We start from the raw sequence: 124,237 nt of genomic DNA, 5'->3' as shown, positions 1-124,237 counted from the left end.
TAGTATTAAACACATGTAACCCATATGCAACAAAATAATCACATGTTTGTTTATTTATTTGGTGAAGTAAAAAAAGGACATCTAATATGTTCATAAAATATTGAACATAGGATATTAATAAATTATTCCGGATAAGAGAATTCAATATTTCATTTTGAAGACAATACCACTTATTTATTTATATACACGTGGTAGAAAATATTATGATATGTGTATATACCAATTTTTATTGTCAAAAGTAAAAAATTATATTTTTGTTTCAGCTTATTAAATATATTAAAGTAAAATTGTGTAATTAATCTAGTGAGTTGTGTTAACTTATCATTAAGTAGAAAATAATAAAATATTATAGGTACCTACCTATGTACCTATGTAGTTAAATAATTAATTTATCATATTCTGATGTAATAAACTAGTATTATTTAAAGTTATAAAATAACTTTTAAAATACAAAAATTGTAGAATGTAAATACCTACATGAAAAATACAACTCATTAAAATATAAGTAATACACTTTTTTTATTGGTATATGGATGTACTTTCCTCATAAAATCATAAAACATAAAACCTTCCAAGCAATTATTATGGTTTAATAAAAATATCACGATGCGTTTAATTGTACTTAAAAATTAAAATATATAGCCATATAAGGTATCTATATACAATATATAGTATATATTGTGTATAATTTACCTCAGTGAAATAATAATTTTGAATATTAAGTTTTTCAAAAGCATAATAAATCTGTTTAAAAATAATGTATCTACGTTAATTTTTTATTTTAATAGCCAAATCATTTTATACTTATTTCTAATTGTAGAAAATCATTATTACACTTTTATAGCCATTTTAGTCCGAAATCGATTTGAAAATAATTAATATTTTATCTTTGAATAAAGTTTTTACATGTGTATTTTATAAGTTAAATACCTAATGAATATTTTTATACTACACTTTTTTTTTTATGGTTTTAAAATAAAATGTAAAATTGGTTTAATACTTAGAAGTTAGTGGTAGTATAATTATTTTCATTAGTCGACTATATATTATTACTATTTATTATGTAGATAATAACTTATAAAGTGTATAGTTCCTGTTTTCCTTTTTACTTCATTATATATCGATGTAATGTATGAAAATCAAATTAGAAGTGCAGGTATAAATTATAGAATAGCAACTGTTATATAATAACTATTATAATTGAAATAAAAAATATAAAAGTTTTGTATAATATATTTAGTATTTATATAATGATGATTAATAGTCATTGTACATACTGCAGTTTACTAAAATTTACATTCGTAATACTTTGTCCAATTAATTTGGGTCTGGTCCGTATATTATTAGTTTATATTGCAAACAAATATTTGACTCTGTTGCCGTATATGGTGTATTCAAACGTTTCCACAGTTATAAGTTTTAAAAAGATTTAATTTCAGTATTAGCGAACGTCGCATAACGTCTTATGAATTTTAGAACTGTTAATACGCGCGAAGGAAAAGCTGTAACATATTTTTACAATATTGTTATGAAGGTTTTTATTTTGTTTACTACGAGAAGTAACATGTTTTTTTTTTACAAATTTTTGGTTTTTGTTTTTATATATATATATTATTTTATTATTACATATAATGTGTATAGTGCAACGTCAGCTGTTTATGTGTTTCAGTGTATGCGCAGCAGCCGCGTGCTCTAATAGAGCTGTTCGTCTGTTTAATTTGGGTTTAATCGAAAATGTAAACTCGCTGTCGACACGCTACGCCGGTATATAATATATATAATATAAATTTAAACATACAGATATACTGTGTATAACGAAGTAGGCACACCGTGACGGACTTTCGAAATTACATATATACATATACACGTATAAATTGGGGCGTACTACCCAGTCACCCAGATGGTACTGATACCCCGGCGAGGGTGCTCGTTAAAAACATTCGATCCTTAATTATTATATATCTACCTAGCGCCCGGAGAGTATTTTCGCCGTCGGATCTAACGACTATATTATAGGTATACGGTGCGCACGACGAGTATAAAAACAAATGGCTTTATATAATATTATATATAATACTATACGTGGTGGTGTTGTTGTTATTTCTTTTTTTTTATCGAACACCTGGCGTATCAAAAATGGTCCGCAGGTATACGTATAATAATAATAATAATAATAATAATAATGTATAAATACACGATTGGCCGGTCGGCCGTCAGGAACGTATTAATTTTTTAATCCGTAGTTTATTATGTACCTCAGGTTTCGTATTAATAATTGACCCATCGTTTAGGTGTCCGAAAAAAAAAAATAGGCGGTTTCCTCTTCTCTGTCTTCGTCTCATTCCCTCTCTATCGTTCTTCCCTTCCACCACTTCTTATTTTTCTTTTTTCCTTTCTAAAATAAAAGTTGGCTTCCGTCCCGACGCCTTCGGTTATTATTAATAGCTCGTGACAGTTAAACATGTGCTGGTAATAATTACTAATTAAAACTGAGATATCTCTATTAAAAATAGGACAAACGTAACCTCTTGAACTGGTAATTTTTTCTCTTGTTTTTGTGTTATTTCGTTCTGCATAAACTTTTTAATGCAATGAATGTACAAGTATATACGCACTCGTACACCAACAAGTTTAGAGTTTTCCCCGTCATTAAGCCCTATTATATATGCTGGTACCGTGAAATGCGCATGGACTATTGTCTATATAGTTGACATACACCCTTCTCCGCTCAAACCGTATACAATTTGATAATGTGTTTTTAAACATTGTATCGACTAATATGTAATAGATTTCAAGTAGAATATTTTTTTATGAAACAATTACGTTCATTATCGATTTTGAGAGAAGCAAAAGAGCTACAATTATATTATAAAGATGTGTAGGTACTTTTATTTTATTAACTAGAATTTGGGCGGATGAAATGTGCTTTACGCCACATACGCTAAATTTAAATTTAAGTATACCGATAGTAACTTATTTAAATTATTTATTAATCGCTAGTTAGATAGTGTAAGATTTTTTCCATTTAATATATACCTTTATAATAGGAAATCATTCTCCTTTCTCTTAATAATTTGTTATGCATATATGTATATATCCAATATCAATATGTCTATCAGAATAAATCGGTTTTAGTGTTTTTTTCTTAGGTATACCTAACAGGGTATTATATAATGATAAAATAGGGCTTTTATTTAACACATATTTGATACGTTTATCGTATAGCATGAACGTTATATTAAAATAGTCAATAGGTTATATATTACATACCTATAACACTTATATGGAATACAAGACGTATGTTATTATAACCATCATATTAAATTAACATGTAGTTTGGTATAAGCGCTATAGGTATTTCTATAATCCAATAATAACATGATTTTTGTTTGTATAAAACATAATGTTATATACATAGGTACATAATATTACAATATATTGCCTGCAAGGGCGGTCTGACTTGGTGCCAGACTCCTATCCCCGGTTGGCCGCCGTCACCACTCACCTGCAGTGTTGGAATTGAATGGCTCGTAGTCTGACATCTGAATTGTTAATATAATGAATATAATATAAATATATTAATATGTTACCGTGTTGGTATTATTTTGAAATGACTTAATACGTCATATTCATTGTATATGATAAAATGCCGACGATAGTCGATAATAATATGATTTGTCTTACATGATGTAGCTATATAAGATAATATAATAAATATATATAATAACTATTTTTCTTATACTGTATACTTACCTAGATGCAGATACTATACTGTTTAGTGTTTATACATATTGGATACTTCTACCACTGCGAACAATTATTTATTTTAAATACTTAACCGAGTGGATAATTTATATTACATTTTTGACGTGTGAAAATTATATTCACAGATTTGGGCGTTACTGTCGTTTTAGTAAATATTATGTTTGGCTCTTGGTGAGTTTTATACATCCCTATTACGGCACCTATTTTTATTTTTTAATAACGAATTGATCACCGTGTCAAATGTTGATATATAATAAATAGTGTTACAGTAACCGTAAATTATTCAAGTGTATACACTTATTCCGTCGTTTTTATTTCTTATGTTCCAATTTAATTTTCTTTAAATAATGCTCAGTTTATATTTTATATATTATGTACTTATAAGTTATAACTTCCTAGCTTCGTAAATCGAATATCGTAGAATGTCTTGCGTTAAAAAAAAAAAACCTCCATTTGTAGATTATAATATTAAAAATGATAAATTAGGTATAGTATACCAGCTAGTTTTAATGTCAATAATACCTATGAAATTATGGTTGAATTCGTTTAATATGATATTGCAAATTGTAGTATGTTTGTATAGAAAATATCCCAAACAAAAATAACCTTAAACAATATTATTTTTTATGTTGTGAGCTTATACATCGATTAATTTTGAATAGCGTATATATTATCTATACATATAGTATACCTATTTAGAGATGGCACGTGTTAGCGTCGCGTTAGGTGGACGTTCAAAATCGTTAATTGTTATATTTTATTTATGTTCTTGATATCCATCGGAATATTGTAATCTCCTTTGTATATTAGAACAGTTAATTATAATTATTATCAAGTTGTGTAAATACAGTATATAGGTGTATTTGATTCGTGTCAAGCTATGTCGAAATTATTGATATCGTTGTTTGTGTATATATACTTAGATTTTAGGTACTAAGTAAATATCTTCAAAGTTTTATTATTTAAATTTAATATTCAAAGAAGCAATAAAAACTGATGTATATATATATATATTAATGTATAAATTCAATTATTATTGTTTACTAACTTAAATTGCAGTTAGACAAGTAATATGAGTCATGACTTAAGTCCACCCAGAAACGTTCTAAATGCGTATATGTCCTTCACTGCATACGACACTTACGAATTAATTGGATTAAAGATGTCTTTAGTTTTGCAGTGTTTATTTTAGGTATTCCTCCATAACTATCCATTGTGTAGATTCTAGACCTGAACTTCAAAAATAAAAAGCCCTAATGCCTTGAGTTATATTTATGTATGTCTTTTAAATGGTCAGATAGATGCTCATTGTCTCCTAAGACGACTCAGTTTTTTGGTATCAAAGAACACCAAACTACATGACACTTTTTATTTGCCTTCATGTAAGTCAAACTTTTTGAAAAATTCGCCCTTAAAGGCTAAGATTATCATTCTCATTAGTACGCACTATGTATAGGTAATTTTCGTTTTTATTTCTTTGTAATTATTAATAACATATAAATAAATGAAAAAAAATTTTTTTGGACAGTTTATCAAGTTACCATAGTAATAAGTCACTTCGCTCAGTATCTAAAATACGTAGTATAATTTATTAAAATCGTTACTTTTATTTTTAGTTAATGACCTATATTTTATTTTTTAAACACTTACCAAAAAAAAAAAAATCTTATTGAGATTATTAATTATCGTTTGATTTCAACACAGTATATTACCAGGCGACAGTCTAGAAAATAGAAGACAATTAGAAAATCATACTGTGAGCAAAAATATTATTACTTTTCAGAAAATTCATTACACGTCTACACCTATAGGAAATCATAAGAATAAAACTAACATAACCAAAAATAGGTCAGGTCATTCAATTGTACATAGAATATAATTTAGTTTTAAACATAATTAAAATTAAGCCCCACAATATTTATACTTAAAATCTACTTAAACGTTTGAAAACTATGAAAATGCGTTATTGTTTTTTAAGTAGATCAAGATTTCATAAATTGAGAAAATTAAAAATTAGGCGTGAAAGGCGAAAGACCTCTAGTGAGGTATTTTATGTGTTTGATATATATACTAATAGGAAAATAATGCTAGTTGGCCTACGACTCGCCTCTGGTCTTTGCCGATTTTGCTTTTACGCCAAATTAAACCGGCTATACAAGACGTTTTTATACCGCCCCTTATCATTTAGAAATGATATATTATCTACAATAAAAACATTCTAGAGAACGATAAATTTAAGCACGAAAAAAAACATACTGCAAGTTATATTAATTTTTATAAACGTTGATTTAAAAACATCTTTTTATAATCTCCTAAAAATAATTATCATTTACAGGCTGTAACCGACAGTATTATTGAATTGGATGCTAAATTAAAAGTTAAAACTGTTAAAACTAATATTTGTTATTGACAAAGTGAAATTAAATATATTTCTTACGATATATAATATAAAAGTTTAGACTGTAGCCATGGAATAATATATACAATTTGTTTTATATTAAAGATAAATATAGGTAATATTTTTTATTGATTAATATTATTTTCTGATAAATTATAAGCATTTGTCTTAAAACTACATAGTTGTTTCGTCATAAAGTATTTGAATTATATTAACAAAAATATATATTAGTTATTCTGCATAAAAGTTTTCATGTTCAGTTTGTTAATAAACTCAACAGTTAATTACAATAATAGGATGATTTTAATTGGGTAATACTACGTTAGCTATAAAATAAAGTTAGTTATATACGTATTACCTATATAAGTACAATATTATATAAAAAAAAAAATCGTGTATTGCAGCTAATTGTTAATGCACGAATGCACGATAAACAATAATTATTATTGTAAAGTATTAAAAAATAATAAGACTAAATTACTATTCAGTAGGCACCTGCCTAAATCTGAAGGATATATATAATACACTAAATAGTGTAATAAATTGCATTACAATTACTGGAGGAAACCCATTATAAATCATATATATATTCGGCGAACACGCGGTGCTACATTTATAATATATTGCAGTGAATCGTAATAACGGCGGCATACGGTTGGAAAGTAAAATAATTCATTTTTAAATTTGCATAATATTATAATGATAATGATTTTCAGCACAAGTCTGTTGGTTAATCCAACTACTACAGGAACTTCTACTGTTTTAATCGCGATACATGTACTGCACTACTGCAGTTAACCAGCTCACGACCGCTTTATTACCATCACAATCCAACTAGGTATGTATCGGTAACTATATACATTACATGCTATATTCACTACGGACACTACGATATAGATTCCTGAGATATTTGTATGTAAGCCGCACGAAACGTTGCAGGTAGTAATTTGTCAGTTTAAACGCTGTGAGAGTGTGTGTCTGTACATAAATGATTTTTTTTAAATCACAAAAATCGTATTTTCGTAATTTCGCGCCATTACGTCGATGTATACAATGAAATCGATCATTGATATATATGACAACACGCAGGTTTTGCGAATTCTCACCTCATAAACTTTGGCGACTATGCGTGTGTGCTTATTATCGAACGAATTATGTTGGTTAAATCAACTGCTACTGCTGCTTATAGGAACTTATTATATTGTTTTAAACACACATACGATATACATAGCAGTCGGTTAACAAACTCTATATTATCGTCACAAACTAACTATCTACAAAAGTCACACATCACAAACTATAGCTATTCACCATACGACATCTATACTATTGTATAGTTAGTTATTTAAGACTACGTATATACGAAATGTTTTTACAGTAATTTGTTCGTTTTAACGCTGCAGTGGTCGTGTGCGTTTAGACCATTGATATTAAATATATATGGTGATACCGCTTTCCTATCTTCACTAAACATTCGCTGTTTGGCTAAAATAACAAACAGAGAGACGATGGTTCTCACTCGTACTGCAAAAGCTTCTGAACGATAAAGAAACTAACTGCATTTAAAGAAGAACGAAAAGAGATGAAATGATGTTGCGATTAATAATGGTAATAGTACCTACGTATTGGTATCAGTTGTGTTGGCTAACAGACTTTTATACAATGCCACTCCCATAAAGTCTTACGTACATGTATATAAATATAAATGGTCTAAACATATTTTATAAATCACAAAACTCGTATTTTCTAAATTCCGCTACCATAATACACAATAGCTTATTGGATTCGTTTTGGGATCAGAGTATTTGAGTCCACCAGCCGTGTGAGTCAATAAGGCTAAAGGTCCAAGAATAAAAATGTACTTATACAATTATATCTAATATACTTTAATAAAAAATCAAATTCAGCCATTCGAACGAATAAATATTCACGATTACGTATTTTGTCATTCATACAGAAGAAAAAAAATATGATTGAACCTAATTGACAACAATAAAAAAAGAAAATATTTTATTTCTGAAACATTTTATTTCGCTATGACTTCAAATTGTATTTAGAAAAAATAAATATTTTTAAAATGTTTAATACTTTTTGTATTAAGCGGCCGAGGAAATAGTATTAATCGTCAAATTAAATGCTACCAGATTGGGAAAATGGACTAAAACTTATGGAAATATGCCCTTAACAATACATATCCACCAAATCGACCCGCAGTATATATACAAAAATAAGTCGATAGATGAATTTGTTTCTTATGTGTTAGTATACCTTCGGGTTAGGAGTGGCCTATTTGTGTGGTCGACGTGCGATTGTGAGACCAATACGCGGCGACTTCTGCGTGAAGCGTGAAATGCAAATCTATCACAAATACATGCTACACGACGATATCTCGAACAACATGCTGTTTTCGTGCATTCCTACCCTCATAAACTTTTGACGACGCGTGTATGTGTGTGTGTGTGTGTGTGTTTTTACCGGATGACCGCGACGACGGCAATATAATAATATTATATGTTTATCCATAAAAATCGTTACGGCTGTCGTCGTCGGAGATCGTGTGTGAAACGTATATACATATATATATATATATACAAATGGTACACACAAATATATATAGGTATACATAAACATATCTACCTGCAACCTGACTACCTACCGCCGAACGACGATTTCTATACGGCCGCCACCACAGCCGCCGCCGAAACCGGGAAGCTGGCCACACAGCGATATACGCGTCGGTCGCGTTATAATAATATTATGTATAATATATAAATATATACTGCCATATACGCTTAAACGGGATGGTACTGCGCGAGCGAGATCGACACGCAGGTACGCATGCAAGCATACTTCCGGCGACCGGAACCAGCGAATAACGACAATCGTGTACAGCAATTTATTACATCGCATTATATTTTGCATCTAAACATACAAATATTACTAATTCATGTATTTTTGATAGATTGAAGGGCTATGCCCTATATACGGCTATATATACGATATAAAACATAATAATTCATAATATGTACTTAACGATTTTACACTAGGGAGAAGGATACATAGTGAATCACTATTAGTGATGCCTATAGAAATTAAGAGGACATATCAGTACTTTGAATCCGTCTTATATTATATTACAAACGCGTATAACTGTACCATTCCTACAATAAACATTAGTTAATGTAGATTCAGCCAAAACCGTTACGTAGTTTTGTGAACTATTTATTAATTATGTAAAACTAAACAACTAGTTAATTAATCTGTTATTATACATATTTAGGAGTAAGAACACTGAACATAACATTAATAATTATCCGTGACCTGTGTTCCCAAGTACAATTTTTTGATATTTTAATAATTAAAGCAAGTTATAATTTATGCGCATTTTTAAACTCTATTGTAATTATAATTATTTGTACTATTTTATTACTAGGTATATATTTAATAATTGTGAATTATCAGTTTTACACTAATACGAGTATATCGCTAACTAATAATTAATAACAGGTTGTAAAAATAAAAAAATTATTTTTAATTTACATATAAATTATCTTATTTCAAAATTTAAATACAAAAAATTAACCAGGAACCACGGCACATATAATATTTTATTTTTGAATTTAATAAATATATTATTATATTAAAAGTTAAAACTTACGAACTATTGTATCACCAAAATATGAATCTAAATGTATACTTACTTTATGTTATGTACTTGTGTATAAGGCGGATACGAACGATAATGTTTCGGTAGGAGAGCTTTTTTGAATGTTAGGCGTAGAAATATATTTTTTTACTGAAGGCAATAATGTAAAAAAGGTATAGTACAAAATTATATTAAACATTTCATTTTGATGTATACAATATAGGTATAGACGAGGTACTTTTTCTACCTCGCTGCGGTAGACGGGGACTACCCATTTCGTGTTGTCTACAACAAATAACCTCCCAATAATATGAAATATTAATAAAAAAAAATAACGATTCTCGACAAAAGAAATAAACATATTATTATAACTGCAGAACGACAGTAACGGTGCTAACAACGGCCAGTTTGATTTCTTTGATTTTTTTTTTTTTTTTTACTTAGTTTATCTAACCTTGGCCTGTATAACGACTTATAATAATAACGGGTGAAAATATTGCCAAGTCTATCGCTTAAATTCATCCCTTTACGGCAGCCACACGTCTTATCGTGGTGTCACCACACACGCGCCACTGCGCTGTCGCCACCGTGCGTGAGTGCGGACGACGCGCATCACATTATTATGTAAAGTGTCGACGACGGTCATCGTTGCCGCCAGATGAAGATGCGAACTTGTGCGCATCGTGCACGCTCGGCTTGTGTGTGTGTGCGCGCGCTTGTAGTGCGCAGTGTTAGTGTGTGTGTGTGTGTGTCGGCCGAGTCGAGAGACCGCGGCGGCGGTTGTGTCTCGCAGGCGCCTTTACAACACGCCGCGGCTTGGGAGGTAGCCCGCGCACCAGTCCGTGTGACCACCGCGAAGAAACCGGTTTAATCCCGGGCGGCCGCCGATACATCCGTATGGAGTGGTCCTCCGCGCGCGCAGTCATCGTGCACGTTCGTCCCGCCGACCGCCGCCGCCGCCGCCGCCGCTTATAATATATAGATGCATGACCGCCGCCGCGCACTCGCTCTCTCTCACTCGCACCGCACCCGGTGCCGCCGTCGCCGCAGTCGCACTTCGCAGTCAGTACTCAGTACGCCGTCAACCGCACCGAACGTCGTTTGCTCGCGGTCGACTGTCATCACGCACCGGTGCTGTACTCGTCGTCGTTGTCGCCGTGTTTTGTTGTAGCTTTTATTTCTTCGCGCGACCGCCCTCCCCTATCACATACACCCCAATCGATAATGCCGTACGCCGCTACCACGATCGTTTCGGCGATGTCGTCCGGATAGAGGTGGTCCCTTTTAGGCTCTCCAAACGAAATAATAATATACTTACCGTATTATCAAGACTACCTCCCATAATCGCTATAAATCCATTGCCGCCGCGTGTGCGCTCGTGTAAATGTTTGTGAACCGTCAACAGAACCAGCTCGGTAGCGCAGTCGTAACCACCACCGTCGGACGTACCAGGAGGCCCAGAACGATCCCGCCGGGATACTCATTCTAAGGTAATACCGTTCGGTTATACTCGAAATACACGTATTTAACATAATGTAATAATATGCTCCAAGAATCGTGACTATAACTTCGCGACGGCGATGGCGGGATTACAACACGTCGTAATAATACTCGACTCGTAAAAGTGCCGATTATCTATTCTATTATACCTATATAGTACCCGTGTAGGTAGTATATCATACTTAATATACTGCAATTTACCCGAGTCTGATTGAGACAAAATTTTTAAGCGCCCTCCCTTCTCTCAAACGTCCACAACAGTATGATTCTTGCAATTTTTTTTTTTTTTTTAAAAATCAATCGAAAAGATTGATTTTTCTTTGGGTAGGCACTATAAAATTCTCTGTAATCCAAAATACGCATACAATAATCGGGACAGTTCATCTGTAATATCGATCTGGGTTCATCAACTCCCAAGATCTGTATTTGTGATCAAAACGTTTCTAAGACCCGGAGGCTTGATCCAGAATAAATTATAAAAATTGGCGCGGTATCTTTGCGGTAAAATTTACCGCTGCACTACTGCAGAGGACGCGTGCAAGGGATTGTACTGCTGAAAACTATCGCTCACTTAGGTGATCACCGGTCGAATTCGATTTTGTGTTTACCGCGTGTTCGATCGTGTCTATACCTAAGTAATGGATTATCACGCCACAGCTTCCGTATTTGATATAATATTATTATACCCTCAAGCATAATCAACACTTAGATTCCCGCTAGCAGTATATCATGACTCTTTGATTTTTTTTCCCTTGCACATTTGTCCATTATACCATAATAGACAATAGTAAACTATTTCGTTAAGTAATTTGACATTTTCCCCGCCGTTTTATCGGACGCGCATGTATGTGATATTTCAAACCACGCCGACGTTTCCAAATGTCATATAACTCGTGAGTTCATGCTGTCTTTTTTTAATACATCATTATTTTCCGACCAACTAGTGATATTATAATGTCAATGTATAATATATTCGTTTTGAAATCTAGTTTTATTTATTTATTTTTAATGCTTGGCACGATGACGTATCTAGTGATCCGTGTTTAATTTACAGTTTGATGAAGTTTTTTTTTTTAATTATGACTAATATTACCAACGTAGATGTATAGACTATAGACAATGTCTTATAATTTTACGCTAATTTCATCTCCTTATATATTTTTAAATTCTGTTGGCAGTAACTGTTTAACTTTCGTTTTAACGTAATTAAATATCTTAGGTACCATCATCGTTATATCGGAAAATGGTTGTATCTACTTAAAATAATAAGCCTTTGATTGAATTCGTGACAGTTTTAGCAATTGCATCTACAATTGTACCTAAAATTATATCATATCTACCTTTACTGGTTCATTTTTATTTTATAAAATAATTAGCTTTATTTTGAATAATTTTAATAATTATAGGTTTATGCTCATATATACACGAAATTATTATAATCCTAAAATAATTTGAAATTTGAATGTTGTGTTTAACCCCTTGATATGGCTTATGAAAGTTATTTTAATGGTTCAAAATTTTGATCGCAAACGAACAATAGAATATTAATATCTTCATAGTTCATACGACATTCTGAGTTGAAAAGAAATTTTAAGAATGCAAATTTGTCCAACGCTTACCTAAAGGTATATAATAGATATACCCACTCACTATCAATAGTGTGGTTAACGACGTTTGCTTACAATGCAATTGCTTAGCCCAAGTAATTTATCTTGAATTTAAAAATTAAAACTATTGCGGATGAAAGTATAATTAATTACCATAGTATTTTTTTTTTTATAGTAAATTGTTGATGACTTATGTCCAGTTACAGTTTTGAATTATTTATTATGTTGAAAAGGGATAGCGGGTGGGTAATTGTTTAAATACTTTGCTTAGGGTTTGAAATATACTTTCCACCCCACTGCTTACTATACAATATAATTTATTAACTATATTATAGTTAAAATACATATATATATATACATTTATAATCTTAAAGTTTTATTAAAATAACGTAAAGAACAATCGATATCATTCAAAAAATATTTATTAAACCTTAGCTATGTGTAGAATTTATATGCATGCGTTAAAGTATAGTTGATGAGTTATATCGATGTAATGTGCTATGTCACCTTTTCCTTATACATATTATCTTAATTGTCTGTGAATACGAAAATATTTTAACACTCTCTCTCGACGATGCATCCGCTGTGAGACAATACTGAAACAACGCTGAATCGCGGATATACTAGTTAATAGTTATTGCTATATACTAGCCGATATCGAAAGTAGAATTCTGGTGTCCAAAAAAGGAGTTTAAAATAATAAAGATAAAAGTTATGGGAATGACTGCGTACATTTTACTTAATCGTAATTCAGTGGAACATAAGTAATAACATAATAAATATAATATTATGTATGTACTTTCCCTCGTTTAAAATATATCCACATTATGGGATGTGTAATATGATGGACATATTGTCTCATCGCGTGTTAAATGTCAAATTATTAATTGTCAGTTTAAATGATATTACAGTGTGTACAGGTCATTTAAAGAGTTTGAATAATTTTGATTAGGACAAGGAGTTGTTGAAATCGTTCATAAATAGATATTATTATTTGACAGCGGGTTGTCTATGAATTTATTAAAAATTCAAATTTGTATACATACATAGTTACGATTGTGTAGGCTTGTATATACTCATACATCACTAATAGTATTTAATAGGCTATATCTATTCTTGGTTCGGTTAAACGTATTGTTTATATTGTAATTATAATAATTGTGTCGTTTTGGTTTAACGGCTGATATAATTATATGGTCTGCAAGCACGGCGGTAAACTCCAAGTTTCTTTCGTTCTCTATGGTGGGAGCCACCGAATGAAAATAATAATAATCACAATAAGCGCTTGCTAATTTGCAAATATGTTAAGTACTTGAACACGTGAGTTTGTAATGTTTTAAAAAAACATGAACAATATTATCATATTTCTTTCCCTCCATAACTCGTTAGTAATGTAGGTACCTATAAGTATAAATGTATGGTGCCGCCGCCGCCATTCCGGTTTGGTTTTAAATAAAGTCATTAAAACAATAAAGCCATTATTTATATAAAAAAAAAAAACCAGTTTACTCAGACCCGGTAGTTCGCAACCCCTCAATTGTTCGATACCTGCCTACTTGTTACAGTCCATATTACATATACATCGAGAAAACTATAATTAAGTGGTATACTGGTAAACTCTTCATTTTATATTTTATAACCTATAAGTTAACTCGCTTACATTAAATGGTTTTTTGAAGCGTTTGCTTTTAAATACCCAAGCGATTCGTCTGTGGATTACAAATATTGTTTCATTGTTTATCACTGCAATGTATGAAATATTTAAAATGTTTTATTGATTGTAATTTGTAAATACATAATTTAATAAATTACTATTATTATTAATAAGAAAAAGTATTGTTCCAATAAATTGTGTAACTTTGTACTTTATGGTGAGCTACAAAAAAAATATACATAGAAATATACAGTTATTAGCATTACTGCTGTCGAGATATTCAAATGTTTATTGCATTTCTTTTTATACTTAACAGCTTAAATTCTCCTCGATATTTTCATCATGAAGAGAATTTTATATACGTTTGTCATTTTTTGGAATCTTAATTCTTTTCCACTGAATTTTATTAATCGCATATTGTACGAACATTGTTCTTAGTTCCGTCATTCACGTGTTTTCATTTGGATTGACACGAGTATAATTAAATTTATAATTTGCGCATTCCCTTATTAAGCTTGGAAAGTTTCTTGACGTGTTGTGGTTGTGAGGTGTCAAACACCGTCTTCTATATTAAGGGACCTATAGTGTTCGTTACGACTTCACTTCTGAATTTAAATTAATTTTATATATATTTCAGTAGGTACCTACTTCATTAGCAAACATAATAGTATATAAATCTTGGTCATACTTTATTCGATGATCCTGGTAATATATTTAAGCATAAATATTTTTTGCGCACACTATTTATATGTGTATGTACATTATATTTACATTATAATAATGGTATTGTAAAAAAAGTGCTAATATATTCTTAAACATTTTCACGACTTCATTTCGTCATTTCGGTGCGTGTTTGGTGAGTTAAGCTCCAATATAATCGTCTTACATTATATTTTATACCTCGGTACTCGTCTAGAAATCCTGTTTTTGTCATTTACCACGTCAGGACATTAAAAACCAATAAAGGAGCCGAATAAATCTGGTTTTAGCACGTAGATAAATACTTTATATTATAAATTATAATAGGTATACGTATACTCTTATATTTATACACACACTCACATACAAAATATTTTGTATTGGTTGTAATACGGCGATTTTAGAGAGATGCCTACTATATGTCTGGTAACTAATAACAATACGCCAATAAAGCAACGTATACGAAATACAATTTTTACTTCAATCATATAGACGTGAATAAGTTCTAAAAAAACAGCTTGAGCTTAAATAGGTTTTAATGTAAAATTGTTTGCCTCCAAATCGTTCACATCCTTCTTGTAATTATATATACACCATTTTACAACACAAAATATCAAAAACAGAAATAAAAAATTGATAAATAAATGTAATACTAAATATTTAACACTAAGTTGTATAAAATATCTTATGTTTAGGCGTATGGCTTGAATAACGACACATTATTCGCATTTTTAGTTTTCGAAAAATATATTGGCGACAATGCGACATGTGCATAACGGCGATAAACTTAACGGATAGTTCGCACCAATATTAAAACAAATTGTGGTAAAAATCGAATCGTTTTGACGACATTATCATCGCGACGGGCGGTTTTCAATATACTTACTTTTAAAACGTCAGAATTATATACGTGACCGTATACCAACCATTATTGTGTTATATACGGTGTATATTATAATATGGACGCAGACACGCAGTAGTCATAAATGTTGCACAGTCGGCGAACATGTCGCTTACACACAGAGATTTTGTGTGGAATAATAACGTGAATCGGATATTTCGTAATTTGCCATGTGTCCGACCCATGCGGTGGCCGGGTACGTTATTGTAATGTAAGAACGTCGAGCTCGAATTCGAAAAATCATTTTTCTGCGTGAATCGAACAAAAACGCGTAGTAGGTGCCTACCAGAAAAAAAATGAAACGAAACGATTGTCGGTTAAACGCTTTACAATGGTAATCGCCGCAGTGGGCTGGTCGTGTACGACGTATGTATAGGTAAAGCGTTTGAACTGTTGAAGGGAAAATCTTTTTTTTTATTGTAGTAGAATTGTAACTATTATATATATAAAAAAACGTTCGTAGGTACGTATATATATATATAATGTATAACATAGCCTCTCATTAATCTAACAATGATGTTTCTGATCAATTGTCGACATTTCATTGGGGTGGTTTTCATGGTTAACACATGTACTATAAATTCTTTTGAATATATATGTATATACCTATATATTATTTTAATAACAAAAAAAAAGAAAATTATTGGAACAGTAATTTACAAAAACTGCACGTGTTCAACAGGGCGGATAGTTTTTGGCTGTCGAAAATGTGAATTATTGTATTATATTCTATACACATTTTTCTATTTATAAACCCCTATTGGTAATGCTAACGAATATTTTAAGTATTTACAAAGTCAATTGTTTTTTTGTACAATAATAATATAATAATATAATATATTTAAATGGTAAATGTAATTTTTAAATATCATGTAGTTTATCTGACGGATTAGCAATAATGGTTTTTATATTATCAAACGTAAAACGACAAAGTTTTGATTATTTTTGTTCAACATATTTATTGTATGATAAAATAATTGCAATTTCGAATTAGCGATAACATAAATCATATTTTTTTCAATAGTTCTTATAATAATAGAGTGGTACATAGAATGTGTGTTGGCTTCATATTACTAATGTATATATACATTGCAGATATTTTAAATTGCACCATTCCAGTTCAGTGTTCACGTTATATTATAACGGTTCTTGGGTAATGCCCGTCATTTCTGTAATATTAAATGTATAAAACTTTGTAGTATTGTAATTATTGTGTATATATAGTATACATATACATTTAAAAAACAATATTGTATATAATTTTTGATTTTTATCACAATATAATATCCGTCAAAAGTCAAAAATTGTTTTACGTTCGTTATATTTATAAATTATTATTTTTTATGATAGTCAACTAAGAAATTATTTCAACTGTGAAGTTTAAAAAATAAATACTTGGTATCTTTTAATATAAGGCATAGGTACTATAATTATGATTATCGACATAATATTTTACATTCATGATACTATAATGATATAAATAAAACATTTTGAATGCGATATTGGTTACAATATATCATATTTTAGTCGTCTCATTATTATTTCTCTATTATTAACAATTTATTCGACATTTGAAGCCTTATATATACCTACCTACTTACATGTTGAAATTAAATACGAGGTTATTAAGATGATTTTTTTTTATCAATTGGATGCCACAGCGTTGCTAAAAACACGATACTGAAATTAAATTATTTTTTTTTTTCCATTGAAAGCTAAGCTAATGAGAAAGGTCGGTGATTGAATTTCCCGTGATTTACATATACTATGAATGAAATCCATACCGTGTAGATGCGTAGTTTGTTTGGTACGACATAGTTATACAGTCGAATGACCAATATTCACAATAGACATGTTTAGAAATATTGTGATGCACACGTCATGAATGTTTGCACTGATAAAAATAATATTTGCATAACGTGTATTTTATCGGCAAATAATCTGTTTTATTCGTTCTACATCCCGAGTTTACTGTAATAAATAATCGCAATAATATATATTTGGATGCTGAGATTTATTACGCTTTTCATTAAATCCGTACGGGTTAAGTATACATAAATTATTATTTTTATTGGTCATTTACTGTGCGAACGAAATGGGAATTAAATCAAAATGTACCTATATATTATATTTTGTAACATCACGATGAATGTTAAATATTAATCAACACGCGTCAGATGCGAGAGCGATTTCTCTTTATAACTTAACGTCATCATGTGCGTATATGTGATGTGTATATTATATTATACACTTACACTTTAATACTTTATTGTATGACGTATAATATACATACATGCACACCAAACGAGTGGTTAATTTTACACGTGTAGTATCGTTTTCCAATGCAGACCGCTTGGTACTTTTCACACGTAAATTATGGTTTGAAATCTTAATATAATATTAATAAATGTAGGTAGGTATATCGCGTGCAGTTGTGTACATTGGGTTCCCTAGTTACGTTAGATAGTTAAACCGGTTAACAGTTACGTACCCTAAAATTGAATTTAAATCTTCCTAGTTCCTATAAGCTATAACGAAAACTGTTTGTATAATATTATTATAATATTATTGTAAGCATAATATATTTATATAACCAAACAATAATTATTTTTTTCTGTTTATACGTTTAGCCGAGTTTTTTGAAATTCTGCTTGGAATATGTCTCACACAGCACATATAGAAATGTGTTCATAAGTGAAAAGTTAAACAGTTATTAGAAACAATAGAAACATACAATATTATATAATTATTGACTAGAGGTACCAGGTTAAAATATTTTTTCCACTGTAATTTCAATGTGAAAATACGAAATTACGAATTCTTCGTCAATCTGAGTGCGTGTTAATGCAGATCATTGTTTGTTTAAATGCAATAATTAATACAATTAAAAAAATAATCTATTATCGAAAGAATAAAACTAAAAAGTTGTTGTTTTAAAATCGTCTGATTTTGATTTGAATTACAAATGCTAAATTTAACTTCAGCGACAACATGCTCGTTCTAGTCGGAACCATTGTTGTTTTAATTTAATCCCGCGTGGGTTTAAAATAACATTTGAACAAAGCGAGGTTTGAAAAAATACTTAAATCGAGATTTGTTAGAAAAAAAATGTTAAAATGCATTAGCTTTTACGTTTAATTTATTATAATATATATTATACAGTATACACCCTCGCGAAACACTAAAAAATCATTACAATAATAAATTGAAACGAAACAAGTCGTAAAAACCGATCGATAAAATAATATCAAGTAACTAACAAATTATTTTTGCTATATTTTGTATAAATATTGTACATACTGCATACTATAGTCCATAATAGGACATAGGACACAGGTACTCCTTAACATTTAAAAATTAATTTATATATATATATATATTATAGAATATAGATGTAGTTAAGTACATTATTCGGAATCTGACATTATATTGCAGGTGGTACACCAATAACCTGAGGTAATTATTAGAAAATTTCGCAAGTGAGCAGTGCTCGTTCGGAAATTTAAAAAAAAATACAACCGATTTTGATCAATTTTAGACCCAATTTTATGTGAATTTTTCCATAGTAATTATGATCTTACTATTACCAGTAGTACCTATTACCTAACTATAGCAAACACGGCTTTTATAATATAATATTCATTTTACCACTTTACCAGTGAATAATATCTTATTGTATAGGTAAATAATATTCTATTTTGAAGAATTTGTACTTGAACATTATGAATATACGGTCTTAAATCATAATATCATAGATCCTATCTTGACTCATCTTTTTTTAAACTATTTTTTTATAGTTATAGTTGTGTTTTTTTCCATTTATCATTCTATCAGTAGGTGATATAATTTTGAGCCGTTTTGCATCGACAATTTTAGTCATGTATCCTCCCTTAAAGAAATCCTAAATACGCCACTGTCTTGGCGCACCACAAGGCTTGTAATCTTTAGGAAGTAGGTGGCACTTGTTAGCGAGTTGGAGATGGTCATAAGATTTTTATTTTTTTCCATGAAAATTATATAAACATGTTTGTCTTGGTTTAAGAAACTAAAGTAAGTAAATAATAATATGTCAACACTACACTTGGTTTGAAATATACAATTTTGAATTATTTCAGTATTTTAATAAGACTATTGTACATATACATATATTTATAACTTATATTTAGTCACAAAAATTATAGTATCATCATTGTATTGTCAACGACGATAAGCCATTCCTAGGAAAAAAATAAGTTTCGTTATAAATAAACGAATTTTTCGAGAATTGTCGACCACGATACACGTTGTATATTAATATCAATGATTAAAGCTATAACTTATGGACTAAATTATTATTAATTAATAAATAATAATCAATTGTATATAAATTGCATTAAATAAATTAAATGTTTCACGTTTTTGTGACTTCAAACACTACACTTGGTATATGCCATATGAATATTTTGTTAGACTTCTTAATGTTGCGACAACAATACATAATTAACAGACTATTTATTTGATTGATATAGTTAGATTATAGTTTCTTTAAATTTAAAATATTATATACATAGATTTTCTCAGTAATATTATAGATAAGTAGTTACTCTAAAAATAATTATAAATTTTTTATAAGTAATAATATATATATATATATTATATTATGAAACATGACCAAATTAAAATGTTTTAATTGTAGGCTAGTGGTAGAGTCATGGCCTTACCTGGCTCACTATACTGTATAAGATATGAGACATGCTACAGTTGAACCTTTGTATTCCCGTGATTTTGTTCGTGACCACTTTTCAAATACCAATGTGAGACTTTATAAACACTTAATAAGCTTGGTCAAAATGTATTCTATGCCACTATGGTATATTTGCGGCGAGTGCATGACCACGACATTTTATTGGTCATCAATGATCAATCTTTCGATAACCATTGTCGTCGTTCATGAGTTAAACAGTTAATATACCTATACGTATTATATTATAAATGTTGTGTAGTTCAACGGAAATCAGGTCAAGAATTTGATCAAAATACTCTCTAGTAATATATTAAGTACACTCGAGTACGGTAACATTTTGATGAAACGAGTCTTAAACGAGCTTCCATCACATCACCTTTTTGGCCCTACGAACGCCCCGACAGTTTCTTAAGGGTTATGTGCCGGCCGGCTCAATTAAGGTAGGATGCACATCTGCAGTCACTTTATTAGCCAAAGGTACAGTGTAAAAATCAAGATAATTTTCTATGCCTCTACGAATCTCATTTAGAATTTATTTAGATTTTGAGTTAATTGTTCTAACTTAAATCTTAAATAAAGTTGAAATTCTTACAAAATATGTATATATCACGATAGCGATTTTTTAATATCGTTACATTTTACATATTATTATTTGAATTTTTTGGTGGTTTTATGTGTGTTTAAAATAATTCTAAAAGTTAAAAAAGGTTAAATTGTAATAAAAAGTTTGGTGAAGATCATTAAAAAATATATTCCAAGTACATATTGCAACGACTCAAACCGTACGTCGGTCGCTCCTTCCGCAGTAGCTTATTATTACCGATATCGATAGTCTTACTTAGATTCTGTTATAAACATACTGATATACGTAGTGAGGGCGTTGAAAAGTAATAGTTTCGAGTCTACATAGGCTAGGAAATCCACGAGTTGTTTACGATAACTACGGCCGGTATACAATTTCCGTGGTTTATTATTATTACTGCTGGTGATTGAACCCGCTAACTCGTAAACCCTCTTTGCGAATATGTATAACAACAACAACCACGCGTGAAATTTCATATGTGATATTATTCTATTTTATTGTCGTACGCATTATATTTTATTTTTTTTTACATACAATGTGCCATGTGCAGCTAACACGTAGGCGTACAGAATATCGTAAATCGAGCGCGAATGAAATGTGCCGGTCGGCTTCAATCCCGTCACATATTATTATTATAATATTATCGTCATACACCTATATAATAGGTAAACTAACTATTGAAGTTACCGGTAGCCGGTAGGTATAGGTATAGAAATATTAGTTTTTTGCGTTGTTGTATTATAGGTATACATATTTAGAAGGTGGAGGAAAAAACGCGGCGGCGGCGGAAAAAGAGAGAGAAATGCGCGTGGGGAAGTTGAGTAAAAAAAAAGTCGTTCCGTGGGGGCATTGTGATGAAAGCCGTTTGTTTGGTAGAGAACAGGCTACCGTCGGGTGAAAAAAAAATAAGAAAAAACAAAACAAAACAAAACTGGCGTGATGACACTCGGCAGCGGCGGCGCGCGGCGTCATGATTTAAGACTCGGCTGCGCAAGTGCGTATAGCGTTAATATTTATAATACGCGTTCGAACGTCACACAAAGGGCGATTGTGCGTGTGTGTATAAGTCTCTATGTATATTACAATAATATATAATATACGTTGGTAGGTACGTGCGGAGAAAAACACGGGAGACGATTAAAATCTTTCTCCCGGTTTGTTTTATATTATATCTACTAATATTATTGGCTCTTGTAACCCGGTACAACGGCGGCAGCATCATCAGCATATATAGCACCCTGCCAACACACACACACACACACACATACACATATGCGATGGTATCGCAGTCGGTTACAAACGCGTATAAATATAATAATATATAATATTTTTTTAATACGCGCACACTGCACGGGGGCGAGAGCGTATACCTACCTATATAGAAAAGATTCTTCTTTGGTATATATATAAAATGATAATAATAATAATAATAATAATAATACTGTTAAAGTGTCTCGTGTAAGCAGGAAAACTCGTTGCCCAGTTGAATTATTATAGGTTCACAGGCAGGTAAGTAGGTTGGTATATTCGAACGCTGTGAAAATGAGTTTGAGCAAACGATGACGACGACGCACTAATGACTTCATGACTATATATACCTATCGCCACTGTCGTTATAATATGCAGTATATACCGTTTGAACCTACGACAATGAAAAGTTAAGACCAGTACACTTTTCGATTGTTGTTTATTTTATTTTATTTTTTATACCTTAACAAAACGGACATAACTTATTATCCAAAGTTTATTTTCTCACTAAACGGATATTTTTTTTCTCGTCGTTCTTCGTTGTACAGAGGTATATGTGAAGCTGTGACACACAAAAAGATTTGTATAAAATGGCATTTCTCCACTCATTTAATTGTTGCATAAGATAATGAATAGCTGCAGAAAATGATCGCGTGCACAATTACTTATAAAAATAACTCACATCAAGCCACTAACTATGCATATCGAGTACATAATGTAATAATAAGGACGTTATGAAATATGATGAAGATTTTTCGTTGACATAAAATTAATTACATTAAAAAGTTAAATTATAACACGAAACCACGAAGGCAAGTTTTTTTAATGGTTTTAGTAGTTTTATTCTCGCATTATTAATGTCACGTCGGACTAAGTATCAAAACATATAAAATTAAGTTTTGTTATTATTTAAGGAAAGATTTATCGTTTCAGATTGAAAAGATAAAAAACTCATCCGAAAATTAAACAGAAACTATTTATTTTACGTTCTATATCGGCCTTATTATTTATAATAATCTGTATAGAGTTCTGCATTATTTGACCTCGGGGCGTGCGTATATAACTAAAATTAAAAAAAATATTTATTGTGTCAGTGTGAAATAGTGGTTGCTTATTTTAAACCGACGTTTGCTTAAATTTATAACTATGATTGTCGTTCATACATGCACGGACTACACGTATCTTACGATGTATAGATCCGTGGTTGGTATTAAGCGTATTACGTATATATATATATATATATATATATATAGGTATGTTTAAAATAATATTTAACCAATTTATTTTACTTCTTCAGGGGTTTTTTATGATAATACCAACATATAACGTGGACTCATGCAAATATTCGATTCACTTATTATTTCCTTTAACTATCGCACCTATTTCACAATCTTACAGATTGTCGCATAATTTGTAAAAGATAAACTTTATAGTCGGAGCTGTGCGATATCAAATATTTTTATATACCTATTATATTTTCCACGTCTTATATAATTCGATCACCAAAGTAAGTATTGTATAAGAATCACTTTTATAAAAATGTGAAATATTAAATATTCTGATTTAAATCCGTGGATATGGAATGACTGCGTGCATAATGCTGTAATACGAAGTGTTGCAGCAGGTCTTCAGTCTGGCGACATGGTGGACGTTGACGTGTATAATAATCCTCACAGTTTTTGTCTCACGAAATTTGAAACACCCTTTATGACCGCCGCGGGAATATACGGACGAGCGGGAAATCGTCGTTACTATATACATAATATGTAGGTGTATAGTATATGAAGTGTACAGATGTTATTATATATCGTATAAATAGGTACCAGGAGTGTCGTAATATAAGTATTATATTTCTAGTTTGGCTACTGCACATTATATTATCATATAATAAGGATTAAGGACGTTGTCGACGATATACACTTTTAATAACTTAATATTATTACACCTATCTCTTTAATAATATTATCTATGTATAGAATATATTAAACCTGATTTAATGCGTCTGAAAAGAGTGCCAGAAATGTATATAGACAATTCGTGTCGTCTTCAATAATATTGTCTATTGTCTTAACAAATACCTAAATAATGGTTGATATATAATAATAAATAATAATAATATACCATTACGACTTTATATTTATTATTTCGTAGTCGATATTAAAACGAAAACGCAGTAATTGAGTACTTTGGTAAAAGAATAGACGCACATTGTCGTCGTGACTTTAAACAATTATTTATTACGTTCTTAGTACTCAATCAAAATATTAATATTTAATTTAATGATTTAGCGTATTTGTATACTCGATGCAGTAAAATCGAATTAAAAGAGTACGTATAAGGTTTAACGACCATATTATAGGAGTGTAAGCAGTTTATTACAGTACTTAAAATAACGCGTAAATATAATTGCGAGCGGAATGGAAATCGATAGAAAATCTTCCAATTTTCTTCAACGCACTGCTCCAATCTCGTCCATGTACTGACTGGCAAATTGTATTACAAAGATACACACTGACACCTTATTATTACAATCATTGTAATAATAAGATGTCAGTAATCGCGATTTCATATTATTTTATTATAGATATTGAAGGTTTGATGTTTTCAGAAATATATCAAAATTGGTCCATATTATAACTTTTTGAATCATAATAAAGTTACTATTTTTAATTTGTTTGATTTTGGCTGATAAAAATGTCTTCAGAGTTGATATAATATTCTTTCATATTATTATGAAATAATAAGTGATATTATATCACTGAGATATAAAATAATCGACTACTGAAATAGTTTTTGTATTCATTTTTCAAGAAGGTGATACGTCACTCATCCACTTGGCACTTGCATCCCTTCCCAAACCACGCGTCCTCGGGTCCACCCTATCTAAGGGAGTTAGACGTCAGTTGTGTACGGTGTTGGCGTGTTGCACTATATATTATACCACATATAATATACATATACATACAACATAAATGGAAAGAGATATTTTATCCGTTACCTACGCATATTGTTCATGTCGAGTAGACGTCGCACGCGACCGTTTTCTTTTTATTTCCGTTTCCTGCTCGCTGTAAATAATACATAAAATATATGTATATATATATATATATATAGTGAGACGCGAGCGAACGGATCTAGCTGTGTGATTTATGTGAATTTGCTCGGATTTCCCAGTATTTTCTTGTATATAAATCGGGATAGAGAATGTGAAGGGAGAGAGCATTAGACTTCGTGTATTATGCGATTCATTACCCGCCGTATTACGGTCGCATGCGTTCTGTTGTCGACGTGTCTCGCAGCTGTGGTAATTGCACCGCGTCGGCCGAAATATCCGAGACTTCTTCGCGGTTTTCATAGAGCTGCCAGAATGTGTCTATGGTTAGTAAGCAGTATAGGCTACGAGCCGATTATTTTGATTACGCCGCTATATTATATAGGAAACGACTAGAAGCGACTTGCGTTAGTGGAAAAGCTTTATTTTTCCAAGAAGAACAAGCACATGTAGCAATGTTTCGCAGTATATTTTATCACACGGAATACTGTATAATATACAATGCATATTATTATTTAATGTACAATTAGAATAATTTCCTATGATCCAATGTACGATATTTAGGTAACTTTTAAGATCGACAAATATTTATATTGTGATATCTGACTGTATTACTATATTATAGGACAAGAAGACTATACACAGTCTAATATAGTATGATAATAATGTCGAAATTGAAAAGCTCATAGCACATTCGGTCCCTAAAATATTCCTATTATACTTTTAAAAATAATCGAGGAAAACAAATACAAAGACTCGACAGGGAACACAATAGTAGTAGTAATAGTTGACAGTAGTAGTAGTAGATTTATATATATATATATATATATATGTATATTGTTATATTGTACATAAATATATATGTAGCAATCAATTACTGTAATAATGTAATTGTTATAGGTAGTTATTTACGCCTACATATATTATATACATTCACACAATATTGTCTTACGACGAGATTTTTAGACGGTATCGGTGAAATCGAAGAAAATGCTGCGATTAGCCCGAGACGGATTAACACGGTGGCACGCGTGCGACGTAAATAAAATAGGCGCGCGCGCTCGCGGTTGTCACGAGTGAAACCGATGTACTACGCGAAGAGAAAAATATCTCATTTTCTTATCCGCGGGGTTCCAATTCATTACACAGTACATACACACACATATAATATACGTGCGTGTGTTCTTGTTATTATTGTTGTGTTACAACAACCTTCGGACCGGTTGATATCTTGATTGCCGCGTAAATTTATTTTCTTTGTACATGGCTACGTATATTATAATATGTGCGCGCTCGTCTTTTTAGTTCTCGCACGGGCCCGGCAAAAAGGGTTCGATACGTCATAAATACTCTTAATAATATTATGTAAACATGAAAACATACAAACATACAGTTTAGAGGCATATTTACAAGGGGGGGGGAGAAATATTATCTTCACCTTGGCCTACTTTTTTGGTTTCAGAGTTTCTGTCCCAATGGCACATATACCTATATAATTAATAATATATGTATTAATAATACTATTAATGATAATATCATGATAGGATATGATACACCCAACAATTGAATAATGATTGCTTGGTCAAAATAATTTTAAAAAAATATTTGTTTATGGAATATTAGTTGTGTTTGACATTTTAAGCATTTGTATTGAATTATATAACCTTTATGGATTTGATGTAAACTTATTAATATTCCAAATATCAACAAAATTTTAATTTTGTTATTATTTTTAAGTATCTATCTATTTAAAATACGCTCCGACTACATTACACATAGGTACTATAGTACTTATGAGTAAATTAGTTAATCAGTTTATCACCTATTTACTAAAACAAACATTGCACAATGTACATCTCGGGACTCGGGTCATCTCGTCACCACGGTGTCGTAGATTAGGCAATATTTATTAATTATTATACACACAGTATACAATGACGTTTTTTTTATATGAGTACAGACATTATACTTTTCCGGCATACTGTACGTCTGTACGCTATTGTTTTTTGTTTTTTCTCATACTCACGATTCCTTTTTTTTTGTTTTTCAGGCTCTGGGATCGAAATCGTCTGATGCTTCTGCCAACAAATGTTTTAGCCGATGAAAATTATGTAACCGAGGTAAGTCGACTATATATTTAAATATTTTGATTATGTTACAATAATATGATATAAGTTTACAATATAAATATTCGCGCGTTACTTTATACAGAATTATTTCAAAAACTTTTGCTATCGAAGTACTGAGGCTTTATTTTTTATATGACAAATCATTTTAATTAACTTGATTCATAAATGCATTAAACATTAGTCATCAATAATTATCACTAAAAATGTTTGTTGTCATCTATAAAACACGTATATAGTAAGAACGAAGAGATGTATAATATAATATTAAACTGAGCTGCAGAAAGGACGTCGCAATTAAAGTATGTTTGTACTCAGTATGCCGCCCGTTTTAAATTCTAGGAATAGACGTTAAGACAAATACAAATCCGCACTGTGTCCATAATGGTCATTCGTGATGAATATTAAATGAGCTGTCTATTGGCGGTTTCCAATGACATTATTAGTAGGTAAACGTCCTTGGATCTTGATGGAAGCTGAACAAATACACGCGGGAGAAACGTCGGGAGCAATTTCAAACGTTTGCCCTGTGCAAGACATCATTCAATGTTTTAATTAGAAATTATTTTTTGACAGCCGATTTAAATTAAACAGCTGGGCCAGTGCCAATATTTAGTAGGTTAAATACGACACTAATAGGGGCGTGGTTGTACTTTTTGATATATCCATATGCACGCTCCCCAAACCCCAACGTGAAGGTACAATGCACATAATATTATAATATTATTATGTTTAGTTGCGTGATATATAATGAAGTTATGCGAGCGTATCTACACCAGGTGAAAACAATATAATATAAATATATACTAAAAACAGCATTTTTTCCGTTACATAATAATGCGAGAGTATAATTTCATAATAATACTTATTTAATAGTTATTAAATGCTATGCATATTATTCTTATGTGCACCGTCGCGCATGCAATATCTACCTGGTAAATAAAAATTATTACTGGCACTCTGCTGCAGTCGTCTGGGTTCAGGTAGTTGGATTATAAATCCGGACAAATTTACCTTCTTCTGCAGCATCTACATCGACAACATCATGGTTATTTTAATAGTCGTCACTGGAGTTTATATCATGTGCTTACCTGTTACTGGAGAATCATTAATCATGTAATAATATCTTCGTTCTATTGAGTGAGTTTAACCTGCAGTAGTAGTATGACACTACAATCGCTCAAAATAGGGATTAATCAAATATCTATATCCTTACACGCGCATTGTTATTTAATACTATGGACTATATTATAGTGATACATGGTGGGGGGATTATTTTGAGACAACAGTTTGTAAATACTATCAATTGTCATGGTTAATCTCTTAACAATACAAGTTCACTTAGAATAGTTAAATTAAGTTAGTATAGTCAGTAACTCACCCATCTATCCACCCATCAAAAAATATAGCTGCATGTCCAGAAATCTTTTCAGAATAATCGTTGATATATTGTTTTTGTAATTATTTCTATTTCTATTTCTCGTAGATCTATATTTTATTAATTTATACTGTTTTTTTTTTCATATATAAATACTATCGAACAATTTATGTTTTCCAGCAAGGGATGTTTCTAATATATATATTAATAATTTTAATAATATATAAATAAGTAATAACAATACATTCTATTGATGTAGATTCTATTTATCAACTGCAACCTAACGGAAGTGATTCTTAATATTTCGCATATTGTACTTATTTTGTTGTAGTAAAACCTTGATTCTAACTTTTCGAATTAACTCACTCGATGTCTGTTGCAAGAACCCGAACCATAGGGGACATGACCCCGGTTCGAAGAGTTAATTCATAGTTTAAAATATAATATTTGGTTTTTTCAAATTGATATCCTTAGGTTTTAATATTTTAACCATATATATATAATATATTGTTAACGTTCATGATAACAAAAAAAAGTCTATTGTAATTCATATACTTGGTTTCTCATATATGATGGCCAACTATACAATGATAAGTGTCACTAAGATGATTGGCACGAAAAAACTTCTAATAAAAAAAGCCTTAATCATTATAATAATGACATTGTTATTGTATAGTTGAAGAATAGGATAGTCTATGGAGAGTTTGTTTTTCGTTATATTATTATATTATGCAGACGTCGGTTAAATGTGCATAAAGAAATTTAAGACGGTTGTATAATTTTTCTCATTATAATAATTAATAAGACATTGTATACATAATATTATATCAATCAAATTGTCTTTGACAATTTTAAATTTGCATGTACATATTTAGTTTAACTTATAATTCGATATCGTCATTGAATATACTGTTTAAAGTAGTAGCTTTTAATCCAAAAATCGATCGACATATAATAATATAATATATTTATTACATATATTAGTAATATTATATTAAATTACGTATATTTTTGATGCTATTTAAAAAAAAGAGCGAAATGGTTTTAAATATCTTCTAAAATTCCAATGTAATAGGTGATCAAGTTTCTTTCAGCGGATATTGATGTATACCTAACACATATTTTTTTATATGAGACCACTTTATGAACAAAAACCTGCAGTGGGTTTGCGTTTGTAACAAAATTCGCCTTGGGTTCCGACGCGTGTGTATGTACTCCCTTTGCTTAAACTCAACCACAGTATAGCGCGTATATATATATAATAGTATACCTATATAATATATTAAATTATATTCATACATAAACAGATTGATCCATTTAACTATAGCTACATTGATTTTTCAAGTCAAATTTAGTATTTTTGAAAACAATGATTTTATATTAGAATTTTTGAAATATTTATAACACTATAATATACTATCTTAGTTTTTTATAAAAATATTTTTTCAAGACAACCTATATTTTTAAATTAAATGATCAGAAGTAAAAATATTTTTTAACGTTTAGATGAGTGGTCCTTATTATATAACTGCAACATTTTTAGTGGAGTAGCTGTCTTTTATTTAGCTCGATTATAAACTTAGTATGTACCAAAGTACTATTATTAATAAATGCAACTATTTATTTAAAATCTGTTCGATATTAATGGGTACTTACTACTTATTTATTATTATTATTTTTTTAAGTACTATATTTCCGGTCATAAAATTTAAAATATAGTTTGTCTAAAAATCTAAAAAATAACACTGACATATTAATGAAAATATATAGTATTATGTATAAATACTAATAAAAAAGAATATTTTTTAATTGTAGCTAGTTAAACGGATCACTACATACATATACGGCTTGCTGTTATAACGTTAAACGTTTTGGCTGGGCACAATAACTCAAAATTGCGATTTTCGAGTGCGTTGTATGTTTAACATGCACATCACTCGAGTGGGGACGCGACGCCACGATGACGACGGGGTCGCTCATCACTCGGGGGAATTATAGCAATCCGACGTTTTATCCCAATCGATATCAAACAACCGCGGCGGCGGAGGCAATGCTCGAGCACATAATATACAACGTAGTAATAATAATAATAATAATAATAATAATAATAATAATACCGACGAGGGTCTCAATCGAGTGTATGTACCTATGTGTGTTATTTCTTTTGTCCGACATTACAAAATTTCCTGCCGTTATGACCTGCAGGTAAATCGTGTGTAGATACATACGCGGTATACACAACAAATATTATACCATACATAGTATATATTATGTAGTATTTTAGTATTATTATTATAGGCATGGCAACAGTTCTTCGTTTATTATAACGCGTGTGTACTACAGTAATACAACTATAACGTATAGGTATAAATATATACTTGTGGCGCGCATCACACAATCTTACGCGCGAGGCCAACGAGCCAATGAGCTGCGCGTTCTCGTATAATTTATATACAAGACGGATTACTTTAATATTATTATTATTATTGTGATACGTAAGCGATGTCTCAGACGCGTGCACTATGCCGTGGTGTGTGCTTCTTAGACCCGATTTTTGTTTGTATTATTCGGTGTTGTTATTTCGTCTCGTTATTTTGACACGTATAAATATAATAGAACCAGCATTGGTGAGTATTTAGGAAACTATAAAACTGCGCAGTCGATATGATGGACATAGCCACATTGGCAGTAGTAATTCTATACTTTATAATATTATAAAATATAAAAACGATAAATATTTATCTATTTCAGTATCTATACTTACATAATACATACATATATGTCGTTTATCAATATTCAAATTTCGAACGATTTAATTGGAAAAATTCCTTTATATGTAAATACCCATTAACGTGAATTTATATTTTTCGTTGTATAGTATGTACAACCCATACGCCGCCGTGATGCTCAAGATGCGCGCAGGGGAGCGTTCAAGTCTCCACGGGATAATTTAATGGTCGGCGGTGTTCCATTTTGTAGTACAAATAATTATAATAACACTCGTAGCAGATATATAGTACACCTATGTATTGTAATACATATTGTATATACAAATTATACACGCGCGGGGCACAATGCAAGTTATACCTGTGCACACACGAAACGTTATTTATTTTTTTGACTGACTACAGGGGCGCAGACCTAACCGTCCATGTTTTGCGCCCTACACGTGACAAGAGCGGCGCGAGACGCGACCTGTTAATTAAGACATCATTCACACGCGTGACACATATAATATACATATACGTTTCAAACCCTCCCTAGGCAACTAATTAATCACGGAAAAGAAAACCGAATTTCGAATAATATATTATATAATAAGGTAGTAAGGGCGACACGTATTCTTCGTACTTACTATATAATAATATAATATACATAGTTTAAGCGTGTCGACATATTTCCGTCTGTTTGAGTCGGTTATATTAGACGCGTGGTATTACTATAACGAACATGTCCGGCCACTAATAACGCGACCCGGTGTACACGTATACTTATATATATATATACACTTATATGTACTGGCAGTCGTCGTCGTTGGGTTTTCAACACATAATATTACCATAATCTCGTGACACGACACTCTTCTTTTGTGCAGGCGCGCGCGCACTAGAGAGCTCCCGTCTGCCGCCGTTTGTACATTATTATTATCATCATTATTAATATTCCGACTAGTCTAATATTATAATATTATGTACATACTCTGCCGCGTGGTGTAGGTGCCGAGATGTGTTCGATCCATGGGCTGCCGGACAGTAAATGAAGACGTGTCGGTCTCGATGATACATCATATTATTTTTCTATTCGTCGATTGTCGAATAATAATATATATAATAGCGATTATTGCTGTAACATACTCGTATTATCTTCGTACATTATGCACCGTGTCCGAATGAATATAAAATAATATTATATTATTATTGTCGTACAGCGTCGCGCAGGTGATCCGACGACAATGCGCGCTGTCGTATATTATACATGGAGGTTGGATGAGGTATATAATACATGCGTAGGTACCAATCGAACATGCGAGTACCGTTTGTGTGGCACGCAAAGAGAAATAATGTATTATTAATATATATATACACATGTATGTCAGCGTGATTTATATGTACGAATTGTGTGCGCATTGTGCGAGCGTAACGTATAGGTATGCGCGAGTCGCGCGTTCCAGTCGAATCGTTTCCACACGAGAAGAATCTCAGAGTATACGTCTTATGTACCAAAAGCGAGATACTATTATAATATATTATATTGTAGATATTTTAATACCAGTTGTTACGTATTTGTTTATTTATTGTCCTCGATTTTTGAACATATTGCGTATTGCGATCGTGTGTATGTCGTAGGCCATATGGAAAATTAGTTGTTTTGCAAAAAGACTAGGCTCTTTGTAATGGGGTAGCCCATTTGCGAACTACTTATTATTTTTCCAAACAGCCTGCTGTTTTCCAGGCTCATTCATACAGACTAACAGCAGTTAGGCTATCATTTTATGGTAAAAACCATTTTAATTATTTTATTTTAAGGGTTATTGATAATAACACAGTAAAATATATGTAACATTATTATTTATTACTTATTCATTTTATACAGTTGTTGACTATTGATATTACTAGTTTTATTATATATTACTAACAAAAAAAAAAAAAATATGTAAAATGTTAAATTAAATTAATTGAAATATTAAATTTTATATATATATATTTTAGTAATATATAATAAAACTAGTAATTCAATAGTCAACAACTGTACAAAATTAATAACTAATAAATAATAATATTACATGTTACATTTATGTTACATATTGTATTGTACTATGTTACCCTTAAAATAAAATAATTAAAATGGTTTTTACCATACATTGATTGTAGTTCTTAAAAGGTCTAACTGCTGTTAGTCTGTATGCATTGAGCCTGAAAAACAGCAGGCTGTTTGGAAAAATAATAAGTAGTTTGCAAACCCCATTGCAAAGAGCCTAGTTTTTTTGCAAAAAAACTAATTTTCCATATGGCCTATGACATTTATACAAATACGGCTGCTGTGGCCGGCACTTACGGATAACTGCTCACGTATGATCTATTTGCAATTGTAGGCGTAAGTCTATCGTGAAATCGGAAATTTTCACGTTTTTTGTACGAAATTTAAAACCATAAAAAACAACTATTATGACGTGTCTACGTGTTTATATATATATCTTACATCGTTGTGTTTTCGACGATTATTCTGTTCGATTCACATAAATATACTTTATTGTTTTTTACTCTTCTCTATTCTTGACTTCTTGAGAACCGTTCGCTAATAATAATATACGCAATGCTTAGAGGAAAACTACATCTCGTTTGTGTTTATATATGTATACCATATCATGCCTATGTATAAATGCATATATTGCCATATCGGTGCACAGAAAGTATATTATACATTATACACATCAATTTATCATGTGTTATCCGGTTAAAACAACGTGTCGTCAACGATTGGTACGCCTGGTGAAGATTTAGCGGCTAAGCAATACATTTTACTTGTTTACCATGCTGTAGCTATATAGCATTATATTATATCGATATTACTGTACATCTATATAAATATATATATAAACATGGCTATATATAAAAGTAGTTTATTGGACGTCTCTTTGTGGTCGATAGATCAAATCTGCAGTATCACCGTATAGACTTTTAAAAACTCTAAGAAGTCTAAGAGTTACGGAACAGGAAGCACTCGAATCGGGCATAAACAGTCATAAATTTACCAGCGACGTCCAAAGTCCACTGTCTGACTGTCTGTAGCGAAGACTGGTCAAACGAAGGAGTATTAGTAGGGAGAAGAGGGAAAAAAAATAGTGAAGACATTAAAGTGGAAATATACGACTCTGGGCTATCGAGTTTTCTCGGTTAGACAATTATACAGCTATAATTAACTTTTGTACAAAATGTGAAATGTTTGACAAAAGTTTCAAAGTGCCAACGGTGATAGACCGTAAAATGTATAACCTCCAGATTGTATTTAAAATAAACAGTCTCGTGGGATGCATTCCTCGTGCAATTTTTGCGAATGTCAAGTACCTATAATTTGATCGTTATTTTATTTTAAATTTGTCACAGAGTATAATTTACGATAAACTTTCGGACGTTGTTTCAAGTATTAGTAGCGCAGCACAATAAATCATATCATACAATAAACGTCGCTCAGTCAACACTACAGAACAATCGTATACAATGTATATTATAATATATAATAATACCGGTATGATATAACGATGAATTATAGGTGTTTGTTGTCGGAAAAAGTCTGGGGAATATAAATAAAAAGTTTACTTAATAAAAAAAAAAAAAAACTGACCCTATTATAATAATATATATAATATGATGGGCACTCGTCGTGGTACTCTGCACTCTGCAGCATTAAAGGCTTCATCGATTTGTTTCACTTCTTTAAATATAATGACATGTATATGTACGTCTCAAGTATTTCGATGGTTTAATCAGGACTAATTCAAGTGAGTGGTCAATATTATTTTATCACAAAGGTAAAGGTAAATACATAAAAATAATAATATAAGATAATATAATATATAAGAATACTTTATACCAACTTAATATTTCGAGTGAAAACTACCACAATGGTGCAATGTAACTAAGCATTATTAAAAAATAATATTGTCATCACAATAATTTATCTACTTTTCTTGGCTTTAGAATTGTTTCATATATTGAATCTTTAAGAACCAAATATAGACATTTATAACAGTAGTCTAACTCACAGGACAATGCCAATAGAACTGACGTAGTGACGAGAAAACTTTTGAAATTGTAATTGTATTTTACTTAAGATTTAGTAATTTTATTATTGTGTGATTTATAAACATTTGGTCGTGTAATGACTGAGCAATGTAAAAAAAAAATATTTTGAATTAGTTTTTCCAGATAATAATAATATTGTTAAAATAACTACCCAATATATAAAGATACATAAGATACTTCGCTGAATCTCCTCCTTACCCATGATTACACCACTGATGGCTGAAGTGAATATGCATAACGTGCATATCTTATTTATATATACAGTTATTTTTGACGATTATTTTGGAGTTATATCGGATTATTCGGACCGGATAATTTTTACACGCAGGGGGGGGGAATGAAAAGAAACGGAATAATCAAGTGAAAACTCGTTATTGGACCGCGTCAGGTGTTACCTATACCACGATATAGATGAAGTTGATTGCAAGCATGCAGCCTATATATTTTGTATTATATAATATATAGGCATACGAGATGTATCTCGGAAACACGTTTATTTGTCATTATAATCACAAGAGATATTATTGCGTTTTTTTTCTATAATTTATAATATATATATATAATATACTTCTGCTGTAATTTTCTTCGGGACGATGATGCAGGGTGCTGCCAAAAAACCCGCAATAGTGTTATACTTGTTGCGCCTACCTGTACAAAGCGAAGTCGGTCGTAAATTGGACCGCGGACAAAATATATACACATATTAAAGAGAGACAATAACGTCGGTGGTTTAGCGCTGGCGGCACCCTACAGTACGTCGCGTCGACTGCGGTACTAGGAATGCCACCTGGGAGGCGAACAGGCCGACCTTCGACAGGCAGTAGACCGCCGCCATCGCCATCGCAGCAGCCGCCGCCGAGTGATGTCTTCATCAGCGCTCATCGAGAGCGCACGCCCGATCATTATTATATTATTATTATGTGTACCTACACGAATACGATCCAATCCGACATTTGGGTTATTTCTCAATATAATATGGGTACCTGTGCGTACAACAGCAACAACAATAATAAATTTAAGTGTTAAATGTATGATATTACACCTCGACGGTTCTGATATATTATTATAATATGTGCATTGTTGCATCTTTAAATAATCGGCGATCGTTCTGCATGGAATGAGTTAGTGTGTGTGTGTGTGTGTAATGCACGCGACGTGGTGTTTTTAATTGAAACACTTATTGTTGTATATTTACCACATACGGTGTGTATAGACGGCGTTGTCTGAGGGGAACGAGTAATAATAATTGTCCTCGCCTGCAAACGCAACCGAAGATGTCGCGCGCGATAAGTTAATTTATATGAGTATATATTGTACGTTCTGCGTACAGATTGTGACCATTTAATGGATAATATAAACCTGACGACTTCTAATACGCCAAACTAATTATTACTGACTGGCGCTGTTGATCAAACACTGCAGGTGGAAGGCAACAGACGAAAATAATAGGAACGGAAAAAAAAACGGTGCAACGTATACGAATACGACGGCGTTGTTACAATTATTAGATGCCGAAAGGTCTTTTTTTTTGGATTTATTATACCCATACAGAGAAAAAAGTGAACCTACATAACCGGCCGGACGCCGCCGCCAACGGGCTCTGTCGCGATGTCCTTTTCGGGCACACAATGAGAGAGAGATGAGATTTCGCCGGTTAATTAGTCGCGTTTACTTTCCGGCGGCGGCACCCGTTGTCATCGATATACGACGACAATTTAATTTAATATACCTATACATGTACGCGCATAATACAGCTGCACTCTTCTATTTCTGGGCTGTCTGAGGAATCCGGAAATTTGCATTCGCTAATTAAACAACGTCGACCGCATGCCGAAGCGTATACTGTAACATATACATAATCATATATTATATATATAGACATAAACGATCGGAGCGGTTTGCCAAGAGTCAACCAGAGGGGCGGCCAGAGTAATATTGAGATTGAGAGAGACAGACAGAGAGACGCGGACAGAGCGTCGTATTATAATAGAAGAAAACGTATTGTATGTTAAGAAAGAGGAGATAGATGTGAACGCCCGTGTGTCGCGTCTGGGCGGCCAAAACGAGGGGATTAAAATAATCCGCTGCCGCATAGCTCGTGACACTGTTGTTAACAGGCTTTCTCGATTTTTGTCCGGCGACCCGAGTTACGCGCGTACTGCACACGATCTACTTGTGCACAAATTGTCTTTTGTCTGCGCGTTGTGATACATAAATATAATAATAATTATCGCTAGATCTTCGCTTCACACGTATATTTCATGTAGTTTTAATATATACTCCACTCCCGGAACTACGCTGTTCTATGTAGAGACCCGCCTTTACTCGATTCAGATTCCAAAACATATTGTGTTCGCGATAAAGCTCGTTTTCTGATCTTCGTTTGCTGCGTCACTATATAGGTACCTATGTAAAGATACTCGTGGCGCAGTTATACCATTATATTATATTACCACTATATAACGGTCACTAACTGTATATATAACACAACTTATTATTGTATAATCATAATAATATATTGTACTGAATGTTGTGCATGTAGTCTGCAGTATTATAGGCGTCGAAAAACGACGACGGCCTAAATAGAATTTGAGATTTTTCTTTAATTTATATACCCTCGACCCGTGTCCGTTCTCGTAGATTTATTTTAATTGAAATAATGAATGAATTTCGGTTGGCTTGGAGTTCTGCCCAAAACGTAAATTACGTACATCGTCTGGGGAAAACAAATCTAATAAAATATGTCATCTTTCGAACAGCGAGTAGTTTATAATAATTCATAATAATATTATTTGTACCACGATAATAAACACCAATTGATTATTATTCACGCGCAACAAACCAGTATTTTGGTGGTTTTCAACATATTTCGAATAATAATTTGTTGTCTTTGCTATTTATTTACAGTTAACTGGATTTATGTCGAAACCAATACGACCATAATAATAATATAAATAATATAATGATATTCTTGTACCTACGTTAATAACACTTTTGGAGATGAGTTACGGCGTGTGGGTAAATAATAATGTAGTACTTAGTAGTACTGTATTCCCGATCTTCAACGTTTACCGCGAATTTGGGGAGACAGGTGTTGTCATAATTTACATTGTTATATACGTAACATGTCTTGTTTAGCCATCGTTATTATCGTTGAGGTATAATTAAACCGCGCAATGCAATAGTTTAACTATGTTAGAAAAAATTTTAAATGCTTCTAAACACGATACTCATAACAATTTACATCCTGTATACTTACAACTATATATACGTGGGCACGATATAAACCCATCAGTCTGGCATTGATTGGGTTATTAAAAAAAATGTTATTACTCTATAGGCGCTCCACTAGGAAGTCAGACACTTTCGTCTGGGGTTTGACCTTCCGATTTTTGGGCATCACACGTGCGTGATCATATGGTACTTTACAGCAAAGTTTTCGTATTATTTTTATTTGAATTATTACTCATACAAGATTTAACAGTGTATAAGTTATGACTTATGAGATTCAGTTGAAATTACCGTCGGCGGTGTCGTCGCAATGTATATATAGCGATAGCAGCAGACACCGAATCAAAAGAGAGTAACATATAATAATACGAGTATAACGATTGCTGCCGACTGCGTATATTATAACTACGGGGGTGAACAGCAGGTGTTAGATATACGCGAAGAAAATAAAATATGTTGTTAACCATTATAAAGATACATTTTTTTCTTCCCGAGCGAGAGTGTGTTTATTATAATTGAGTTGTTCGGCATGCCGCAGTTAATTTCCACAAGATATATTATCTTGTATTTTACGACGCGCGTATTACTGCATTAAGGTGGTATATAAGAATTAAATAAAATAAAAAAAATTCTAACCACACGGATTAAAATATTATTATTATTATTATTACGCGTACCGCCTAAATTATACGCGTTATACACCGACGAATTTGAAATTATTTTTCGTCTATACCAGTACCTATGTAATATGTATGTAATTTATACTATTGGTATAGGTATAATCTGCGTTGCGTATAACACCTATACACAAAGACGGCGGCGCACACCTTTATAGCGCGATGGCGGCCGACTACCATATACTTTATGAACACGTCGTTCGCAAAACGATTATGGAAAATCACGCAACTGTGAATATCTACGTTTGATCGTCGGGGGCGCACGGTGGGGTGTGTCGTATAAATATAACGTACGGGGTGGATATTATTATTATCGTGTACCTTCACGCGGGACAACTATTGTAATATCTCTATAAATATATATATATATATATACGTATACGTTTCCTGCTACTCGCCGTATATTATTATATTATAACATATAACGTATATATTATGCTGCTGCCGTATACCGCGTGCGTGTGATATAGCGACGACGACGACGACGACGGTGCACAATGCCGCGCGTGAAGAGGATGTGCGCGCGTGGTCTTGGCGTGTACACGTTTAACGACAAGGCGTGTATACACCGTGTTCCTTTTGGTAATATATATAATACCCATAATATGTCGTCGTCGACCGTCTGCAGTGGTGATCGTCGAGAGGGGTTCATTGTGTGCCACCATGTACGTATATTATAGTATATATATATATATATACTATAAATGCGAGAATGGTTGTCGCCGAAGATCGTCACGACAGGGCGTCCTTTGATGGGTACATGCACATATTATTATATTATATATTATGGCCATTGGACTTATAATATATATATAAAGGTATATTATATACACGCCGGTGCGCACAATGTGCGGCTGCTGCTGCTGCTGTGCTGTGTAAGGCATAGCGACGACGACGATTTTTTTCTTCGGTGGTAGCCTACCCTCTTGGGTCAACCCCGTCGTAAATCGGATTACGCCGCCGCCGCATTGTCCGAAAATAACCGATGTACCGCAGTTTTATTGACCGAAATCGTTCACCGCAGCACAGTTTCTGACATTATTTTTACGCTTTCGTGTATACCGATTTATTCCACAGCGATAGAGTTGAAGAGGAAAAAAAGAGACGACCATGGTCCTCTGCAGACGCGTTCCTTTTGTCTTGTTTCACTTCTTAACCACCCCGAAGCGTGGACCGCAAACGGCAATCGCTCTTCCCTCACACAATGAACATAATACACATGTATAACACATTTATATTTTATTGTATACAATATATATACTATATATACTTCTACACCTCGCATTGAATCTGCAGTAGCCGACCGGCAATCGCCGAGACAAGACGTAACTGTGCCGCCATCACCGTAGCGGTCGCCCTATAGTTTAATGCTGATACGTACATATAAATCCTAATCTGTCGTCGATGTTGTTGTTCGTCATATCGGTTTTGAAAAAGTTTTTCGGTTTAAGACACTATAATATTGTGTTATCGCGCGACACATGGACGCTCATATTTATGGTAAGTGAAAAATAATAAAAACAATTTCATTATATTATATGTTGTACCTACACATTATATAGTGTCTGGCTAAACATGGTCGAATATATTCTATATGATTAAAGTAATAATTATTATACGATTGTGTTTTATAACATTTTTGTCGATGCGCTTTCGGCTATTCACATTTTTCTTATTTGTTACAACATATTATTCATTTAAGTATAAAGTATAAAAATAAATAAATTTAATATATAAAAGTACCTACTCTATATATTCGAACATTTACTTCAAAGCAAATTGTTTGATGTTTTATTATACCTAGTCCCGATCTAATTATCAAACTGGGTTCGAATAAATCCATTAAACTGCCCACATTTGGATAGACTATTTTTATTAGTATTACATTATAGATGGAGTTGTTGAATTTGAATTTGCTCGGAGTCGTTAAATTCGGTACACTTTATACTGCACTACTGCACTACTATACAGTATATACGAACTAATAGTGATAAAGGTTTGACGATAAATCTGTCATGTATGATAATTTACCTGCTGAATATTTATCGAAATCTAATTTAAAGATACCTCCATATATAATATTACCTACGTATATATATAAATAATATATAACATATATTATTACTAATACATAGGAATCATTTCATTTAGTAATATAATAATAATAAAAAAATTGATAAAAAATACAAATATTTTATTTTTTTTTTAAACATTTTTTCCCAACCCACTGTGCACCGGTTACAAGCAATATAAATTATCGAACTTGTTTTTTCTTCTTTTCTTCTGAAACCGTCCGGAGCTCACACACACATACTTAGATACGTTGTTTGTTGAAGAACGGGAGAGAATCGGTTAGGACCGCGAAACAAGGTCGCGTGACAGTGCTCGTATATATAATAATGTTCACAGGAAAATATGGCCTACACGGCTTGTATTTTGTTTTTTTCAACTATATATATAATTTAATTTTTTCTATCACTGGTACGACCGGTCGAATAAATCACTATATTTGTGCTTTGGTGCCCACTGATTGCGCCTTATGTACGAGCGCGCGCGTGTGTATGTGCTTCGATTGCGAGCTCTATTACAAGTGATTTATTGAACGAAATAATAGTAACACGAAAGGTATATATCTCACGAAATTTCTCAACCGCGTACACGCCTTATAGGTTGTTTTTACTCCTCGGGTATTATATGTACACATACATATATTATGTATTGTGTATATATTATATACGATATAGTCGTTGGCTCGCGCAATCGCGTTTTATTATCTCTCGTTTAATTTATTATTGTTTGAAAAAAAAACCTTCTTTAATTGGCGGATCTCTCATCCCATGACTCCAACGGCGTGACGAGTGTACACATTATATATGTATAATATATATATATATATATATATACATGCTTACATATTATACACGTTTCAGGACGGCGGTTAATTGGTCCGTTATACGTCGGTGTGCGCGCGTCTGTGCAGTTCGTGTGTGAACTGTGCTCGGTGACTTGAATACGTCACCAAATTATCGTGTTCGTTTAGATAGAGGTACACCCATACTAATAATATTACGAAATGATAATATACCTGTATTATAATATAAATGCATGATATGTCTGTCGGTAAATGTTATATGGCATATTATCATGGCATTATACGATGACGAAGACGACTATATAATATTATCGCAGTGCGATGAGGCTTGAGGGGAACCACTGGACCGACAGAGTTAATGATGACATTACCGCGCGCCGAATCGTGACTGCAGTATACGAGAAGAATATATCGTATCTCGGGCGTACCGTGTATATGTATATATTTATAATATAATATTGTAGAGGTGGTTTGGGGCCGAACCGATACTCTGTGTTCTTCATCTCCTCTAGTGCAGCTGCAACAATTCGTGGTGGAATGGCCCCGCCGCCGGTCTATTGAGATTGCTATATACCTACGTGTTCCTTTCAACGTTGTAACACCAATTTTCTCGTTTAATATAACCGCGCGAGAGCATGATCTTCCCTCCCCCCTGATGTATAGCGCGCGCGGGCGTGTGTGTGTATACATTGTATATATATATATATATATATATATATATATACACACACACACACACACACACTCCTCCCGAACGATGACCGTTGGGGGAGGTGGTGAAGGTGGCTTAAGATAGTATGTATATGTATTTTGTTTTTATTTATTTTTTTACGCGTGTAAGTATATATATTATACTTCCAAACAAAAGGCCGCCTCCGGTCGTCCGCTTGCTCCACTGACTGGTGGAGGGGGGGGATCGAGGAACGATGAAGACATTAAAAAACCATCAGACCGCGAAGCGCGCACCGAAAATCCGTTTTTATCGGGTTGATTACACAAACACAATATAAATTGTGAGGAACTGCGGCTGCGGCGGCGGCATAATTACTTGTTTGGTGCGCAGTGTTTATACCCCACGGTACGCGCTCCGCCGCGCACAATATAATATATAATAAAATAATGTATAAATATTACATACACTGAAAGTTACATAGTATATAATATAATATATTGTACACCGTGAATACCAAATCGTACAATAATATCTATATACGAGAGAGATGCACGTCGATACCCGCCGAGAGTGTTTACGGAAGCGTAACCCCGAACAGTATATACTGTTATAGTGTATATTATATATTATATTTGTCGGGGTCTTTACGAGAGCCGCCGCCGCAGAAAACGCTACCGGCATTTATAGAAATTGGTACCAGCTTATATGTTATATTATATGTGCATACAATAGGTATGAGGTACCCATAATACATACTTGAAACAAGCATTTTCTTTGCGTGACATGAACCGCAACGTCGCGTTTCCCGCGCGCACAGCACATACACGTTAAATATAATATAAGGTATATGCATCTATGTACCTATATGTATATTATACGAGCTCTCCTCAGTCCTATATTACATCGTCGACTGCAGCAGCTGGCCCTTTCCCCTAGCTGCGGTCGCGGCGCTCTCTTTTTTACGGTCTTCTCATCGTGTCTTACCCTCAATTAAAGGCATTATCCGTGCACGACGTTTGTGCGTACTTATTTATATATATATGACGTACTGGTTTCGAAAATGTATCTTATACCTATGTATTGCTACGCGCGGCCATTATTATCTATATAGGTACTTGCGGCGATCATAATATTATTATTATTACCGCCGTAGTTGTTGTTGATGTTGTGGCAGTGTATATTGTATCCTCCATCTTTACCGGATAATTTCTTCCCACCGCCGATGAAATAATAATACCATATAATCCTTATACATTATAGCGTTTCGATACACGTATTTCGATATCGTACATTTTCTCTCCTCGCCTCATCTCACCACATCATCTTAACGTCAGCATACCACATAGTTTTATCTACGAGTAATACATATATATATAGGTAGGTGGTAAGTATATATATTATACGGAGAGAATTAAAAACGAAATTATTGCGAAACTAAACAATTGTGATTAGTTCAAGTGTACGAAATTTGATTTGCACGAACCAACTGAGATATCGGCAAGAGAGAATATTATCTACGGTGCAATTTTTGTTTTTTTGATGACTAAAAATACTCATAATAAAGTAAAATACAAACACTCGTTTTGCTAAACTATTATACCTAGCTAAATAACAGGTATTTACAATGGTTAGTGTGATTGGTTCGTGTATATTAAAAGTTCTTTAACACAATCGTTAATTATAAAAATTAAAAAGGCATCGTTAGATTAAACGGTCTAATCTTTGTTTGAAAAAAAAAACGGGTACAAATATAATATATTATATTCATCCCAATAACTATAAACTATTATATCGCAAACGGATGTAGTCGCGTGCGTTCAAATCCTAATTAATAGTTTGTATGAGTATAGGTGTATAATGTTTAAGTATAGGTACTCACCAAACCCAATAATTCGCGCAAACACGTGCGAATGGCCGTGGACGTCCGACGTTGCAGTAGCCTAGGGCACCTCATAATAATTTTATAATATAATAATGTTTTATCGAAATGTTTGTTCGCGTTCGTACGTTTACCGCCATTTTGTTTTTTCGTCCGCTTCAATTAATGAATTAATGTGTACGCGCACACCCGCTATCCATCCGCAACGTATTAAAATGAGGTCGGATTTTAACCCGACGCTCATTGTGTTGTGTAATAGGTGTATATATATATACTCAGTGGAAGCACTGTTAAGTAATGCAATATTAAAGACGCAAAAAAATACACAGCGTGGTATATATAGCCTATATAATTATATGTGTTTAAAACATAATGCGTTTTAATGCACGTATATAATACATATACCTGCTAGTTTATATAATAGTAATAAATTAACAAAACCGTCAAAATTGATTAAAAATATCTCGGTGTTTGCTCTAATGTTTTTAATGAGATCCGTATAGTAAGATGTAGTTACAGCCGCATATATATAGTAAGAAAGTATTCCCGTTTATAATAATATGCTTTTATTAAGTTTGTTGATGTAGACGTAAATTGTCTCGCACTGGTTGTTGTAAGGAACACATATTTTAATTTTAATAAAGCTTTAATTTTAACACTCTTTGCCCCTAAATCGTAAATCGTATTAAGTCGTTTATATAATGCGTTACGATTTAAAACGATCTTGTATTACCGTATTGGACATTGCACGTAAATATGTATTCATATATTATATGTTATTATTTTTAGGTAGATAAAATTAATTTAAATAAATAAAAAATAGTCTAAAAATTAATTAAGACTTATAATTTATAAGATTTAGATTATTAATTATGAATAAAAAAAGATTATAAATCGTTGTAAATAAATTACACAACTATTAATTTTTGGAGGTGGGGTTGAACCCTCAAAACTCCCCTGTTTCAGATATAATAGTTTCGATTTTTCGTATAATCTAATAGTCAATTGAATTTTCATTGGAAATACGCTTCAAGATCGACAATTTCGACCTCGAACCACAATAGAATCAGTGGTAAATATTATACGATATACGTGAATCATCGTTTGAAGGACATAATAATATATATTTATACGTCGGTTTGATATATGACTATAGTGCTGTATAGGTATTGGCGATATTGCGTACACGTCGAATTTTCCGCCGAGTTGTTTCACGAAAATTGACTTATTATGTTAGGTTATTATGAACAACGTCCTACAGCAGTGTATATCTATAATACATGTGTATAATATAATTTCATATTATATTATATTAATGCGTGCTGCGTGCACTGCGCATCAGCAGAGGTGGATAAGGTGCAGCGTTTCGCACTCGCGCTAGTATATTATAATATATATTATGTTGTATATACCTACGAAAGAATGACGGCGGTTTAAATGCTGCCGCTTGCATTATACTATTATTTAATAAGAAACGAGTCGCTCGTTTTCTAAATAGTCATTTTGACGATTTATAAGTGCCCTCCGGGGTCTCTCCGAGAGTTCTGTGTATATACACACTTATATATATATATATATATATTACTTACATAAATGTATAATATATCTGTTTGTGCATGTTCGCGAGATCCGCCGACTTAGCATAAGTGCGTAGGCTAAAAAGGATAAGAAAAAAATAAAACAAAACGATAAACACGAAACCGCAACGTGTTAAACAAAAACAATAGAACTACACTGCTGCAGCGTGTGCGCGCTTAAATTTTTCGTTGTTTTTAAATCATGATAAATTGACCTTTTGTTTTTGGTATTTTGTGCGCATGTAGGAAGAAGACGATTATCAGTGGTGGACCGAGGAGGACCTGTGGAAGTTTCCCCCGCCGCCTCCCCGTCCACCGTTCCTGGAGCCCCCTTATCCGGACGGCCTGACCACTTGCGACCTGTGCACATGGGCCCTACAACCTCTAGACGGCACTGACAACGGTGAGTGTTTTAAACGGCCATTGTGTCGCTTATTGTATTATTTAACGTTCTTTTGTTTTGTTTTAACCGGGTCTGCCGTGTATATAAATATATAATAATAATACATTATACACTTATAAATTGTTTAACATAGGTACCCCCTTCTCCCCGTCATTATATGACCATAGCCTGAGATTCTCCCTCCCCCCATACTCAAACAATTCGTACACCGACGGGCAATGGTTTGAGTGCACACTGCACTGTCGTTGGGTAATGATTTTCGTTTTCACGCGGCTGATTGCAATCGAAATAATATAGTAAGTTTTTGCCTTGTGTTCTGCGTATTATACGCCCCGCATTCGTGTTGTCTCTGCAGCTCGACCGAGCACCTCCTCTTTAACGACGACGTCCAAATCACGAATGTTTTATTTATTTATCTACTTATATTTTTTCTGTCTCCGTTTATGCGGTCTCTCTCGGCCGCTGCCGCCGTCGTGAACATCTGAAATAGTTTTTAGCCGGGCCTAGGCGTACAGAAATATACGTTTAAGGGATATACGCCCAACAGGAAATTGCTCGTTGGCCGCAATCCAATTCCGATAAATTAAATGATGACAATTGGCTCGTATCACCAAAGTTTTCATTATGTTTGCCCTCTCGGCGTGATCTTAAGTGGAGTACCGATCTATTTGTATATTTTTAGACGATAATAATAACATTTCCGCACCAAAGTCAACGGCAGTAAAAAATGGCTAATTAGACGTGTAATATAAGTTTTCTTTAGAATTTGATTACATCGTTCCAAATAAAGTACAATAGAATAAATAAGTTTATATATAGTATGTATTAATATTATTATGACAATGATCACATTTTATTGTGACTTTCTTATGATCTTAAATCTTTCTTTAATATTTTAAGATTTCAATCACAATATTACCTGTGTTAAATTCTAACAGTTAATCTTGAATAATATTTTAGTTAACGTGTTATGGGTATGTGCGTTGTACATACTTATTAAAACTTACTCATTTTAGTGGAATTTAACATTTCTAACATATTGTTATCGCATTGATACTATCGCGTCCTGTTCGTAAATCGATTATTATAGGTATATATCATTAATTGTTATTACTCGTAATATTATGTGTATGCATATTTTAAACAAAAATCAAGTGTTCGTTGGATGGATTTTTCAATTAAAATCTTTCAAGCAGTGTAAAAATCTCATGTTAATATACTAACATTTATATTATCATGATAATTAATTACAGATTTTGTATTATCTAATACATGTAAAAAATTAAACTACACCTGAGCCTTATAAAGTATAGAATATAAAAGTAGATGATTTGCGAGGCAATTACACAAGGTAAAATAAAAACAAAATGAAGCTTAAATTATAAAGTGTAGCTTTAGTGTAATTTTATCAATACCTTTTCGTACACTATATAATAATATACCGTCGAAACACAATTCACAAAAACGATTTAGCGAGCTCTTTGCGTACCTTCGTATATATTAGATTAACTGCAGCGGTGGTGGCTGTGTTTAAACGTACAACTCACACATGCACACATATATATATATAGAGTTATACTAAACTAATGGTTTCATTCAACGGTGCTTTTGTGCTGTGTATACGTATATACATTCGTGATATCGTTCGCGGCTTGGCGATTTTGCATTCCATCGACACGTGCCATTAAAACGGCAACAAATCACCGTCCTAATGACTTTCTAGTCGACGTCAAAGTGTAGTACGTATATATAAAACAGACAATATATACGAAGAGCGTATATACCATACGTGTGTAATATACTGCCACAGAGAGAGTCTCGACTGCAGAACATTGATTGCAACCGACACGATATTATTACGTATACGTCCAGAGATATTTGTACGAGTCATACGACCGACAGGACAACGGGAGGTATTCCGCTGAAAGCTATTCCCATTTCCCTTTACACTAATACACACCATAATAATAATATAATAATAATAACACCTAATATATGACTTATAGTACCTTAATTTTTAGTGTAACAAGCAACTAATATGTACAATGTATATAAACTTAAATAATTCGTTACACGAGTTGTAACGACTGATGAATGCTAATTATTAATTATCCACTACATCGACATATGTCAAACGTCTAACAAATAGGTATAAACAAATAACGATATAATATAATATGTTTCTAAAAATATTTTTCTCGGTAAGCCTAGTACGGTGTTTTTAGTGGGAAAAAGTCAAAGAAGAGGGGGAGAAATTTTGAGTGGCATATTTTTGGGAATAAAAAATAATCTATACTTACTTATACTTAATTTGCGGCACCATAACATTTGCTACGGAGTGAAAAATTTGTTAACACGACAATGAGTGAACCCTGTATAGCTGTATGTTTTTCGGTCTGGCCAACGATTGGCATCTAGTTACATTTTAATAGTGTGTATTATAGAATATACATGTTATATATATTATGTGTATACGTCGGAGTATTAAATCGTTTGCAGCACGCCGCAGACTTTAACGTCTCGGCCCACACGACAACGGCGCAAACGAAATAATTAAATTTTCGTGTTGAAAAAATAAACATACACTGGTCAAACCCACTCGCGTACAAATTTCCGAAACGAAAACATTTCGGATGTCGACAATGATCCTTAGATCATCTATCTCTCTTTCTATGTAGATATATAAATATATATTCGACTACCTGCAGAAGTTGTGTCCAAGTAATTTGTATTCAACTACCATAAACTTGTTTTTGTATTAATATTATAAATTATACTTCGACAGATACGTTAAAATAGCTGAGAATAGATTACTATGATACAATAGATTTAACTATACATAATAGTACGTATACATGTAGTACACACAGAGTATAAACGTGATAATAAAGGTGGCAGTGTGGCACTCGTTTAAAAACTTTGGAATCAATGAAATTCCGTGGATATATTATTATGGTTGAAAATGTGTAAAGCGCGAACAGCAGTATAATATATACATTATACATATATACGCGCTCGACCTCTGTCCATTAATATCGATTATGTGGAAACACAAGAAACACCTCGTTTAAGTAATTCTTATATGGATTCGAATTTAATGTTTATTTTATTTGAAATAACGACTAGGTTTTCGTTTTTATATCTCAATTTCGTCGGATATTTGAATAAATTCTCGTTTTCATTTGCATTAAATAAAATATGCAACTTTTAATATAGCTGCCAACAGCAGTTATTATTATAGTAAGTACCCACATATATTAATACCCATAATATATTGCATACAGTTGCGATATAATTTGAATTTTCATTTCTATCGACGTGCATTAGCCGTTAGCCGCAGATATATATATATATATAATGTACACGTGCATATACTTAACATTTACGTGTTTGAGACAGTTTGGTTACGACGTGAAGAACACAACCGGGACCAAGTCGTACATCGAAACGCTAATGCTTTATAGGTGTATATGCACAACACATTATTCCGGACGTTTGGGAATATCGGACCGCGTTATAACATAGTTATTTTAGTATATATAGTCAACGACGCTGCGAGAATCACGCAGAAAACCTGGATTTTGGCATGAAAACCAGACCACTATAATATATATTTCTGGTCTCGTTCCCGATTACAGGGTGCGAGCACTCGTGTACACACACGCACTATTATATGTGTACCGAACGAGGATGAGGTGAGCGAGAGAGGAAAACATTAATCACGTCACTTTTAACACGTCTTCCGTGATATATATATATTATACATATATTATATATCTATAATATCGCGTCTGCTGTGTAATTTTTTTGTTTGCCGAAAACCAGAATGGCGTTATATACGTTTATATATATAATATATGCCGACACAGCCCAAAGGAGCTTATGATTTGTGTATGTTATGCGCAGCAGACGTTTAACACCGACGACAAAATGAGTTGTTACAATCAGAGCCGCCGGAAAGAGGTGTAACTCCATATTATTATATATACGCGTGGTCCGCGCGCAACATATTATAGGCACTGCTAGAGTATACGTCCTTACGGTTGTTATTATTACATTTTTTCTCCGTTGCGTTCAAAACCGGACCCGCTCCTGGATTGGATAATGACGGTTCGGAAACGATCGTAATGAATGGGTTCTTATCACCGTCATGGGCGAAAATATCACGTTCCCCCGGAACGCTGCATTGCGATGGCGGTGTCGGATCTAAACATATTACATAGGTAATAATATGTACACCCAATAATACATGTATTATGTACTAGCTATAGATGTACGTGTAATACATCTGCACGTCACGTTCGTTATAATATGCACGCGGACGTCCGGGGGCGGCGGGGGAGTGGTCAGGGATGGTGGGAGGGAGAGAGGCAACGAAAAAAAAATATATAACCAACGAACGGATTTTTAATTTAGCTATCAGTTGATACAATATCTTTGACAGGTATAATTATGGATAGCCGACAGAGACGGGTTCACGTGTCTGCGTGAGTATGTGTGTGCGTGTGTGTGTGTGTGGATCCATGACATTTAATTAAAATATATATCAGCAGTGTTAGTTACATATGGAGAAGAGAAGTATTATGTACACTGTATAGGTATATATAGCTGTTATAAAGCCCGCGGGTCTTATGGGCGCGGGATGTGTTTTGTTCGGACCGAACCGCTTGAGAACAAAGATTCGAAAAAAGAATGTCATTTTTTTCTTACACTCGCGTCAGCACAACGTTATTATCATTATTATTACTATGACGACGGCGATGCGATCTACGCGATGAGAAAACGCGCCCGTCGATCAAGGTATCCGATCCCGACTTGTCATCATCGGCGCCGCGCATTCCACTTGGAGAATACGACGAAATATTATCATCGCCATAAGACACTGTATCATTATATAATATGACCCTGTCAGTACTATGCAATCATCATTTATGTATTCACACTTTTTGTTTTAAATTTTAATTGTAATTCAACGGACACAACAATATTAGTTATAACTTACGTAGCGAGAAAGACGATTTTTTCCAAGATAAAAATGTATAAGATACCGAATACCGTTTATTATAAGAAAAAAAAATATGAATACTAATTATTCGGGGAAGATTCCGTACGCGTGCATAAAAAAATATACCGAATGCGGACGATGACAGCAGTTTTTTTTCTTATCCGTGAACGATTTCTTGTCGATCTCGTTCTTCTTCTCCGTTCATGAGAAATGATGGTAATTTGAAACTCACCTGAGATGTACGCACAGCAGCTGAATTCCGTTGTGTGCGTGTTGTGCTTACCGCCAATATTTACATATTTACGGTCCGAAAACCTTTTCAACTGTACAAACAAGACGACGTATACTGAGGCACTCTCCGAAATCTCGTGTGTATTGGTTTACCTGCAGCAGTTCATTGAAGCCGTATAGGAAAAAATAAATAAAAATAATCGAGCAAAACGAGTGGAAACAAGTGTCTCCCTGTGCGTAAAACCCGAATCCACGGGGAGAGCTCGTTAGAGATCACACAAACGACGGCGGCTGCAGTGGCGGTGATGAAAAACCGGCTTCGGAAATATTATAATTTACGGTCTTCTACGAGTCCATACTGTCGAAAAATGAAAAAAAAAAAAACGACTCGAACAATGTTTAAATAAAAACAAATACAAAACACACAAAAGGTCATCGAATATGGACACGTATAAATCGTCAACGAATTCATGAAATGTTTTATTCCTTGTAGCCGCCTCATCGGCCGGTATACGTCTTATAAGACATATATAAGCGTACGAGAGTATACGCGATTATAGACCGTGATAATCGCTGGGAAAACAAAACGCGTATAATATATAATTTATTGCATTAATAATAATAGTATTTTTTATTTTTCATGAAATGATCAAAAGATTTAACAATACTAAAAACAGTTTGTAGTTTGGATAAGTAATCTTCATTTTTTTTTTTTTTTGATACGCCCCTTAAATTATTAAATGTTAATTTTAAAATATGATAGGTATTATAAATATTTTAAATAAACGCTCATAGTTTAAATTTAAAATTATAAACTACAAAATATTAATAATGTAGAACTGCGAGAAATTTTACTGACATTTTATTTTTGATTTTTAAATATCTTTAAATAAATAATTATTTATTTCTCATACAAATAAATTTTCAAATTTCAGATTGTTCCCTTTTCAAGTAATCTGTCATTATTTTCACGTCTTACACATTATATATTTTACTGTATGTACGCGTGAGAATAATACAAGCTCAAGATTTATGTGAAACAGAATAGCTTACGTTTAGATATATATTACATATTATAAATATATTAATATGTAACTATTATAATTGTGGTTGTCTACAGTGTTAACGTTGGAATTGAATTTCAAAAAAAAAATAACAACTTACAAACTTCCATATTTTGCTAGAAGTCATTGTGTGTGTAGTTCAGATCGGACAATTATAATACTCTAAATCGCATACATGATATTATGCCGTGTACATCATTTAATGATAATAGTTTCCCATGAAGTATATATAATTGTTTTTTCAACAATCGGCGAATTACTTTGTCGAAATTACACAAAAACTCGTTGCTATTATTGGGTATAGGTAGATACACTGATATACACGCATTACATACACATTTGATGGTGCTTATAGAAATATGTTTCTATAAAGTAATTAATTATGTAAAAATATTCAGCGCAAGCTTCATTTAGCTGCGTGTTTTATATCAAATTAAATCGAGTGCAATTTCGCATAGGCATATTTGCGATTATCGATTATTCCAATCAAATATGCAAATTTATAAATTACGGGTTCCAAATAATCGTAAACATTAAACATAGTTTAGGACTTAAATATTTGCATAACTGTTCGCATGACCGTATAGCAGGCTTATCGGTTTATGTGTACCTATACGACTATATACAACAAATAACAGCACCGTTCATATTATAATATTGCGTACATACTACTGTAATATTTTAGCATATTATTATTATTGTATTATAACCACGATATTTGTTTTTAGAGCATGTGATTTCGATATGCTTCAGTTGGAAAATTTAATTACTTTTCGCATTCGTTAATGTTACTTGAAAACGAATATTTTATCATTTAATTGAATAATATATAATTTTAAAATGACTTGAGTCTGTCGTGAAATGATTTGTTTGTTTTTAATTCCGTAAGATTATAAAATAAACAAGAAACTATTATATACAATGATGATGGCAGTCGCGGCGGGAAGACTAATTATATTCCGTCGTTAAGGCCGATAAAGTTCCCAAACAAAGTTTTTAGTGCACTTCAGTTAAGATCGTTAATCCGTTTCGGAAATCTTCAGTTGATTTTAAATCACTATACATACATAATCGTATGTACAAGTACAGTGAACGGTGCACACTACGTTTTAATAAAATTATAAAAACAATGAATTTTGAGACGACAGCTGATCGGCGTGTAACGTACTATGAAGGTGCGTGCATTATATTATCCATCAACTAGATAATTATTGTTATATTATAATAGCGCTATAGCCGCGTTAGAACTATAAATTAAAACAAACACGTCATACATCATATTAATATATATGTATACATGAGTATATACAGCTAAACGACTTAAATTTCGGTAGGTAATTATAACAAGTATAATATAATACAGGTTTATCGTAATTTTGTGGGTAGCCATAATAGTATCGAAATCTCGGTTGATGAACTTTGGTGCAATTTTCCTCGGTATGGATACCTCATGATGTATATTATTTATTTATAAATATTAACCGTCTCTCCGTCATTGCGGTTGTGTGTATAATACACGTGCACAGCGGCAACGGCTAGACGATTCCACAGCCTTCAACGAGTGTCAGCAAATAAATTACATTTTTAATTCGTTTTGAAAGTCGCCAGTTGCGTATACGTGTGTCGGCCGCAGCGGCAGTGGTGACTGGGTGTAATCATTAAATAAAATATATAAACCAACGTGTGCCCATCATATATACATACGTGTAATATTATGTTGTATGGGTATTAGGTACACACGTCGACGTCGCCGTCGTGTTGATACATGTAAATCTGTCGGGGAGAGAGAAACAGATAGAAAATCGTTCGTCGTCATTGTCGTCGACAACTTCTACGTATAGTAATATTGCTCCTATAATTATAAGCATTATAATATTAAACGCTGCGATGGATTAGCGGAATACCAATAGTAATAGTAATAATAATAATAATAATAATAACACGATCACGATCGTCCGAGCGTAATCGAAGAAACGTTCATCGATAAAATATTATGTAGTTGTAATATATTTAATATATACATACACGCAGGGTGTCTCACTATCATTGAGTCACCACCACTCTATACTTCAATAACATTAAGTATTCTTATGGTTAATGTATTATGTTTAAGTTGTATATTTTAGTTTACGTTCAAAATCTGAGATCTCGAATTGTTATGCAGAGATATTTCATCATTTTAATATCGAATTGCTTGTTTTCGTTACTGCAAGTGTTCAAATAAATATATAACTTCTAAAGTTTAGGCAAGAACTGGATGATGGAGGAGTATATCTGTCTGATGGTTGAACAGTAGGTTTATTATAATATTAAATTGTACTCGAGGATACACACGGCCAAACACTCCTGCTGTAAACACACAAAAAAAAAAAAATAATAACAATAAATACAATTTTTGCGTACAATAATAATAATAATAACAACAACAACAATAACAATAAATGTTGATTAAAAGACATCGATACAAATCGTTTTCAGTCGCAATAACAATACGATATTTTCTGGGGCCTGTGCCGATCGTATCTCTGTATAATAATATTCATTGTGGCAATAAGTACCTACGCGGTATTGGTATTTGGGTGTGTATAAATATAAGTGTACGTAGTATTTCATACAGAACTGTCTGCGTATTTCGTTACATTTTCCAAAAACAAACCGAACAACTCATAGTCGTACACAGAATGATTCACCAAGTATGTGCTATGTACATCGTACATCCTTTTTGTATCCTATAATAATGCATTTTTAGCCAAAAGGAATTCGTTCGTTTTTTTACTATAAATTATTTAGGATTTTTTTGAACATTCTAGTTGATACAATTAAATCAAAACTCTAACAAAAATCCTCTGAATAATTAATTTTTAATTAGGTACTAACGATAGGCAATAAAATTCATTAATAATGATTTTACAAAAAATATAAAATAGATAAATATAGGTAGGTAATATTTCGTAGTATTTAGTCTATTTGGACGATGTTTACAGATTATTATAAAATATAAGTAATTACTTTAATATTTTTATCACATAAATATCCTCTAAATATAAACCTTAATTATCATAAAAATATATAATTGTATTATTATAAATGTATTTCTGTAATTTATGCGTTAACCGAGCGATGAGGGGGTGGTCTTTGTCACGGTAATGCCAAACATATACTATCAACATTCTATAACGTTTGTTTTAAATCATCCAATGTAACTTACTATACTTTAGTATTTCTGATTTCATAGCAAGTGGCCACGTTTATTATCACACCAATAACGAGAAGTGATCACTTTCTGTCTAAAATATGATAGACATAATGACTTTTCGAGTTAAGAGCATTGTTTAGAATTTTTTGCTTATGGGAACGTGAATGTCACATCAACTGCAATCACTGTTTTTTTCGTTTCCGGTGTTGAGTACGAAATCTAGTTTTTGCACACCCCATTATTATATAGACTATAGAGTCTAAAAATAATGGCTTGACTTGTTCTTCAAAATGTTTCTTATGTTTTATACTACGGTGACCAGCTTATAGAACATTTAAATTTTATCTGTACATTTTAAGGGAGTATTACTAAGCACATATCTTAGTACAAATACTAAAAAAAGGTTGACAAAAAACTGGTCAAATTGTGGCGGCACGAAAGTCGTAGGTGCATTATATAATTTATAATATTATAATTATCATGTCAGCTTACGCGTGTCACGTGGTTCATACAGTCTCGGATGACAGACGTTGTGACGAAGTAGTTGCGTTTGAACTATATGAAGACGTTTGTGAATTTAATCTAACCCGCGCATATTTACTTGTATAATTTTCTGATGACGTACATACGGACGACACGTTTTCGTATAGACGGAAAAAATACTATATGTTATAATTTAAGCTGTCGCACTTATCCGCTGCCGCAGCCGCTGCATTTTCTCATTTTACAAGTCAATAAAATAAAATAAGAAGAGAATATAAACACTAAACACTGGAGTAGCCTGCAACCGGTTATCCGCCGCCGTACACCTATTATATACATATAGATGTATTATAGGCATCTATATAATACTGAGTAACTTGTCAAGTCGCTAATTAGTCAACCAGGGTGATTAGTAACCCGCCCGGTGAAACCAGTTGAAATTTACTGGCGAACTCGACAAAAATCGTAAACGTATATTATAATGATAATAATAATAATAATAATAATAATAATAATAACACTACCCGAACACATAAATCCACTCTGACACCAGTCGTCTTCAGATCAAGAATATTACGCTGTAATTGTGTATAATATAGTATTTATTTGTGTAGCGCGTAGTATAAGCGCGCGCAATTCGTAAAACATGCAACAAAGAATGTATAAAACTATTTGAACATTAAATTTGTTGAGAAAATTTATTTTATAAAAATATGTCAAATATGCACGTGTCACCGGTGGTCGGTCAATGTCTTATTTTTTCACATTTTTTTTTTTTTTTATCACGCCAGCACGTCAAATGTTCAAATTTGTTACTCAGATTTATGATTGTGCGTGGGCGTCTCATCACGTAGTATCTACATAATATATATGTACGCTGCAGACTACGTTAATATACCGGTGTACTGGTGTACAATTCGTTTTGGCAAATAGGATTTCGAAAAAAAAAATATATTATAATATACACGTTTACAACGCGTTCACGACGGTCGTGGCGGCGGCGGGTGACCGATGCGGTTCTGTGAAAAACATGATTTATTCAACCAAGTTTTCATTGCGCGCGCTTGTCTTATTATTATTAACATATATTATTTTTCGACTGTATACCGGTCAATAAATATATATTTTTTTTTTTTTTAAACGATTTACACTATAATCAAGTTGTTATTCCGTGCCAATCTTCATATACTTATCATCAACTATCTCACCTCCGCGAGCGAAACGACTACATTTGTAGATAAATTATCTATAAATTAAAAATTAATGTTATTATATTATTATCGTGTGCGTTGTTCAGTTATATTTTATTGTTTGGCGCAACGCAATTTACCAAATGATTCGAATGGCGATTTCAGTGTTGGCGTACATTTCATTTGTGAATACATAAAGTAATATAATAGTGCATGTGTGTATTATACGTATACCATACATATTATAATATAATTGTTTATCTCATAAACTATCTATAATTAATAAATAATAATGATAATATAAAATACAAGACAAAACTGAAGTAGAATTGGGTACTATACTTCTTATATTGTAGATATCTATATAAGACAATTTTTATTAATTAAAACGTTCGTTTGAAAAACTGGTTATGTCCAAATTAACTCGTTAAAACACATTCGTGACACGTTATGTTATAGCTGAAATGTACTTACCTATCGGAAGTAATAAACAAAGTATATGTTAATTATATAATTTATATTCTTGAAATATTCAATGCGTGAAAATATGCCTACATTGCCAATTAGTCTAATGTATATGTATACACATATTTTATAACTATATACATATTATAAACAATATACTATTGTATCCCAATTTCGAGCGTAGACATTTTTTCATTGTTATTATAATTAAAAACTGAAGTGTAGTCTAACTACATAATATTATGGTCCAATTAAAATAAATCACGATTTTTATTCTTTTTAACATTTAATAGAATATTAAAAATATCAAAATAAATCACCTACCTGGCATAATATAATAATTAATAATTTTTATTTTATCTGCAAAGTCAAAAGGTAATTAATAATTTATTTAATAAACTTTAATATTGTAAATAATATATAATCATTACATTGTAAATATAACTAACTTGTGATGTTAAAAATCTGTAATATCGCTTGCTAATAACCTAGCTATTAAAATCTGCAAATTTTTAAAACATTTATTATAAACCGTTAATTAGTGATTTTTCAGTTAGTAATAAACTTGCAGACAAAATTTTAATTTTACTAGTTCCATTTTAGTTTTTACGTTGTTGAATTTTTGACATGAGTAACCTCTTAATAATATCGAAATAATTTTAATTCCATATGTCAATAACGCAATAAACAATAATAATACTTATGCTTGCTATTGATAAAAATTAAATTTTTTATTTTTCTGTCGGAAATATAGATAAACAATTAAATTACCATAGGTACAGAGAAATATAAATGCATTGTATAGTTATTTTCGTATACTAGATTTAATAAACCATTTTTATATTTCTTAAATAAATGTACTACATTTGTTTATAGACTTTAAAAATGTTGAACTATAAACATAATAATAATAATATATTATACATGCCAATAGGTATTATATTTTTAATTTTAATTCCATTTATATACATTTGATATAATTAAAAAGACACATGTAATTGATAAATAAATATATGCATCGTGAATTCGTGAGTGCTAATATGATATTATAGTATTTAAAGTAAAAAAATCAAGAAAAGCCTGGCCAAATACTAATTTAAAGTATTTTTTCACATTAATTTTTTTTTTGTAATTTAATTATTTTTTTAAATTTATAGTAACTTATTTGTTTATTTTTTATGTGTGGTATATGAAAGTGTTTATTAAAAATTTCACATTTTTATATTTTGAACCCATTTTATAGCGATTCTCGTAGATCGGTGAGATCATTTGCTGATTTTTTACTGGTTTATACGTTTTAGTATATATTCTAAAATTAGTATTATTGTTCTTATAACTTTAAGGTCTTGCAGATTATTATTACCAATGTATTTTTTGAATTATTAAAACATTTATTATATTATTTTATTGAATAAAAGGTAATCAGTTTTTAATGTGTCTTGAACATATATTTTCGAGGATAAACAACCATGTAACCAATGTATACTTATTAGTTATTTCGCCGTACTCGAGAGCTATCTATATATTGGCTAGTTGTGCGTGTATTATTTTATAGTTTACTATACGAAATTTATAACGTTGCTTTCAATCGGCGCAGTATAACCGGTGTAACCAATTTACTTTCGCCAGAAACGGATTAAAAGTCAAAACAGCCAAATTGCGTGTGAGGTTAATTAATAGTGTAGGTATATCAGAGTTGCGTGCGAAATTAATAGGAGGCACGATAGTCTGAGCATGCAATGTTATTAGAAAATTATTATTTGAATCGTATAATAATATGTATAAACGCAATCGCTGCTGTTAGTTAATGTAAATAACACACTGCATGTTTTTATTTAATATCATTTTACGATTTAAACTGAATGAAAAATAGAGATATCTCGTAACAAAATTTGCATCCCTGCGAACTCTAATTATCTTATAATAACTATTGTGTTTAACGTTGTATAAATAATGATTATATTTTCGTTTGCTTTGAGTTAACAATCATCGAGGATCTATGTAATTGTGTTTATTATTTTTGATTATTGAATTAAAAAACTTTTATACACCTTTTTATAGATGGACGTATTATGTAATAAAAAGTGTTTACTGCTCGTCTTACGAAATATAATTATTATTTTTTTCAAATAGTATTATTTAAATTTAAAACGTAAACATTACAACTCTACTATGTTTAAAAAAAAGTGAAATCTTATATAGCTCTTAAACTTTACCCCAAAACCGAAACCAGCGGTAATCTCACTAACACAACTGCTGCAGTGTTTATATACACGGACTTAACTACAAAGTTATTAAGTATATATATACAGCTGCAGTATAACAAGTTTTAATTGAATTTAAAAATTAATATAAACAAGTATAGTGTATACATAATATATGTTTAGGGATATAAATCTTTTCAGTTTTTCAACCGACCAAATATTTAATGACTCGGAGATTCAAATCCCGTATTTATATAAAGATAATTTTTTTCTAATCGAATCGAAAAATAATAATATTATAATAAGCGCGTCACTTTATTATGTAGGTACGGCGGTGAGTATAAAACCGTCGCGTGGCTGTTAAATGTAAAATCTGTGAAGGTATATATAAGTACTTATATCGAACACTTTCAAACGATCGAAAATACCTATGACTATATGCTCTATAATATGTCAACAATAAAATAAAATATTCGTTTGGGATGCGTCGTCACATAAGAAACCCGAACGGTGTCTCCTGTCAGGGTAGTGGTATCGCACGGGGGTGATGGTGTCGTATAATAGTAGGTTCGCCGCCTGCGATCAATTGCTGTATTGCTGTAACCCGACTACTATAGTAATAATAATAATATTATACAACATGTCATACGAACTCAATCAAACCGTCAGCGTTTTCCCGACAGTGTTTTGGTGGTGCGTACGTACGCGTATAATTTTGTACGCGCAGAGCATAATAATATCTTACAAAGCGGGAAGATTTGTCGAATGACAAATAAAAAAGAAAAATTAAACAAAACGATGGAGACGATACGCGCCACTCGAATCAGATGCGGGTGCGACGGCGGCGTTGATGTGATAAATAATAATAATAAAATGCCGACCAAAACAAAATTACACATTTTTCACAGTCTCGTTCCCACGGCGCGGCAGCAGAGGTGTGACAATGATATTATACTATATAGGTATAGTATTGTTGTATTATATATTACGGTGTTATTAGTTATTGTGAAAAAAATCCAAAATGAAGACGTTACTCCGTATAATAATCGAGACATCATCGCGCGCATATTAGGTACGGCTGTATGTAGGTATAATATTATTATCGTCGCACCCCGCCCGCCAGACTTCGCGGTGGTGGTTATCAAACATTATCCGCGATATTATATATATATATATATATATTTTATTGTGTATCTTTTATATTATATTTTATTATATTATGTATGTACTATGTATATATCACGCCACCGTCATATAATAGATCGCGTACTACTATATGTATAGTATTCGGTCAACTTTATAATATATATTGTGTATTTGTTTCGTACCTACAATTTATAATCCAATAAATAATAGCGTGATTATTATGTTATTATATTACGACACGTGTATAAAATAAAAAAAATATATAACCATCATTGTCGTGTTTTGACAGGTATGTTGACAGTTCCCATTGCCGAGGTGACGTGGCCCATGATATTGGTCCTAGTGTCGTTGCTGTCCGCCGCCATCGGCGCCCTCTTCATGGTCGTCTTCCTACACCTAAAACTGTAAGTTTCCGTCTACTGCATGTTTATACCTATCTATTATTATTATTATTATTATTATACATCATAATAGGGGATTTTTTTTTTTATTGTTGGGTTTTTATTTGATTTTTGTCAACGCGCGTTCCTCGTATATTGTTTCCTCCGCGTGCATCATCACTACCGCCATCATATTATGCCATCACGTCGTATCAGGCATATAATATATATTATTACGATGACGGACGACGTATAGGTACGATCATATTATGATGGTGTGTAAAGCGGATGGTTTACGAGCAGACTTTTATATTTTTACGACGGTGTCAGCGTTTTATAAATATAATCGCCGAGCTAAAATATACATCGATAATAATAACGATTTTGTAATATTATTATGTGCGTGTACATAATATTACATGTAGGTAGGTACCTATATGTATATAATATATATACACGTAAAGCCATAGAGATAATATACGACCGCTCGGTGACAATAATAATCATTACAAGCCTTTTTACGATCGAATTTATATAATAGGTACGCACACGCATTATATGCACGCGCGACTGCAGCACTGTGTATAATAATATACAACAATATATTATATATAGGTGTATATGTATGAAATTATAATAATAATAAACATAAAATGTATTGGCGAAATTTTTTTCTCTCCATATACACCGCTGCAGCACTGTGTTTTGCGTATATACAACTATACGATATTAAAATATTATATATTATATTATCATGTATATACATATATTTGTATACTGCTTGCCATATAACTATACCACACACACACACACATCGTCGGGCTTATATTATATACTCTTTGCGTTTGTCGTGCGATTATATTGCGTGCATACCTATATATATGCGATGCTTGCCCACACGCGACACACGTATACCTACCCGTGTAGTGTGTACAATATATATAGTACCGTAATATTGTAAAACGTCAGTGCACGCTAATGCGATTTCGCCTACGCGCGTAATGCTCGTATATTACGCCGGTGCGCGCACACACGAGCGGTCTCCGGCGCGGTGGTGATAAAATGAAGCACATGCACACTGCTCTTACACCGCTGCACGTCGTAGTCACAGTCGGTATATACCTACCTATACCGTTTACTTGGACGCGCGCGCAGACTTACAGCTTACACGTCTCGTGTCCGGGGTAGGCACCTGTATGTGCATAAAATATATATTATATTGTGCGCTGCGGTGCGGCGTGTTCGCGTGCATAATTACACGACGCGCGACATCGTTTCGAACGCGCGCACGAGCCCCGGACGTCCGACACACGTAGGACACGTCGATCCGCACTCGTAAACCCTTCACGCGCCCGGTCGGTATAATAATATTCATAACATATACCTATCGTATCATGTCCGACCGCGGGTATAATAATGTAATGACTTGGCAACGGGACCTGTTCGTTTTATTTTTTTCGATCTATTTATAATATTCCGCCAGTCGATCGATTCTGTTCGAAAACAGAGTGCTGTACATTGAATATATTATACGTATTAATAATACCAATACACATCTTAATATATATGTTATGCGATCGCCGTCGTACTGGCGGTACACACTCACGCGCGCGCGCGCGCAAAATACCGCGTCGTCGACGTTTATAACAGGTGGCAGGTCCGTTTTGTTATTATTATTATTTTATTTTTTTATTTCGTATATATATTATTATATAGATATACGGAGGTACGCCCACATTTCACTCGAGGGCTTTATAATAATAATCGTTATATTATATATTATATAGATATAGGTACGCGCGCGCGTTTCGTACTCGATCGGCACATAAATAATAATAAAAATAATATATGTATAGTATGGCGCGTTTGTAGTAATTATCCCGGCTGAAAAACGAGATTATGATGATATTATTATACATATAACATACATACATTCCTATAACGAACCCATCGATTTTTAACTATTCGATTCCGCTGTAGCAACACACTACAATCTGCGTCCGGCTATATTCGGCTATTCGTATACGCGTTATGTACAAACATCTATATAGGTATATTATGATAGTAATAATAATGAGCAATATATTATACGTGGTTATTATATTATCAGATTTGACTTGGTAATTTGACTTGGTTCCGTAAAATATATTTATGCTTGTATAACTATACATGTGCATACATTTTTTTTTCATTTATTTACGCACACACGTGTATAATACGTTATAATGCTTTAATGAATGTATATATGATATATTGTACAGAGTACAGGAGTGAAATTCAACGACATTTGCGATGTACTTACCTATAATCATTCGATTTTACATAATAACTTATATATAAGACGAAATAATTAATTAGGCATTTATTACGAGTATGTGATCGAGCTAGTGATCTATTATAAATATTTTATATCAGCAATTCTCAACTCGGAGATGGGCAACGAATTTTTCATGGTTGCCAAACATTAAATAACTAGTTTTTTGTATAACTATATCGTCACGATAATCATTTTTTGGATGAACGATAAAAACATACGGTTTATATAGAAAATTCGGAGAAAATACTTCTAAATATAAATTTGAAATATAACTAATTACGCGCACGACGCATCACACATCCGGAGGTTTTTTAATCGGTGTTACGTCAGTTGTACATGGTGCACCAGGTGAAGTAAATTGTGTGCTTATATTATTATAGAATGTATGTGTTCAACGATCCATCATACTCGTGTTAAAATTAACATATACAAACATATTTGACACATTTTTTCAAACAAGATCTCCATCACTACAGCATTATTTAATTCATCTTCAGCAATTTTAAATGAGCTCAGATTTTGAAAGATAAAAATCATTAACTTGGTTATTTTTTTAAACATTAAATATATAGTTAGCTAAGTTAGCTTATCTTTTTGATATATTTTCTAAATTAATGATCTCAATATTTAAGTATATATACTATTGTATACAAGTGCTTTATACATATTAATCTTTTTACACCATATAATTAAACAGAAGCATTTCTTAACGAAATTTAACTTTGGTAATTATGGATTGTATACATATATTATATTCGTATTTCGAAATTTCGTAGTATTATATAAATTCGAAAAATAAAAAATGTAATGTCTTATTTTTTATAGGCTTTTTGTTTCTTTTATTTAATGCATTACAGTGTTAAAAATTCTAACTTTGTTTATTATATACGTCATCCTATTATAGGTTCGTATATTGCATAACGAAAATCGGAAAATAATGACAAATCAGTGAAAATAAGTATACAAAATAATATGAAATTTAATGAAATCAAATCAAAAATGTAAATAGTCGAAAAAACCTTTAAAAATAATAGATATATACGGATCGTTGATGATAATTTACTTACAACAATGTATTAGAAAATGAATAAAAACTTGTTGCAGCGATCTGTATAAAATATAATGCATATACCTAATACCGACTACAGAAAGAAAAGTTCAAAAACATCCTTAGTATATATTATATATTGAGTGCATGTGAGAAAAGCCCACGCGCGTATAGTAGCGTTGGCCCTCGAGGAAAAACGATGTTGGAAATGTCAATAATGTTTTTTACGACATTGTAGCAAACCATTAGCGATAAAATTTATTCGTACGTACGTCCTATAATTTATAAAGGATAAAACTACAAAAATGTATTTATCTAAAGGGCCAATATATACCGTTGTCAGTTTATACCTATTATGCTAGGAGGTATACCTTTATACTTATACAAAACTTCATTCCCGAGTCTCGATACACAACAGTCCGTATAAGTATATCGATATATGATGGTCCGGTCTTATAATGGCTAGGTATACAAATAGTTTTGAAAATGATTAGCGCGCATGAGAATTAAAAACAACCTATATATACAAGAAATACGCGGTCGGGCAAATCATATATAAAATCAAAAACGAAGGTCACAAAAATACCGACTTCATGGGTGGTTGAGAATAAAAAAAAAAATCAAGGTTTATCGCGAAAAAAATCCTTCGCATTGTTGTGCCAAATGGCATATGTGCACGTCAGATACAAAACATGTATCAAGCTCCTTCGTGGTTAATGCCTCATTGGCTGAGTGAACAATATTTTAAGTCCAAACACACACGGGATTATAATATGTAAATATTTTTCCGTTTTATTAAACATTTCAAAACAACAAAATGTTAATTCATACATAATACACGTTGTAGCTGAAGCAGTAACTGCCAAATGCCGTTCAGTAAAATAAATTTAATAAATTTAAAAAAATAATAATTATACGAGTATAACAACGTTATTTGATATCATTAAATATATCGTTTAATGCGCAAAGTCATAAACAAATATTTACTAATGCCGAGTTTAACTGCAGGTCCTTAAATCTTTTAACGTTCGCAGGTGTAAACATAAAATATATAGTGTAATACAAGTGATTCGTGATGTAGGAGGGATGCATTACATTTTAATTAGCTGTTAAATCTTCTTGATACCCGACACATAAGCATTTAAAATATTGTGCTAAAATAATTTGAAAACTAATAATTTATTATTAATTATTATTATAATACACATATTATACAGTATTATCTATACGCATATAAATTGACCTGAATACCTGATAGAATTAAAATATAAAAAATATTAACTTTTTGTCGTTTCTAAAATAAATATAATCATTTATGATAGCGAGACCCTAGAGGTTATTGCTTTTTTCTTTTCAAGTTCGTTTATATTTTTTATTACGATGGAACAAGCTTCGGGTTTTTAAATATACAATATAAAAATTTTTAACGAAGACTACAAAATGATGAACCGCGCAGTTCGGACCACATAAAAAAAGTCATGTTGTCATACCCTACAGAAATGTACATTTATTATATAGTTAAGCTACTACGTACCTATAGCTGATAGTTGTCTGTCGCATTCTGCAATGTTCTTTTTTTTTTACTCTCCCGACGCGCGTTATATCATTTTAATATACCGGTGCAAGATTATGTTTTTAACGTTTATCAAATTTTATGGAGGTAAAACGTCAACTCTACCGCCCAGGCATTAATTAAACTCTACCAGACGTCTTGTAAAAAATAAACGCGCGCGCGTATTAGAGGATTTAGTACATAAACTTTTGCAGTAAAAATAAAATTTCGCGCGTTTTACACTTATCGCGAGCTCTGTATAAACATATTTATAACAATTCGTCGCGATTTTAACGCGTGGAGTAGTGCGGTGTTCGCGGCGTACATTGCTGCTGCAGTTGTTTCGAATAAAAATGTCACGATACGTCTGTTATACATATAAGAGCAGTATTATAACTAATATAACTTATAAATTATAGTCGCTTGCAGACTTGGCTAATTATTTCTTTTTGTGAAACACTGAAACATCGTAATAAAAACACCAACGTTTATCGTTAGGTTAGGCGGCGAGATGTAGTCGTGGCTTAGATGACAAATATAATATATCATATAACACGACCATATGAAAAAGTTCGTTTGGGGAAAATCGACTTTCCAAGAAAATTTTTATAAAACTGGTGGAAAACGTCAAAGGCAATGAATATACCTTCCTGGAAAAATCTTGACGTGACCGAACGAAATTACAAAAAAAAAACGATTGCTGCAGCTTGCCGGACGCTTTTAATAATAATAATAACAATAATTGCTTTCCGACTGATGACGAACGGTAATGTTTTTATAATGATGCGGGACCGTCGTCGGCGTTTCACTGAATGAATGCATATATTATTATAATATACAGCAGAAATGGGTTTTTAAAAGACTGGCCAGATACTGGTACAGACCAGATATATTAAATCATTCGTCGAGATCTAACACACACGTGCACACACGACCAATTAAAACGACGTTAACCCATCGGGCTTAAGACATAATAAATCCGTCGTCGAATGATCTATACTATTATAATATTGGTGTATACAATATACACGATATACAGGCAACGATTGCGATGCATCCTCCTCCGTAAAACGCTGCTGTAATAAAACTCTTACTAATGTTACATACATAAATATTATACCTATGTGAAACCGACACGTTAAATACGCGATTGCGATCGCAAATCTGAGGTTCGCCTCCCACGCAAAAACAAAATCTTCATCACCGTTTGTCTCGTGTTCGTATAATTTGACGATAAACGTAAAATTATGTTATATTATGCCTTATATTTATAGTGCGTGTGTTTGTCAAAAAGTACTTGTGTATATAATAGATATCTTAGAAATAATACGATTTTATTTTTTTGTTTCAGACGGCTTTCCGGACGCACAGCACCATCTCGGCCAGGTGAGTTAGACTCCTAATAATATTAAGTGTATATCATTTATATATAATATATTTATAATACAATAATAATATTAATGTCGTTTCCAACTCGTTTGTATACGTATACCTGCTCACGCGAGCGAACCCGTTCGAATTTTCTTTGAAATTTATTTTGAGTTTAATTCCACCTGCTTAATTTTTTACTTAACCTGTTTATTTATTTTTATATTAGAACTTAATAAACTGCGCACAGCAGAATTAATACGACACAAAAACGAACTAAATAATATAATAATATAATACATGATTATTAATAAGAAAATTAAAAAATTCCCATTTTTATATAGGTTACGGCTGAATACTATAATAATTTAAAAATTACATATTATTATATGCATAATATTTTAAATTAATAAAAGCGTTTAAAACAAATCGTTTGATGTAACTGAACGTGGCGGTGAAAATTTTTGTATATACGCGAAATTATACTGGGATTTTTCCAAGTAATCGCGTAGTATAACCTAACCGGATATATAGTAAAAAATGGAATTTGTACGCCTTCTATGTATTTTAAAATTGCTATAGCCGGGCCATAATCGCAACAGGATAAATTTACCTTTATAAATAGTTTTTCAGTTTTCTCTTTGAGATAAATGTTACTATAAAATAATAATTTGAGAATTCGCGAGTAGGTAAATATTTATTTTTTAATACCAGTATAGCATTAAATCTTACCCTGTGACTACCTCTTTGAAAAGTCTTTATAAGTAGTTTATAAATCCCGAATAAATAAAAATACTATATAACCGTACTCGGTTGGTATATCGTGTTAGATGTTTTAATTAGAAGTTATAACACGGTCGACACGGTATTATATCCTTTGAACGCTGTTCGCCGCGACGCCGCCCGCCGTTCGAGGAAAATGTGGGGTCGTCTTATATATTTTTTTTTCCCAGAATATATACACACGATGGGAGGGAACATCTGGTGGAATTATGGTTTTTATTATTGACACTGCGTTTTTTTCTTTAATTTACTCCATCTGCGAGGTAAAAATTCCATGATGTACATGTAGTGTGGCGCAGTGCGTTGTATAATATATAGTGTGTTTGTATAACCTCAGCGAGCACATAAGCTCGCAAACAAAATAATAACAACGATTCGAGTTCATAACACATTACCTCTGTATAATAGTTCTCAAAAATCGTTTTCAACACAAAATCTAAAATATCGTCGGTACGTGTAAAAGTATAGTAGGTTAGGTTAGGTTAGTAAGTATTAGTACGTATTTAAAATGTATATAATATGACATAAGACGTGTCGATATGGTAAAAAACGCGTAAACTGTACCTAAAAAGATGTTGTCGTAGTGTATATATATAGTTTGATGTACCTATAATGAAATATAAAATACAATAGGTATAATAATATATATATATACACAGGTAGAAACTTTTATTTATTTTATATTCAGCGCCTCAGCAGACTCAAACAAACTGCAGAATATACAATTATATTGGCTATAAAACAACAAACAACAACAACAGCAAAAAAGAGGAAACTAATACACTTATATTATACGCGATCGTCAAATTTTAACTAACCCAAACAAGGTTTTATGTAGTACATTTTTACGATTTCCAGCTATAATAATAATATAATATATTATGTAAAAAAAAAAACTATTGTGTTAGCGTGTGATGTTATGCAACGCGCGCGCTGGCGAGTAGAAACGAAATAAAAAAACACGTTTGGGATCAACACGCCATCACGTGTTATAATAACACATCGTGATGCGGGGTAAAGGGAGAAAAAAATTATCAGAATTATTTCGTTTACGTTTCGTGTATATTATATTATATATTATGTACATTATCGCGGTATGAACGCACATGTATCCACTATACCTACACAATATAATAATAAATATTAAATAACGATAGGTACCTATGTAAGAGTATATAAAGGTAGTATTATATACATACGCTGCGGTATAATTTATACTCTGTTCGGTGGCGGTGGTGGCTGCGGCGGCGGCGGCGGCGGCGGCAGACGCATAAAACTTTTGTCCGATGCGTAAAACATTATATATATATATACACTCGTATATGCTCTTCCTAGTCGTATATTATAATATCTGTTCTCCGCGCCGATAGGTCGTGTGAGAAAATTTTGAAGAATTGAACTCGCGTCGCGCACACTATATTATAATATGTATAATATACATATACGTGGCCGAGTTGTGCGTACCTCTATACGGATATACGTTTATTAAGTATTATTATAATATGATCTATCGCTGCGAGTTAAATATCACGCACGTCATTTAACAAATACATATATTATGTGTGTATACGTTTGGAACGCGCTCGCACATTATAATAATATTATCATTATCATATATAATATATATAATATTATGTATAACGAGGTCGCGTGATGATATATTTTAATATACGCGCGTATAACTGGGCAGAGTCGGTGGCGACAACACTGGAACGCGTCCACCCGGTTAAAATATATAATAATATTACAATATATATCTATACCGGCTCGGCGGCGCACAGACGTCGTGTCGTATAGGCAAGTATATATGTATATATAATGTATATACTTATAATACTTATATGGTACATATAGGTATACGTCATGTGCAGCAGCAGTTGTGGAAATGAGCATATATACAATTTATATGTGTATATAATATATAATATATATATTTGTATGCGAGTGTGTAGGTATATAGGTATCCCAAACACATTTTTTATTTAGTCCGCTGACAGAACAATACCAACTCGAGTATAAATTAATACGTTAGGCTAGCTGCTGCGCGTATCGCCGCGATGGAGAGATAATAATGGACAATATATATATTCTGTGTACACTCGATCCGTTTCCTTTTTTTCGCTCATTCTAAATTTATGTTCTCAATCGGACGTCAGACGGACGTTTCCAAGGCGCACTTCTGCCGCTGCTGCCTATATAATATACGTTTTTCCTTTTTACAATACAGACGACAGTCTTTCCGTTTGCGTATATACGTATAGGTAGCTATAATACACCTGTATTATACCTGTATAATAATATATACCAATGTGCATTGTTATAACACGAATTTTATTTATCTTCTTATACAGAATGATTCTTTCATCACCAAACGACCAAACCATAATTTTCTTGGCAAGTTTATATGTGTTTTCAAAAACAATTTTTTCTTTCTTTATCATATTTTTAGGTTTTTTTATTTTTTTTTTTTTTAACGAAAAAAATTCATTCTAAATTTTCAATTATTTCAAAGCTGCAGAATACTGTCGATAACCGAATTACGAACCAGTAGGTAGTCAATAAATTATAGCATATAAGCATTCCAATGTTCGATGGGTAAAAACAATTACCGAGAAAAAGACTGTTTAGTGTTATAGTGTCAACTGCTGAAAGATTCACCTTTTATATAGTTGTATTTGTATATATGTATTATAATTTATAGGCGTCCGTCCGGATAACAATATCACGAAAACAATTTCCGTTTCCCTATACATACTGCCGTGCATACGATGGTATATGATGTTACAACGTCTACATTATTATATACGCGTGTAAAATATTACGGTCGTAAACTTTCGGTCGTCTAATATTAATATATTTCAAAATTACTGTGTGTATTAAACTAAAGCCAAAAAACTAGGGATTTATTCGATCAAAATTTGGAACGCTAACAACTTTTCACGGTATATAAACTATATCGACTTGATTTTTCTACTATCGTAGTTTTGATATCATGTATGCCTGTAATTCATAACCCATACAATGTAACTATTTATAGTTCATAACGATATTTATAACAAAATTCCATCTAATAAGTAATAAGGTATACCGTATACCGTATACCGTACGCCTAATACAATATTATAATATAAGCTATGGTATATAACCGACTACCGAGTACTATCACTTACGACCAGGTCGTTATTATATATTGTAACGACTTCACGGTTCGTGTGTACGGAACTATAACCTTTAACTATAATAATGTATTATGTATTTACTCGAAAATATATTAGTAATATGAAAAGCTTTTTCATTAACTCAACAAATAACTTATACGTAAAACGCGCTACAGTACATTATATTTTAATTATTTATTCACACATTTATAGGTATTATATAGGTAATGCAAGTGTTTCCCTATAATCATTTACTCTACAAATTTAAAAGAATTTTTTTCAACGTATAAAAACCTATCTATAATAATAATTTATTTATAAAATGTCTACGGATAATACCTAATGAATGTGTAATAATATTGACATATTTTAATTAATTCGTTGTTAATACATTTACTATATAGGTACGTAAGTATTATTTCATTATTTCATTAAATAATTAATTATAAACGAGTATAAATCATTTTTTTTTCTGTTTTGGAAATATTTTAATTTACACCTCATTAAATATTACGACCGTAAAAGAAAAGTAATTTTGTGTGTAAATAACATCGCGTTAGAAATAAAAACGTGTTTTGATGGGAATAATATAATCATTCTACTTTAAATGAATTAAGACTTAACCAGTCTCTTAATAAAACATATCGAATTTATTATTTAAGTACTTAAAGATTATTTGAATATTGGTTCTTTTCCAATATTAAATATTCGTGTGTTAACTTGTTGATTGCAGTTGTTAGCTATAATATGTATTCGCATTTATTCGCTTTTGTTTTATTAGGACGGCGTATATATACGACGCGCGCGCAATAAAAATGTAATAATCGTTACTATTGTGATATACATTTGAATGTGCGAACATTATTTTTTGAAAAAAATACTCGAAAGTAAACTCTATATAAAATATATTATTTTAATAAATATTTTTTGTGAGCAAATAAAATGACGCACGGCCGACATTTCGAACACTGCCATATATAATATAATGTACTAATAATACGCGTATTTCACGTGTGCATAATGCATATATTTGACAAAACGGAGAAGATTAAAAATTGAAGACATCATAAATATAAAACGATATCACAATATTATACGATCGTAATACCTGTACGACTGCATATGACGTTGCAACGGTACCTATATATATATATATGCGTATTTGCGTACAAAGTATATACATTGCTTATATATAATATATATATTATATATAGTATGTTGTAAAAGGAAAAATACGAGCATAAACACTACCGTAAAAACGAAACAAACGTAATCGTAAAACAAGACTCGTAACGCATTTTTGTTGAATATAAAAACATGATAAAATGTTAATTTGCAGGTCGCGGGGCTATGCACTGGGATGTATAGGGGAGGGGGTTAACTCTGTATGAATAATTTCGTAGGTATAAAACATGTTAGGTAGTTAGGCGTGGCTGTATTGTGTAGTTACTTGCTTTTTGACAAATATTAAAATATTATGCAACTAAAATTAATAAAACTCTATGATTTTTGCGTTATTACTTTTTCATATCTATATAGACAATTAGTTTCATCGTCGCGCGAACAAAAACGAGTAAACGACTACATTTTTATGATAGTACGAGTGTTATTTTATTTAGGTCGTAAATGCATTTGTTTGAGCCTCGCTGGTGTATCATAATGTTTGGCCTGTTATCCAATAGTAACATCGGGTGTACCTATTACATACGTATAATAATTATATGTTGTTTTTTTGTTGTGTGCGCAGAGTGTTTGGTGTCGTTCGATCCGCCCACGGACCGAGTTCACCACCATCACCACCATCAGCAATTGCACCACCACCAGCGGCAGATCGCCCAGATAGCGGCGGGGGACCACCACCACCTGAACCACCTGAACCACTTGAACCATCTGAACAACCTGAACAACCGTCGCGCCGGTCCGATCGTCCGGCGGTCCGGCGGCCCGGACGGCACGTCGTCCATCAAACACAACGGACCGGGACGGCCGTCGGGCGGCGGTGCTCGTAACGGCGTCGGCGGTGGCGGTGGCGGGGGCGGGGGAGTCGGCGGTGGTGGCATCGGGAGCCTGATCGGCGGGGGCGACGACAGCGGTGTCGGCGGCGGCGGCGGTGGCGGCGTCGGTCATCAGCTGTCCGTGAACCCGGGCGATTGGTTCCGGTGGTTCCGGCGGAAACGCGGCGCCGTGCTGCCACCGGACGCCGTGCCGTCCAATCAGAACGCCGTCCGGGCCAACCATTACACGGTCGAAGAAGCGGCTGCCGCCATACCGGTGGTGGTGTACGCGTCCGTCATCGGCGGCGGCCAAGACGACGGGCCGCACAACATGTCGCCGCCGTCGCTGTCCCTGTCCTCGGCGGCCGACGACGTGCTGTACACCGAGCTGGACCGGGTGCCGACGCCCGCTTACCACAACGCCGGTTACGCGTTCGACCAGCACAGCAGCGCCTATTACTCGGACATGTACGAGCCAATCGACCCTTACCACAACCATCACAACCATCAGCGGCAGAACTCGCTGCCGTCCGACTACGTCTGATATTACGCCCGACACGCGCCGCCCGCGAATCGCCGCCGTCGCCGCAGCCGACGACGACGATCGCACGCCGCCGCACCACCGGTGCCGACGGTCTCGCGCGTGTATCGTGAAATATTCAAATAGGTGAGTTGTTTCGTCAAACACATAATAATATTACAATATTCGTAAATACTTTGTGTATTTATATAATTATCGTCGGTTAAGTCGTGTATTGTATATAATCGGTACTTATGTGCTGCAGACTGTACGACGCGCCACCTAGAAATATTTAAGTTCCACTCTCGCGTAGGTGACTATATATTATAATAAGTATCCAAAAATAAGTTTTAAAGGCCCCTTGACGTGTAGATACGTTGTCTTTGTTCGTTTGTTAGTTACCAGCCATTAATAGTTAATAGTTACGATTGTATTTTTATTAACATTTTGTAAGTATCGGTTCTATTCAGTCAATATACATATTTGCCAATAGTGAAAAATAGGTACCGACACGCATAGTGGTTAACAAATACTATTTAACGTTTTACTCAAACTCTCAGAGTGAGCTTTTTTAATTTGTTATATTTTATACTATGTTGGGTTCGGTACACCGCCTGCTATACGAAAAAATGCTTGTACAAAGGTCACCTGCTTTATGTTTTTTTTCTACCTTTGGAAGTTTTAAATTAAAAAAAATAATCATAATCGTTTAGGACGCGTTATCCATTCCACGCATCTCGGGCCGTAAACGTCTATTTTTTTCTGTATAAATATCGTTATCTGAGTATGGAAAAAAACAAACACTTGCAGGGGGGCAAACGGGAATTTTCGACCTACGACTTTTTTTTTTTCTAACCGTAAATACATAATCGGCTCCGAAACGTGAAAATTGAAAAAAAAAACTACACAATATTAAAATATTTTGTACGCCCTTATATGTGCTATTATAATGTACTGAATAGTGACGGGGGCTACGACGAGAGAATTGATTGCGTGTGTGTATACATTAGAGGTGTACCTATAAAATATAATCTACATAATATATAGGTATGTATAAATTCCATACGTGGTTTTTGTTTGAAAGGATTAATCGGGACAAACATTGACGTTATACAACCGGAGTATGAGCGGGATAGATAACGACTGCGATTGATAATACCTTCCTACTATAATATGTAAGACCTCGGCGGTTGCTTATTATGTTTACAAAAATGAAAAAAACTTTAGACGTTTTATTACTTTCCACATATGCGTGTTACACACGATACGGTTCGTGGTCCCCCATGTAGTATAGACATAAAGGTCCGTTGGATTACCTCATAGAATAACATTAATCATTGATTGCGATATTATAATACTATAGTTGTATTAATATAATGAAAACTATAGTGAAATACAGGAGTTGGATGGGTTATAATAGAATGTGCTCTCAAAAAATGGTTAAATTTATCACTTTATTTGTTTATTTGAAAATTTTACAAAACCTTTTTGGAAATTTAAAAAAATACAACTATATTTTATAAATACTAATTTAAATTTCAGATAAGTACTGATCTTTATTTTGTGAATAATAACATCTGTAATATTATTCAAATAATTTTATATGTAAGATCATACTTATACTGGTAAATTGCTGATTACCTATCTATAAACGTTATCGTCATTATAAGTTGTACACATAAAATATAAACTAAGTTGTTTTAAAAAAATATTCTATACATATGGCTTTTGAGAAGTTTATTAGTAGGCACTTATAGTATTTAACTATATAAATGTGGTAGAAAAATGATAATAATAATATTTATCATTTTGATTGCAGTATACAAATTTATACTTAAAACCGAATTTATCTTTCCCAGTTCTTGTATATTTCGTGTCAGAATATATGGAATTCTGAACGTCATATTTTGGATCGAATAGCATAAATCCAAAGTCCAAATAAGAAATTAAGTTCCACAGTTGTAATGTAATGGTTATTGATATGTATATACCTATATTTAACACATACAACTTTTATTTAAAATATTTAAAAATTCTTTATATCCTAATACCTACTATGGTTTTAACATTTTTATTCAGTTATATTACAATCTGATTTCGTTCATGGTTATTAAATGAGACTTTTATTGATTAGATTCGAATTATAATAATGAGTTATTATGATTGCGTTGATGATATATAATAGATTGTGACTTGTGAGAAACATAACAGTTTTTATGGAATACCTACCTAAACATGTTATTTGAAAATAAAAATGTGAAATACATAATCATGATGTTTTATTTTATATGAACGCAATATATATTTATAAAAAAAATCTTTGAATTTCGATCTTTACTACGTATACCGAAAATATGACTGAAGTGAAAAAATATATTATTTTGTACCTTGTGGTGTATTTCTAAGAAAAATAACTAAAAACACATAATAGAATGACAAAACTCAATAACATAAATTGCGTATCGATTGGGAAAAAAATAAAAGTTATCTACGTGTTTTGTGATAAAGTCAAATTGAAAAGACTATAAAATAAATGCTTACAATATACACATATACTTATATGTTCTATTGCAATTTTGTCGCGATCCAGTTCAGACAGGTTTAGGTACCATTTCAATTATTTTTTATAAGCTTTTAAATATTTTTAACGTTTTACACCTTTCACGAACAAATTAAATTATGACTCTAAACACATGAAAAAATTGTATTGGTATATAAATTATTAAAATAATATACGCTTGTGTATAAAATTACATGCATTATATAATTAATGACAGCTGAGCAATATGAAGTTTGCAATAATGTATGAACAAATTAAATTATAAAAACAGAAATAAGTATAAAAATTAAATTATTTAAAAAGGGGTCGCGCGGATCTAATGTTTATTGGACCACATCGCGAATACTCCCTTCGACGGGTCCTGCTAGAACAGTTACCGTTCGACCGGAGTAATATGATATTAATTTAAATGGTATCAAGTACTTGCAGCACACACGTGACACACACTCATTATATAAATTATCGTCGAGCGTTTTGGATGCTTTTTGGTCGCCCGCATATTACCTAAGCACATTTTTCAATTGAACGCCGTCCAAAATATTATACATTAAATATTACATTATAGTGTTATTATAATAGTGTCAATTAAAAAAAAGCGTGGGGGTCGCCGAAGCCTGCAGCAAACGTTAGCATTGTTTGCGGGGTCTTTTTTCTATCAAAATTTGATCTTTTTGGGGTGGTTTAAGAAAATATATAACAATGCACACTATAGCGACTATCGTTTATATATATTTTATAGAATTTCAATTAGCTAAGTACTTAATAATGTTATCAAGGCGTAAGACCGGGGCACAAGGTTTCCCACAGCGTTACGTACGCCACGTATTCCGCGGTATTTAAAATAAAAATTCGTTGCTTTATATTAGAATAGCTACACGCGGAACTTTCATCCACAGTGGAAAAAATGACCAGCTTATATTTTTGCGACGAACGCCGAAATAATAAATATGTGAACTTCTAATTTACATTGATTTAATTTAGGATGTGCTAAGCTAGTGACGGAAAACGCTGTGTATATCTCCGGCCTAACGCGTATTATATTTACATAGTTGTTTATTGTAAATACAATTTGAACAATAATCAAGTGCTAAAAATAAAAAGTTGAAATATTAACTTCAGTGGTAACCGCTGACAGCGATTAGTCGTATAATATTAAGCATTGTTAGCCGATACAGTTAACAGCAAAAATATGAATATTTTAAATACATAGGGATACCTTAGAAACCAGTCGCCACCATTCACCAATTCAATAACTCATCTATGATCTAAATGCGTCAGTTATATATTAAGTATATCTTGTCGAAAACTCTATCAAGAACTGTTTTTAAATTATGTCTTGTGTCGACACACGCAAATATTTGAGACGTTGATGCTTTAAGACTTGATAATTGGTTTGATAAAATTAAAAAAAATATAAAAATATTTAGTGACTTATTGCCACCTAAATTTTCAATAGTTCGTTTTTAAAGTTTATAAGCGCATCGCAGACACTGTGCTCAATAATTAAATTATGTATATTGAATATCAAAATGTTATATATATATATATATTTATACAATTAGTCAAAAAAGTATCACGGCCTCGATCGACGATCGTATTACACCGATTATTGTTATTTACACAGATATCGCGCGCGAAAAGTATAAGTTCGCGTCAGAAAACAAATTTAAAAATAATATGTGAAATTATATAATAACACAATATTTTAATACCTATAATAGCTAAACTTATACATACCTACGTTTCACGCCCGACAGATACGTGTGGGAACAGTCGCCGGTCGGCCGTTTATACTACTGTAAGTACGCGCACACAGTCGATGACTGTATATATCGCGTTTTGTCTGCGCTTATACACCATATTCGAGAGATTAATTACCCAAAATTATTCACCTAGTCACACGACCGATGTTAAGTTTTATTTATTTTTTAATTAAAAAAAAAAATAACGTTAGACACTCTGCGGGTCGCCTTGTATAGAACAAAACATATTAATTTTCCACCGCGTTATATATTATACGCATAATATGCTTATCGGAAAGATACCATATGCGAGGAAAATATGTAAATTGCCTGGCAATATTTCGTCGGATATAATATGATATATACACCCGCGCCAGACACGCTGTCACTATATATATATATATATTACTACAGGATTGGTCGTGTATACAATATCACATTATACATTGTATAATATGTACCTACATTATTAAATTATAAACGTACGTATAGCCCGTGGGGAAAAGTACAGAATGTCATTTTCCAAAAAACGAAAAACAATAATCACGATTAATAAAAAGATCAATGATTCGATTATATAAGTTTTAAAAATTAAAAACGAGATACTAAACAAAAATATTTGTATATTTGTGATACTTCAAACAGGATAACTAGGAAACTGCATCTTAAATTTTGATTTATGACTATAATGACAATTATTCGGTTTTTTATTTTGGCAAGGGAGGTGAATTTATTTTAACATTTGTTTTTAAAACTATAATTTTTCTAACCACAGAATAAACATAATTTTTATAAAACACCATTTTTAAACTTGATAAAACTGAATTTAAAAATTAAAAAGTACAGTCGTACAGAAAATATCATCTACTTATGGTACTTGTTTCTAATATATAGATATCAAGACAACAGGAAAAATAACATAAAAATACGTTAAAGTGACTATAAGATTTCGAGTATTCGTACTTTTTCATAATATCACAGCGTGTGTTGTATAGAACGTACTTTTATTTATTATTTAGGGTGAAATTTATGAGCTTGTGTTAGTGCATACATATGTTGCGATGTTGTCGGTTTAAGCTTTTTTTCCTGTTATTTCCTGAGGAGGTTTTTCACAATAAATTGAGGGGTATTTTAGATTTGTGGGGCGACGCGGGAAGCGGAGGCGCTGAGCCGTCAAAGAGTGAAGCGAATAATATTTACCAGAAGAATTATAACTTACGCGAAATACATTTCGGTTTTTTATGCATAAATGGTATCTAACGAGCGCAATCGTATTTATCGTAGTATACACGCAATAATAAATACCGCCTAAAAAAATCAATGGTTTCCGAACGTAATCGTATTTTATAAAACACGGGCAAATGCGCAATCATAATAGGTAGTCTAAAAAAGTATAAGGTAATAAAAGTATGGTAGGTAACGCGCGCAATAGTATTAGAATATTACACAAAAAAAAGACATTCTCGTATTATACATATTTTGTACGGGACTTCCGATAACCATATTGTCCATATTTTATACCTAATATAATTGGTCGAAAAAAATCAGGACAACAAGAAACCGTCTGGGTATAGTGTGATATATTAGGTATGTACTATGTACTCAGTTAGAGCGTAAGCAATAGACGGAGAAAAACAAACTTGTGATGTAAACAGCGTGCTGCATACATTAGACACGATTAGGCGTGCACGGATCGACGATTCGAAAATATTCACGTACTTGTAGTAAATTATAATGAATTTAATCCAAACGGACGAACGTTTGGCAAGTCTATGCCCTCTTTGTATAAAATATGTTTTCGTGCAGTATATAAATGAATTCGTAATTAACATCGGTATATTTATTATTTTTTCAGATCTAGTCGCTGTACGTTCTGCACGTCTACCGAAAATGCTGTTTTACGGCCATGCACTCTGATGCACTAGTGCACTATTTACGCTGCGACGTTATCATCGTGACCCCTCGACTTGAAATGATCATTTCGTTGCAGATCGATAAATCGATCGATTCCGGTAGCCGTTCTAATATTAATAATCATCACACCTGCGAGGACGCAAATGTCTCAACTAACGTCTAACCATTCGCCGATGTCGATCGCACGTAACGCGATCTACTACTGAAAAAAAAAAAAAGGAAGCAAAACAACTTCAAAACGGATGAATACAACACCTGAGCGAAAATCACACTACGTCGGACGTTAAGATGATTATTATTATTATTATTATTATTATTATTATTATAATTATAATTGTTTAGTGCAAACCTAAAGTTATTATTTTTTTTTTAATCTTATTCTTAAGTGTAATTATAGACTTTTTTTTATATAAGTGTTTTAATTAGTTGTTGATTGTTTATATATACCTACATAATATTTCCAGTGATAATAATTAAGTGTACATAGTACCTACCTATATTATATATTATAATATTATTATTTAATAACGAACACAGTGTAGCGCCCGCGACTTAAATGCTAATAACGTAATGTGTATATAATGATACGTCTGCGTTCAACTCTCACCGAAACGACGATATTTAATGTAATATATTACAATGCATATAATATAATGTTATATCGTCGTACGCGCATAATTAGTCACGAATGTTATTTTTTTACGTACATATATTTATTAAAAAATTATGTGTATAGATCATGTACAAAAACGCAATATCGTTAGTCTTTATTTTATCTCTCTTTATCTTGGCTATATATTTATTTCTATCTTTCAGTCTCGCTGTCTTACGAAAATTCTTTCTCCTCTCTTTTATTCTCTCTCACACTTGCTCTCTCTCTCTCTTTTCTCTCTATAGTCTATTAACTATTCTCATTCTTCCATAGCATCTTGTTTTCGCGATTTTTATACTATATTAAAAATGTTATTTTATGAGTAACATAATATTTGTGTACATTGCAGAAAAATAAAACGATTAATATTATAATATGCTCTTCCAGTGAAGAATTTTTTTTAAATATTTCTAATTTTAGTGACTGTTTTCGTTCATCTACAACGGCTACGTGCAAGTCTACACACTTATTAATTATAAAATAACGAAAAATAATACGCGGAATCGTTTGCGAGAATTCGTCATTTATGCTGAATTTTGCACACTCTAGGAAGGGGGGGGGTAGTTAGGATTAATTTTTGGAATTGTATATTTGAATTTATATAGTAAACGTTTTTGAATATTATTATATCTTTTAGTAATACGTGAATGAGATTATACAGAATTGTTTAACGAATAATTAATTGGAGCAGTAAATTCATATTCACAATTTAAATCTAAGCGACTAAATCTACTTATGCTTCGCCAATTGGCTGATGTGCAGTAGTATATATTTTATTATTTGCAAGTTCAGTTGCAAATATCATGCTGCAGTCGCAGTGATGGCGTTGTTTATAGTGACGGTGATATTAACGCCATCACACTTAAAAAGAGTGTTTAAGGGTTTTCCATAAAGGTACACGCTTAGAGTGGTATTATTTCACATTAGTGAGTGGTTTCAAAACTATGATTTGCATTTCATGTGTGTGTGATTTTTAAAGACCAAATCTCGTTAATTTTTAAACGTATATATTAGTAATACTCTAAATAGTATATTACCTAAAGGCGTAATAAAGGCCGCAGCAATTTTTTTTAATGTTCAAATTTAGATTAACTAACACTGAATTTAAATAATAAATAATACGTATTTTTTAAAGGTAATGTACACGACAAGTATAAGATCAATTTTTTGAGATTTTTTAACAATTAAAAAATTGTACTATATAAATTGAATAAAACTTTAAAATTTAAAATATTTATAAATATATTTCAAAAAAATAACGTGGAAAATATTTTAAAAGTTATTTCATGTACAGAAAATGCTAATAAAAGTCTTTGGTAAAATTTCAAATCCCTATGATTATTCCTTTTTGAATTATAACAAAAAACGAATTCGATTTTTTTTAAGTTCATACTGCGCAATTGTCTCTGAGTTTTGTCATAAGTTGTTAGTTTTTTACAATTATTAAAAAAGTAATAAAAGTTTAAAAAATGACCGCCTCAATGCACTATCTAAAATGTTATTAAAAACTAACCTGAAAATTTGTAATTGGTTTGTCTGGATAAAATTGCACTAACAGACAGATACATAAAATATATAGCACAGTAAAACTAATTCAGTCTTAGTTACTGGACTATTATACCGCCTTAGAATATTTGAACTGTTATAAACCATATGACGTTGTTAATGTGAAAATCATCAATATTTTTTTAATTTTTAGAAACAATAGTACTTTTGGTATCTAGTGAGCTGAAATAATTGTTTGATATAAATTCTAACAAAACATATTCACCACTATAACCATAAGATTATTATTTATTCATTTTACATTCATTGAATAACTCAGCTACTTCCGCATAGTATTTGTTTTCCTTTTATTCTGCTAGTAATAGTTAATACAATTAAAAAAAATATAAATTATTTTTAACTACTAACTGACACTTCGACAATATTTTTAATCGTAATTTTCTTTTTAAATACGCATCATTGATAAACTATATCGTCGCAATAAATGAAAAAAAGGAAGATATTTTTAAAAACCTAATTGTATTTTAAATTGATAAATGATAATTATAACAAACACATTGAATTAAAATAAACATTTATAAATATGTTATACCTTAAACAGTACTCGTATACAATAATATTATACAACTTAAACTATATAACACAATACACAAGTACTTGAAGTACTTACTATATATGATATTGTAAAACTTTAATCGAATAATTTCCATAGAAACTCGATTTAAATCTAATCTATTCCTACACAATGTGAAGTTTTGTAAGAAATAATATTAATTTTAATGTTTGTTAGGTTAGGTTTGAATTTTGCGTTCTCTTAGATTTGCGCCCGGAGCATATATAGATACCGCTTCTTATCCCTTTCTCAGTTCTCACTATTACTTGTTTGCGGTACCCTGCTAACGAGTCACACACACGTAATCAGATAATTTCAAAATCATGTGAAATATTTCACACAAGGTTTTTAGATATGAAAAGGTATCGAGTGGGTAGATATCAAAATTTCAGTGAGGCAATTCATTATTCCAGTAAAAAAACATTTAATATTTTTACTATAGATAAGATGACTAATCAATAAATAAGAAATTATTAATTAAAGCTACTCGCCCACTCAATGTGGACTACCCGTAAGTGTCGCGTTCGAAAAATGCAAAAATAGATTTACCACTTCATTAAATACCACACGATGTGATCACTCCGATCAGTCTCGACGTTCGTATACGGAAACCCGGGGAAATGCCATGTGCTCATCACGCACACACGCAGTAATAAAGGCGCATAATACGTATTATTATGTCAGTGACGGTGCGTACCGGTATATTCTTACCGTAGATACCTACAAACACAAAATTGAACGATTTCGAGCCGTTTTAACGCCTCGGGTGGTTATTAAACAGCCGCATAATAATATATATATACACACACCACCACCACTCGGCGGTGCAGCGGTGCTCCACTATTACACGCGTGCCATAAATAACAGACTTTTTAATTGGTATAATATCCGTACGCACACTGCAGCAGCTGCACTGATATACGCGTCTCTTATGTATAATATATTATTATATATTTATACAGTGTACCTACGTGTGTCGTGCATGTATATATTACCTATATAATATTATATTATAATGTGCGGACCATACAGGCAGAGGCACCTCGATGTGTAGAAGGGCGCACACGCGCGGGATGCGATTTTTTCCTTTCGAGTGGGAGTCACCGGAGCTGCACCGGCAAATACCGACCGGATCGAGCGTACATAATAATATATAACTTTTACAACACGCGTACACGATATGTATACCTACCTGTGCAATAATATCCGAGCCAACGGGTTTCCCGCCGTGTGTGCGTTTAATGCGTAATGTGCATACTGTAGTATATATACAAAATATATAGGTGTATAAATTATAAGTCTATATACCGTATTGTGTATGTACGTGTTTAATAACAATACGATTTTTGCACCGACCCATCCCCGTTCATCGTCACATTCTCAGTGGGTTCGCGAGTTTGGTCGTCGTTATACGATGTACGTTATTGGGTAAGAACCATTATGACGAATTCTTAAGATTGTCATTCGTTTTCGGCCTACCGATACACATTATATAATAATGGATGGTATGGACCTACGATGAGTTTCGTATTGCTGTGATATTATACAAGAGCTAATTTTTGCTTTTCGTCGTGTTTAAAAAGAATGTCTGTATGTGTTAATCGCTGTGGAGTACACTGCGGTAAATGCGTGACGGTACCTTATCGTTAAAAATCTCCTTTTCCGCTAACGATAAATAAAATTTTAATTTTGTCGCTGTGCATAATTTAGATGACCTCTTCCCGCCTATATAATGTATATATATATATATATAGGTATTTATGATAAAAATGTTCCGCAGATTTGGCTAAACACCGCACACACATATACACTTCCTTTTATAGATATTAAATAACTATCACAAATCCACACTTTTACAGCATTCGTTTTTCAGACGAAAATAAATGCACACATAAATATATTTTTATTCGTGTCAATATACTTACAATAAATTCATTAAAAAAGAACTACATTGTGCACAATTATGACCAAAACGATATGTATATATACACACAATCATAAAAATTTAACATGCATTGTACATAAACATATATTATTTTTATTATTTAGTATAATAGTAGTGTACCTATAATATAGTGTTATATTGTTATATTAATTTTGTTGATTTTAAGTTGCTGACTTTAGTATATTTGTGTTCAGTTATCTATCATAAAACTATAAGGCACCCAGGTATATTATATTGCCTAGTGGGCAGTGGCTATAGTTAGCCAGTTAGCCAATATCCATATTTTGTTCAGTAGTGCGGAATTTCAAATGCAAGATTAGATCAATTTTAATTGTTTTTGTCGGTACAACATGTATAGAACTTCATTGTATTTTTTAAATTTTTAGTATGTTTGTTTATGGCATAAAATATCTCGATAATTATAAAAAAGCTCTTAAAAATAAAACAAATTAATTTAAAAACCAAAACAAAACTTTGTAGATAATTTATTCAATAACACTTGAGACAGTTATGTACAAAACAAGCACCATATTGCAAAGTATATAATGTCAAGTATCTCAATTTATTCATTTTTAAATAAAAATAAAAAACAAATAAAAGGAATCGATTTCAATAAAATCTATAAAAAAGTTGTATTATACATAGTTAATGTTCTCGCTTTTCCTTGTGAAAAGTACTCTTACCCCGAAGGTTCAAACTATGTGAAAAAGTTGAAGATTGAATCATTTTTTTTTTTTGCTCTAAAAAAGATGACAGATATAAAAACAAAAAACTTACATCATCGTAAAACCTTATAGTATATCTATTTAAAATGTTGTGGTGAAAACCAAACAGATGGCGCCACAGAATTATTTATAAGTTGCCGTTTTCAGATATTTGATTACAGAAGTTAGGTCGATTCTATACACAACCTTCAAGTCTCAATCCCTAAGATCCACATTGAAATCGAATAAATACGTAGTTTTGAGTTAATTCAGTTCGGGATAATCAAAATAAGCGGTGCATTAAAATGTAGTTCTTACATGAACGAAAAAAACATAACATAGAGCATAATTAGCATTTTAAAAGTGTTTAAAGTTACAAGACAAAATCCACTTTTCATTTTTTTGAACTACCTACATATAATGTGTAAAATAATATGGATAAACACTTTGTAAATTAAAAAGCTTAAAATATTAAAATATTTGTTATTAATTTAATTAACCTGAATTTTAAATATTTTCAAGTTTGATTCAAATTGTTCGAAAATAGATAATCTCAGATTGAAAGAGTATATTTGTTAATAAACTTGTAACTAGTAACAAGATTACAATTTATACGTTCAGCGGGCGCGATGTCTGCAGAATATTGAATATACATTTATATTGTATACAATATCGATTCTCAGCTTATCGATGCTAGTGTACGTTCTTCATACAACCGAACGCTATTATTATCACCAAATACCAATAATAGATATCGTAAATGTCATCTGAGAAAAAAATTGAATGCTTAAATAACTGTAACAAAAATCCAAGTATATGGACATATAGATTGAAATCAACAGATTTATGTTTTATGTGTAAACGTTTAAGCTAACATAAAAATCGTAAAGGCTAGTCAAAACCTAAGCTTATTCCCGAGCGAATAATATATTACAGCTTAAACTTGTGACTTGAGAGGGTTCCATCCAGACCCCTTGTGACCTTGTACCCCTTCGTAAAACTACCCCGACACAGTTCGGTTATTGAGGTAGAATGTTAATCGATTATAAGACAAGTTTAAAGTTTAAACAGAAATTTTAGTAGGAAAAATTTAAAAGTGCACTTTATGAACACTTTAAAAACAAACATAAAATTATGCACAGGTCCGTGTTACAGGCGTTACAACCATTCTCTTTCGTATACAGCATATAACCATTATACATATATATTCAAGCCAAACCCTACTACGACAACAGGTAACAGCGGGTACGATAAAGTTGAATAACTTTTAAACTTGTTTCCTACAAATTTAAAAAAAAATGTCCAACAACGTTTTATGAATATTGTTAGATAAGTTTTAAGGTGGTGTTGTTTTGCATATTATGTAGTGCTGGCTACTTAAACGGCACTACAAACTTAAAAATTGAATAATATAATTATTAAAATAGTTTCAACAAATTCTACCAACGTCCAACAAGTCCGGGAACGGTTTTCGATTAATATGCTAACTTTGTCGAATCCGTTGTTCGTCATGACTGCAGCGTTTCATTAAAATTATCATTTTGCATTCTCAACACATTCACTTCATTGACCTTTACTAATTGCTTACTTGCTAAAATGTAACTCTTATAATACCTAAATAAATATCTGTATGCTCGATATACGACAATACAGATTACAGCGAGACTGCAGTATGCTCGACGAGATCCTCTATATTATATTGTTTTGAGACGGTCCACTGGTTGTTAAAAAGTGTATTTTTACAAGATCGCGTACACGTTGTGTCTCTTATAGTTGTAGATAGGTACCGTGTGTACGGCGTGTATACATATTATACGGTTGTACTTTTACGCTATACCGCCGCCGGCCGGGAGAAAAATGAATACATGGTCCAATTAAAATAATATATATTCAAAAAGAAACGCATGATATAATAATACACGAGCACGCGCGTACGTACTTTAGACTTATTATGCTATATACTCGCGCTCGCGTAATGGCACGTTAACTTCTTCAGCAGTCCAGTTTTTTATTCATTATTTTCCGTGTTTAACACTCACGCGGGCAGCGATTCGTGTATTATACGATATATTATTCAGATATATACCTACGTGTGTACATAAACTCTGTTGTCATTGAGAATACGATGTGTGCGTTGCAAGTGGTATAATATAATATTATACATAAAATACGTAACAGCGTTGTATTCTTGTGGTATAGGGAGTTTATAGGATTCTCCTGTCTTTGACCTTTTGTTGTTCATCGGTTCCGTGGTTTCTGCAGCCTTGATGTCTGAAATATTTGCTATAAATAAATAGATTAATCTCAGTTCCTGATATAATCATATGGGTTAGGTTTAGGTAAAATAACGTATCAACATAACATTATATGTTTGTAATTGTTGATGTTCCACATACATATTACTTAAACGTCTTAAACACACTGGATTTACATTGCAGTGAAATAATGCATGAATGTTTCGAATGACGTGATTATGCTGTTTCTCGAATGTTAGCAAAAACAGGGCATTAAGTGTTGCATCAATGTTTTTTTTACATCTGTGCAACTTGCATTGCGATTACATGTTCCAATAAAACATTGATACAACAATCCGTTGCACGGTGAGTTTGTGAATTGTAAATATGCAAAAATAAATATTAAAATTGTACTTGTAAAATACACGTCAAGATGACACATTAAGGCACTACAAGTAAGTTATGTTATGTTTTTAATTCAATAATAAGATTATAGTATAACAATATTTAATATGTAACGTTTAAATATAATAATACATAATATGGTTAATAATTAAATGCTCAGAGCATCTGTATTTTTACTTTAGGAACCAATGCGCCATCACTCAATATTGACACTATTCTTATTTTAGTTTTCATTTTAAAATATTAGTAATACTGTTATAACTAGTATCAACATATATATATATATATATATATAGATGAACACTAAACCACTACTCTTATCTCTTGCAACCTTATTATTCATAGTAAATAAAGAAAATAAATTGAAGCCCCAGAGTAAAATTTCGGCCAGGTCGACACTGGTTATAACCACATCTCTCGATTTTATTCTGTACGCTATATCTACAAACTATAGTTGTACATGGGTACCATTATATATTTCAATAGTATAAAGTCTCAATTTTAAGATCAATCTAATTTTTAGTTTTAATCTTTGTTACATTTACAAATGTTGTACACATAATAAATAATGTTTGACAATTGATTTTTCTGTTGGTTATAAGTATAGTAAATAAGAGCATCAGATAAGTAAATATAAGACAACTGTGATGAGTACTTACATGATTTATTTTGTATGTACTTTATTAATGATAACTTACTATAATAGTTATGTAATAGTTTAATGTGGATGTGGTTGTTATTGTGTTAGACCAGTTAAATTTATTTTGGTGATAGATGTATATTTTTGCGTAGATACACATTATATCATGCGAATATTGACTTTTGAAACGAATAGAAACTGAACGAGATTACTTTTAAGAGTTTCGTAAGCCGCGAGGCGCACCAATTCAACCATTTAATATCAAGGGCGCATTATTATGACTAAGTTTGGGTCAGCTACTCAGCTTTTATTCGGCCGGGAGAAAGGTTAGGATACCTAGCTATATAATCATTTATTAAAAACATACGGGTACAATTTATCATGTAAATAAATAATATATTTAAATAAACTATAGTAATAGTCAATAGGTTACTATATTGACATAATTAAATGGAACTTTAGGCACAGAATAAAATGTTTTTATAATAGGTGAAATATATCTAAGTAAAAAAAAAAAATGTTAATTCGCCACTGATTTACGATACACATAATAACATCTATCGATAATGCTTATGATATAATTATATTATCATAGTAAGACAACGACGCTGTCATCGTGTAAAAAAATGTAAGAGCATATAATATATAAACGTTTATTAATAGGTATAGTATGTCGCCAATATCGGTATTTGGAAACGCTAATCCGGTATCGATGATTTGTGCTGGTGTTTTTTTTATGTCTTATCGACGCGCGACGTCAGGAACGTCATCTTATATGGACGACCTTAATCGACCACACGTCCGTCCGCGTGTCCCACGCTCGTGATGCATCGTCTATATTATGTTATTAATTATTATAATACAGTGTATACGTATAGTATTATACGTTTTTTATAATCATCATCGTATGCTTGTATAGGTATGTGTGTATACTTCATAATATCGAATTCCGTTCTAATAACTGTTTACTGTTTACTGTATAATTATTTAACTATACATACCTATGTGCGCACTGTTTCCAACGATACTGTCGCCGACGCTTATTATTATTTTCGAAGATGTAACATATTCCATTTGAATGTAGGAACTCAGTTTCACTAGAAAGTATTGTATATTATAGTATAGTATATAGTATAGAACAAATTAAATTAAATTAAATTCATATGGTAATTATATTATAGCGGCGTGTTTAGTATGAAACGATCTTGAATTTAAAATTGTATACCCACGCCGACGAATACCAGCCCAACGTATTGGAATGTTATGCCAAAATGTATTACTTACCCGTCATAATATTACATTTACCTTTACTGAAAATTCCATGTCGTTCATCAACTCGGTCTGATAAAAGATAATTTTTGAAAGTACTCATTCGAGTATACAGATACAAATACTTATATTGAAAAGTATTCTAAATAGGTATTTGAATATTTAGAAAAAATAAATCTTTCTTGTAAATCAACTCAACCAATTTTTCTTAGCATTTTTATATCTGACATCAATTTTATAGAAGATGTAACATTCAACTTGGTGTAGATGTAATTTGTTCATCTGGTTTCTCCGTCAAAGGCATTTGAACTATTCTTGGTTGAATTTAAGTTACATAAAAAATATATATTAAAATGTATTATATCATATCCACAGTTATTAGCTATATACATTTTAAATATTCATTATGTATGAAATCAAAACTAAATAAATAAATATATTTTTTTCGATAAACGTGATTTAATTTATATAAAAGAAAAAATATTTGATTTTATTTTCAGATATTTTTATGAAGTATTTAAAATACGTGGATATTAGTACTTAAAAAGTATTTGAATATTTTTATTTAAGTACTTAATTTAATAAGATTGTCATTTGTAAAATGTATGCTTTAACGCCTTTCTGGCCTCCCCTTTTTTGCTACTGGGGATGACGTCGTGGAAATGTTTGCAGCCCCTCACAATATTGGGATGAAATTCGTCAGTAGACCATCTGCACCGAAACGCGCATAATGTATTTAATATTAAAATGCGAGATTATCGTTTTTCATTTCGGTGACAACTTACTATTCCGTACAGTTTAAGCCATATATTATGTGTACGCACGCAGTTATATTATCGTACATCCGCTGCTGCAGTATATAGGAACGGAACACATTTTCGTACAATTTTATAATGCCATTGCACTGCAGTATTAATGTATCATTGATAAATATTAAATATATAATAATAATATACCGTTTCGCGATAGGAGTAATAATTTAAACGGAACACGCGTCGTATACAGCCATATTATATTAATATATATGTATATATAAAACCAGTCGCCGGCGGCCGCCATTGTTATTAATTATTATTATTAATCGTCCGGAAAGCAGCGGCGGCGGAGAGGAAGGAACACAGAAGAAGAATAAAAAACAAGAGGATGAGCCGTAGTACTGTTTACACGATATGCCATATGCATATAAGTATATACGTATTATATATTTATACACACTGTCTACTACTGCAGGTTATACGCCAGTCATGATAACACTATACTGCTACGACTACGATCAGTATACGATGATGTACGGTGCACGTACACAATAATAATGATATGTGTTCGACCGGTATAATGGAGACGTTATCCCGAGATGAACTCTTCGAGCCAGCGCTGGCTGCACACATTGGTTAACGTTGTCGTAAACAACCGAATACAATAATACGGATAAACCATAAACATCATCTCGCAAAACGCGAGGCTTTTACGATAATTGCAGGTATTATAATATATTACATTGCACAATTAACGCTACGTATATCGTAGTTATTATACTATACAGAATACACAACGTCACCGTATAATAATAATAACAATATAATATATTACTATTTATATGCATTTCCCGTTTGGTTACACTGAATACTTCTACGTTTTGGATTTCTAGTCTGAAAATATACAATTTAACACTTTCTAGATTTTTAGGGTCCAAATATTTACATTTCAGATTCATATATAGTCCATATATTTATTTTCCGGATAATTTTTATTTTTACTGGCTGCTAAAAATTGAATATAAAATAGACTATTCCACAAAAAACACTTAAAAACGGAAATTATAAAAAAAAAATTATATAAAAAAATTCTAAACGACTTGCTTGTATATTAATGCTTACATTATCTATCATTATTTAGGTTAAATACAAACGTTTCTAGCTTCTTGATTTTTCAGGTATTCATTTTTATATCCTTGGGAGCGTTTAGAATTAATTCCACGGTTGTGAAATGTTTCAAAGCTTACATGTATAATGTATATCATAATTATTAATCTATATAATATTTTAACAATTTATTATTGAAACTTTTTTATAATTTTTTATAAGATAGCAATTTTAAATAACCTATTTACATAAAATATTAATTTTGGCGCAAATGATAGGTCATTTTTGTATCTTTTGCGCTTATGTCATATAGCCGCCAAATTCACGTGTTGGGTTTTTAGCTTCTTGATTTTTCAGATATTCGTTTTTATATCCTTGAGAGCGTTTAGAATTAACTTCATGGTTGTGAATTGTTTCGAAGCTCTTTTGATTTTGATAAATATTTTGCTGATTTCGCCAACTTAGTTTAGAATCACCATATCTGTTATCAAACTTATTAAGCTCTGTCTCAATACTATCTGAATAGTTTAAACTCTTCAATGACTCAGTAGGGGGTTTTACAGCTATTTCAAAACTATTATAAATTTCTTTGTGTTGATTTGTTGATGGTTCTATAACCTGACCACCGTGTTTTTCAAAAGACTTCTTTTGATTAACATATTTTGAAGCAAATTGGCGTTGATGAATATTATTAAACTCATTTTGTGATGACAAATCAACCTTCTGTTTTCGCCAAGATTCATTTTTTCTTTTATTATTAGGATACATTTTGGTATCATTTTTACTGTGGGAAGTAGTTTTATTATCATCATTAAAACGATTATCATACAAATTTATTGAACCGATCAAATATATCGTCTATTATCTTTCTTTCTTCTAAACTCCACTTATTATTGTTCACTAATTCATTAATTTTTATAGATAGGACATTCAGAAATTGATTGGGTCTGAATCCATTTATCTTAAACAATGGATAAGTAAACTGAAATCAAAAATTGTAATTGTATTACTATAAACATAAAAAAAATCAACAATTTATTCATCTAAATAAACATCAACTATTATTAACATCAATAAGTTTCAAAAAATTATTCTGTTTATAATATAATTAAAAAATGTATGAATTGTTTTTACTTTTTTCATTATCAATAATTATGTAATAATAATCGTTTTTACTTAAGACAAAAAGATCAGTATTTACAAAATTATCAAACTTTTAATTAGGTACTTATTAATTGATACATAAATATAACAAATACTTAAACAAAGAACTAGATATAATAATTTTTTATAAGAATATAAATACTACAATTATTAATAAGTCTAAATTGTACGTAACTAATTAAACTGTACTTTTAAAATTAAAAAATTGATCATGTAATAGCTTAAAACATAGATAAGAAGCATCCTAAACATATTAGCATTTCTTAAAAGGACTATTATAGGTACAAAATAAATACATTTGATTAACTCACAATTAAATGACGTTTTTTGAATGTATCTTCAATGTCTTGGTCAATGTACATTTTTAAGTAGCGTATCATTTCTTTAGGATTATATTCACAGTAATTGTAATACATCAAAATTTGTGATAAAATAATAAGCCGCCTATTTGGACATGGAAAAACATCATACATCATGTTTAATTTTTGGACAAAAGGAAATTTATCGACAGATTGTAATAAACATTCTAATTTTACTAACTGCCATGAACTACTAAAATTACCAGCAGTAATTCCACGAGATAGATACATTTTTGCTTTTTTATAATCCTATAATAAAACCATTATTTTTTATTCATATAATAACAATACATTTATAAATATATCATACCTTTTCAATTTTAAAATAATATTTTCCTAAAACTTGATCCACGAGTCTATTTTTTACATTTATCAGTTTTTCAATTAAATTGTCCATCATAGATTTTGACGATAACTCTTTAGGATAATCAATACATATCATTAAACATAGAAAGAGCTGTCGTATATCATCTTTGGCTAATAATTCAACTGATTTTCTATATAAACCAATCAAGTAAATATATAATATTTTAATTAAATAAACGAATAAGTAAATAAAACTAATAAGGATCATGGACAAAATATATATTGTTTGATTATATAATGGTTAAAATATAATTAATTCTAGAAATATAAAAAAATATAAATTAGAATACGTCTTAATGACAATCAACCTTGTGACACGATCTTTTAAAGTTTTGATGGTTCTATCCAGGAGCGTACCTAAGCGAGGGTTCGGCTTTGACCCCTACCATTGATTAAAACAGGATTTAAAATTCTTATGGTACAATCCTCTGGTTATATAAGTAATACCTTTAATATCTTTTACATGTTAAAAAAATTTGCACCCTCCCTCAATTTTAAAAAAATCTTGGATACGCCCGTAGTTCTATCAATAGATAGCCTCCCTCATAAAATTAATTAAAGTTATAATAGTGTACCACAAATTTAATTTAGTTCTTCAGATTTACTTATTTAGTAATTTAAAGGTAGATTGTAAGTTTTCAAATAATAATAAAAAAGAACACAAAGTATTTTAAAAATTGCAACAGAACTTTTAAATTATTACTATATTCATTACTTATCAATACCTTTTAGTTGATAGGTACTTATAGAAAATAACTACTTACTTAGTAATATCATAAGAAAGCTTATAATATTTGTTTGATTCTTCTCGGTTATTTTTTAATTTATTAACAAATGCTGCTTCCATGTATACGTTAGAAGTTTGAATTAAAAGTCGAGCATTAGTATTTTTAGAGCATATATCTGCAGCATTCATTTCATCATTGTCTGGCATAGCAAATTGTTCGTAATAACGTCTAACTCGTCCTTTAGCGTTTAGCCAAATTAGTATCCATTCAGGTTCAATAGAATCAAGGGTTCTAGCTTGATCAGCAAATTTTAAAGCTATATCGTTTCCTTTGGGCGAATACTCCATAAAAACACTAGCTTTAACCGCACAAACTGCAGCTTGCTCCGCTCGATTAAAACAATCGATCTCTTTAACATTCTTTAATAACTAATAAAAGAAAAATACACTAGCTTAATAATTGCTTAAGATTTGTACATCTATATAATCTATTTATTTATGTTGATCTAATCTATTTTATTTAAATTATCATCAATAGTTTAATATATAGCATAATATCCTTATACATCATGAACTAGTCTAGATCAATAAATAATTTTGATTTGTAATATAATATGTAAAATAATAGTTTAAGTAAATTTAAAAAATATCAAAATAACAGGTATTAGAATATTTACACTTTATTGATAAATTATAGTCTTTGTGTATACGTATATTATATAATACTAATGAAAAGTTATTTCTTTTACTTATTACATAATTAAATACTTATTTAATTTAAATGGTTATTTGTTATTATAATAATGAATATAGAATTTAATTTTTAGTTATTATTAAATTGAACAATAAGTAATTAAAATTCACCTTTTCTGAATCAATTTTCAATGATAATGCAATATAGGCATAGGTGGCTTGAGCAATATGATAGTAAGCATCAGAGTACTGTTTATTTGACTCATCAAATTCACATGTTTTCATAAATTTAACAATTTTTTCAATTTCCAAATATGATTCCTTATAACTTTTACAAATGTAAAGTTCATAACTAACTATTAGTTGTAAATAAAATCTAAAAAATAAAATAATTTCACAAGATACATTATTTATATTTATGTGTATAGCTAATTTAATTGGTGGTGTCATATGAAGCAATCAATTTACTTTTTAAATGGTTGGGTAGGTCGTAGGTGGATGGGTATATATGTGAGTTCAAAAATTAATATAGACTTATGTAAACAATACCTAATAAATTATGTTCCGGTACCTATGATTCTTTGTTAATTAATAATATAATTATATATAAATTTATATATAGAAAGAAATTAAGTTATACATAAATACATTTCTGACAGACGACAGTTACCTATTTAAATCGTATTCATTGTCTTTGTCTATGATCATTTCTAAATCTTCTCGAACCTTATTAATGAGTTAAACTTAAGGTTTTTATTAACTCCTGTTAATTGTTGGATGTCCCACGAAAAAATGCTTTCATAATCATTTTCTATTTCCTTTAACTGTGTCCGAATATTTTCATCCAATCCAAATTCATTACAGTGGTCATTGTTGATTGACAAAGTGCCCATCACATCAGACAAGTGTTCAACATATCCAGCCATTTTTCAGTATACTTGGTGCATTTAATCGATATATTTAACTACAATAACGAGTGGCCGTCATAAAATATGTGATAAATAAAACAAAAACTCTTAAAAGAATTGTAATTAAATAAATGGGAAATAATACTAATTAATAATCTGAATATTTACTCTTGAATTTGCCAATCATAAATCGAAAAACAGGAGCGTCACTTGGGGGGGGGGCAGGGTATACTTTGGCTCCTCTATTTTTTTCCGAATCTTATTGGCCTGTATTAAAATTTACAATGCGTCGACGGCGCACGGACGATGGCCTATGGCCCTATGACTAAAAATTAAAATATATTATTAATTGTTATGAATACTATATAATGCGTAGGTATAAAATATAAATATATTATATTATTATGTATGTAGATAAGTAATAAATAATAATGCATAATATTTATTATTTTTAGATTCTTATTAGATTATAGCATAAACTATACGTCTATGAGCATTGATCATTCGATCATAGCTATTTCCAACTTTCCAGATAATTTTTTCGTTGGTAGTTATAAATACGGTACAATAAAGTATAATATAAATATAGGTATATATAAGTATATAATAGGTACGTATCAGAATATGTGGGTATTCAATTATATAACAATTATGCTTGTAATTTAGAATAATCCTATATTTCTAACATTTCTATGATGTCGTTACAGACTACTTACCGTTACACTTAGTATAATATTATACAATATTATGTCTTGGTGACAAACGATTAAGTGATTTAATGTTCATAGCGATAGAAAAAAAGATGCTAACAAAGTAACAAAATAGATTTAGATGAAGCAGTAGATCGATTTTCTAAAATAAAAACTAAAAGGTTTAAGCTAGAATAGCATAACTCATTTAAAAAACTAATGTATTTTTAATGGAATATTGTATTATTATCTATTGTTATATGTTAATAAATAAATATAATATATTAATTTTATTTGGAATACCTGTACTAAATATTTTTGAATCTATATCAAAAGACAAATAAATTATTAATGAATAATTTGAATTCATTAAAATATACCCTTCAAGAGTTTAACCCCATACAAGCGACTGTAATGAGTTGAAAATATGGTATAATATTTTAATCAGAGGCGGATCTAAGATTTTTTACGCCCGGGGAAAATATTAAAATTACGCCCAATCATAGACCAAGACTGAAAATATATCATTCCCTTTAATTGTTTTCTAATAAATGGAACTAAAATTACAAACATACTTTACATACTACATACTTATTGATTTTTAAACACATAATAATGTTAACTAACATAGTTAAAAATATCAAGCTAGTTCATACTCTGATACTCATAAAATCTTATTACTTATTACTTGTGTTACAATAATTAAACTAAATAAAAGTTATTCTGATTTTTACACTACTATTAAAGTATGCTAAAGAGTATGCTCTATCTTTTCTAACTATTAAAATAATTAATAATACACATTTTTTATACACATCAATACATTTTTTTTTGAAATTTTAAAAATTTAATAAAATCAGTCTTAAGTTCTGAGTGAAGCAAAAAATGTATTGATATCATTAAGAATTATAATTATTGAATTACTTAAATTAATATTATATTGCTTACTGTAATATAATTAAAATTATAAAATATTGAATAATTAACTACATTTACGAATTAAGGTAATATGTAGATATATTGTTACACTCTTTATTACAATTTACAATACATTATAAATTGAGGCTCATAGCACCAATAAAAATCTACAAAAAAATAATCTCTCGTTTTATATTTTTTCCTTTTTTAAAGTTATCCAAAATTGGATGGAAAAATACTATTTTATAAAACAAATACGCCAATAACTTAAAGTTGCTGCTTTTTTTAAAATAATATAACATAATATAATTTAATATAATAACATATTAACATAAATCATAATATAATTTTACTAATTAAAACCACTGAAGCGATGAATGCAACTAGATATCTTTATTTAGTTTATGGAATTAAAATTTTTTTACAACATTAAAAACTTAAAGTGGTTACATATTTTTTTTTCGAAATAGGGTATTTAAATAGAAACTGTTTATTTTTGTTTGTATTCAGTCTGCAATAGTAAACATTAAACAATTATATAGGTATTATATTTTTATATATTTACTTTTTACATAATAAACCTTAATTTAAAAAATAATTAAACATAATTTTATTTTTTCATCAATTTCAGTTTAAGGCATTAATATAAACAATAATAATATATATTATAATTAATCTATTCTGTGGACTGTGGTGTAACCAAATTTAGACTATATCAAAAAGATTCAGTTTAAAGTGATTAACAAATTTTCAATGAATCGGACTAAATAGCATAGCATTGGTATGCCTAAATATTTTTAAAAATTTGAGTGGCCTAACCCACATTAAAACTTAATCAACGTTAATTGAGTTAATGCTTGATAGTTAGTTTAAAAAGCAAGAAATTATATGTAAAACGTGAGTTTATTATTTTCCTTAGAGTGGATTTTATAAGAAAAAAAAATGTTGCAAAATAATCAAAACTTGAATAGGCACCTGTCCTATATAAAAACACTTATGCTGTTTTGTTTCTGTGTGCCTCAATTATAATAGACCTTTATAGTGAAATATAAATTCGTTTATTCTGATAAAGATACAAAAATTTAGATTTTAGGCCAATAAAAAATGTAATCAAATTATAAAAATAAAATCTTTTTTTTTAAACATAAACAAATGTATAACCATCTTGGTAAATATTATAATATATAATAATATTATAAAATATTAACATAATTTTCAATAAACAGATATAATATTATATCGTACGTTGATTGATAATCTTATAAAAGTTATTGTGTAGGTATCAGACGAGACATTTTAACGAAAACACAGCATTAATAAATACCTAGTTTGACATTATCACTCAGAATCTTAATAATTATAGACTAGGTATATACTTATTACTTATACTTATACGAATCTATTTATAACCTTACCTTTAACTAAAATGTTGTCTATTGTCTATAACTTACTGGCTATTCCGTGCGCAGAGAGGTTCAGCCGCGCTTTCAAATGGCAAATGGCAGAATTTGTCACTGTGGTCTGTGGTAATTAATTTTGTACTATTTTTATCCGCGTCATCGCCGCGCGTCGACGATAACGTACATATTAATTATTATATTTATATTTATTATTGATAATATATGTTTATATTTAATTTGTATTATTAGTCTGTCTCTATAATCTATATGTACTGTCGACCGTCGACGTACGCCGCCGATCGCGCAGCTACGCGATCTAATAATAGAATGATTAATTATTTTACGCCATGAATGATTTTATTTTTATTTTTCATTATTAAGTGAAATAAAAATATTGTACCTAATAATACCTATTGTTTGTGTATAGATTGTAATTATATTTTAATAAAAAATTAGAAAAAAACTTCTAAAACCAAACATTAATTTAAATACCTACAAAAAAATTACGCCTATTAAAATTTTACGCCCGGGGATCAATCCCCGGCTTCCCCCCCCTAGTTCCGCCTCTGATTTTAATTTAATATTAGTATACAAAAATTAATATATAGTATTTAGATTGATATTCTTAGCTCATTACTTTATATATATATATATATATATTTATTTATTTATTAACGTGTAAACTTACCTGATTCGGGGTGTGAATAAGAGAATTTTCCTTTTATGTAAAAAATGTGTATATATGATTATATGCGTAGAGTATATGTTAAATATTGATATACTACCTTAATTCTTGCAAATCTTGTTGTTCAAACTGATCCTTTCGAGTTTTGAATGGATTAGGAATTAATGAAATACAAAAGTGAATTATAAACAATATTTTATTTTAACAAACTAAATATGATATATGAACAGTGACAGAATGTTGACTAGGTGTGCGACTGAGCGACTTGTTGAGTACGTTTTGTGCTTTTATAAAAGAAGTTGTGGAATGCTGCCTATGCTATTAATCAGGGCATAGATTGCACCATCTTACAAAGCATTTATGTACATAACATTTGATAATATATTATTTTTTTAATTTATCTACATTATACTATAAATGTTAAAATGAATATTAGAAAATGTTAAATTAAATTATATATAATTTGTACACTTATATTGCTAAATGTTAAAATAAATTTAATTAAATTAATTAATAATGATATATTATATAGAGGAATAGTAAGTTCCTACACGAGAGTAGCAGGTAAACAATTACATATGTTAATTCCTACACGGCCATATGTAAGTTCCTACACAGTAAAAACCAGGTACGTATGTTAGTAGAATTTTTATTTCGTTTTCAGGGGTTCTCCGAGGTATATTTCTAATAGTTATTTAATTAATAAGTTTTAAATACGTTTTATGTAAGTAGAAATTCAAATCTAAAAGTTTTAAGTGTAATTTTTGGGATTTTTTCAACATTGTTGCAATTTTGTTGAATTTATTCATTTATACAACTATTTTAGCTAAATTTGTTTATCTCTCTTAAAATCTAGAGTCATTGTAATCACTTTTTCGTTATTAAAAATTTATCTCGCTTATACTTAATTTTTTTACTCGTAAAAGAAAAAAAAATTTAAATTACTTAAACTTATAAATTAATAAAAACTGAAACAAAATTCACGTATTTCAATACAACTGTAATTATTACAGGCTTCGGCGCCTTTACCAATATGTAACGTGATCGGGGAATGACCAGTTAAATATGGGATATCCAGTGAGAGTCGTAGGACTCTATAGATATAGTTTCTGTAACCAGGAGTAGAATGTAGGAATCTTAAATATAATATAAATAACTAGGATTCTGTTTCAGGTGTTATTAATTTTTATTATATACTAAGTACTTATAAATAATGCTACTCACGGTAATCTTCTATACTATAAATGACCTTAACGTATTCATACGGAGTCCTGCAATCCTTTATGTCTAAGGTGTACAATCGATTGACCTCTACATTCAGTAGTTTGGCCTTACAACTATATGTGTGTTTGTATGTGTGTGTTAATAATGCATTAGTCAGCAGCAGAGTCCGTACGTATACATATAAGTGTCATGTAACATACTATTATTTATAATCCTTACAAAACTAAATATACGTATTTTTATGATAGAAGTGTACTCGCGATGCCTCTGAAAACATTGTAACGTCCATAAGGGACCGTCGGACTTTCTTTGTATATCAATAAAATGTCCTTAGACTTTTTATAGACCAGTAGGCTTGTAGGGAGGATTGTGATCTAAAAAAACGCCTCAACCCGCATTTCTCGTGAGAACACCGCTAAAGGAAATGTATATTGTAACGATTGCCGTCTATCGGCATCGTACATTATTCCTTAAGTAGGGCACCCGCTACCCAATATGCTGAGTGTGAGGAATTGCGAGCGCAGCTGACTGCTGACCAAGGGTTTTAGGCACATGGCGGCGGTATATATAATTATAACCGAGGCGGTGTTTGAAGGGAGTGTGCGACACGGAGAAGACAACAGTAACAACGACTCCGCGATGATCCGTACGGCCACCTCAACTAAGTATAATAACTTTTATACTTTTACATAATAATTCTAATAATTCTACCATAATAATAATACACGTAATTTATACATTACACCTATGTGCTTTACTTCAATAAGGTAACCCTGCTTGATCTTAGTATTAATATAAACAAAACTTAAACCTCCAAGGTCTAGAGACGTAGGCCCGGCGACGAGGGGACGTTACAATATCGAGGTCGAATTCATATCATCAACTGTACCTTACAATAGTGTAATGATCGAGAAAAAACGGTGTTATAAAGTGTTAGTTGGGGACTATTATATTATGTCTCTAAATCATTACTTTTTAAACAATAGTTTGTTAATATTACCTCTCTAATCCTTATAGCGACTTGCTTGTTGAAATCGTTGTTCGCGTTCAAGATATAATGTGAGGTGATCGATTTATTTCTTAAAATAATTAAGTACACATTTTTTTCTTTGAATCACTATAATAATTTTATTTAATTTTTAATACACTTTTTAATATACGAATTTGAATTAATTACAAACGTTTACGATTGAATTATTATTACGTATTATTGTATGAACGAACTGCGTAGTCTCTTACACTCGCCTTTAACCGTCCATACAAAAAGACAATAATAACGCGTCTGGTGTGGAACATAAAACTGGAATGCTTATATAATATAATATTGTCTGTGTGTGTGTGTGTGTGTACATGTTTTTGTAATATCATATTATTAATGTCTAACAATTATTATACTTATCTTATTGAATATTTTAAATTTAAAAAAGATGATGCTTATGCGTACATCATTACAATATCATATCGTTAATGTCTAACAATTATTATACTTATCTTATTGAATATTTTAAATTTAAAAAAAGATATGATGCTTATGCGTACATCATTACAATAGAGTGATCGACCGTTAAATCATACGTTTATACACACGCGTTTATGCAAATACGACAATATTCGTGTTACGCGCGGTACCTATACTTATTTCACGCCCATTCGAATTTATTTCGACAACATGCAAGCGGTTAAGCGGTAGTAGAGTTGACTAATATCGGCGACTACATCCGTGTTGATTTTATATAGTCACACTGTCGACATGAGACGGCTCATTCATCTCTCTCATGCATCGTGAACACCAACGGCTTACAACGACCGCATCCGCCCACGCTCGGTAGCATAAAAACGAATTAAAGGCCGCGGGTCACAACCACTGAAAACAAAACCGTCGAATGTCGATGGCCTATGTACCGATAACCAAGACGGGTCACAGGCACATTATTATATCGGCCACTGATTGACAATAATACTGCATATATAATATTACGTCACGTTTAAGCACATTCACATACTAATAATAATATGCACACAGGGGTGTTCCCATAGGGTATACTACATATACGCCGTATACTCTCAAGATATTTTGTCAGAAATATGGGTATACTGCGTATACTCTCAAATTATATACAAAAAAAAACTGGTTTTGGTTACTCAGAAAATGCTACGAAAGTCAATTATTATTTATGACGCTGATAACGGAAATATGACACTTATATCTTACAACTATTATTAGATTCTCAGAAAACAAGAAACGAACTATCGCGTTAGATGATGGAAATGCGTCTGACTCTGAACACGATTAATTTAATCAGTACATCCGTTACCGCCGACTTGTAACATTTTATTATTTTTATAAATCGATTGTGCGTTGTGTGATCTACCGTTTGTGTTTACCGTGAATAAGTTCTTAATTCTTTTATTAATTATTATTTACTAACGTATTCATTTTATTTGAGCAGTTTTATTAATTTATTTAATTGAGTTTAATTAACTATCCTAATCTGTTTTACTGTATAAAGTGTTATTTAAATTTTTATCAAAATATGAGTTCGAATTTTAAACGTGAAAGCGGAACACTTGATAGTTTTTTTATGCCCCGAGAAAAAAAACCTAAAAATGCGACTAATACTGCCATTTGTGCTACTAGTTCACACGAGCTAGTGATGCCCAATGAAGATAATTTTGTTAGTGATAGTCAAATCGATAATCAAATACAAGATGTATGGGATACTTCCAAAATTTGGCCTGCATTATGGACAAAAGAACAGGTAATAGAGTTTCAAAAGAAAAACTCATGGTTAAGTAGCAAAAATGGGAAACTAGGATGTAATAATTGCATTCAAGCTAAAAATAGTATCAATTTTCAAAAATCTAACATCGATAGCAAAGTTCGAATTTCTTCTGAGTGGGTAGGCTTTGAAATCATAGCTGCTGGGTGTAATCGTACAAATCAACTGGCTTCATTAAGAAATAAAATTAAACAACATTCAGAAAGCAAAGCTCATGTGTTAGCTGAAAACATATTGAAAAAAAGCTCAGACAAAGTATTAGATAAAATGTTCGAACGTATATCTGAAGTAGAGATTGATTCCAATACGCGACTTTTTAGAACTGTATATTGCTTGGCAAAAAATCACCGTCCCTTTAAACAGTTTGAAGAACTTGTTCAATTACAACAAATCAATGGATTGGACATGGGATCTTCCTTACATAGCAGAATAACTGCCACTCGAATGGTAAACGTCATTGCAAAGGAGATGCGCAAACGACTTATTTTACGCCTTATACAGTCGAATTCGAAATTTACCATAATGATTGACGAATCAACAACGCTGAGTACCAAATGTACACTAATTTTGTATATTTCATCATATTTTGACGTAGAATCGCCGGTTGTAGCATTCTTAGACCTGATTGACTTAGATAGACAAGATGCTGAAACTATCGAAAAATCTATTTGGTTAAGTTTAGAATGTAATGGGATATCAACATCGTTTGCATTAAACAACTGGATTGCTTTTGCCAGTGACGGAGCAAGTGTAATGACGGGTAAGAAAGCTGGAGTTGCTACTAAACTACGCGAAAAAATTCCGAATCTATTTACCTGGCATTGTTTATGTCATCGCCTCGAACTCTCAGTACATGACGTAATAAAAGATTGTACTGGAGTCTCTCGTTTCCAAAGTCTAATGGACAAACTCTACGCTTACTATCATCAAAGTCCTAAAAATTCAATGGGTTTAGATAAATCTTGTGTTGAAGTAGGCATTGAAATGAAAAAAATAGGTCGTGTTTTGAATGTACGCTGGTCTGCAAGCAGTTTTCGAACTATAAAAGCCATATGGAATAATTATCCGGGAATATATTTACATGTTAGTAAAACACATGATGTGACATCAAATGGCATAAAAAAAAAATTAGAATCCTCTTCTTTTTTGGAGGAACTTGGACTTTTTTACGATGTTCTTTCTGAGCTTGCAATGTTATCTTGTATATTACAGTCCAGAAAAACAACTCTAATGCGTGCCCAGTCGGAGATAAATAGAACGATTAGAATTTTAGAAAGTCTGAAAGCTGAACCTGGGGAAAAAGAAAAGGAAATTATAGAAGCTATTCAGAAAGGAATTAACAAAGGTGTCAATATTACAATGACAAAATCAGGAGGGATTAACAGGTTACAATTTTTGCAAAATTTAGTAGACAGAATGCGTCAACGCTTATTTGATGACTCAAAAAATAAAACAATGCTAGAAGACATTCAGGTAAAGAAAAAAACTATTATTTTGATAATTTATTTCAATATTTTGATTATTTAAACAGAATAAATGAATATTTAATAAATCGTCTTTTATTTTATAGGTAATTGATGAAGTGTTCAAAGTAGCAATTAATGATGCAAAGGGAGAAGATGAAGTTAAAAGAGTATCACGGACATTAGGTTTTTCTGAATTTGAAAGTGTAGTTGACTTCCGTTCAAGAAATGTTTTTTCTAGTTTCATGAAAGCATTAAATATACTCCCAACTTCAACAGCTGATTGTGAACGAGGGTTTTCCGATATGAATTTGACAATAACTGATTTAAGGACTAGCTTAAACATTGAAAATGTGTCAGATTTGATGTTCATCTCTATCAATGGCCCTTCAATTGCAGATTTTAATCCTAGACCTTATATTAAAATTTGGTTAAGAGATCACCGTTCTGCCGTTTCCACTCCTAGAGGTAAAGAAAGAAAAGAAATAGACGACGAAAATAAGATGCAGAAATTATTTTTTAACAATTTATTTAATTAAATTTTTTAGTATTTGTATATTTTCATATTTTATTGACTTATAAAGGTAATTTCAAGCTTTTTTTAAAAGTTTGATTTTTTTTTTCATATTTTTAACACATCCTTTATAATTATAGACCACAGTAAAAATATTTGTATATTATTAAATATTCATGTTTATTACTTTTATTTTAAAAAGATTTATGAGTATTTTTAAATACTTAAAAAAAGGTTCTATTTGTATCATTCTACCCTCCCTTGTTTAAATCATGGATCTTCACCTTGACTAGAGTCTTAGTATACTCTCAAAAAAAATATTGGGAACACCTCTGTATGCACAACAAACGTATCGAAAACGACACAATTACAAGGTGACCTGTCTGAGTTTGCACTGTGAGGACGTGTGATTTAGGCGTAAGGCGTCGTCTGGAAAAAGTGCATATACAGGGCTGTATTGACAACGAAACTGATGTGTCACCGATAAAAAAATGTGGCCTACGCACAAACGATCGGTATAATATTGGTGATGGAAAAGCAATGCGAACACCAAAACAAATGGTGCATCGTCGGGCGGCTATGAATTTTACGCACCAAAACGATACATGGTTTTGACTTTTGAGTGTACCAATATACATTATACACTCATTACTCGATCAACATTAACCGATTAATAGTAATCTATATCATGAACTAATATACATTATATTATAAACATATATAATATATATTCAACGATTGCAACATATACCTATTACGTTTTACACAAGTGAATAAATGTAATAGCGTTGTTTAAAATGTTTCCAATGTTTCCATGTAAAGTTCGATCGAAAGAAATGAAATATTATTATAATTAAAGAACAACACACCTCAAAGTACAGTACAAATCGAAATCGTCGTTTTAAAATATTAATCCTATACACTGGGCGCTGGCCGATTAGATTGATAAACACAGGTATACTTGCTGGTTAATAATAAAAACATCGCAATACCCGTCGTCTGGGAAATGATCGAAATTCCCGGCGCCGACGAAATATATTTCGAGTTCATTTGCATTTCATCAGTCCTATACGTTAAACATCATTACTATTTTTTCTCCACACAAAGTCACACACTATTAATATTAAACACATAATGGCTCTTTACACTGCAGCACTGTGCTCTATTAAATTCGACTTAATTAATTACGGATTTGGCGTCATCGACGATGACGATATATCTGTTCATATGGTACGTGCTTTAGATGTTATTCAAAGAATGGTTGTATTACTAGGCATGGGGCATGGAGAACGACAGCGGTAGATCTGACGCGCACACGTACACGTCGTCCGAAAATATAATAACAATAATAATAGTTATAATTGTAATATATTTTATAATTTTAAATCATATTTGTTTGCCATGGAACTTGACCTTCCTTATTAAAATAATTGCAGTATTTTTCTCTCACCAATTTTGCATCTTCGCTTGCGTTACGAGTAGGAGTTTTCTTTAAAGAATCTAATACGTTTTCTGTTCTTTCATAACCATTAATTATTTCTCCAGTTTCTAAATTTTCTTCGACAAGAAAACTTCTTGAACAATATAGCTGCCGATTTGTTTCAATTAAAAAATTGTGTAGATAGCAACAGGCCAATGTGATTTTTACTGCTTTTTCGGGGCAAAGATTTATTGGTCTTTGAAACACTCCAAATTTAGATGCTAGGATTCCAAAAGCGTTTTCGACAACACGCCAAGCTCTAGATAATCGATAGTTAAAAATTCGTCGATGGTTTGTCAACTCATGTTGGCTAAATGGCTTCATTAAATTAGATTTTAGTGAAAATGCCTCGTCACTAACAAATACATATGGATATGTTTCAATAGTGTTTGGTAAACATGACGGTAGTGGAATATTAAGCGTATTGTTTTCAAACTTTTCCCAAAATTTTGTATAGTTAAGTACGCCTCCATTCGATATTCTACCATTTGCTCAAACGTCAACCATAGTGAATTGATAATTCGCATTAACTATCGCCATCAGGACAATACTAAATGTACCTTAATAATATTAAAAAAATAATGAATGATTATTATAATTAATTGCCTTTATTATAATTTATACCTTTATAATTGTAGTACATGGAGCCCGAGTTGGGTGGTTTTTTTATGTTCACGTGTTTGCCATCTATGGCTCCCAAACAATTACCGAAATTCCATTTGTAATTAAAATCACTCGTAACAATTTTCTATGCTTCGGGAGTCTGCGGAAGCTATAAACAATTAATAATTAATATAAATTGACTAATCGTTATACAGTTTCATGATAAATAAAAAAATAACAACGTAATAAAATAGTTTTATTTTTTCTTATTTTGATAAAGTTATTTACATTTTTTAAAATTATTATATAATTAAACTTATTAGTAAAACATAAAAAATTTTTTTTTTTATGTAATTCTTCGATTTATATTTAAGGAACCAAACAATAAATCTAGTGAAGCAAATCAATATACAGAAAATGCAGTTCCTACTTTTATTCGGCCGTCACCAAAAAAATCCAAATCTACTATCAGTCAACAAAATGAATTACTTTCACTTGCTTGTAATCATTTATCAAATGAAGAAAATAGACAAGATTCAGACTGAGACCAGGCCAAAGTTTGGGTAAATACTTTAAAAACCCTGACTCCTAATCAAAAAGTATTTGCTCAGAAAGCTATTAATGATATTTTGTTTGAGGCACAGCTTGGAACTTTGCACAGAAACTCAGTCAAAATAAACGAAGAAGACTGCACTCGTTCATCTACTCCAATGACAGTAAATAGTTGGAACGAATCTTCAACTGGTACAACGCAATCACAGGACTATGTTTTGACATAAACAAATGTAATGATGTGCACATAAGCCATCATATCTTTTAAGATAATTATAATTAGCCATTTAACGATAAAATATTGTACACACACACACACACACACACACACACACACACACACATACATACACACACAAAACAATGCATTAGAATATAAGGACTCCGATCTGCTGGTCAAGGCACTCGCACATTTGACACATTATTGTGCGGACAGTAAGGGCGAGTACACAGAACCACTCAGATCGTTCGTACAATAATATGTCATAAGTGAAATATCGGTTATAAATATATATTAAATTAAAACGTGTGTGTCAAGTTTCGTGACAATAAGTCAAATAAAATTATAATAGTTAATATGAAAAAAGCTTAATTATTTCAATATTTCTATCCATCACCTTACGCTGCATCTTGAATACGAATTGCGGTTTCAGCAAGCGAGTGGACACAAGAATCAGAGAGGTAATATTAATAAATTATAATTATTTAACAGGTAATGAATCTAGAAAGATTTAATCGTCCCCGATCAAATTAGGATTACTTTTTCAATCATTACAAAGTGGCGCCCAACTAGCGGCTCTTACCGCGTTTAAAAATCCCCCCCAAAAAAAAAAAAAAAAAATAAAAATAAAAATAAAAATAAAAATAAAAATAAAATAATAATAAAAATAAAAATAAAAATAATAAAATTACAGAGAAAACATATTCCTAACAAATGTCACAAAATAATAGTGATCAGGAAAATGAAATAAAAGAACCAATTTTTGCTTCACTGTCAAATGAAATAAACAGATTTAAAAAACCTCAATTAATTTTAGAATTAGATAAGAGAAATCTAAATAGTGTAGGAACAGTTGCAGAACTCAAAGATAGATTATTAAAATATTTAAACGGTGAATCTTGCTCGGATGATTTTGCAACAATAAATGAAAATTATCAAAACTTAAATAAGCAAACCAAAACGAATAAAATGGATACTAAAAAACCGTATTTCAAACCCAACATATTTTCCGATTCTTCATCTGATAGTATAGATGCGTTTTTAAAAAAATATAAAAGAGCAGCTTCTATTAATGGCTGGTCTGAACAAGAAAAATTGCAATACATACCTGCATTCTTAGAGGGCCCAGCACTAACTTTTTATGAAAACATCGAAAATCAAAATGTAAATGAATGGGCTGACTTGGAAAAACAACTTCGTAATGAATTCGAACACATTGCTCATAAAGACATGCTTCGATTATTACTCGATAAAAGAAAGCAATTAGAGGATGAACTACCTATGGCATTTATTAATGAAATTGAATCACTTTGTAGACGTATAGATTCTGAAATGGCTCAACAAGAAATAACCAGATATATAATGAAGGGTCTTAAACCAAATATTGCTAGATACATTGGAATATTAGACAACTCAACACTAAAATTGTTAAAAGACAATATAAGAAAATACGAAATGGTAGAATTTATGGTAACGGGTGAAACAAATCAATCGCCTTCCGAAATAAAAACTGACATCATCACCAATAAATTAAATCAAATTTCAAATGAATTCAATGAGAAAATAAATCTGCTTAATGAAAATAATAATAAATTCAAAAACGAAATGGAAAACATTATAAAACCCCAAATTCAAAATAATAATCTTAATAAGCCCAATAATTTTAAAAAAAATCGTAACTTTCTACCAAACAATAACATAAATAATAATAATATAAAAAAATGTGAAATATGCTTTAAAAATAATCATACCACGGAATTTTGCTACTTTAAAAACAAAAATAATTCAAATAACAATAATAAAATGCAATGTACAATTTGTTCGAGAAATAATCACTCTATAGAAAATTGTAGATTCAAAAATAACCCTATTAATTGTCAATTATGTGGTATAATAGGACATTCGGCACAAATTTGTAGACAATTTTCGATTCAAAAAAACTAATAAATAGGTTAAACAGTTTTTCTGACACTCACTGTTACCCTTCATCGCCAGTTAAAAAACCAGCAACTACTTACAAAATCAATCATATTTCTGAACCTTTATTCATTCGTGCAAAACTTAATAATATTGATGTACCAATAACCATTGATACAGGGGCCAATATTTGTTGTATTAGACACACGCTTGTCCCCCCTGAAAATAAAATAACTAAAGAAAACATAATTCTATCAGGCCCAAATAACAACCCATTAACTGTCTATGGATCTACAATAATTAAACTAAAAATCGATCATCATAATTTTGAAACATCAGTATTTATCGTCAAAAATTTAACATGCCATATAATAATAGGAAATAATTTTCTACACAGCAATAAGGCCATTATCAATTTTCATAATAATACTCTATCACTAAATGATTCAATTACAATACAAACTTACACTAATCTATCTAATACAAATATTAATAACATTAAAGAGGAAATAGCTGATATATTTCTTGTAGACTCTGACTACTCGATTGCACATTGCATATCAGCAGACTTAAAAATGTCTAAAGGAATAGCTTATCGCATAAAAACAACATTTGGAAACACAACGCCTCAACTTGAAAAGTTAAACCCACAAATAGGTGACGCAATTCCAATAAAAATCGGAAATAAAATAATTTATCACCTAGTAACAAAACAAAAATATTTTCATAAACCTAAATATGATGACATAAAAATTACTATTCAAAACTTAAAAAAATCAATGCAAAAGTTACACGATTTCAAAATTGCCATCCCTACAATTGCATCAGGCATAGACAAATGTAACTGGACAATTATCAAACAAGCCATTTTTACGGAATTTCTAAACACAAATATCGATCTTCTCATTTGTCATAAAGATAAAACACACATAACTAATAATTGGAAAACTCAAGAACATCTAAAGGTTATAAATTTAATACGCGACAATTACAATTTTTACCAAACAATGAAACAATTAATTAATATTAACGATAATTCCAATAATAAAATTAAACCACCCATTAATAATATTGAAAATGATAAAAGTAATAATAACAATATGAATAACATAAGTGAATTTAATAAAATAGATTATGATTATAATATAGACAATAATAATACAAAAGATAATGATGAAATAAAATCAATATTTGAAAATTATAAACCCGAAGAAAATGTCACCGGAGATGGAAACTGTGGTATTTATGCTATCTGTAATGCTTTGAATGATAACAAATTAAATAAAATTACTTCTATAGCCGATATATTACAAATATTAGACATTACACAGCTGCCTAATTATTGGATGTCTGATGATGAATTAGCCGCAATCGCTAATCATTATAAACACGACACTTATATTTACAATGACACTAATAAAACAGCAATTATCTATCAAAAGAAAAATTATAATAATAGGCCCGCAATCGTTTTGTATAATGTCAATAAAAATACGCATTGGGTCCCCGGGACAAAGACAGATAAACCATCAAACAAAGTACCGTATAATTACATTGTCATTAATAACATACCGACATTACAACAACTGATAAATAACATAAAGAAAAATAACAATATCAATAATAGCACACTTCCAAATGACCTCATAGACACCCAAAAGCCTTTAAATGATAACGACAATATTAAATCAATAAAAAATCACACAAAAATACCAAACACAATTTCGAATAATTACGACGACAGAGAAATACTTATGGACAATGAAGGAACCATAATAAATATATCCCCACACCTCGATAAATATCAACACAAAAAAGCAGTTGAATTAATAAAAAAATTTATTCATCTTTTTACAACAGACACTTCACATATAAAATGTGCCAATATAGATCCCTGTGAAATTAAATTAAAACCAAATTATACGGACCCCAAATTTAATGCACCCCACAGAGTTTCCCCACAGCAACGTGAAGAATTAAAAATCCAATTAGACAAATTACTTGATGCAAATATTGTTCGTCCCATAATATCAAAATTTGCAGCTCCAGCCTTCTTGGTAAAAAAAAAAGAAAAAGGTTCCTACAGGCTTGTAGTTTCGTATAAAGAACTAAATGATAGAATCGAGGCAGATCAATATCCTTTACCTAGAACTACAGATTTATTAAGAGCTCTAGAAGGATCAAAATATTTTTCATCATTAGATTTTAATAGCGGGTTTTTTCAATTGCCTGTCAAAGAAGAAGACCAATACAAACTTGCATTCACTTCTTGTCATGGATTATTCACATTTACTAGAATCCCACAAGGCCTAAAAATTAGCTCAAGCATCTTTCAGAGAAAATTAAATGAAGCTTTTTCAGAATTACTATATAAATCTCTCATAATATACATTGATGACTTAGCATCTTATGGTAAAAATTTTGAACAAGCTATTAGTAATTTAAACCAAGCTTTATTAATAATGGATAAATTAAATTTTTCGCTAAAAACAAGTAAATGTTTCCTTTTTAATAACAAAATTGAATTACTCGGTCATATAATAACTCGTGAAGGTATAAAACCGATGAATAAAAATACAAAAGCAATAACTGAGTTCAAGCAACCAAAAACCCAAAAAGACATTAGATCATTTATAGGAATGTGTTCTTATTACAGAAAACACGTAAAAGATTTCGCAAAAATAGCTCACCCCCTCACTGAACTTATAAAAGGAGATAACAAAAAAATTGATTGGAAAATTGAACATGAAGAATCTTTTCAAAAATTAAAAAAATATTTAATATCTGAGCCACTTTTGAAACACTTTAATGACGATAAACCTGTTTTTCTAACAACAGATGCTTCAATAATGGGATTGGGAGCTTATATTGAACAACCAGATGATAATAATATACTGCATCCGATAGGCTATGCGTCGCGTAAATTATTGGACAATGAAAAAACATATTCATCGACTACCTTAGAACTTTTAGGTTTATGTTTTGGAATAACTTACTTTCGCGAATATTTATGGGGAAGACATTTTACCGTTTTTTGCGACAACATAAGTCTCCAATACTACAAAAATTTGAAAATTCCCTCTGCTCGAATAGCTAGATTAACACTTAAATTATTAGATTTCAATTTTGATATAGTTTACAAAAAAGGTAAAGAAAATGTAATAGCAGATGCTTTATCTAGGAATGCAATTAATAAAATTGATGTGAAAATTGAAGATGAACATACACAAATAAATTTAGATTTAAACAATATAAAAAATGAACAAACTAAAGACAAATTTTGCTCTGATATAATTAAAGCAATAACAGAACCAAATAATAAAATATTCCTATAAATATAAAAAGAAAAACACGAAGATTTATACTATTAAATACGATTTTATATTACAAAAAATTTACCCCTCCTAAAAATTTCGTACCAATTTTAGTAATTCCAAAATCTTTAATTAATAATATATTAAAATCATATCACGAATCACCTACGGGAGGTCATACCGGTATAACAAGAACAATTCATAAAATACAAAATAAATATTATTGGGAAAATTTGGTTAAAGATACTACTGAATTTATAAAAACGTGCCATAAATGCCAAATAAATAAAAAATCAGAAGGCAAACCAATAGGTCAATTACAACCTATACAATTATCAAATAGACCATTAGATAGAGTAACGTTTGATTATTTAGGTCCTTTAACAACTAGCAATAAAAAAAATACATATTAGTAGCTGCATGTAATAATACTAAGTTCATATTTACTAAAGCAGTCGCTTCAGCCTCTGCCGAATCAACAGTCAAATTTATTATTCAAATAATATCCCTTTGGGGATGTTTTAAAATATTTTCTTCCGACAGAGGTACTCACTTTAAAAATAAACTCGTAGAAGATACATGTAACAATTTAGGCATAAAACAAGTTTTATCTACAAGTTACTCCCCCCAATCACAGGGGCTGGTCGAAAAGGTTAATGGTGTCCTTTCTACTTCACTAAAAAATTACATAGAAGATAATAATCAATCTAGATGGTCATATTATTTACCATACGTAACACTAAGTTATAATGCCACCCCACAAACTAGTACAAAATATAGTCCTTTTTATTTAATGCATGGTTTCGAACCATACTTTCCAATTGACAATAAATTAATTCCAGAGAATCTACCATACGATATAAAAAAGTCATTAATTGAATTAAACGAAATACGAAATAAAATCCCCAATATAGTTTCGATAGCTCAACAGAACCAAAAAAAGTATCACGACAAATTACATCAAATAATTAGTTTTAACCCAGGAGACTTAGTTCTTATAAAATTCCCGTTTTTAGAAGTAGGGAAATCTCCCAAATTAGGTCCAAAATACAGAGGCCCTTTCAAAATTTTAGAGAAAGTCAATGACCTAAGTTATAAAATTGAACTTGTATTAAATAATAAAATAACTGAAGATATAATCCACGTTAGGCGCCTTAAACCATATCACTCAAGAGAAAATACTGATAATTAACTATCATTGCCGAACAAAATAAAAATAATAATTAATAAAATATCAAACATGTAAAAATAAAAAATAAATAAATAAAATTTTTTTTTAAATATAAATAATAAGGTAATAGAATTGTAAAAAAAATAATTTAATAACCATATACTCAAATTATTATAATAAACACTGTATAATGTGAAAACATAATATATTTTTAGGTATGCACGATTATATACGTATTGAATATGATTAATTAAATTGGATGTCAATAAATAAAATAGTAAAAATATTTTCATGCCAAATTTTTTTCAAATGTTCTAAGTTCTTAGCATCTAAATATTAAGAAATTAAAAGAATGTATATAGGTATATAATAATAATAATATGTGTTAAAACTATATAAATAAAAAATCATATGAATGATTTAATTAACAATAACCTAAACTCCATTGAGACAAAAGATAAAATAAAATAAACACCATATTAAAATAAAAATATATAAAGGTAAACTAGCCTAAATAAGCAGAAGCATATTAATTCTTTGTAAAAAACAACAAATACGACAACATAGTATAATAAGTAATCGTATAAAGATATATGAATAATAAATATTATAAAGTATATAAAAATCACAAAAAATTTAGTACTCTTTATAAAAGTATTACATAAAAAAGAAGAACTTTAATTTTAACTTAATAATAATTTACAACAATTATAGCAAATAACATAAATTATATATAATTATTTATTAGTATTAAAACTATTTATATTATGTTACGTATGTTTTAGAAACTATTGTATTCTACTTCATATATATTTTATAAATTGTAAAACAGAATTTCACATTCAACATTGAACATAATCATAATGAAGTTCGCACATCTACTCATTCTCCTGCAATTACACATGGCACATGGTTTTATTGCATATGACTGTAATGGACCAAAAATCAATATAACATCATTCAATAGCCTCTCTGTGGAACCATGCGAACCACCATCAGAAGTCAACACCCAATTAATTCAAAGAATTCAACTCCTTCAAAAAACAGATACTTATTTAATACTCTATAAAACATGCTCAATAATAATAAACTACTTTATAAGTAGATGTTCACTTTTAGAAGATGCTCAAATGGTTGATAATGGATTCTTCACAGAAATAATTGAATTAGGTAGTGCTCGGTGCTATGAAATACACCAAAAACTAACATACCACCTACCAAACGGAGGGATAATTACAGGTTTAAAAATTAACGAAACAACATTATCATCCGTTACAGTGGCTGGTTTTGTAGACAGACATGGAAATTGCAAAGGCACTACATTTTCATCTGAGAAAGGTACATGGAATGAAGCTATAGTTCAAGCTAACTATAAAATCACTCTTACAGAAGGATTCGCCGTGGTAAACCACAAACAAAACTCATTAACCCTCCCAACCGGTTCAGCTTTAAAATTATCCAACCAATACGGTTTGGATAATTATAAAGGGGAGGTAGTATGGGACGCAAATAATTATGATTGTGAAACCCATGAATTCACCATTCTATATGACGGACCTGCAACATTAATAACTTCGAGTAATGATAAAACCACTCGAACATATCTAGTAGAATCGGACCAAATTGTTTTTGCCCTACAACAAATAAAATCAACATATATATGCAATATACCAGCTACACAAACTGATCATTCTCAATTAACTATAATTACAGATCCATTATTTTTTCATTACTTTAAAACCAAAAATATACATCCACAAAATATAGATTTAATGGCATATATAAATACTAAATTGGTATACATTGACAACCGTTTCAAAGCATCAGTAACAACTTTATACACAGATCTAATCCAAAAACAATGTGAATTAGAACGTAAAGTACTACTAAACAGACTAACATTAGCCACTTATAGCTTATCTGAATTTGCATACTCCATGGGCGAAGGTCCGGGATATACTGCATTAAAGGCTGGAGAAATCATATACCTACTGAAATGTAAGCCAGTAGAAGTCGAAATTTCACAAAAAATTACAATTTGTTATGACGAATTACCAGTTATTTACAATAATCAATCATATTTCATGGCACCCAAAACAAGAACTATACAAAAATTTGGAACAGAGTTAGATTGTAATCATATATTACCATCTGCATTTTTACTTGACGGAGAATGGTATACCACATCACAAAATATCAGAGAAATAAAAAGACCTCAAACTCTTAAACCTTCTACAAAATGGACATGGACATACAAAAGTATTGAACATCTAATGACTGCTGGAATTTATAATTATGACACCATGAAACAATTCCAACAATATCTAGTACTACCCCAAGAAATAGAAGCATCTCAAAAAAACTTAGCAAGGCAAACCATGGGCTTTACAATGATGGATCACAGATTAAATCTTAACTCATTGATTGATGAAAACACCATAAGCAATATGGTTGACAATAAACTAAAAAAAATGTGGGGCTGGTTTACCGTCTTTGGCGAATTTATATCCGGTTTGCTAGGAATATTCTTTGTATGGAAAATAATTCTAACATGCATTAACACAGGAATTAATATTTCTCTTTTATATCAAACATTCGGTTTAAGCATAAAACTAATAGCAGGAATATTTACAAGCATCACTCATTTCATTATGCACAAAGCAAAAAAAAAAGAACAACAACAACAACAACAAAAACAGGATAAACAACAAGAGCAACCACTTTTAATTTTGAATCAAAATCACAGTTCACAAGGCAAAATAAATAAATCAATCATAAACTCAAAACAAAAAACTATATATCCAAACATCAGAAAATTATCCGTATAAACAAGTTAAAGCGTTTGAAATCCAACTACACAGTCATATGCAAATTCCATATAAATGCCAAGAAACATAATCAACTCAACCCTCAACCAAGTCATACTACATGTCTATCTAAAAAAAAAAAAAAAAAAAAAAATGTAATAAATTCTTAGTAATGTTGCATATTAATTATTATTTTGAAAACATGTACACATTTGTAACATTATTATTACACCTTTTTATATTATATATATATATTTCATTATACAACTATAATTGTAACTGTTATTATTAATCTATATGTTTTCATAAGTATGTTTAACAAATGTGTAAAAAAAAAAAAAAAAAAACATTACGTATCTAATTTTATAATTTTCATTGTTTAACTTTCATGCTTTTATGATTTAAAATTATTTGTTATTCTCAACTTTTGATGCGAGGACGCATCAGAAAAAGGCTAGGGTGGATGTAATGATGTGCACATAAGCCATCATATCTTTTAAGATAATTATAATTAGCCATTTAACGATAAAATATTGTACACACACACACACACACACACACACACACACACACATACACACACAAAACAATGCATTAGAATATAAGGACTCCGATCTGACACTTTATTGTGCGGACGGTAAAGGCGAGTACACAGAACCACTCAGATCGTTCGTACAATAATATGTCATAAGTGAAGTATCGGTTATAAATATATATTAAATTAAAACGTGTGTGTCAAGTTTCGTGACAATAAGTCAAATAAAATTATAATAGTTAATATGAAAAAAGCTTAATTATTTCAATATTTCTATCCATCACCTTACGCTGCATCTTGAATACGAATTGCGGTTTCAGCAAGCGAGTGGACACAAGAATCAGAGAGGTAATATTAATAAATTATAATTATTTAACAGGTAATGAATCTAGAAAGATTTAATCGTCCCCGATCAAATTAGGATTACTTTTTCAATCATTACAGTACGTCTATGGTGAACAGTTGTCATTCCTGAGAAAAACTAAGGAGTTACGTAATACTGATTCTAGTTATGCAACAACTGAAGAAGATGGAGTAGACAATTTTGATGAAATTGAGCATGATTCAGTGACTTGTGTTGACGATGGTATAAATAACAGCAACATAGATATGGAAATTACAGCAACATCTTCAAACGAAAAATCCACAAGTAAAAGAAAAAAACCCAATGTGGAACATGCATTAATCGACTTCATGGAAAGCCACAAAGCGTCAAAGAAAACCTCTGACAACGATGAGGATTTAGCTTTTTTTTATTCATTACTACCATCCGTTAAATCTTTAACTATGGATAAGAAATTTGAATTTAGAATGCAAACAATGCAGCTCCTACAAAACTTAAGAACTTCAGAACATAGTCAATTTTATAATACTTCATCTGCAACTTTCAATAGAACACCCACAAATTTCTGTCCACCATCATCTTCATCTGCTTTGTCTTATTACTCTCAATTCTTCAGTGATGAGTTGTCAAACGAATATACTATGGAAAATGTTAGTTATTTAAATCCCAGTTCATAAATATATTTTTTTATGCAATATTATTAAAAAAGTAATATATTATAATATACCTATTTATTATAAATAATTTATATTATATTTATATTATAAAGTAATTTAATAAAAATAAATAAAATACTGGAATAATAACTTATTTTTATAAGAGTAAATTTTATTACAAAAATACCTACATACCTCAAAGTTATCACCAACATTTCTTCGGGCTGTATAGCTAATCGCATATTGGTATTTTGTAGCTGAATATCATTTTTTATGCACAGTAAAAGTTCATCGAATGATCTTACAGACATTCGGAAGTAGTTAAAAAATTTTGACGAATCTTCTCGAAGTTTATAGTACAACTTCACGTAATGCCCATTTGTATATCGTTCACAATTTATTGGATGAACCCAATGTTCCCTTTTAGTCCGTTTTTGTTTTAGGTATAAATAGGTTAACACGTTGACCGCCACGGGTTTTTCACCATGTTACTTATTTTTGTTATGAGATCTAATTAGAAATCTCAACAAATTACTAAAAGTTGTTAGTGAGATCTCATATGAAATCTCACATATAGGAATTTCTCGTCAATGAGATCTCGTTCTAGGTCTCAATAATCAGTACTTTATCAACGGATTCTAAATCTACAGTGTTGCCACTTTCATTTGGTGTTCGTAGCTTGCCAATAGCGTTTTTAGTTTTTTTTTTATCAATATTTTAAAATCAGTGATAATGTCTTGTTTGATATTGTTCTAACCGATTATTATTTTACCTTATGAAAAATAAATGTTTATACGAGTTTTTAACTTTAAGTTAACACTTAACGATTATGTTATGTTTTTTGTAATTTGTTTTTATACTGACATACTTATTACTCAATAACTATGAATTCTAAAAGTATAAGTGAGATGTTAGAATCGTCTTTTGATTATAGTTCTGTTGACGATTCAGATGATGACCCCAGTTGGGATAAAAATGTTGAAGTCATGTCTACAAGTAAGTTATTTTACATACAAAATATAAAGATTTTACGTTGATCAAAGTTATATATTATAATTTTTAAATGTATTGAATTTAATAGGTACTACTTCTAGTACACTAAATAATGGCAGACATGTGAATATAGTGGCATCAGATGGTATTTTATTTTTTTTTAATAATATTTATTATTCAGTTAATCATATTAATTATTCATTTGTATTTTATAATTTTAAAAGTTGAATTATCCGGAGTCAGTGAAATTAACAGTGATGGAAATGATCCAGATTTTGGTAATGAATTATTAATATTCATGTTATTGTAAGAAAAAAAAAATTTAATTTAATTTTTTATTTAGACATGGTATCTCATATAAGTGCATCAACTGATGGTGATTTTGCACCAATTGCTCGTGGACAAGGACGCCCAAGTGTTCATACTAATGATCGTCAGTGGAGAGATGATGATAATGTTGTTGATGATTTTATGTTCAACCCTGATATTAAAAACTCAGGTATAAATCCTGACTTATTTGACGTACTAATGCACGGCTCACCGCTCGATTTTTATATGCTTATAGTAGATAGTAAAATTATAAACAATATAGTAAACGAAACAAATAAATTTGCTGCACAACAAAAAGAAGCTAAATTAACATCACCTTTTGCACGTTTAAATAAATGGTATGATACAAATGTAGCAGAGATAAAACAATTGTTTGGAATTTTAATTTGGACTGGCTTAGTTGCATTACCATCGTATGAGCTTTATTGGAGTACTTCTAACATATTTTCTACAAATTTTGGACTTATAATGAGCAGAAATCGGTTTGAAATCTTAATGCAAATGCTTCATTTCTCAGATAATACAACTGCTGATACAACAAATCGCTTGTATAAACTTGGCTCAGTAATTGATGATATAATAATTAATTCTAACCACTGCATGCAACCGCAAGAAGATTTATGTATAGACGAATCACTCGTAAAATTTATGGGTAGGCTTGCATTTAAGCAATATATTAAAAACAAACGTGATAGATTTGGTGTAAAAGAGTTCAAGCTGTGTATTCCTCCATGTTACACAATTGCTTTAAAAATATATGCTGGTAAAGAGGCTAGCGCTGAAAGTAGTGTTGGGACAAAAATTGTGATGGAATTAGGAGAACCTTTTTTGGATTGTGGAAGGACCTTATATGTAGATAACTGGTATTCTAGTGTTGAGTTAGCTGAACAGTTAAAAACCAGACAAACTCATCTTGTAGGAACTATTAGATCGAATAGAAAGTCTAATCCTAAAGATGTAGTCCAAAAAAAGTTAAAAAAAGGAGAGATAGTATCAAAGAGAAGTGACACCAATGTTTTGATTTTAAAATGGAAAGATAAAAGGGATTTGTATATGATATCCACAAAACATACTAGTGAAGTTGTAGAAAATGTTGTAAGAGGTAAAATTGTTAAAAAACCTAAAGTAGTAATAGACTACAATACAGGAAAAACGCCCATTGATCTTTCTGATCAAATGTGTTCCTATTCGAACCCTCTTAGGCGAAGCACTAAGTGGTATAGAAAGGTAGCTCTAGATGCGCTTTTAAACATAGCTGTTGTTAATTCTATGGTATTATTCAACAGAATTACTTCATCAAAAATGTCAGTCACAGGATTCCGTACTTCACTTGTCGAACAATTAAAGAACTAAAGGAAAAAACTTCGTCTGAGTCCATATTTAAAAAAAAACTTTGTGAAAACAGTACGCAATACGTCTTTACAATTACAACTTTACAAACAAGTAAATACTAGATAAGATACAAAATCAATGATAACACATTTTTAACGGACGTCATATTGACGCTCGTGTGCCCGCTCTAGTGCGCGCGTTAAATAGTACGTCCGTCGCAACGCGCGTACGTAGTGCGTCCGTGTGGTCCCAGCCTTAAACATCGTCGTCGCCGTCGTCCGCCGCCGTAATTTATTAACGTCGTCGTCGTCGGCAGTGCCGCCGCGATATAATTCGCCGCCGTCAGGGAGGGGAGCTGCACACGTCTTCGTTCCAGTACGCACCGCCGCCGCCGCACCAGTGGGACAGTTCTACAGCACTATCAGCGGACGTCGTATCAACACCGCCACACTATCAACGGAAATCTTATCAACCAGTAAACAATAACAATCAACATAATCATAATGCAGCGGTATTTATTATGCATCATCGCGTAAGTTTTATTTAATG

The 124,237-nt window shown here is 31.3% G+C and overlaps 3 protein-coding genes across 4 annotated transcripts; 2 read left to right on the top strand and 1 right to left on the bottom strand.

The window, feature by feature from the left end:
• The first annotated feature begins 10,825 nt into the window (after window positions 1-10,825).
• LOC113549698 (mitochondrial distribution and morphology protein 34-like) lies at window positions 10,826-81,994 on the top strand. 2 transcript variants are annotated; one of them, XM_026951113.1, is made up of 7 exons: window positions 10,826-11,299; window positions 27,827-27,896; window positions 47,239-47,395; window positions 62,669-62,783; window positions 69,028-69,062; window positions 74,733-75,646; window positions 81,657-81,994. In XM_026951113.1, exons 2-6 carry the CDS (start codon window positions 27,849-27,851, stop codon window positions 75,521-75,523), a joined length of 1,146 nt encoding a protein of 381 aa, XP_026806914.1. In that variant the 5' UTR covers window positions 10,826-11,299; window positions 27,827-27,848; the 3' UTR covers window positions 75,524-75,646; window positions 81,657-81,994. The 2 variants fall into 2 exon arrangements, with proteins under 2 accessions (XP_026806914.1, XP_026806912.1); XM_026951111.1 differs by lacking the exons at window positions 10,826-11,299; window positions 27,827-27,896 and adding an exon at window positions 41,302-41,491.
• Window positions 81,995-93,732: 11,738 nt separating this feature from the next.
• Window positions 93,733-97,971, bottom strand: LOC113550035. The gene is given in 8 exon segments (XM_026951633.1): window positions 93,733-94,377; window positions 94,379-94,527; window positions 95,021-95,317; window positions 95,379-95,565; window positions 96,199-96,590; window positions 97,026-97,230; window positions 97,525-97,591; window positions 97,594-97,971. Coding segments are annotated over 8 exon segments (2,016 nt in total). The 5' UTR covers window positions 97,781-97,971; the 3' UTR covers window positions 93,733-93,845.
• Window positions 97,972-105,297: 7,326 nt separating this feature from the next.
• On the top strand, window positions 105,298-107,550 carry LOC113550034 (E3 SUMO-protein ligase KIAA1586-like). Its single transcript, XM_026951632.1, has 2 exons — window positions 105,298-106,931; window positions 107,029-107,550. Exons 1-2 carry the CDS (start codon window positions 105,333-105,335, stop codon window positions 107,458-107,460), a joined length of 2,031 nt encoding a protein of 676 aa, XP_026807433.1. The 5' UTR covers window positions 105,298-105,332; the 3' UTR covers window positions 107,461-107,550.
• Window positions 107,551-124,237: the final 16,687 nt, after the last annotated feature.

The sequence above is a fragment of the Rhopalosiphum maidis genome, chromosome 1 (assembly GCF_003676215.2).
Source record: "Rhopalosiphum maidis isolate BTI-1 chromosome 1, ASM367621v3, whole genome shotgun sequence".
Taxonomy (NCBI): Eukaryota; Metazoa; Arthropoda; class Insecta; order Hemiptera; family Aphididae; genus Rhopalosiphum; species Rhopalosiphum maidis.
Note: the sequence above shows the minus strand (reverse complement) of the source record. Positions and strands in the feature narration are given on the sequence as shown.

Coding starts and splice junctions, on each gene's coding strand:
- LOC113550034 (XM_026951632.1), top strand. CDS start 105,333: ATGCCCAATGAAGATAATTTTGTTAGTGATAGTCAAATCGATAATCAA. Junction 106,932..107,028: donor CAATGCTAGAAGACATTCAG/GTAAAGAAAAAA, acceptor TTTATTTTATAG/GTAATTGATGAAGTGTTCAA.
- LOC113549698 (XM_026951111.1), top strand. CDS start 41,396: ATGTTGTTGTTCGTCATATCGGTTTTGAAAAAGTTTTTCGGTTTAAGA. Junction 41,492..47,238: donor CATGGACGCTCATATTTATG/GTAAGTGAAAAA, acceptor GTGCGCATGTAG/GAAGAAGACGATTATCAGTG. Junction 69,063..74,732: donor CACAGCACCATCTCGGCCAG/GTGAGTTAGACT, acceptor TTGTGTGCGCAG/AGTGTTTGGTGTCGTTCGAT.